At 34.8% G+C, this 144,179-nt stretch overlaps 2 protein-coding genes across 8 annotated transcripts; both read left to right on the top strand.

The window, feature by feature from the left end:
- Positions 1-80,087: 80,087 nt before the first annotated feature.
- On the top strand, positions 80,088-138,447 carry LOC149529883 (IAP-like protein 1). Of its 7 annotated transcripts, none has more exons than XR_016358947.1 (9): positions 80,088-80,328; positions 91,076-91,325; positions 91,679-91,802; positions 108,548-108,894; positions 108,997-110,845; positions 121,971-122,212; positions 137,569-137,642; positions 137,819-137,866; positions 137,948-138,447. XR_016358947.1 is itself a non-coding variant. In XM_089810762.1 (8 exons), the coding sequence occupies exons 1-7, from the start codon at positions 80,261-80,263 to the stop codon at positions 137,638-137,640; spliced, it is 2,937 nt and encodes a 978-aa protein (XP_089666888.1). In that variant the 5' UTR covers positions 80,088-80,260; the 3' UTR covers positions 137,641-137,642; positions 137,819-137,933. The 7 variants fall into 7 exon arrangements, 4 of the variants coding, with proteins under 4 accessions (XP_089666888.1, XP_089666887.1, XP_089666886.1 ...); XR_016358946.1 differs by having other exon boundaries at positions 137,569-137,654; XM_089810762.1 differs by lacking the exon at positions 137,948-138,447 and having other exon boundaries at positions 108,997-110,830; positions 137,819-137,933.
- On the top strand, positions 118,614-120,128 carry LOC149529884 (uncharacterized). Its single transcript, XM_089810763.1, has 2 exons — positions 118,614-119,286; positions 119,420-120,128. Exons 1-2 carry the CDS (start codon positions 118,618-118,620, stop codon positions 119,798-119,800), a joined length of 1,050 nt encoding a protein of 349 aa, XP_089666889.1. The 5' UTR covers positions 118,614-118,617; the 3' UTR covers positions 119,801-120,128.
- Positions 138,448-144,179: the final 5,732 nt, after the last annotated feature.

The raw sequence follows: 144,179 nt of genomic DNA, 5'->3' as shown, positions 1-144,179 counted from the left end.
AAATTTCTAGCATGGGAACCAAACTAGAATGATGAAAAAGAAAACCAAGTACCTACCTGGTTTGAATGCAAAAAAATTCCTCCAAAAATTAAACATCTCCAAACCCTTGTTAAAATTGGTAAATCTCTTGGTAACTTATTAGGAATTGATTCAAATTAGAATCAAGCAAGCAACATCAAATTTTTAATAGAAACAAGGTCAATTCAAAGAAAAATAAAGACAAAAAAGTTAATTACAAATAGATCCATATATTAGTTAGATTTTTAAAAGTACAACGGAGAAATTAAAAGAATTGTTGAACCTAATTTGAACATAGACCATAATATATCTAACATAAAAGAAGCACTAAGTAGTATAAGAAGTAAGAAAATGAAGGAAAGTATAAAGGATTCAAAACATCAGAAGGACAAAAAAGCAGAGGACAGTAAGAGTAAAAGAAAACAGGATGGGAATATACTAGAAAGGATGGCCAATGGTGAGAATAGTCAATCAATAGAGAAAGCATCAGAAGGACAAAGTGTTACAAGCTAGGGTTGTCATTGCACCAAAAGATCAACTTGTTAATGCTCGACACAACCACTAGACTTATAGAACACATGAGGTGGTTAAATCATGTCACAAATCCTGAAGGGGCTAATAGATAGTCTAACAATTCTCCCCTCAATGTTACCCAAGGATATTCGAACCTGTGACCAAGCTCTGATACCACTTGTTACAAGCTAGAGTTGTCATTACACCAAAAGATTGACCTATTAATGCTCGATACAACCACTAGACTTATAGAACACATGAGGTGGTTAAACCATGTCACAAATATTGAAGGGGAAGGCTAGCGATTAGTCCAACAAAGTATACCACAAAGAGAATAGGGAAGTACAAAGGGAATAAAAAAAAGAATAGAAGATCTCCATAAGATTCATCAAAATGTTGTTGCATTTAAAGGATGTAAGGTGTGCCAAAAAGAGAATAGAATCCTAGAGGAAACACAAAGTAGTATAGAGGAATTAAATAGGATGACTCATGATATCCTTCTTTTACAAATTGATATTGATGATCAAATCATGTTAGGAGTACAATTCCACCTTGAACATGAGCACAGAGCATAACAAATTAAGGAAAAAGGTAAAAAGAATGAGACTAGAAATTCAAAATTAAAGGGGAGGATCTCTAGGGGAAATATCAGTAAAGAAGCAATAATAGAAATTAAACCAAAAGAAATCTAGAACGAGGAAGCAAGCAAAGAAGAGAACCCAAGTGAAGCAGAAGAAACTGTAGTCAACCAAGGAACCAATCAAGTCCAAACTATTGATAGTGTTGGATACAACTGTTCAATTGTGTGTTTTCTTTGATGTTATACAAATATCATATCAATTATCAGACAAAGTCTACCAAGCTTAGATGGTCAGCAAAGTGAATTACAGAGTCTACCAAGCGTTTCTAGAGGTTACACTGTGAAGTCAGTTTCTACCGAGCTCACTCAGGCGCTGAAGGATTTTATGGTAGAAGATAGTTTCTACCAAGCTTACAAGGTCAATGAAGTTAGTTCTTACCGATTTCACTCAATCTCCAAAGTTTTTTTTTGCAGAGTTTGCAATGTTTACCAAGTTTCACTTGGTTAACACTGGAAATCATTTTTGGAGCAGTGTTTACCAAGCTAGGTTGGCCAATGAAGGATTTCATTATTTTGGGAAATAAAGTTTAATTGTTTCATGTAATGTTTCTCGCTGATTGATGTATGGTTTATTGGTAAATGTAACTTGTGAATGAGTTGACTTGACAATCTGTAATGTATAAATAAAAGGTCAAGTTGTGATTTCAAATGTATGGATGAATGAATGAGCGAGTATGCAAGTGAGTTAATTGTTTGAAGAGGAAGGTGTGAGAAAATTTTGAAGAAGGATTAGATATCCTTGAGGAGTAGCAAAGTTGTATTCGATTAGAGAGGATCTAGTGAAGCAGAGTAGAAATCTATATCACCAAAGTTTAGTTGCATATCATTTAGGTCACTTATTATTACTTTCTCACCATTGTAGCAGTAATTCATAAATCTCTTAACAGAGTTGGTCTAACAGCCATTTTGCAAATCCTCTAACAAGGTGGACAGTTCTACTGAATTGTTCTAAAGTCCTCTAGCAAGGCCACTCTTAGCAGGGTGATTAAATCCTCTAACCAGGTCACATGTAATAGTGTGTTTTGTAACCTTTAACAAGGTTTGCTCCTAACAGGGCTCACTTCAGAAGAGTAAAAATTGGTACCTAGTTACTTCGTGGTTTTTCCCATATTGGGTTTCCACGTTCAATCCAGTGTCTCTTGTGTTGATGTTATTTTATTTTGCATGCATGTTAATAATTATGAATGCTTAAATATTAGTAACAAGTTAATCTACCGAGTTACAATATTTTTTTGTTTGGCTACCTAGTGTGATAGCAGTAACTAGTTATTTAAGACATCTAAGGGATCTATGGATTTGTTTTTGTGGTAACTGATTCACCCCCCCCCCTAGTTACTCCATCAATAATTCCAACAATTGGCATCAAATTTTTGGAGATTTCAAGGATCTAAGCTAAAGATCAGGATGTCTTACAAGAGGGAAATTCCAAGGCTTAATAGGGATAACTTATCAGCATAGCAAGGTCTCATGAGACTCCATCTAGCTTCCATTGGAGACACAGGATTGAAATATTTGGATGAAGCATATGCAACTCCTTTTGGAACATTATCTAAAAATGGCATTGCTAAGAAGAAGACTCATAACACCATGATGATAGACATTGCATCTACCCTAAGCTATGAAGATTTTGATGATGTCAAGGAATGCAAAACTGCCTTTGAAATGTGGAACAAACTAAAAGATATCTATGGAGGAGATGATAATATGAGAAGAGCCAAAGTAGAAATTTTAAGAGGACAATTTGATTAGATGAGGATGAGAGAAGATGAAAATATTGCAAAATATGTTGAAAGAGTCAAAGCAAGTGTTAGTGCAATCAAAGCTTCTGGAGGAGATATCAAGGAGGAAACGATTATAAGTAAATTTCTTAGAACATTACTCCCTATTTATGCAATTATAGTTTTTGCAATTCAAGAAAGAAGATGTGAAGCAAATAATAAGATAAATTTAGAGGCCATAGTTGGAATATTGACTGCATTTGAGCTAGATAACTATGATAATTATGTTCCAAGTACCAAGAACATTGAATCAGCATTTGAAGCCAAGCTTTCACTTAAGGAAAAAGGCAAGAAGATAAAGGATTCTCAGTCAGAAAGTGAAGAAGGATCAGAATAGAGTTCTGACAATGATCTTGAGGTGGTTGAAGCTCTATTAGCTAAGAAATATTCTAGAGGTAGAGGAAAATACAAAGGTAAGGTTCCTCTAATATGTTTTTCATGTGAGAAAATTGGACATATTCCTACTAGGTGCCCAAATAAGAAGAACGAGGATGAGAAGAAAAGTCACAAGTGCAGTGGCAAGAAAGACTTCAAATCATTCAAGGACAAAGGTAAGAAAACATGTTTCATGGCTAAGGATTCTAATGATTCTGATGAAGAAGAAGATGAAATTATTTACATTGCTATGAAAGATGAATCTGATAATGATGAAGAAATGGCACTTATCTCTCATGTGAGAAAAAATGATATATGGATTATAGATAGTGGTTGTTCTCATCATATTAATAGTGATAAAACAAATTTTGAACATTTTGAAGACTATGATGGTGGTAGTGTGAGGTTTGGTAATAATGAACCTTATTGCATAAAAGGAAGAGGGAGAATCTCACTAACCAAAGAGCTTGTATGTGATAATGCATATTGGGTAGAAGGACTAACACACAATTTGTTGAGTGTGGCACAACTACTTAATAATGGATTCAAAGTGGAATTCATGCATGGAAAAGCAAGACTATTGGATGACAAAGGAAAGTTGATTGGATTAGGCACATAGAAAAAAGGTAACTTGTTCTATCTTGAACTTGGTGAATGTTCATGCTTTATTGCTCAAGTTGAAGAAAGTTGGTTATGGCATAGAAGGTTGTGTCATGTGAACTTTGATAACCTTTTGAAAATAAGAAAATTCAAAAAAGTAAGAGGCATTCCTAATATAAAGAAATCTGAGGTTGGTCTATGCAAGAATTGTCAAATTGGTAAGATGGGAAAGACTAGCTTCAAAAGTAAGAACTATCAGTCTAAAGAAGTTTTAAAAATAGTGCATACTAACTTGTGTGGACCTATTGGAATTGAAAGCTATACTGGTGAAAAGTTCTTCAGTCTTTTTGTTAATGATTACTAAAGAATGATGATTGTCATGTACCTGAGAGAGAAATCGTAACCATTTGAGAAGTTCAAATGGTATTTGGCTAGAGCAGAGAAGGAAATAGGGAAAAGACTAAAATGCTTGAGGTCAAATAGAGGTGGTGAATTCATTTCACATCAGTTCAATAACTTTTGCATTGAAAGAGGGATCAAAAGACAGGTATCAGCCCCTAGAACTCCTGAGCAAAATGGAATAGTTGAAAGGAGGAACAAATCTATCATGGACTATGCAAGAACCTTAATGATTAAAAAGAGCATTGCTATCAAATACTGGAAGGAAGCTATTAGCACTATAATTCATACCTTGAACCAAGTACAGTTGAAGAAGGACTCATTCAAAACCCCCTGTGAGTTATGGTATGGCTATAAACTCAATGTAAGCTATCTAAAAGTATTTGGAAGCAAATGTTACATTTTGAAAAAATCTAGAAAAGATAAATTTGATGAGAAGGGTGATGAAGGAATATTTTGGGATATTCTTGCAAGAGTAAAGCATATAGATGTTTGAATTTTTCTACTCATAAAGTCATAGAAAGTGCACATGTGAAAGTTTATGAGTTTGCAAAAATAACTGAAGAAGAAAGCAAAAGGGAACCAGAAGACTACAGGAGATTTGTTTTCATTGAACCTGATACAATGCCAAACACACCTATCAATGAGGAATCTTCTACTCTCGAGTCTTTAGTAACTGAGTTGCAAGAAGTTCAAACTGAGTTGAAGGAACCTGAGTCACATTCTGATGCTACCGAGCCAATGCCTACCGAGTTTGAAGAACCCAAGCAGTAGACAGAACAACCAAAACCTAAAGTTGAAATGTAAGAGGATGAGAATGAAAATCATTCAAAAGAAAAGGAACTTGTATTAGCCAAGTATGTCAAGAGACATCATGCACTAGATCAAATCATTGGAGACAAATCTAAAGGTACTATGACAAGAAGTTGAAAAGCACTTGTTTACTTGCTGATTTTGAACCTAGAAGTGTCAAAGATGCATTAGAAAATGAAATTTGGAATGAGGCTATGAATGAAGAAATAGATTGGATAGAGAAAAACAAAACATGGACTCTTGTACCCAGGCCTAAAGATAAAAATGTGATTGGAACTAAGTGGGTATTCAGAAATAAGTTGAATGAAGATGGTAAGGTGTCAAGAACAAAAGCTAGATTGGTATGCAAAGGATACTCTCAAGAAGAAGGAATAGACTATGGAGAGACTTTTTCTCCTATTGCAAGACTAGAAGGTGTCAGGACCCTACTTGCATATGCTGCATACAAAGGATTTAAAGTTTATCAAATGGATGTTAAGTCAGCATTTCTCAATGGTATACTAAATGAAGAAGTCTATATTGAGTAGCCTAATGGTTTTGTTGATCTAGACAAGAAGGACATGGTCTGCAAATTACACAAAGCATTGTATGGGCTGAAACAAGCCCCTAGAGCATGGTATGAAAGATTACATAACTATCTTATTCAGATTAGTTTTCAAAAAATTAATAATAATAGTAGCTTGTATATCAAGGAAGGACCAAATAATAAGATTTTTTTGGCAAAAATATTTGTGGATGATACTTTTTTCACAGGGAATGATGATCTTTGCAAAGAATTTTTAGAGCAAATGAATAAGGAATTGAGATGTCAATGTTTGGTGAGATAAAATTCTTTGTTGATCTTCAAATTTAGCAGAGTAAAAATGGCATCTATATCACTCAATCTAAATATATCAAGGAGATACTGAAAAAATTTGGTATGGAAGATTGTAAACTAATTGGGACTCCTATGTGTACTAGATTGAAATTTACCAAGGATGATGAATCAAAGGAGGTAGATCAGACATTGTATAGATCTATGATTGGAAAGTTGCAGTATGTAGTGCATACAAGGCCAAATATTGCCCTTGTTGTTGGTATTGTAGTAAGATTTTTAGCAAAACCAAGAGAAAATTACATGATGGCAATCAAAAGGATCATGAGATATTTGAAAGGCACTGAAGATTATGGATTATGGTACAAATTTGGAGGTAATTTGGATTTGGAAGTGTTTACTAATGCAGATTGGGCAGGAAACATTGATGACAAAAAGAGTAGAAGTGGAGGAGCTTTCTTTCTTGGAAAGAGGTTGGTTTCTTGGACGAGTAAAAAGAAAAATTGTACATCTCAATCCATAGCAGAAGCAGAGTATGTTGTTGTAGCAGTAAACTATTCTAATATTGTTTGATTCAAACAATTATTGGAAGGCATGAAAGAGGAAATCAAAGAACCTGTTGTTATGTTTTCTAACAATATAAGTGCAATTAACATATCCAAAAATCCAGTGATGCATTCAAAAACCAAGCACATTGCAATAAAATATCACTTTGTCAAAGAATTGGTGCAAGATAAGGAGATTAGATTGGAATATGTCCATACAAAAGAAAAAATTGTTGACATATTCACCAAGCCTTTACCTAAGGATGCATTTTTGTATCTAAGAGGTAAGTTAGGGGTCATTCCCCTATCTGAAGCTCACTAAAATGAAGTTTTAGTGATGCATCAACAGGTATCAAGTTGAAGATCTCTTAGTTGATGTAGAATGGTTATGAAAATATTGCATATGAATCAGTACATAAGGCACATTACTATTCATTTGGTTTGTGTTGTCTTTGGCATGTGTTGTCAAAGAGGGAGAGTATATTGTCATATCTTTCTGAAATTTAAATTTTTTTGTAAAGAAGTTTGATGTTTGTAAAGAAGCTATGTAATTCCTTCATAGAGGGAGATTATTGTATTTGAGGAGTTTGTGGAATGAAATGTAAGAGGGAGAAACACTCTATTAGAAAAAGACTTGTTTTCAAATTTCATTCTACTATGACATGTTGTGTTGTCATCAATGCCAAAGAGGGAGATTGTTGGATACAATTGTTCAATTGTGTGTTGTCTTTGATGTTACACAAATGTCATATCAGTTATCAAATAGAGTCTACTGAGCTCAGATGGTTAGCAAAGTGAATTACAGAGTCTACCAAGCATTTCTGGAGGTTACACTGTGAAGTCAGTTTCTACAAAGCTCACTCGAGTGCTAAAGGATTTTATGGTAGAAGACAGTTTCTACCGAGCTCACAAGGTTAGCAAAGGAAAGTTAGTTCTTACCCAGTTCACTCAGTCTCCAAAGTTTTTTTTTTTGCAGAGTTCATAATGTTTACCAAGCTTCACTTGGTTAACACTGGAAATCATTTTTGGAGCAGTGTTTACCAAGTTGGGTCGGCCAATGAAGGATTTCATTATTTTCGGAAATAAAGTTTAATTGTTTCATGTAATGTTTGTAGCTGACTAATGTATGGTTTATTGGCAAATGTAACTTGTAACTGAGCCGACTTGACAATCTATAATGTATAAATAAAAGGTCAAGTTGTGATTTCAAATGTATGGATGAATGAATGAGTAGGTATGCAAGTGAGTTAATTGTGTGAAGAGGAAGGTGTGAGCGAATTTTGAAGAAGGATTAGATATCCTTGAGGAGCAACAAAGTTGTATTCGATCAGAGAGGATCTAGTGAAGCAAAGTAGAGATCTGTATCAGCAAAGTTCAGTTGCATATCATTCCGGTCACTTATTGTTACTTTCTCACCATTATAGCAGTAATTCCTAAATCTCTTAATAGAGTTGGTCTAACAGCCATTTTGTAAATCCTCTAACAAGGTGGACAGTTCTACTAAATTGTTCTAAAGTCCTCTAGCAAGGCCACTCCTAGTAGGGTGATTAAATCCTCTAACTAGGTCACACCTAACAGTGTGTTTTGTAACCTTTAACAGGGTTGGATCCTAATAGGGCTCACTTCAGAAGAGTGAAAATTAGTAGCTAGTTACTTGGTGGTTTTTCTCATATTGAGTTTCCACATTAAATCTGGTGTCTCTTGTGTTCATGTTATTTTATTTTTCATGCATGTTAATAATTGTGAATGCTTAAAGATCAGTAACAAGTTAATTTACCGAGTTATAGCATTTTTCTATGTGGCTACCAAGTGACAGCAGTAACTAGTTATTTAAGACATCTGAGAGATCTATGGATTTGCTTTTGTGGTAACTGATTCACTCCCCCCCCCCTCTCAATTACTCCATCTATAATTCCAATAGATAGAATACTACAACAGTAACTAGAGCTAAAGATTTCAATGAACACATAGAGATAACAAAGAATCAGAAAGGTGGATGTACAATTCCATTAATAATTTAGCTCAACGGAGTAATACAACAATTTGGAAAAAAGAAAATAAGAAGAGCTATAGATTTTGGTAGACACCATTGGATGGGAATGATATCTTTGAAGGTGAAATCAGTAAAGATCAAAATAGAACAAACGGATATTTAATCCCCTTAGAAGTAGCATCACTCATAGAATATCAAGAACAAGAGAATAAATCGACATATGAGGAGGAAAGCACAGTAGTAGAGCATATTGGGAATAGCCAGAATTAGGAAGAATTAGGGATATTAGATGACATATATGAATCAAAAGGAATAGAAAGGGGAAATGAAGTAGAGAACCAATGTAAAAATGAAGAGGATAATGTATTAGAAGAATAGATAATTAAAGATTTCATAGAGGAGAGTGAAGATAAGGAAGATGAAATAATTTCAAATAATAACTAGTGCTTAATGGATAACCTGAGAATATCTATAAACTAGAAAGGCTTCAAAACCTTGAAATATGGTAAACAAAAAATGAAAAGCGAAAGGAAATCTCTAAAGGAACTAAGAGAAGTAAATGGTCAAGCAAAGGAGTAGAAAAATATATTTGAAGTCTTAAAGGCAGGGAAGGGGAAGAGCCTTTCTAGTGACCAATGAGGATCACAACATGGAATGCTAGGGCCTTGAATGCACCTAGCAAGAAACAGTTGTTAAAATTCAACCTTAGCTTATTTGAATCAGATATAATATTAATACAAGAAACTAAATTAAATGAAGAAGAAGGAGATATATTAGGGAAGAGATTGGGCAAATGGAAAACAAAAATAAGAGAATCAAATGGAGTGTTATGACGATTGAGAATTATCTGGAATATGTGGATAGTAGACATCAAAAATATAGAATCCAAAAACAATTGGATGGAAAGTAGAGTAACCAGCTACAGACACAACCTTCAGTTAGTGGTTATTAATGTATATGGACCTGCACAAACAATAGATAAAAAGAAATTGTGGGATGAAATCAATATATTCTTGACACAAATCCCCAATGAAAAAATTATCATTAGAGGAGATTTTAATGTCATTTTAGATAGCAATGAGAAATTTAGAGGAACCCAAATGATCACTAAAGCAACTATTGATTTCAGAAAATGGGTTGGGGATAAGATATTAGAGATTCCAACTAGCAATGGAATATATTCTTGGAACAATAGAAGGAAAGACTTTAATTATATAGTGGAGAAACTGGACAATTTTTCTTTAAAGGAGGTCTAACTAAGCTAGGGATGGCAGTTACAACAAATATCCAGTCTATAGAAGGTTTGGATCACTTTCTAGTAAGAATAGATTTTATAGAACCTAAATATCTAAACAGGAATCCTTTTAAATGTGAAAAAAATATGGTTTCTAGACAAAAAATTTATGAATAATATCAAAAAATGGTGGCAAGAAGGTAATTTACAAGATAAAAAATGTATTGCTTTGTCTCAAAACTAAAAATGATTAAAGTTTTTGTTTTTTAAATGGAACAAAACGCATTTTAATAACATCTTCAAAGAAAAATTGGATACTGAAGAAGAACTTAAAAAACTAAATGAAGAAGTTATTAAAAATAGAATGGATAATGAAAATTTTAACAAAGAAAAATAACTTCTAGTCAAACAAGAAGAGATACTAACAAAAGAAGAGATATTTTGGTAGCAGAAGTCAAGGGAAAAATGGCTTGCAAAAGGAGATAGAAATACCAAAATTTTCCACAATAGTACCTTACATAACAAAATAATCAACATAATAACTAAAATAAAAAATAATGTTGCAAATATGGAAGACAACCCATCCAAAATTGTGGAAATGTTTATAACTTATTCTAAAAACTTACTCAACAATTTCAATTTTTCTATTCGAACTACTTAGGAAAAACTACTAAAGGTTATCTCTAAAGTGATAATAGAAGCCAGCAATATAGCTCTTAACAAACCATTCACCAAAGAGGAAATTAAGTCACATCCCTATTTAATCTTAACCTAGACAAATCTCTAAGGTCATATGGGTTTCAGGCTTTCTTCTTTCAAAAATATTGGGATACCCTAGGAGAAGAACTATGGAGGGCAATTGAGGCCTCTAGAAATGGACGATCATTACTAACTAAAAATAATCATACCTTTCTTGCTTTGATTCAAAAAAAAATAGTAGCTAATTTTCCATGTGACTTTAGACCTATAGCACTACGCAACACTATATATAAAATCTATTCAAAAACATTAGTGAATCGCACTAAAACTATTCTTCCAAGAATTATCTCAGAAGAATAAATTGGTTTTGTGTCAGGAAGATCTATCATCGATGGCATATCAATAATACAGGAAACTATCAATTCAATAGTCATTAATAAGGAAGCACGCATGTGTATGAAACTAGATATCCAGTAAGCATATGATGTAGTGGACTGGAGATTCCTTTGTAAATCACTAGAAGCATTTTGTTTTTCTCGTCAATGGTGTTGGTGTTTTGAAATGTCACAGCTTCAAATTACCACAATGAGAACAAGATACATCTAAGGGTAGCTACTTACCATTTTCAACATACCCTTTCAGATACTGGGCCAACTATAAGGCTAGACCCTTCTTCTACTTTAGGCTCTGCAAAACCTAGGCAAGTGGACCTCAGATTCACTTATATGGTACCAGTGCTAAAATATACACTTGAATCTAACAAAGCAAATAAAACCCTTAATCTTCTAAGACTTATGCAAAGATCCAAGACATGAAATACTTAATAACATGACCTAAGAAATTGGTAAGCTAAGTGATGGCATCCTTTTAACTCTTAAATAGAAAGGGAAATAGATTATTATAATTGTTGATTTCAGCAAATCCCCGAATATGCGGCAATAAGAGCAAGTTTATCCTATAGCTGATCAGTGCCTTATCTATTAGGCAATTCCACAAATCACACATACATCTATGATACCAGTGATATATTCCATACATCAAGATATCAAATCTACCTTATCACTTTGTGAATCAGACATTAGTGTTCATAAAGACCCCATTCTCATGAAGTATCCTTCTTGAATAACCAACAACCCTATCAAATACATCAAGCATTTACTTGGCCCTTTGTTCCAACAACAAATATATCAGACATACAACCTTAAGGGGATGCAAATGGGTATAAGTTATTTGTCCCTATACCTCAAAACATTGCAAATTATAGAGATAGGAGATGAGAATCAAAACTAAGAGAATTCTTGCTCATTTGTATTTATTTCTTTGAAACTATATATTCAAAATGCATGCAAACAACTCATGAAACCACTAAATAGATCAGAACTATCTATATTATCTTAACTACTATTGTTCATACAAGAGCAATATGTTGAAGAATGGTATCACAGTAATGGAAACATATCAAGAATTTGAACCCTTGGTCTCACAAATCTGAGAAAACTCAAGATTAGAACCCTTACAATGAATTAGAAAGAGAAAGATATAGGAGAAGAATGAAATCTTAGATCTAATCTGGAAGTAACATGTATCCACTTAAATCTTCATTTCTTGTTATAAAGCATCTCTCATCTTTCTACCCCTAAATTTGATATGATTTTCATCATTATTTTGTAATAAACTTGGAAATATCTCTTATGAATGATGAAAACTCTTGTGTTGCCAAAATATCTAAAATGTTGCTAATACCTTGATTCAATTGACTTGGGAGTAATAAAATTTGCCCTTAACTGCATTCACACTGCCTTTTATGTTTATTCAATTCACCATTTATCTAGAAATCAAATCTAAACTGCCCCAACTGAATGAAACTAAAAATGGACACCTAAGACAAATCCTCACATAACTTGAACCAATGGCTTTCTATGAAAAAATAAACTCCAAAAATAGAAAGTTTGTTCTCTCTCAATTTTGGTGATATATAATAGTGCTATACTCGCTTACCAAAAATGCTCAGAATCCCATTTTGAAAATCCAGCTCCTATCATGGTTTTGAAACTGCATTTCATTTCTCAAAAATTTAAAATATCCTAAAGTTAAAACTTTAGCTTATATCATTTTTATTTTAAAAAACCTTGCATGTGACTTTCTAGAAAATAATAAAATATTAAATTTTTGCATTTTTTGGAAATTTTCACCATTTTCCCTCCAGATCAAACCTGTTTGACTTTTTATGACATGTGTCACATTTTGATTGGTCTGTGTTCTGCAGAGTCATCTGACACCTGCCACCCAGGTGCCATGTATCATTGTCTCATTGGTCTTTTGTTCTGCCACATGGTAGCCATGTCATTGAGCACTATGTCGCTATCCTAGTCAACATGTTTCCACATCATCATGACATAGCGACATTGTGACACATTTCACTTTTTGCTACATCAACATCTACTTGGCAGTGCCACATCACTGCCTTGTCACTATGCCATGCCATCGATTGCTATGTCACATAACGCCTCAGTATAGTGCCACATCATCATGATATAGTGACTCACAACATGTGGCACTTCCTACCACATTAGCACCTCAGGAAGTGTGTCAGCTCTGGGTCGCCCTACCATGTGTCGATATCTAATTGGTCCATCTAGTGCCATGTGTCACATTTTAGTTGTTCAGATCTCCAAATTGTCACTAATGTCACTATCCATATCAGTCATCCACATCATCAAGCGTATTGTTCAAAATTTAACTCTTCACATCCGCAAGGCCCATGCACATGGTTGTCTTTCCTTTGAAAAGGCTTGTGTCTTAAAGACACTTAACATTGAAGTGTTTGGGTATAAAAAGGCAATGATATAATGTTTTCCTCGTCAATGTGGGACAATAAAGAGGGCTTATGCACAGTTTTAAAATTTGATGATGCCTCTGATATTTTAAAAAAAGAACATCTTTTGGCTATGGGTCCTCTCTTAGGAATTGTCAGAATAGTCCATACCCAACTAGCAAGTCTTTCGATAAGACTTTTGCAGTTTATGTAGGTAAAAAGAGGTGCAAAACTGTTTCCTAGTAATTAGCGATGGTTTAAGTTTCATTCCCACATGATCTACCATTCTTATCACATCTTCCATGTATTCTTTACTAGCAAACAAACTTGATAGGTAAAGGCATCAGCGATGGAGGTGTTGACATTACAATCAAGTTTGTTTATTAGTGACACATACACTTATTCATATGACTAGTAGCTACTGAGCTTATAGTACAATTGACAATGTTAATCAAGTAATTCAAGATCTACCAAGTTCTATAGTTGCTACCGAGTTTCAGGAATAGTATTCAGTTTGCACAAAGTCATTTCTACCAAGTCAGTGATTATTAATGTAAACTGAGCTTCATAGTGTTTACTGAGTTTCTCAATGCAAACTGAGTTCTCTAGTGCTTACTAAGTTCATAGCTTCAACAATGTGAATCTAGTGTTGACCAAGTCATATAGTGTCAACCAAGTGATTTAGTTTATACTGAGCTCGGAGTGATAGTGTTCACCAAGCTATGCAATGTCAACCAAGTGATTTAGTTTATATGTTGAGTTTCATAGTATTTACCAAGTCACCAATGTAGATTGAGTTCAAACTACTTGGAAGTGATTAGTATGAACTGAACTTCTATGTCTACCAAGTGCATGACGATGTCGAATGATGACAATAGTTGTCAAGCATCAAAACCTCACCAAGTTTGTCTTCAAAACCCATGTGCCTACAGTTGGGCCAACTTTGTGTATTTTGGTGAAACTTGTATTGAAGCCGACTTTAATGAATTGTAATTTGGATTGGTATATATGTAATGTATTGTATCACATCAAAATATATAACAAGCATAGTAAGATGATTCTTGAGCAAAAATGCAAAGTAAAAAGGCTACAAGAAATATAAGGAGCAGCAAAGATTTATCTATTACAACAAGGTGATCATTACACTCAAAGGAATCTCATTCAGCAAATCAAGTTGCAAATTAGAGATTAACCACTAGTTCATCCTAATAGGTAGAACAGTTAAATCCTTTCACAAGGTAGACTTGATAGTCTTTTGTAAATCTCTTTACTCAGTGCATACTTCATTGTATGTTTGTAAATCCTTTTGCAAGTTTGACCTAGCAATCCTTATTGCTCCTAACAAGGCAGATCATTAGAAGTGATCATTGTAAGCCTTAACAGGCTAACTTTATGATGTAGTATTAAAGCTTGTGGGTATCATCCCCATTCTAGTTTTACTTTCTATTTGGAAGGTTTCTAGATTACCATATTGTGTGTCAAAGTGTTATGAATGTTTTTTTCATGCATGCAATTAGATCATAATACAAATGAAGGATTAATTGGTGAACTAAGATTAAGTTTTATTGGTTACTGATTCACCTGTCCCCTCTTAGTAACTTAGCCTATCTCATATTTCAAACAATTGGTATCCGAGCTTTGTGGTTCTCAATGAAAAAGTTTAACAGCTTGAGCAAAGATCAAAGGCTATGGAGGTAATCAAACTTGATAAGGCCATTGACAATGAAAAGCTAGATTTGGAATTGGCTATTGGGAAACTTAAGAAAGCAAAGGAGCTACTCTCTCAATCCTTGAAAAGAAGAAAAGATCTTGTAGTACAGATGAATGGAAAACTCTACATTGAAGAAAGAATTGAAGATGTCTATTCAGAAAGTAATTCAGATGAAGCTAATGAAGCAATTAGAGAACTATTAGAAAAGAATGGTACACTTCAAGAAGAAGTAAGAAAGCTGAAAAAAGAACAATAAATTTAGTCAGTGAGATTATGTGAATCGTAGAAGAGAAAAACAAGCTAAAAGAAGAGTTAGAAGGAAAGAATAATTAAATTCAACATCTATCCCTTCAAAAGGTTGACTTCATTGATCAACTTACTAATGCAAATGAAGAAATTGTGAATCTAAGATCAAAGAATAAAAGATTGTAGAATGATCTAAACAATGAAAGGCAAACCAACGAGAGGTGATGAAATCTCAAGCAGACATGAATCAATTGAATGAGCAAAGTCAATTTAGACATAAAGGCAAAGCAAGAATTGGATATACAGAATAAGGTGAATCATCTAAGCAAGGAGCTCAAGAGAATCAAAGACCTACTTGTAATCACTATGGTAAGTTAGGTCATACATCAAACAAATGTTGGAGCAATGTTAAAGCTAAATTAAATGGAAAATACTACAATTAAAATATGCATGGTCATAGAGCTAATGAATGCAAAGAAAAACCTAAATTTGAGGGAAAATGTCACAAATGCAAGAAGCATGGGCATAAATCATCTAAATGCAAAACTAAGATATTAAATCTAGTAGAACATATTGTAAAAGCTATCCTTGGTTGGGACTACAACACATGGTGCAGATGTCACTACTGTGGAGAATTTGGACACATTGGAATAAAGTGTGTAAAACATCACATGAGGACAAGAGACACCACTAGAAGATGTTTTATTTGTACAAAACTTAATCATATTGCCAAGAATTCTATGAACACTGGAAGAATTGAAGATGAAAAGAAGGCCAAGGTTGACAATATCAGAAAGTAGATGAGACAACAGTGGATTCCAAAATCTTCTAAGAATGCAAGTTTGAGCAATGAAGCAAATGTCACTCAAGAATTGGGTGGCTCAAGCATTTCTACTTGATCTTCCACAAGGACAACAAGAACTAATATTTTGAAGCACACATCCTACATCAATTCCAGTTAGCTAGAAGGAAAGATCCATATCAGCATTCAAGATGTAAGGGGATTACCAAGTATCTAAAGAAATTACGGACCTTATCAAGCTAGGTCGGGTTGCAAAACTATGTCGAGCAAGGTCGGGAGTAACTAAGTTGTTGTGTGGAAAATGAGTCATGAATGTTCCTACTAAGCAATTATTTCAAACCAAGTGGAAGACAATCTACCATCGACCAAGAAAATGTAGTAGGCATTTATGGCGATTGGAAGGCAAAGTTTGATAAAAAGGGCGAAATCAAATTCATTTTTCACCATGAATTTTCAAGCGCTATTTGCAAAGAATGATTTCTATGCATCCAAATGATTTGTGTGAATTATTGTTGAAATTTTCCAAACACTATCAAGCGATGGCATCCTCCAACAATAAGACAAAGAAAGGATCTGAGATGTTAGTTCAAGGAGTTGAATGGAAAGCACCAGATTTCAAGTTGAGTCTGCCAATTGCAGAAACTCTTGATCCTACCAGAGCTCATTCATAGATTCCATCTAAAGTATATTGGTTAATGATAATTGTTTGCATTTTTATGTTCTATTCAAGACATAGGAACCCTAGAAATGGATGAAACCTTGGAAAATTTGTGTGTGAATGGTGTGTTGGAACCCGAGCATCAACACCTAGAAACTAAGGGTTTAACCCACATTCCACACATGCCCCAAGAATTTCAAATAAAATGGATAATGTTTATCCTTAGCCATGTGCACAATGGGTAGATATGGTTAGAGCAACCTATCTTGATAATGAAGAAAATGATTCATCAGATCACAGGACTTCCAATGTTGGTCAAGGCAAAAACCACCAAAACCCTTAGTCGGGTGGAACTAGAGAAGAAAACCCTTGCCAAATGGGATGGAAGGGGTATGAAGATCAGTTGTGTTACTTACATAGAGCTAAAATTTAGAATTCATATAATTGCACACAAGATATATAGCTCTAGATGACTCAATAGTGTATCATGTGAAGTAGTGGGTCTCGCTTTCAAAGTGGTCAAGAACATGTCCTTTGACCTTGTCGAGTTGATGTTGAACCAATTCAACAAAAACATGAAAAGCATAACAACTTCAAAGAATAACCCTTGTAAGTTCAGTTCACTTTTAACCTGTTTATTTTTCTTTATATAAAAAATTTTCCCCTCAAAAGGTACAATTGTATGGAGAAAAGATGTGCCTGTTCTTTATCAAATCAATAAGAATATAGTAGAAATGGGTGAGAATTATGTCAGTATCATGGACAACTATTTTGATGCATTCAAGGATAAGATGAATAATAGATTTAGAATACCAAAGAAACTTGTAGAAGACTACAAGGATGATGTTTTTTTATGATAGATTGTAACAAAGTGTAAATACAAGCAGTCAAACTGAGAACTGTATGGGTCAAGCCTTTAGATTATGAAGTTAATATTGATGACACCAGGGATATTATTGAGGTATTGTTAAATGAACCTATGGATCCAAAGGCTACATATTTTGGTACATATGATGAAGCTAAAGTAAGAATTGAACTAGAGATAGAACTTCCTCAGGCTGTCAACAAAGGAAAGAAAAGTATAGCTAAATTGAGACAAACTAGCTCTACTCTCCTATTCACAGAAGATAAAGGAGATGATATAGAAGAAGATGATGTAGAAGACGAGGTAGATGAGGAAAAATCTGAAGAAGAAGAATAAGAGCTAGTCAAGAAGAAAGGTAAGGTTATTATAACCAAACATGTCAAGTAATCTATTACAGTGTTTACAAGAAGAGCATCTAGAAAGAAACTAAAATTGGGTGATGAAGTAGGAGATGTGATTTTCAAATGGCCTCCACCCACATTTCAAGAGAAATGGAAAGAAATTGATTCTAGAGTTGACATGGAAAATTTTAAATCATTGAGGTATAAGACCAAAATTGTAGAGGAAAGGAAGCAAGTTGAAGACTTAATGATGTCTAAGATAGGAAAATGAAAATATTCTCCTGATCAACTTGCACAACAAATTCCCAATGAATTGATGGAGAAAATCAAGCCAAGATGGGAACATGCCAAGAAAATTGCCATGGACATATATGAGTAGACTCTAAGGCAACTCATGTTGAGTCTAAGTGACAAAGAAGTGAAAGAGTCCATCAAGCAGAATGAAGAGAAACTTACTTTGAAATTGAACACTTTTCTACTATTGATCAATGACATTGAACATGTGGTAAGGAATACCACTAATACATGGAAGAATATTTACAATCTTCATAAGCAGATTGATTTTGTTGTTCATGTCAATGATAAGGATGATGATGGTGAAGATGACAAGGAAGAAAAAGATAATGATGATGAAGAAGAAACAAATGATGAGAATAAAGATGATGACAAACAAGAATAGGAAGCCACTAAGGTGAATCTCCCTGAGATTCAAAGCATTGAGGAAACTAACCCTGAAAAGATTATAGCAGTGGTTATAGCCTCACTTCCTCATTCTCCAAGCAAAGCTTTAAGTCCATAAAGCTTAAAGAAAGCTACTATCGAGTTGGTTGTGTCAAATGCTACAAATCAAAGCACTCAACCAATCTTTGCACCTATTCAACTCAGTAATTCATTGACCAAAGTGGCCATCACTTCATCTATCAAAAAGTTAGTGCTTCCTCCTTCATCAATTTTGGCTACTCTACAACAAGGTATTTCTTCAATAAGTGCAATATCTACTTTTATTTCCAGTCCTTCCACTTCCACTATTATTACTATTCTGAGCCTGCAAATAATAAGTATGATATTTCTTCATACTACAAAAGTGCAATATCTACTTTTATTGACAGTCGAGAGCAAGCCTTGAACGAGTACAAAAGTTTCTAGCAAAGGCAAAGATAAAGAAGAGGATATTGATCTTGATGAAGATATGGTTATTCCAAATTGGGATATCTCTACTCCAAATCCTAATCAAATACATCTAGTAGGTGAGCTTTTGCAGAAGAAAGCTAAGTAACAAAGGCTTAGAGAAGAAAGGAGCAGAGAACATCAAGTGCTTGAAGATGCAAAGAACATTCTTGTAGAGGCAATCAGCACTGAGGTTGACACTTCTCAACCTATTTTGGCTTAATTAGCAGAAGTGGTCCAGAAATTCAATAAAGATTTGAATGGACAAGAGAAATTATTGCAAAGAGCAGAGAAGAAATTTGAACATAAAGTATTGGAGCTAGTTGCACATAAGATTGGCATATACCAAGTAGATTTGTATACTATTCTTAACTCATTAGAAACCTCTACCAATAATGTCACTTCTCTATTTTGTAAACTATGTGATACATCTATCTTCACATAGGAAATAAAAGATAAACTCTCCAAGATAGAGAAAGATATAAAGGGAAGTGCACAGTAGCTATCACTTGATCCAAGCTACAATTCTGCTCATTACACGAAGATCAGATTTCTGATCAATATGCAAGCAAAATTGCTAAGGGAAGAAGCCAAGATAAGGGCTACACTTGTAGAAATAGAAGGCATGATTCTTCCAAACATGGATGTGTTGCAAAAACATATTGTACATGCTAAAACTCTCATCCATGATAACAACTTCGTTGTACTTGATCGCATGATGAAATTATTAGCAAAAGTTCAAATTACATTACATGCAAGCAAGGTGTTGCAAGAAAATTGGGACAAGACATTGTCACTGATTCTAAAGGTACAATCTGACTTCTTGTCACATTTTGGCATTATAATGTAGCATACACCTTTGGCATTTATGTCAAAGAGGGAGAGAAGATGTAATATAAGATATGATATAAAACAGGAGAATAAGTAAAGATGCAATAAAAGAAGTAAGATGAGAAGATGTATACAATATGTAAATTATATTGAATATATATGTATGGGGGAGCATAATAATATTATACATATACATGTACAAATATTTAGATAAACATCTCTTACAAAAGCTGACGCAAGGAGGGTAAAGAATTAACTAGGGCCAGAGACACAGCCAGCAATCCAAACTGACCTTGTAGAGTTAACACAATGGAAGCAAACACACAAAGAGAACAACACCACAGAGAGAGAGAGAGAGAGAGAGAGAGAGAGAGAGAGAGAGAGAGAGAGAGAGAGAGAGAGAGAGAGAGAGAGAGAGAGAGAGAACAACACTTTATTTGATTCTACCAAATATCAGCATACATGCCTAGCTATAAGACCTTTTGGGTTATGGCTAGATACAAAATGCATTCCAGATCCAAGATCCAACTTCAAATTTGCACTTCTAGACACATATGCAACCAACTTTTTAAACCTCTAGTTCACTCTACTAAGATCTTCTAGATCTACCCCTAACTCTAAGCCTAAACACCCTATTTATACTTGCCAAAATGGCTTACAGAACATTCTAGAACATTACAAAATAGAAAGGCCAACCCAAAAATGGTCTGGACACATCCCAAGAAAAGATCTTATCATAAATGTCATTATCAAAATAAATCCTGCAAATTGACTCACACCAAAAACACAAAACATGTCCAAAACACTGATACTTGGCATCAACAAGAATACTTGGCACATGAAAGTTCATTCAACACACACTGGATAACTTGGCACATGCAGGATAGCTCAACAACAACTGGTAGAATGAACACAAATGAACAAGATAACACGTCAGTCCAGGATGCTTCTGCATCAAAAAACTAGGGTAGAAAGAAATGATTCTCTTGAATCATTGAGATGTCACAACCTGAGTTGAATCCAACTCAGATTGAGAAATCGATGTAGCATCTTCAACTGATCTATTTTTTGACTTCACCAAATATTCATAGTAGTATTTTCCTCTTGTGCTTTTACCAAATATCTGATCCAATATCTGTTCAACCTCTTTAATCTACTTCTTAGGATAATCATCAGGTACAACAACTTCATCACCTGACTCATGGTACTTATATAGATCAACAACATTGAATATAGGAGATATATCCATGTCATTAGGTAACTCAACTTCATAAGCATTTCCACTATCAAACTTCTTCAAGATCTTACAAGGTCCAAACTTCTTCATCTTCAGCTTACTATATGTTCTAACCAGAAATCTTCCTTTCTTCAAATGAACCATCACCTCATCACCAACTTCAAAAACATGATGTCTTCTAGACTTATCAACATTCTTCTTGTACTTCTGATTACTTTGTTCCAACTTCAACTTCACTTCCTTATGTAAAGACTCCATAAATTAGCAAATTCCTCTCTTGCAGCACTTCTCTTCTCTTCACCAGCAACATCCCTTAAATCTGATACTCCTCTAGGCTTCATTCCAGTAACAATCTCAAAAGGTGCCTTCCTTGTACTCCTATTCACAAAATTATTATATGCAAACTCAGCTTTTGCCAATACCATCTCCCAATTATATGTTTCATCTCCAACTAAACATCTCATCAAATTGCCCAAGCTTCTGCTCACAACCTTTATCTACCCATCAGTCTGTGGATGGAAAGTAGAACTAAATTTCAACTTAGTACCCATCTTCTTCCACAAAGTCTTCCAAAAATAACCAACAAACTTACTGTCTCTGTGAGAAATAATGCTTCTTGGTAATTTGTGCAAACTAACAATCTCTTTGAAGAAAAGCTTAGCAACATGCTCAACATCTGATGTCTTCTTACATGGTATAAAATGAGTCATTTTAGAAAATCTATCCACAACAACAAATATAGAATCATACCCCTTTGTTGTCTTAGGCAATCCAAGAACAAAATCCATACTGATGTCACTCCAAGGTTTTTCAGGAATAAAAATAGGTGTATACAATCCAGTATTCTGACTTACTCCTTTTTCAACTTGAAAAACTCCACAACTCTTCACAAACTTTTGAACATCCTTATACATTTGTGGCCAATAATACTTCACCTTTAGCAAACTCAATATCTTATCAATTCCAAAATGCCTAGCCAATCCACCACTATGTTTTTCCTTGATCAAATTCAACCTCATAGAGCTTCTAGGGATACACAATTGAATACCTTTGAATAAAATACCTTCTTAAATGAAATATTCATCATACTTACTAATGTGATCTATCAGATTTGGTGCTCTCCACTCTCTCCATGACTTAGAAAAATCAGGATCAGTATCTTACAACTCTTTCATTTCATCAAAACCAAGAACTTCAACCTTCATCTCAATCAACAAAGAATGTATTATACTCAATGCATCAACAACTCTAGTAACTCCACTCTTATGCTTAATCACAAATGTAAAACTCTGCAAATACTCAACCCACTTCATATGTCTCTGATTCAATTTATGTTGATTTCCCAAGTATTGTAAAGCTTTATGATCAGTATACAACACAAACTCCTTAGGAATCAAATAATGTCTCCACTTCTTCAATGCTTGAACAATAGCATTAAACTCTTGATCATACATAGAATACTTCATTTTAGCATCATTCAAATTCTCACTAAAGAAAGCAATGGGTTTACTTTCTTGACTTAATACAGCTCCTATTGCACTACCACTTGCATTACATTCAACTTGAAATACCTTATTGAAATCAGGCAAAGCCAATACAAGTAACTCAACAACCTTTTGTTTCAATGTCTCAAAACTCTTATCAACTCCATGTGTCCACTTGAATTCCTTTTTATCTCCTCTCATTGTCTCAGTCATAGCATTACAAACAACACTAAAATTCTTTACAAACTTTCTATAGAAACTAGCCAAACCATGAAATGATCTTACCTCACCCACATTCTCAGGTGTAGGCCATTCCAAAATTGCTTTAACCTTCTCAAGATCCATTCTCAAACTATCAGTTGAAACCACAAATCCCAAATACACAATCTCCTCTTACATAAAAGAACACCTTTTCAAATTAATCATCAACTTTTCCTCAATCAATCTCTGCAATACTTGTCTAACATGCTCAAGATTTTCTTCCTTAGTCTTTCTGAATATCAGAATATCATCAAAATAAACAATCACAAACTTACCCAAAAATCTTTTCAAAACTTCATTCATCAAACTCATGAAAGTACTAGGTGCATTAGTCAAACCAAAAGGCATAACCAACCATTCATAAAAACCATCTTTTGTCTTGAAAGTAGTCTTCCATTCAAGTACTAGGTGCATTAGTCAAACCAAAAGGCATAACCAACCATTCATAAAAACCATCTTTTTTCTTGAAAGGAATCTTCCATTCATCACCTTCTCTAATTCTAATCTAATGATAGTCACTCTTCGAATCAATCTTGGTAAAATACTTTGCTCCACTTAAAAAATCCACTATGCCATCCATCCTCAGCATAGGAAACCTATATTTCATTGTGATTTTGTTAATAGTTTTGGAATCAGTACACATCCTCCATTCTCCATTCTTTTAGGTGCTAATACAATAGGTATAGCACATGGACTCAAACTTTCTTTGATTAATCCCTTCTGTAGCAATTCGTGCACTTGCCTATTAAGTTTTTCATTCTTTGTAGGTGTCAATCTATATGGTGCTTTGTTTAGCAAACTAGCTCCAAGAATTAGATCCATTCAATGACTTATACTTCTTACTAGAGGTAAACCATCACAAATATCCTTAGCTACAATCTCTTTATACTCATTCAACAACTCTGCAATTTCTTCTGGTACTCAGCTACCACTATCTGTTGTTACTCGATCATTACCAGCTTTTGTTGCTCAATCATTACTACCCAAACTCGGTCCTCTAGAAATTATGGCAAAAGAAACTTTATTCTTCTTCACTTCTTTTTCAAATTGTTTCCCATTAACCATGAAAATTTTTATTGTAGTATAATTAACCTGATCTAGATTTTCAATCAAAGGCAACAATATTTACTTCTTCCTATTCACCCAAAGAGTATATTGATTCAATCTTCCATCATGTACAACATATCTATCATATTGCTAAGGTCTACCCAACAAAATATGATAAAAATCCATAGGCATAATATCACACAACACTTCATTAAAGTAATGTCCAATCTTGAACTTCACAACACATTGCTCACTTACCAATATCTTATGCTCATCTTTGATCCATGAAAATTGATAGGGTTTAGGATGCTTCAACCTTTGCAACTGTAACTTTGTAACCAGCTCTTCTGATGCCAAATTTTTAGAACTTCCACTATCAATGATCACCTTGCAACATTTTCCAACCATCTTACATCTAGTCTTGAAAAGACTTCTTCTAAGGACGGGTTCCTCATCACTTCCCTTCTTACATAAGGTTCTTCTCGCCTTCAAATTTTCTCCAACCTTAGGTCCACTTGGTGAACTCTCAATGTCTCCTTGAATCACAACATTTCTATTACCTTCCCACTTTTAGAGGATCTACATTCAAAGAATTTATGCCCTTCTTTACCACATCTGAAATAATTACCACAAAATCCACCTCTAGGATAAGAATTACCTCTTCCTCGGTAAGAACCAGTACCTCCTTGGTATGAACTACCACCTTTCCACTCAGTCTTGTCTTTGTCATCATTCTTCCATTCAAATTTGCCTTTATCCTACACAAAACTATCAGATCTACCACCTTCACCACAAGATCTACCTCTACTTCTCTGAAATCGACCACCTCTACCTCTTTGTCTTTGTTCATGCTTCTTTGTCAAGATCTCCTTAGCTTTCAAGGCATATTGATATGCTTATTCCACACTTTCCAATTTCACAAAACTTATCTCATCTTGAATTCCAAATCTCAATCCACTTAGATATCTTGCAATTTTCTCAACATCATCATCCACATGTCTAGATCTAATGTCCAATCTATAGAATTCTTCAGTATACTCTTTCATAGTCATGTCTTTTTGTCTCAAATTTTGGATCTTTCTTAGTAAGCTAACTTAATAATCAGCAAGAAGGAATTTGTTCTTTACCTTGTTCACCATCTTCAACACGTCTTGATCTTGTCCTTTCCTCTCCTTTGTCTAGCAGTGTGCAAATGGTCCCACCACGGTGAAGCATGACCTTTCAGCCTAGTAACTACAATTTTCACCTTCCTATTATCAGGAGTGCTTTCATACTCAAATAACTTCTACATATCAGAGATCCAATCCAACATAGCATTAGTGTCCAACTTTCCATCATAAGGAACAACTTCTACAACATGCTTTGAATGTTCCCTAGATAATACTCTCAACAATCTTTCCTCTTGATCTTCTTCCAGTTTGGTGCTATTGCTTCATCATCATTCACATCCTCAAGATGCACTCCTCTCCTCTAGGTTGTCTTCACAACATCTAATTTGGCTGTAATTTGTCTCAATGTATCCAATATGGCATCATCGACATTTCCTCTACCATGAACCATCTTTAAAAATTCGGTTCCTGCAAGATCATAACCCTCTGCAAGTTATAGCTCAAATTCATAGATCTACAACCCTACAACTAAATTCTAATTAGGGTTCTACATGATCCAATCTCCACAAGGATGAACCTCAAGCTTTGATACCACTTGACGCAAGGAGGGAGAAGAATTAACTAGGGCCAAGGGCACACCCAACAATCCAAACAAACCTTGCAGAGTTAACACAATGAAAGCAAACATACAAAGAGAACATCACCATAGAGAGAGAGAGAGAGAGAGAGAGAGAGAGAGAGAGAGAGAGAGAGAGAGAGAGAGAGAGAGAGAGAGCAACACTTTATTTGATTCTACCAAATATTAGCATGCATGCCTAGCTGTAAGGCCTTTTGAGTTATGACCAGATACAAAATACATTACAGATCCAAGATCCAACTTCAAATTTGCACTTCTAGACACATATGCAACAAACTTTCTAAACCTCTATTTCTCTCTATTAAACTCTCCCAGATCTGCCCCTAACTCTAAGCCTAAATACCATATTTATACTTTCCAAAATGGCTTACAGAATATTCTAGAACATTAAAAAATAGAAACACTGACAAAATAATGGTCTAGACACATCCCAAGACAAGATCTTATCATAAATATTGTGATCAAAATAAATCTTAGAAGTTGGCTAGCACAAAAAATGCAAAAAACACATCCAAAATGTTGACATTCGGCACATGAAGGTTCACTCAACACACATTGGATAACTCGACACATGAAGGATAGCTTGACAACAACTAGCAGAATGAACACAAATGAGTAGGATAACATGTCAACCCAGGATGCTCCTGCATCAAAAGCAATTTTGAAAAATTTCAAAAACAAAGTATATCATCGAGTTGAAGACACATGATGGAGACTAAAGATTGTTTTGAACTTTTTGAGAATTCAGTTTTGATTGATAAGTGTGTTTGCCACTAGTGCCAAAGGGGGATATTGTTGATATTACAGTCAAGTTTGTTTATTAATGACACACACACTTATTCATATGACTAGTAGCTATCAAGCTTATAGTAAAATTAATAGCGTTAATCATGTAATTCAGGCTCTATCATGTTCTATAGTTGCTACCGAGTTTCAAGAACTATATTCAGTTTGCACCGAGCAGTTTCTACCAAGTCAATGATTATTAGTGTAAACCAAGCTCCATAGTGTTTACCAAGTTTCTTAGTGCAAACCAAGTTCTCCAGTGCTTACCAAGTTCATAGCTTTAGCAATGTGAATCTAGTGTTGACCAATCCATACAGTGTCAACCAAATGATTCAGTTTAGACCAAGCTCACAATGATAGTGTTGACTAAGCTATGCAATGTCAACCAAGTGATTCAATTTATATGTTGAGTTTCATAGTGTTCACCAAATCACCAATGTAAACCAAGTTTAGACTACTTGGAAGTTATTAGTATGAACTGAGCTTCTACGTCTACCAAGTGGATGATGATGTTGAAAAATAACAATGTTTTTCGAGTGTCAGAACCTCACTGAGTTTGTCTTGAAAACCTGAGTACCTACAGTTGAGCTGACTTTGTGTATTTTGGTGAAACTTGTATTGTAGCCGACTTTGATGAATTGTAATTTGGATTGGTATATATGTAATGTATTGTATCACATAAAAATATATAACAAGCATGGTAAGAAGATTCTTGAGCAAAAGTGTGAAGTAAGAAGGCTACAAGCAGTATAAGGAGCAACAAACATTTATCTATCATAGTAAGGTGATCATTACACTCAAAGGAATCTCATTTAGCAAATCAAGTTGCGAATCAGAGATCAACTACTGGTTCATCCTAATAGGTGGATCAATTAAATCCTTTCACAAGGTAGACTTAACAGTCTTTTGTAAATCTCTTTACCAAGTCCATACTTCATTGTATGTTTGTAAATCCTTTTGCAAGGTGGACCTAGTAGTTCTTATTGCTCCTGATAGGGTAGATTATTAGAAGTGATATTGTAAGCCTTAATAGGAAAACTTTATGTTGAAGTATCAAAGCTTGTGGGTATCATCTCCACCCTAATTTTACTTTCTATTTGGAAGGTTTCTGGGTTACCATATTGTGTGTCAAAGTGTTATGAATGTTTTAATGTTTTAATTTTTCATGCATGCAATTAGATCATAATACAAATGAAGGATTAATTGGTGAACTAAGATTAAGTTTTATTTGTTACTAACTCACCCCTCCCCACTCAGTAACTTAGCCTATCTCATATTTCCAACAGGAAGATATATTTTAAAGATCTGCCATGGGCTTCAAATACCCATCCAAAGTGGGCCCTACTCCAAACACTACTACCACTCCTCACCTTTTGACAACTTGTTGGAATGCAGATATCAAGTTGTAGCTAACTGAATACCATCATTGCAAATTAGAAAAGGCTCTAAGATGTCTTTATGCAATTGGGAGTCTCATGCTATTTGATTGCAACCTTGGTGTGTTGGGTGAGGAATTCCCCTACTTGATATGCATATTTACATGAGGATTTAAAACATTGCAACTCCTCTTCCATACCATATTCCTCCTAAACTCATACAATAAATAGAACATAGAATGCAGGGTGTTGGAATACAAACACCACTGAGAGGGGGGATGAATCAATGGTTTAAAATACTTTTAAAAACTTGAAACAATTACAAGTTATAAAAATTTAACACATGAGCAAGATAGTTAATGAATAACAAAGTGACACAATATTTTAATGTGGAAAACCTCTTAGGGTAAAAAGAAACTTTGGATCTGAAACTTTATTGGCCTCTTGGGAAAATCTTTTAGAGCTACAACTCTGGGAAGCACCAACACCTTGTTTTAGAAACACCAATCCCTTACACCCGGAGCACCAACTTCAAAAATGAAAAAGTGAGATATAAAATTAGAGGATCATCTCTATTACAACACAAATCATGAATCACTAGTTTCAACTTCTTGTTGAAAACACAATGCCAGATATACTTCTATTCTCCTCAAAACATTCAATATCCAAATATGTTTTCTTTTTTCATTAAAAGATATGATCAAATATTGATATTATTGAATGAAGAGTAATATATAACCCTTCTTCTACCTTTGATAAACTTCTACAATGAAAATCAAATCACAAATATGAAATAAGAAACATAAAGCATTACCCTCTTCGTTGTTGTTAAAAATCTATTTACAAACTGTTCAATCTACAAGGAATTCCACAACAATTCTGCAACTTTTATCAAAACCACTTATTGGATGTTTTAGAGGAATTTATCCTCTACTTATAAACCAATATAGTTGAAATTTTGGAGGTAGTTACATACCCAAAACTTCCATTAGACCAAAACCGCTCAAAACTGGTAAAACTATCATAACAATTTGGTAACTATTTTTGATAAATAGACTTTTTCTCTTTCCATACATGTGTTATGCAAAAACTAACAAAGACCCATTTTAGCTAACTTCGAGATCTTTCCAAAAATGTATGATTGTTGGGGTCTATCTAATAAAAAAGCTTGTTGACTTTCTAATAGACCAAAACTTCTTTTTGTCTGTTTTCAAAACCAATGTGAACATTAAGTGTTAAATGTATAACACATAAGGATTTGTCTTGAATATGTTTTGAAAAATATTGAAGGACATCAAATAAGAACATTACATTATGTTAGCCATACCATATGCTCATTATTGACATCAATGACAATAATCAAAGACCAAATACCAAGGATTCAACACAGGGTAGACATTAAAATCTACATGGGAAGATTAGAGAATGGATGTGTATAAAATCATTAAGCATAGTATTACCCTTCAACTGCCAACTCCTCCTTTTAAAATTGACTCCCTTGGCCTAGAGGCTCATGATATTGGATTGCAGATGTTTTTTCTTTATCTTTTGCAACATGTTGACTGGTGCCCTTGGTGGATTAAATGCAGGCTACTATTGAAACAATCATAGTTGTTGCCATGTGATGGAGATATGAAGTTGTGAGTATTACTTTGTCACTATATTTTTTGAAGAACTTTACCAAGTCTTTCCTCCAATTCCTTTATGTGAACTTTGAACTCTAATCTTTCTTTAAGCACTTATTTACTTTCAACTATGAATGTTTCCCTTCTTTATATGCATGCTCCTCACTAAGATCATTTTTTGTTTTGTTTGTGAAGACAATGCCTCATGCACTTCTCAGTCATTTAACTAGACCATCAACATCTAGCACATCTTGATATGAGAAAATAATAACACTTCACTCTCTATTTCAACTTCAATGTTATAATTTGGATAATTCAATTCCCATGACACTTTATCAATTTGATGCAATTAGTCGGGCCCCAAAGTGGTAGCTAAAAAAAAAATTGTTTTCAAACAACTGAACTATCAAATTGATCCATTGATCATCTGATATTGCTCAAAATCAAAATCCATTAAACTGCCAATTAAGACTCATTTTATCATTTTTTGCAAATTGTAACTTTTGTGCCAAGAGGTCCTTTGGATGGCCTTAAAAACTGACCAAAACACTCGACCGGGCTCTGAAATTAGACATACTGATTCTTTGTTCCATATTCTATTACCTTGCCAAATCTTGTCTCATGATAAATTCGCAGTCAAAAGATATTGACTATCAAAGTTGCCTTCTCATAACTACCTGCAAGCAAACATGTCAAAAAACAATAAATCACGTTCAGTTTTGGCTTTGAAAACAAGGCAAACTGACACTTGGGGGCACAAAAAATAGGGCATTGGTTCACTATCAGAGGAGAATATGAATCTGTGATTAGGGTTCATGAAAAATAATTGGACACATTTGGCAAGTGGTCAAAGTGGGCTACTCAGATTTGCAGGACTGGAAACACTGGTAGAAAAGTGATTTTTGCAAATGGAAGAGACCTAGGAAAGTGTGCAGACAAATTTGTAAAGACTTGCAAACTGGCACACTTAAAGTATTTTTAGAGGAGAACACAACACTAAAAACCATTTGATCTCACCTATCATAGACTCAAAGTTATAACATCCCGAACAAGGGTACTAACCAATCTACACTTTATGACACTAGTAAAAAGTTATAAATTGCATAAGGAATCGCGTTCGAAAACTGATCAAATGGATTCGTCAGAAGCTCAAATCAAAAACATAATAATTTATTGAACTCTAGAATGTAATGAAAAAGGAATTACCTCATTTTGGTCAAGTGGTTCAAAGTTATAACTGGTCAAATAGGGCCTCCTAGAATTCTGAACAATCTACATTAGCATGACAACAATAAATGATCGACTTTGAGGGATTCAAACTCCAGTCAAAACATGTCAAAATGACTTGAAATCTAAAATATAGGTTCTCTAATATGGATATTAAACACTCCCAAAGTGGTGAATCATGAAATATTATTGGGCATAAGATATTCAAATGCAAGCAAGGCTTCCTGACGATGTTTAACACAGGAAAAAATGCAAGTTTGGACATTGCTCAAAACGAAACTTCACAGAATGACTCGGAATGGAAAATCTTCATGGGATGAGTAGATATGTTGAATACAAGGTGTTAGAAACATTAAACACATCTTAGTCCTCAAAACGATAGTCAAGTACACATGCATTAAAAAGATCTTATAGGGCTTGATTTTTAGAATGGTACTCAAAATCAGGGCTTCAATTTTGAGTCCCAACAAATGGATAAATGTAATTTTCAATTTCATATCAACACCCAATATCTCTCTTTAATAAATGGAACCCCTGGTGAATACTTCAATATCTCAAAAGAGATCTGGCAAGGTGATCCAATTTTGCCATTTCTTTTTATAATTATGGCTAAAGCATTTGGGAGATCAATAAAAAAGGCTTAAGAAGAAGGTAAAATTAGAGAAATTACAATGACAGATAACATCCCAAATATATTTCATCAGCAATTTTCAGATGACACCATCCTCCCTAGTGTCATCTCTAAGGAAGAAACACAATCTTTCAAACAAGTTATACTAGAATACATTGCAGCCTTGGGTCAAAAAATTAATGCGAAGAAATCAAAAATCTTCTTCTTGAACACACCAAGAGAAATGGAAGAGTATATTTGCAATCAAATGGGTTATAAGAAAGGTACTTCCCCCTGCAAATACCTTTGGATACACTTAGAAAAATGTGTAAGAAGCATAAAGGATGGAATAATATCTTAGATAGAATAGATAAACAGACAGAGACATAGAAAGGAAAATGGCTAACTAAAGCGAGTAGAGCTACTAAAATTAAATCAGTTCTATCAGCCATTCCTACTTATCAATTGTCTTGTCTTCCCTTACCTAAGAAGGTAGATAAAAAATTGGAAGCTAAACTCAAAAAAAATTTCCGGAGTGGAACAGAAGAGAAAAAGAAACTAGATTAATAAAGTGGGATAAGATTTGTCATATGAAAGACCAAGGGGAATTAGGAATTAAGAACCTTAGTTGGAAAAATGGGCATTGGGAGTAAAACTAGTATGGAGAATGTATCAAGAAAAGGAAAACAAATGGACTAAAATTTTGCATAACAAATACTTAAATCTGAATGATCTAACATCTTTATTTAGAATCAGAGACCCAACAATTGGTTCAAAAACTTGGAATTTCATGGTAAGATGTCAATCATTGATTAGTAAATTTGTCACTTGGGATATTGGAAGAGGAGATGACACTCTTTTCTAAAAAGATTCCTAGGATGGTCAACCACCTCTGACTAACACCAATATTAATGATGAGGTAAAAAATGTGCTTATCAATCTACAGGGAACAAAGGTTTCAAACTTCAAATATCTAAAAAAGGTCAATGGGGTTGACACTTGGACCTAGAAAACCATGGAGAATGTAGATATCTCCCTTATAGAGAAAAAAAATGTGGAAAACATTCTCAAAGACCGACAAGTGAATCATAAAAATAGGGAAGATAAACTTATATGGGGAGCTTCAAAAGATGGATTATACAAAATTAAGTTAGGATACAATCTAATTATAAATTCATAGATATGGGAAAACATCTATTTACCTTTGAAGTTGTGTTGGGATGCAACATGTCTACCTAAGGCAAGCATCTTTCTATGGGTTGTGATGCAAAAAAGAATCCTAATAGCAGATAGATTTACAAAAATTGGATTTGAAGGATTGTCTAGATGGTGTCTCTGTAAAGAAAATTCTAAGACATTTGAACATCTCCTTTTTAATTTCTCATTCGCTCAAGAATGTTGGCAGTGGCTTCGACATAAAATTTTGTGGTCTTCCCCTCTCCTTGAGAATTTATTTGGTCACCTGTTAGGGTGGCCTACTAAGAGCAATACTTGTGTATATGATAAGATTTGGAATATATCCCCTACAATACTAATGTGGGAATTTTGGAAAGAAAGAAATAGGTGTATCTTTAGTAATACAAAACTCAGGTTGCAACCCCTTTTAAATAAGATTGAAGTAAGTATTACTGAAGTTATGAATAGCCATCTAAGGAAATCAATTAAAATTGAAGGGACATTCTCCCACTGGGATGGGAAAATGAAAAAGAACTGGGCTCATCTTATCAACCCCCCATTAATATATGAGAAAAAAGATCAAATAGCTAGGAAAAATTGTAAATGGGAAGCTTCGCTAATAGGATAGATGAAACTAAATTTCAACAGAACATTTAGAGGTAATCCTAGAAAAGTGGGAATATGATGCATTGTAAGATCAGAAATAGGAGAGTGGATTATCAAAAGATCCAAACCTCTGAGGATTGCCTCTAATAATATGGCAAAATTAGAAGCTCTTCGGTAAGGATTACAATTAAGTATAGAGAAAAAGATAACAAAACTAATTATAGAAGGAGATTCTCAAATGATCATTAATGTTATTAGAAAATGTCAAAATTTGAATTGGTTGATGAATTCTAAACTCAAAGATGTTCTTAGGTTAATTGACCTATTTGAAGAAGTCATACTTCAACATATATATCATAAAGGCAATACAGAGGCAAATAAGTTAGCAAATAGAGGAGTTGAAGGTGAGGATTTTATCCTCTGATCTTCATGATTAGTTTCTAGTTTAATCAAGTGACATTATCCCTTATATCTTATCAATTGAATCTCTTTCTCATAATGTAATTATCATTAGCGTTCTTTATTTATAATAGTATTATCATTTCTAGGTAATTCCTAACTTCAAAGTACTTTAACTTTTAATAACATGTGATGTGGTAATTATGAGTAGTTAAGCTTGCATATCACCAGGTCGTGATCTCATGGGAAATGTGTTTTAGCCCTTTCCTTTTATTGCATTTCTAAACTTTCTATAGACCTGGTGTTTATTTAAAAGGGCCTCTTCAACTCTGTAGATTGTAGCATCTTGTCTTGTCTTTTCCCCTCTTCAAGTTTAGATGGAGTCAACCATTTCACTATTTCATTCACTAGAGATCATAACCATGGCATTTAGGGGGTCAGTGGAGTCTGAAAGCTAGAATAGGATCCTTAACCCTCTTGATGATTTGTTGAGGTTTGCAATTAGCTGGGTCATAGGTGAGAAGGCTTTTGACTATGATTGCACTTGGCACACGAATAACTTTGTAATTGGTACCATTATAGGTTGTCTAGCTAGGGCAAACATAGGTAGTGGAGAGATCATCTAGCTCTGTAATGATGTTTTTGACCCGACTTGGTTAGTTGGCCTGGAGGAAGCAGTGCTCAGTATCGACTAGAAATTCAAAATCCTGCTTCCTAAAGTCTATATGGCTCATCCTCCGAGTAGCCTCAAGCTTTCCATTATGGCTAGGAGACCTTCTCTATATATTTGGGATAGCATCCAATTTTTCTCTGCTTGGCCAAAAATGGAGGCTAGCATTCAATTCTTGCTTTGCTGGAGGGAAATTGTAGAACACCAAAGTAACAAGTGGTTAACCCATTTTCTCTAGGTGTTTGAGACCTACATTGAGCCTGGAGTATCTTTTGATGATCTTGACAATCTGGAATTTATATTCCCTAATATGATAAAATCCAACAAAGAGAAATTGGCATATGTGTTTCCTCCAGGGTCTAAGGCAGATGATATGGAAAAAGTTGTAGACATCATCATGGTTTGCTAGAAGAAAGAGGAGGAGGCATAGTATTTCTAGAGATTCCCTAGTTTTGGACTTCATCTAACTGATTTATTACAACTTTAGGGTTTTAACTATATACTGTAATGTTGTTTTTTTGCCTCTTCTGGGCATCTCGTTGTATCTTCCTCTTTATTTTTTTATATATATAGTGGTCGTCTTCCCTATCATACAGATAATTATGTACTAAAATTATCTACAATATAAACAACTAGTGCTTTTATTTTTGTTCGTCTCTCTTCCCCATTGGTTTTTAATTTTTGTAGAACAATGTGCTCTAGAAATTTTATTTTTTAGTTCAATTTATAGTAACTACAAACTTCATTAATGGTATGGATTTTTTGGATATGAACCTCATGGGAGGTGCCTTTACTTGGTCAAATAAATGCATTGGTCAGGAATGTATTTAGGTCAGATTGGACAGAGCTCTTATCGCTCCCGACTAGCTACAGTCTTCCTCTTGCAAATTAGCTCTTTTGCCCAAAGTGGGTTCTAACCACTCCCCTATTTCCCTTTCAGTTGTTCCTTTAAGCCCTAAAAGGCCTCCCCCTTTTTATTTTGAAAAAATGTGGGCCTCCCACCCTGATCTGTTAGACAAGATTAAGCTCTGGTGGAGTATTGATGTGAAAGGCACAGCTATGTACAGGGTAGCCAGAAAACTAAGCAACGTTAAAAGGATGGTTAAAGCTTGGAACAAGTTTGATTTTGGCCACATATTTTTTGAGAAGGAAGTCCTATCTGACAATCTTTCTTCTATCCAAGCCTCAATTCAGGAGGATGGGTATGACGAGTTAAATAGGGAGGCTGAGCTATCTATCCTTTTAGATTTACACAATCTTATCAGTAAAGAGGAGAAGTTCTAGAGACAAAGATCAAGGGTTAATTGGCTCAAAGAGGGAGACTAGAATATGAAGTTTTTTCATCTTACTACTCTAAAACATTGTGCTAATAATAGAATCACAGACTTAAAGAAAGGTCAAGGAACACTGACCAAGGATGAGGAAATCTCAACTAAGGTTATTTCTTTCTTCTCCTCCTTGTTGTCTTGGGATCCTATGCTATCCAAAGTGGATCAGGATGACATTGTTTCCTGCATCCCTCAGATCATCCTTCCTCACCATAATAAATTGCTTCGAGCCATTCTCTCTGATTCAAAAGTTGAAGAAGCTCTCTTCTCTCTGTCGGCAGATAAATCTCCTAGCCCTGATGGTTTCCCTTCTTTCTTTTTCCAATTCTTTTGGCCTATTTTGATGAAGGATGTGGTGAAGGTTGTTTAGGAATTCTTTGGGGCTAGAAGCATTCTCAAGGAGATTAACTCTACTTTTTTAGTTCTCATTCCTAAAGTTCCTGGAGCCAATTCCTTGGACAAGTTTAGGCCAATTAGTCTTTGCAATTCTTTTTACAAGATCATTTTGAAGGTTCTTACTTCTAGGTTTCTCAAACTCCTCCCTTTGATTATTTCTCAACAGCAAACTAGTTTTGTCCCGAACAGACAAATATTAGACTCCATAATGATGGTGCATGAAGTGATTCAATCTATGGAAGCTGGAAAAAGGGAAGGGATGTTACTTAAACTAGACCTCTCAAAAGCCTATGACAGGGTTGACTGGTCTTTCCTAGATATGGTGCTTAAGGCTTTTGGGTTTGATGACAAAACTTGTAAGCTAATCTCTCAGCTGGTTACTAATTCCTCACTTGCTATCTTAGTCAATGGATCCCCCTCCAATTTTTTCAAACCTTCTCACGGTCTTCGTCAGGGGGATCCTCTCTCACCTATTCTATTCATAATCTTGGTGGAATGCATAGGCAGACTTATAGAGAAGAATAAGAAAGAAGGGAGAATCAAAGGTTTTAAACCTTCTTCTAAAAGTGCCCCTTTTACGCATCAGCAATTTTTTTATGATACTATAATGGGAGGGGAGGCTTCTATTAAGGAGGCAAAGGAAATGAAGGACATCTTGGATATCTACTCCAGAGGGTCAGGATAGTCCATCAACTAGGAAAATAGTTATGTTTTCTTTATCAACACTCCTAAGGACGGACAGAAGAAAATCTCTAGAATTCTGGGATGTAGTTTGGGGAAGCTTCCCTCTACCTATCTTGGGCTTCCTTTGGGCACAAATCCTCCTAATTCTTTCTAGAATAGCATTATGGATAGATTCAGTAAGAACCTGGTTGGTTGGAAAGGGGCCTTTCTTAGCCAAGCTAGAAAATGCCAACTGGTTAAATCCACCCTTCAGAACTTGCTTGTTTATGCTTTGAGACTTTTTGTGATCCCTGGGAAATTTGATGAGAGGATGGAAAAAATTCAGAGAGACCTCTTATGGATGGGGGCTAAAAAGAATAAAAGGTATCGTCTCGTTGCTTGGGAAAAAGTTTGCCTCCCCAAGAAATATGGAGGTCTAGGCATCAGGAAGCTTACTCACCTCAACAAGGCTCTTTTGGCTAAGCAAATATGGCGTATCTTCAGTAGGATAGGGGAATGGAGAGACATTATGGAAAACAAGTATATAAAGAGGCCCTCTAAACAGTTTACCCTCCTTAGCGAAGATATCCCAAGAGGTTCTGTTGTTTGGAATGGTTTTTTTAAAACCAGGGACCTGGCAAATTCTAGAGTCTCTTGGAAATTGGGAAATGGGGAGGATATCTAGTTCTGGTCCGATAGCTGCTTATTCAAGCCCTTCTTATGAACAACCCCAGCTATGAGGTCTGGGTGAATGACTACATCAACCGTTTTGGGAAAAAATTTAGTAACTATAGGAATGACCACGAATGGATAGACCTATCTGTCATCTCTGAAGATCTTAATCCTATCATGACAATGCTAAACTCTATGGCCCTAAATAACAATAGGGATGAATTGGTCTGAGGAGATAATGCCAATGGGCTATATACTGCTGCCTCTAGGTATTCGTCCCTTTGGAGATTAAATGAGATTCCTCCTTGGTCGAGGGCTTGGCTTCCTGGCCTCATTCCAAAAATTAATATGTTCTATTGGCTGGCTCTTCAGGACAAAATTCTCACCTAGGATAACCTCATTAAAAGAGGTCATATTATGCCTAGCAGATGTGTGTTATGTAAAGATCATACGGAGACTGGCAATCATTTGTTCATTCATTGCTCTTTCTCTAGGGAGGTTTGGGTTTTCCTAACCCAGGACTTGGGCTTTAGCTGGTGCATGCCTTTTAACCTTCTAGATTTCTTCTATCAATGGAAATGCATGTTCAATAAGTCTGATTTGCAGGAATTAAGTTCTTGGATCCTGCCTCATTTCTGTTGGAGCATCTGGAAGGAGAGAAATAACAGAATCTTCAGAGAAAAAGAGGAGTCGACTATAGCGATAGGAAAGAAAATATTTGCAAACATTAAGGAAAACTATTCAGTAAGAAAAGGGAGAGATATAGAATTAGGTGGCAGAAAAAAAGGAGAAGGCAAAAGACAGAAAGATGAAAAGACAAGAAGCCAAATGGCTTCTCCCTCAAAAGGATGGCATAAAGCGAACTTCGACAGAGCGTCCAAGGGAAATCTTGGCTCCTCAGGAAGTGGAGGCATAATAAGGAATGAAAATGGCGATGGTATTGCAGCTTTTTCCCTACCGCTAGGATTTCAAACCAACCACTTTGCAGAAGCAAATGTTGTGTGTAATGTTATCAAAATGGCATTTGAAATTGGAGTTACTAACCTTTGGCTTGAAGGGGATTCAAACAACACTATAAATTGTATTAATGACAACTCTCAACCATCATGGTCGATTGCAAATCTTATTGATGAGACTCGTGAGACTTTTGCCAAATTCAATAGAGTCCACGTCACTCATATATTTTGGGAAGCTAACCCAGTTGTTGATAGGTTTGCTAATATAGGGGTCAACGCAAATCAAATTATGACATGGCATCCCAAAAATATTTTGCTGGCAGATGTCAAAAGCATGATTGAACTAGACAAGATCCAAGGAAGTATGGAGAAGATCAATGTGCAATTATGAGTATGAATGGATCAAGGGGAAAGGGTACTTCCCAAAAAGGTAGCATAGGAAATTGTAATTGTTGTAATTTATTACAGACTTTTCGACACACTTTCTGGGTCATTTTTTGCATTTGCAAATAGGGCAATAGAAAGGTTATTTCTTTCTATATTCTGCTCAAACAAAGAGGTTCCTATCAGTCACAGTGCGAGGTGCATACGAGAATTGAGGGTGCGCAGAGTGTAGATATGGTAGGCGAAAGGTGCAAAAAAGAGCTGGTTGGTGAAATAGAGAAATGGAGGAGTAGGGAAAAAGGTTGGGAGCAGTTGGATCAGGGCGAGATTACCAGATACATTGCGAAAGTGCATGGTTGTTATCAAGAGGTGACCAAAAGTATGGTTGGTTCATGGAAGGACGACAGAGTTAAGGTGAATGAGGTTTCTTTCATGATCACTAAGGAGGTGATATCGACCATTTCTAAAATCTCAATTAAAGGTTTTAAGTTTTTTAGGGACTAGAAGCTCTCGTCTAACGCTATGCAAGATTTTGTGAAGGATAAGGAGGAACTAAAAGCCCTAAAGAAGATTGAAACGTACTATGTTCCTGATACCATGAAGAAACTGTGGAGGTATGTTCTGAGAGCTGTAATCAAGTACATTACTCTGGACCCTAGGTTTGATTGGGCTCGTACCCACCACTTTGTTCTTTTGAATCATTTTCGGCACAGCTGTAAAATTTATTTTCCTTTTTACTTGTTAACTTCCATGACCAAGGCGATGGTTAGCTTCAAAAAGAAGCCCACTAATAACCCCGCTCTGCATGAGGGGCTCTTGCTGCTCATTTATGAGCACTTTAAGACTCTGACTATAAGCAATGCCCCCCCTCAGATTGAGAATGTGACCTCTAGAAGCTCCAGCTTCTCTTCAAACTCAGATGATATTTAGAGCTTTAGCTTTGAGGATGGCAGGATTTCTTCCGCTGATAAAATTGTCACCCTTCAGGTCAAGAATTCGCCTTCTTCCATTACCCCAAGTAGCAAAAGCCCTAGGGCTCATGGGTAGAAGCAACCTGTGAAGGATGTGAAGGTTGATAGTAATGATGAGGAGGATGTGGAGATGAAAGAGGAGGAAAAGGAGATGTAGGAGCAAAATAAGGAAGACCGGGAAGGGAAGAAACGCAAGAGGGAGGGTCTGGAGGATGAGAGATTACAGCAAGAACGGGATATGTCTTCGCTGCCTCTTTCTTTTATCCATACTCAAGCCCAACCTGAGGAGCAAAACATGGATTCTAAGACTAAGGGTGGGGAGGTGCAAGTTAAAGACAGGAGGAAAGCTTGGAAAAACTTTAATGTAAGGACCTCAAAAATGGGCATTTTTAGAGAGGCCATGAACCCGCAGGTCCTTGTGGAAAACCAAGAAGAGGCATGGCTTGAAGAACTTATAGACCCAGTGATTATGGCTATTTCAAATAATGCAAGGGAATCTAGTTTGAACCTCTTGAACAATGCCCACAACAGTATGATTGATAACTTTAGATCAATCAAGTGGCTTTTCCATGAGCTAGAGGAGGTCAAAGAGCAGGTGGGTCATATGGAGGATAATAGGAATGGAGCGGATTCTGATAATAGAGACAGTAACGATGAGAGGCTCAGTATGGTGGAGAGAAGGATTAACAACGTTGAAATCTACAATCATAATCTCTCGAACCAGATGATTTCGCTACTAAGATCCATTAACAACAACATTATTTCTTTAACTGGCTGGATCAAAGACAGAGTTATGAAGGAAGAAGAGGAATGAAAAGATAGGTAAAAAGCCAGACTAGTGGTCGACACTGCAAAGGACAACATCAATAATGATTAGGACCAAGAGGATCAAAGGGTGCACCAGCAAGAGGCTGAGGAGAACTAGATGGCCTATGAGGCTACTCAGGCCATGCAAGACCTAAAGAGAAAGAATGAGGACTAATCCACTGCATGTTCTTTTGTCTCAATCTATTTTTTGGCTTTTTGTCAGGGCTTTTGCCTTTGTCGTTTCTAAGTAGTTTTTGTTCGTGGTCTTTTCTTTGATCTTTGTTTTTAGGCTAGGCCTTGGGCCTTTTATCAGCCTTTGAACTTGAACTCTTTTGGCTGGGCTTTTCACGCTTATTATCAACCTTGTTATTGTTTTAACTCTTGGGTTTCAGGGTCCCTACAAAACCTATTTATCTAATCAAAAACTACAAATCTAAAAGGATTTCATCTTTAAAAAAGTATCTAACACTAGTAGAATTATGATAATCATAGCTTTAAAATTTTCAGGTTTGGTAGGCATTTCGGTATGGATTCTCGCTCTATCTTTCGCTTCCTCTATTTTAGTTCAAGTCTTTTTTTAATGTTCTCTCCTTTTCCTCTAAGGTTTATTTAATTATGATCTTAAGGTATGGTAGGTTCCATTCACATTTAGCTTTTTGCTTCTATTTTTTTGCTTTCATTTATATGTTTTCCCATTTAGAGGGGTGGTAGCTCTAACATGTTCATCAATGGGGGCTATGTATTCTAAGCTAGGTTCAACTGTTGTTCTTTGTTTTTTCTTCTTTTGTTTTTTTGTCCTTATTTTGGAGTGTCATGAGTTTGTATGTTAGAATTTGTAGGTGAGTAGATTTATTTTAAAGTAAATTATCAAGTTGCATTTAGATTTTATGGATAGCCAATATCTAGACCAATTTAATTTAGTCTGAGCAGTATATGTAGTGCCTGCCCCTGGTTCGCATTTTGTTATCATTGCTAAACTCTTTTAGGGTTAGTTTTATGTTGATGGTTAGCGGTATTGTTTTGAGACTTTCAGATATTATGCTATGGATTCAATTGATATGTGATGAGATTACTTGGTACTTTACATTTCATGTATGCATGATAATTATTACAGTGTTTGCAATTATTGATGATGATTAGTTAGATGATTTATTATCATATGTGTTTTCTTATGGATACTTACCCCATACTTGCATGTGTATGGTGTGCATGTTTGTTCTTTTGTATGGTGTTTCTGATGTGGTTAAGGAAGGGAGTCGTAGTCACCTGCTAGTCGGGATCTACACGATGTACCACTTCCTGCCATTGCCTGTTTAGTTTAGTATATATTGTGCTTGTACATGCATGGTTTTTATGCAGGTTGCAGGTACCAGGTATCAACTTCCCTGAATTGCTAGGATGAGCGTACCCTATCACATTATCTCAATGATAAGAGAGGGGAGATAAATTCTCAAGTCCAAATCCCAACCCTTTAAGCCATTTGTCCTAATTGGAAATTAGGACAAGTATTTGAGTTGAGTACCCTCTGAATACGTTGGATAACGTAATTCGTGATATAAACCCTTGGTTTGATTATGTATGTATTTTGGCTATGATGGATTTTCATATTTTACTTTGAGAGTCTTTGATGTATTTTCTATTAATTAAGCCTAATTAAAAGATTTAATTAATGGTTTAATTTAATGAAAAATTAATATGGTATTTTAATATTTATTTTATTTAATTAATTAGAAAATTAAATAAATAAAATAATTAAATTGGAAAATAAAAGTTAAAAGTTTAAATTTGGAATGTGACAATATTTATTTTAATAACAATATATTTGGAGTTCATTTTTAAATAAATGACTAAATAATATTATTATTAAAGCTAATAAATATTTAGCAATTAAGTTTTGAAAATGAAATTTAAAAGTGGAAAATATATTAAAATTATTAAAAGATTAAAGCTTGCATGATGTGTGCACATGATTAAAATATAAATATATTAAGATAAGAATAAGTGGAATTATTAAAGTTAGTGCATAAGATTTAATAATTAATTAATTAAATTGGAAAGAGTAAAGTAAATATTAAATAAATTATTGTGCATTATTTTAATGTTTGCTCACATAGGAGTTTGCAAATTCTCGGGAGTTGTCATGTAGACAACACAAGAGTTTGCACTCTAAGAATGCATAAGTTGTCTACACTTAGGAGTTAGTATTTTATTTGAGCACATGGTGTCTACAACCTTAAGACTCATCTAGAAGGTTGGAGTAAACTCATGCTTAGTTGTAATGCTTATCTTCTAGTTGTTTCTAGAGACATTCTAGATGCATCTTAGAGGCCTTTAAATAGAGGCTCTCCTAGTGTGTTTGGACAAGCTAAAAATGGAAGCTTCAAAGCTTACATGCATTTGAGAAGCTCATATGCTTCTCCATGCTCATATATTTATCCATGTTCATATATTTCTACATGCTCATATACTTCTACATGCTTCTATGCTTCTTCTAGCACTTCTAGTCACTTGGAAGATTTGGTTGGCTTGGGTCTTGGAGGAATTGCAAATGATGGAGAAGGGATTTTCTATGGACTTTTGAGGCATGGAAAATTAGTATCAGTGTCCAGGTGCACTTGTGATATTCGCATATTCCCTTTGCACTCTTTCTGTTCCTGTCTTCTTCGTGACTATTATATGTGTCTGAATATTCTCTGTGATTGAATCTGCGATTTGAAATTGGAATCTAGATATGTATCTATTTGGTTGCAAAGAAAACAATAGAAAACCTTAGTTCCAAATGAGAAAGAATTAGATCTAAATCGGGTTTGGGTTCGAATTAGAATCAAATTGATAAATAGATTTGAAAAGGGTTTCTAAATCTATAGTCAAACCTATTAGAGAAATTAATGGATAAAATTAAAGAACAATTACCATCCTTAATTCTTCGAAATGAAAAGCCTTCTGGTGTAAAAGTAAATATATGTTCTCTTTGAAAATACTAATTTGCATAAATGTATATATATACATATATATGTGAATGTTTATAATTTTGCATGCTATTTTCCTATCGTCGTTAGACTTCCTGTCGCCATGCAGATCTGGATTTTGCATGCTATTTTCCTGTTGTCGCTAGACTTCTTGTCGCGATGCAATTCTAGATTTATAGTTCTGTATGCTATTTCTGTCGCTGCTAGTCTTCCTATCGCGATTCTGGATTTATAATTTTGTATGCTATTTTCCTGTCGCTACTAGTCTTCCTGTCGCGATTCTAGATTTATAATTTTGTATGCTATTTTCCTGTCGCTGCTAGTCTTCCTGTCGCGATTCTGGATTTATAATTTTGTATGCTATTTTCCTGTCGCCACTAGAGTTCCTGTAGCGATGCAATTCTGGATTTATAATTCTGTATGCTATCCTCTTGTCGCTGCTAGACTTCTTGTCGTGATGCGATTCTGGATTTATAGTTTTGTATGCTATTTTCCTGTTACTGCTAGTCTTCCTGTCGCGATTCTGGATTTATAATTCTGTATGCTATTTTCCTGTCGCTGCTAGTCTTCCTATTGTGATTCTGGATTTATAATTTTGTATGCTATTTTCCTGTCGCTACTAGTCTTTTTGTCGGGATTCTGGATTTATAGTTATGTATGCTATCCTCCTGTCGTGATGCGATTCTGGATTTATAGTTCTATATGCTATCCTCCTGTCACCGCTAGACTTCCTGTCGCGATGCAATTCTAGATTTATAGTTCTGTATGCTATCCTCCTGTCGCCGCTAGACTTCTTGTCGCATAAGCTTTATGTTTAGCCACTGCAGCAGGTTTGAATAGAATCTTATTACTATGCATTAGTTTTATATGATTTATTAACTAATCCAATTTAATTTAATTTAATTAAGATTAGTTAATAGTAGAAGAAGTGTAATTAATTATTAGGCAATTAAATTTCAAATAAGTGATATAGTTAGAATTTTATTAGAATGAGTTAAATATTTAAGTCATCAATTATTTTTGGGGCTTTTGAAATTATAAATCAAAGTTTTGAATTATGCAATCATTGTTTTGAAAATATTGGGTTCATTAGAATTGCTATTTGATTATTGGAATTGAGAGGGGTCTTTTTCAAACACCGTTTATACAAACAAAATATTATTAGAACCATTAAAAAATTGAGTCTAATGGTTGACTTTTAATATTAATTATTTAATGTATATTAAATATTATTTAATATATATTAAATAATTAAGAGACGGTAATATATATTATGTAAAGATGTTCAATGATGATTATTTAAATTTAGAGAATGTAATGATATGGGATCTAAGATCTAATTGACAAGGAGTCATTGTTGCATTACAACAACATTGCTACGATTTGAATACGTTATGTATTATTAAATAAATTATTGATATACCTTAATGGTGTTAAGAGTTAGTTAAATATTAACTAAGGAAGTTTATGGAAGGTTCTCTAGATCAATTAATAATAGTTTTGATAAGTTTATTATTTATTAATGTTTGTTGGGTCTAACAAACTATTAATAAATAATAATATAAATGGTTTAAATAGTTACCAAATAATTCGATTAGAGTTAATCTAGTAGAAATTATTTAATGGTTGAAGTTTTGTAAAAGATATTAATTTTTGGATTTGGAGTATAGTTGAGTTTTAATGGATATTCATTGAATTGATATTATAACTATGATATTAATAGTTAAGTTGTGGGATAGAGTCTTATTTGAAATGATTATCGATAATACGAATTTGTTAAGGGAATATTAGTATTCATTCAAGAAAGACGAATGTGATCATTATAGTTTTATTAATAAGATTTCCAATATAGCTTGTTATTAAATATTAACAAGTTATTATTATTGAACTATGAATATGAATATTTGTGTATCGAATTATGGTTGACCTTTAACTTACACATTATGGCTAGTTATTCATTGGGTCATTGATATGGTTATGTAATTATTAATTAAATTAATTAATTAGAGTTAATTATATTTAATTAATAATTAAGTTATGTATAGAGTTTTTAATTAATATATCGACTCTTCTAGTAAGTTGTAAAGTATTTACATTGAAGTTGACAAGTCGTAGCCTCATAATGACCTTAGATATTTTTAATGGTGAAGACTTAGTAATATCTAGTTGAGAACTATTAGAATGTTAAAAGGGTCATGGATTGTGTACCCATGTTAATTAATTGATTTAATTGATCATTTTAATAAGTTATAATCTTCTTATTCGAAGAATGATAATTGGTTTTCTTATAATATAACGAATAATGATCCTTGATTTATGTTAAAAGTTGAAGTAACATTAAGAAGAGCTATTTGATTAGAATATGGATCATAGTTAAATAAAGAGAACAAGTTAATTAAAGATCAATGATGATCAGTTTAATGAGTAAAGTATTTACCCTTAAGCTATTCTTAGAATATTGTTTTAAAATAATGGAAGAACAATGCTATCAGGGAAGCAAACAGGTTGACTTGTAAGTCAAATGATAAATCCTACACATTTGAAGTATACTTGAAATGGAAACTGAAACCCCTACACTTGATGCAACTATGTAATCTAGCAAAACCAAAACATGTGTTTGCATTGTGTATTCTCTATGCTTCTTGTTTTGGGTTTTTGGGTTGACTAGTGTTGACCAGTCTTAGGTTGTTACCAGAGGCTCAGGGGTTATGATATGTGTTGGCATGTTGATCTTATTTGGTCTCGATCTTTATAAGCCCAACCATGGTAATGTGATCGTTTGCTCTATGAAATGTTTGTATTTACTGATTGTTATAGTTGAGATTCTTATGTATCTGAGACACATGAGCTAATCATTTTTGAGTCATCGATCAGTTATCCTTGGTTTATTTTCTAGTCACCATGATGGGACTAAAATGTTGATTTATCTCTTGATGATATCATGTTGTGACATGTTTGACTCAACCATTTTGGAGTTTTCGATCAGTATGATTTTGAGGTATTCTTGGTTGCTTGTTGAGAACCAATGGATATTGTGATTTATTTTGAGATATATTTTGGTTATTGAGAACCAATGGATACTTATGATTATCAATGATGCCTTCAGTTGCCAATAAAGAACTGTTGTGGTCATGATTTTTTATGGATGCTTTTCAGATGCTCATGGAGATTTGATGATTCTTATCATGTAGATTTGATGATTCTTTTTGTGGATATTTGATGCTTTTATCATGGATATTTGATGATTCTTTTTATAGATTATCTTTTGGATTTTCTTTACAGTCGCTTGTACAGGACTGTGGTGATTTATGATTCCATGAGCTTAGGGTAGGTTATCTACTTGTAGTGTCGGGAAGTGGCTTGCAATGGGGGCCGGGGCCCTAAGTGGTTGCCAGGGTAACTCATTGTAAGTTTGGTTAATAAGTGATAAAATTTACACACTAAATGGGGATTAAATGAACCTAAAAAGATAATTGTTTTGCTTCTCACCCATGCCTTGAGTGCTTGTACAGACTAAGATGGGAGTAGAGAGAATGCATGGTTGCGACCTTGCATTTCGTAGTATGCCTCGTTAGTATGAGAGGATACTAGTGGCCGCATGAGATCAATATGGACCCGTGGAGTTTAGCTAACTGCCAGGGTAACTTGTACGTGATAAATGCGATGACACTTTCCCGCTTACAGAGTAGGTTCCTACATGTCTTTGTGTGCCTTTGGGAATTAGATGTCAGTTTTTGTGTTTGGAACCTTTGAGTTAGTATACTTTTAGGATTCCTGGACTTATAGAGATTTATGCTATGTGTTTTGCATAGCCTGTTTGAGACTTGAGATTATCTCCTCAGCACGATGGGAGTGGACCACCTAGGTACCACGCGGTCAGGTGGTAGTGTTTTTCCACTCTTATCATTTGAGATTCATTGAGACATCATGGCTGATGCGTCCTTCATGATGGTGGTTATGTATCCTTTCATTGATGATTAGCATATGTTAGATGATGTTATCTTATGCTTACATTTCCATGTTAGATTACTTTCTGCATATGAAATAGTATATGTTAGGAGTGATATTCCTACTATGTTAATACCGATGATCTCTTCGGTGATTTTGAATGTTACGCACGGAGGGATGGCTAGGGCCCACGATGGTCTAATGATGCTATTAACAGTTGGGAGGAACCGTGCACTTAGTTATTTATGTTTGTGATGTATGGTTATCTTTTATGATGAATGTTTATATCTTTATGATGATGATGTAACATGTATGATATGTGGTTTCATTTACTTTAATTGCATCATGGATTAATATTAGATGATGATGTACTTTATTTATATGGATGTTTATTCTTTTAAGCCTTTCATACCTTGTAACATGTACAGTGGATGATTGAGCTAAACTAAAATGTAATTACTAAAAGGACACTTGTATATTGTTTAGGAACATTGGATGTATCATTGCTAAGGATGTGATGTTAGATGATTAGTTAATTTAGATGTAATTCAATGTTGAGGGATCTTTAAAGTATGTAACTTGTTATGTATGTTATGTTTACTTTTATTCGAATTGTTTCTATTACTTTCGTTACTATGTAAATGTTATGAATGGTTTATCTTTCATGTTTTAAAAAAAAAAAATGTTTGGCAAACTTAGTGAAATTTTAGATTAATTCTTTGGATCCCTTGGCGGGGCATTACAGTATACAATTTAAATCAAACAAATTCAAGAATAAGACCAAACACACTTGTCCATAAGGCATTTCTTAAGAAAAATGCACTCAATACTAATATAAATTATACATTAAACTTTAAATAGAATTGATTTCAATTAATATCCAAAGTTATTTTAGCTTTTAAAATTTGTCTCTATATTTTTAGGACTTAGCAAGAATTGAGTATTTCAGTTATCTCTCTAATTTATATATATACGATGTCCTCTAGTTAACTTTAATAACTACTAAAATATTACTAGCCTTGAAGTAGTATAGTGTATAAATTATTATATAAAAAAATACTAACTCTCAAAACAAGTATGTAGTGGTTGTGATTGCAAAACTTATGTATTATGTCCCTGATCAGAATGCCTAGATTTCCTAAAAGAAGAGTAAAGGAATCGATCTTCGATATAAGATCCTATAAACATTAAGGATGAATGGTTCCCTAGAAACAAATATATCGAGTTCTAAAGTATAAAAATAGTTAAAGCAATTAAAAGCAATGTAATATATTAAAGAACTGGGGTATGCTCCTTTTATATTTGTAATTTGTATAGGACAATAGTCCCAAGCTAGACTGTAGGTTTTCTTCTTCGTTCTTTCCTACTAGTGTCTGTTTGAACAGAGGTACTCAACTATGGAATTTCTCTAATTCATTAATATAATCCAAAGGCTTTAGTCATTTACCAATAAAAATAATAATAATAATAAAATATCAAATTAGATTATATATTAATTAAATTACCAATATTAATAATATTAATATTAATTATAATATATATTAAAAAAACTCTAATTATAAATTTTATTTAATAAAATCATTAATATGAAAAACTAATTGTAATTATTTATAAAGCCCAAAGGCCTGCTGCGATAAGTAGCCTCGGTTGCTAACGGCAGTTTTGGCTACCTTTGTAGCCAAGCTACTATTCGCAACTCGAGGACGAGGAAGTGATGACCTAATCCCCATTTAATATTATGTTTATTTATTTTATATATTTTATTATATATAAAACATAACCCCCCCTTTTTAAATCGCCAAATCCTTTTTTTTTGGTATTTCAAAATGTTGTTTTAATATATAAAATTCTCATAGTAAATTTATTTACTATGGTATATATATATATATATCTGATAGGAAAAATACAAACAACTAATCAAATTTTCTATATCAAATTTTAATCTCTTTTCCAAACCCTACACGAACTGTAATCAATTAAATTATGAATCTCTTAAAATTTACCAAACAAGGGTTCCAATCTTCAATTTAGAAACAAGGGTTTCAACCCAATTAAATTCTAAATATAGATCCACAAACACAGAGAATACAAAGATTTTAAAAGAAGAATTACTGCGCAAAATTTCAACAAGATCCTACCTCGATTTGATGCTAATGATCGAATGCATAGAGCTCACAAGAAAATTATCTTTCTTTTGAAACCCTCTTCTCGGAAATTGGCTCCTCCAAACCTATATGTGGAGAAATGAGTTATAATTTCTTAATAAAGAGTTTTCTCCTTTTAGGGTTTTGGTTTTGCAATTACATGAAACTTTTTTCTTTAGTATTTTACTTTAATTTCATGTGCAACCTTTTAGATTTTAAGTAAAATAAACTTTATTAAATTAATTATTTCTCTCTTTTATTAAATCACAAGATGTTTTTAATAAAATATTTATTAATTTATCTAATAATAATATTTATGGCATTATAAAAATGAAACTCCTAAATAAATTATTATTACATTAAATAAATATAATTATGCCAAAATTAGAACTTTAATTAAATCTTTTAAATTTAATTATTTTATTTAATTAATTTCTCAATTAATTGAATACAATTAAATATTGATTTTTTAAATAAAATTTCCATTAAATTAAATTTTTTATTTGATTTAATTATAACTAAACTCACAACAGACCCACAAAAATAAATACAAAAACCCATTATAAAGTACATAATACTAAATCTAACTCAAGGGTCAACATCACGAATTCACATCACTTGATGAATTTGGAAGGGTAAAACTCAGATACTTGTCCTAACTTCTAGGACAAATGGGCTTAAGGTTAGGATTTGGACTCAAGAATTATCTCCCCTCTTTTACCATTGAGATACTACGATAGGGCACACTCATCCTGGCAATTCAGGGAAGTCAATTCTTGGTACCTACAATGTGCATAAAATTTGAGCATATACATACACATATAATCTAAACTACACAAAGTAATAGCGAGAAGTGGTGCATCGTGTAGATCCCGACTAGCAACTGACTGTGACTCCCTCCCTCAACCACATTAGAAACATCAAACATAAAGTAAAGCATACAAGTACACCATACACATGCAAGTAAGGGATAATTAAATCATAGAACTACATATAAATCATTCATCTATCTATCATCATTAAATAACTAAAATCACTATATGAACACACATGCATCATTGAAAGAATAACCATGGACACATGAAATAACTGAGTATCAAGTAGCTCATCAAATATATCAATTGAATATGAAATAACATCTGAATCAAATCGAGTAACCAAGTACCACAATCATAAAACATAACCATAAAACTAGCCTAAAAGAATTTGACAATCCAACATGAAAAGAAAACTAGGGGTAAGCATTACAGTTCACTAATAGCATCATAGATATTTGTCTTCTTGTTTTGAAATTCAACTTGGTAGCCTAAACTAGTCAACTATGCCACACTCAAAAAGTTATATTTTAAACCATCAACCTGATATGCATTGTCACATCCGATCTTATCATTTAGTATAATTAATCCTCTACCTTTCACATAACATGGTGCATCATTTCCAAACTTAACACTACTCCATTATAATGTTCTATCTTTTTAAACTTACTTGTATCACTAGTCATATGATGTGAACAACCACCATAAATTATCCATATGTCATTATTGTTCACATGTGAAATCAGTGCAGTTTTCTCATCTTCATCTAATTCATCTTTCATTGCAATGTAAATAATTTCTTCGTCATTTTCATCAATATCGCTATCAGAACTATCTTGTTCAACAATGTAACATGATTTCTTACCTTTGTCTTTGTAGTGTTTGTTACCTTGGTTGTCTCTTCTTCCTCAATATTTATTGTCCTTCCATTATTCCTTCTTATCTCTGCCAAGACATCTAGCAACAACATGATTAATTTGTTGCATGTAAATAGATAAAAGGGAGTTTACATTTGTATTTTTCTTTTCCTCTTGGTATCCTTCTTTCTATAATGCCTCAAGCTCATCAAGATCACCACCTAATTCACTATCAATATCCACATGTCTTCTCTTCTTCTTTCTTTTAGATTTATCAAGGGTTAGTTGAGACTTGAAAGCACATTCAACTCTTGTAGGTGAATAATTATGAAAACTTGGCAACTCAAATGCAGTGAGTCTACCAATTAGACAATCCAGGGACAGATCATTACTAGATGCACGTCTCATTTCTTGAATTGCAGATACTCTAATTGCATAGATAGGAAGTAAAGTCCTCAATACCTTACTTATCACAATCTTATTAGATATGATGCCTCCAACTCCTTTAATATCATTTACAACTTCATTTTTTTGGCCACAATATTGTGTGCAATGCTTTCTCCTTCTTTCATTCTCATGTCATCAAACTTTCCTTTCAAGCTTTCAACTTTAGCTCTCAACACATTTTTGTCTCCTCCATAGATTTGTACCAACTTGTCCCACACTTTATTTGCAATAATGCAAATATTGTCTTCTTTTAGCTAGACTTGTTCAAATTAGGCAAAGAGAAGTCCAAATTGTTCAGGTTTGAGAAATTGACGCCTAATTCATTGTAGGAATCAGAGAGTCTGAGGTAGTTAAGAATCAAATCTATGCTTTGATCTTCCACAATATCTCTCCATCTGAGAAAAAATTCAATGCTTTCTTTCATCTTTGGCCATACTTTGTGGAAAAGGTTTAGGTCTCTAATGTGAAAAATAGGGCGTCTAGGTACAATATCATGGTTGAAACTACCATAAGGGTGGGACATATAATCTTCAGCATGAGGGATTTTTAAGTTCCTATCAATACTCATAACAGCTTGCTCCAAACCTTCTATCCATGTTGGGTCAAACAAGTTGTAGCAGAGTCAAATAACATCCCATTTGGGTATCTAGGCATTAGGCAAACATGAGATAAAGGTGACTATAATTGAGTTGTTAGTGTGTCAAGTAAAGTCATAGTTGAAAGACCTCTCCCCAAGAACCCTAATCATGGCTACCCTGGACATATCGTTGATAGGGTTAAGTAGCCTATTCCAACATTTAGGCTTAACATAACCCCTAAATACCATTGTTCAAACTTCAAAAGAGTGAAATAATATAATAACAGACTCTATCCTTAACTATTCTAAACCTTGTGACACCTATAACTACTAGAAAATGAAATGTCAATTGAGAGAAAGGTGTAACATGCTTGTCTTATAATATCACCCTGGAATCCTCTAGAAATTGCTGATATCATCAAGTGGAGAGCAGGATTACATCATATCTAGCATGTGTCTTTAAATCCCTGAGCTTTGTACGTGCAAAGGGTGAACTTTTAATGATAGCTTCATGTCAATTCTAAATCCTTTTAATAATAAAGTAACAATCATGTTACACTTACACTAAAAATATGGACTAAGTGTTAGAAGAGGCTACTTAATGTAACAATAATGACAAGGCATGCCTTGTCACATTTGAGGCAGATATAGGTGTAAAATGTGTAACATTTCGAAGGGAATACAATTAACAAGAAATAGGTAAGGAAACTAGTTAATTAAGAGAAATTATGAAAAGAGTACTAAGTGTTCTAAATTAATTTTAAGGATCAATAGGATAAAGTAAAACTATCAAAGGCTTCATGCAACTAGAGTAGAATCTATACCATTCACTCCATTATTGGCTAGTTGGTCGGCTTCTCAGCTCCCTCTCAATAAATATGTTGGAGTCTAATATGTTCAAATGAGTCTAATAAAGGCAAGACAGTTTCAAGTTTAGAATTGATATACCAATTTGGGATAGATCTCTTTCTTAAAGCATTGTTAACAATTTGTGAGTCCCCTTCGATTATGAACTTCCTTATATCACTTTCTAGACTAAGCTTCAACCCTTCTTTAAGAGCTTCTAGTTCTGCCACGTTATTAGAAAATTTACCAATAGGTTTTGATCTTTTTACTATCGAGCTACCATTATCTACATGTGAGATACATCTTATTCATGTTTTTCCCGAATTCCCTTTCCAAGCTCCATCGAAGTTGAGTTTTTTCCAACCCATTGGAGGTGGTTCCCACTTACAATTATAATGTATATACATAATTGTCAATCATAATTCCTAATTAATAATTTTTACTCTTATTATTATTTCTTTTTAACAAGATAAATGATAAATTAATATTAACATATTAATCTTACTATCAAATAAACTAAACATGAATACCTATCGACTACAGTCAACTATAGACTACCCAAACACAAAAGTAATTACTCCCTTCCACTCTGCATACATCTATTATATGCTCGTAATTATTGCAACATTAACATTGGATATTATATAAACATAAATCATAGTTTTAAACATATTAAGTCTAAGTATTATAGTTTTTCAATCTAAGCATTAGTCAATTCAAGAAATGACCACACCATGTTATTGATCATAACAATATGTGAAAACAAGTTTGTTACAAACACTCGATTATTATGGAATCACCACCAATCATTAGTTCAAGTCTTAGTAATACCATAAATAAATAAATTGATAGTTAAAGGACATTTTAATGTGTTATATTGATTTTAATATAATTAGGACAGTTCATACTAGTACATGTTGGATGACATGAGTAGGCAACGTAGGGTCTTGAGAACAATACAATTACCACTCCTAGAAAAATAAATGACTAAGATTTAATCTTCCAACTAATACCCAATTAGCTAAGAGGGTGTAATGCCAAGAGATTCTATTTGATGAAGAGTTTCAATTTCCACACACAAACCTTGCTCTTAGTGTATAAATATACATCAAACCTTACCCCAAAAGGCATGAAGGACTAGAAAATATAAAGAAATAAATAATGTGTCCTACATGAATCGAAGGATACATTCACCAATGTAGAAAGGAAGGAAGCATTAGAACATACACGGTCCTAATAATATAGTTGTTGTTCAATTAGGATGACTAGGATAAACGAATTCATGAAAGGACATTGATCTTGAAACAATGAAGACAATACAAATTATTTAACAACCTATGAAAGAGAAAATATAAACACATAAATATTATCATGAATAATAAAGTTAAGTTAGATTCATGGTGCTATCCAAGGAAAATTAATAATTAATACATAAATCATCTAGTCATGGAGTGTTGGAATTGCAATAGGAAAGGTAAACTTTTGAAGGGGGGTGAATAAGTAGTTTAAACTTTGACCCATAAAATATTCACCACACATCCATCTCATACATTCAATAAGTAAACTAAAATACCATGTAAAGCATGTACATCTAAATCATGTAAACAAGTAAGCATTCGCACATATATGACACTAGATATGATTACCCAGAAACCCTCCAATGAGAAGGTAAAACTAGGGTGGGGATGACACCCACAAATCTTTACTACTACAATAATAAAGTGTATCTAATGAAGGTTACAATGTTTGATCATGAGACATGATCTAACCTGTGAAAGGTCTATCATGTTAAAGGCTTACAAAGACTGTTAGGTCTTACCCTTTCAAAGGATTTCAAAACCCTATTAAAAGTGTGCCTTGTTAAAGGACTTCAACTGACAATTAAGTAAGCACCTTGCTAAAAGATTTCAATACAGCCCGTAGGACTACTGTGTTAAGAGATTTAACAAATTCACTTGTTAGAATGTCTCAACATTGATCCTACGGTTAGCACTTTGTTGCTTGATGATAGATCACCTCTAAATTGATGTATTCTTGATCCTTCTTGATCAGATGCCTCTCTATTATTTACTATTTCCTTCCTATGTTCTCCTTTAACTAATTCTGCATGTAATTTCAATTCATAACTCCTCAACCACCATGAACTTCTTGTTTGTGCATGCAAATTTCTCTCTTCACTCCTTCTACACACATAAGAAGTTTAGGGTTTGTCCTTAAGAAGATCTAGATGACTTAGGATTAGGTATGAATCAATGACTGTGATTCATCCATTTTGCCACTTAAACTTTCCCTTTACCTAATTGGATGCATGGAATTCATAGGGATTCCAACTTAAGATTCATCCTTATCACCAAGATATCGTAATTCAATCTGTAAGTCAGTTCAAAAATGATTTACATAGTAGTTTGTGCCAATACAAACAACTATAACAAAACTATGTTACTCAGCATCTAAATGACTCAACATGCATTGTTGACTTGGCTCCTGAATTACTCAACATATACTATCTGCTCAACACTTGAGTAACTCAGCACATGAGTGACTTGGCACTCATTATGGACTTGGCATGCTCTATCTTATACATGTGCTCAATATATACTACTTGTTTGGCATGAACTAAGTAAATGACTTAAGTGTATAGACACTCACTAGTCAAAATCAATCTGAGATCAACAATCTCCGCCTTTGACATGAGTGTCAAAAACACTTGGTCATGCATTAATACTATTGTTCTTATGAGCACGACATATCTCTTATTTGGCTTCTATACAAAATTTTGTAACAACTTATACCTCAAAATCTTATAACTCCCCCTAAGTTGTTAGATCAAGATCTGTACTCAAAATGTTACTCCTGCTGAGTAGATGTGCCTCAAGTGATACTCTTTTACTTACCTGTTGTTTGTGCTTTTTGTTCTTTGCTTGCTCCCCCATGCTCTTATTCTATCTTAGCTTAGCTCTCTTTCTCTCCCTTTGCTTAAGCTAACTTTCTCCCCCTTTTTGACATTGATGTCAATATGGCTATACGCTAATAGTGTATTCATCCAAGAAAGATTTATGGAGCTCAAGAATAATCTTAAGAGTAGCATCCTAATTGTCACAAGCTACCTCCAAAGATTTAATTTGGATGGCTAGCTCAGCAGCAAGGTGAACTAGGCCATCTAATGTAGAAAGATTGGGGTCTTTCTTCATAAGAGTTTTTGCATAGCCTAATTCCTTGTCCAAAATCTCCATGTGAAGAGTCAATGTAGTTTGGATGCTTATCAGTTTGGCCCTTATGTTGGCCTCATCTACAGATAATGTTGCTAACTGACTCTAAGTTTCCAGTAGAGTCCTAAAAAGCTTCTCACTTTGAGCTGGAGTAATAGGAAATTTTGCACGTAATGAATTTATTTGACTTTCCAAGCTTAGAATGTGACTCCTTGTCTCTTGTGTGAAGAGTGTAGGATTACACAGTTTGGTGTACAGAGAGAAAATGTTCTCAAGTACCTTCTTCACACTTTCTATCTTAGTTGCCAATGCAACTTGTGTAAGTGTTATATCACTGGAAATTTTCTCATTCACTTTACTTTAAAATTTCTTTTCAGACCATTCTAATGATTTTGCATTAGTATTAAGGTCTGGATCACTTACCTTTTCCACTATGTTTGTCAATTGTTCAATAAGTGGCTTTGTTTCATCTGGAGTATGTAGACTAAATGTACCCAAGAAGATGTCTTTAATATCAAGCAAAGCTTATTTCTGCCTATGCTCCCTTCTAAGCAGTTCTTGATGTTTCTATCTAGCCAGGGCTTCTTGAAGTATACCCATCTGCTTTATTGTCATCGTGTCATAATCATATTTTGGCAAAACGATTTCTTCATCTAGGCTTACATCTCCATATGTTATTACCTCTTATGCCTTTGATGAACTTGGACTTGGCACTGAGAATTGCAAAGGTTTTGCATCTGTGCTCAACCTCTAAAGAATGTGACTGGAAGGAGTGCCAGATTTTGGTAAAGTTACCAGTGCTTGAATTTTTGCTAGCTCCTTTGGCTTTGATGTCAACTTAGTTTCTTTAGGCTTGTCCTTTTCTGCCACATTACCTTGGATTGCACCTTGAACTTGAGCTGGAGGTGTAGACGAATCTATCTGACCTATTTGACTTTGTGTTTTAGTAGTGGCTTGAGTTTCCACTTTATTCTCTCCAATTACATCAACTTTTCTGGTGTGACTTCTGGTACTTTATCTAAAGGTTGTACACTAGTGACTTGAGGGGTGATGATAGGTGGTTCTTTTGTTTTCACCTCTTCCCTTGTAGTGTCAGTCATTGATTTCTGAATTTTATCTACACTCACCAATACAGGGTTGTCACACAATTTAGCCTGTAGTGTAGATTGATCAAGTATCTTTTTCAAGTCTTCCTTTGTTAGGGGATTAATGTTCTAAACAGTGAGATCAGAAACATCCTTTACTATGATAGTTTCAGTTTTCACACTTGTTATTTGTTAAGGGCTAACATTTGGTAATTGTGCATCTTGTACACTCTATTCTTCTTGCTACTCTTTCTCAACTATTGCCTGATCATCTACATTCATTTTAGTACCTCCCTCAACTGTGCCTTCATTATTGTCATCTTCTTCATCATCTTTGACCTCAATAGGCTCTTGTTCTCCTACTTTTATTGTAGCTAACCCATATGTGACTTTCCACATCTATGTAGTCTTCTTTACAACATCTTCTATGTTATTATGTAATATGTTGAAGGCTCTATATTTAGGAACAAATCTAACAACATATTTCTTTATGGCTTTAATAATTTATGCCTTGCTAAGTTTAGGCATAACTTGAGTGAGCACAATTTCTCTAATTTGCCTTTTAGTATCTAAAGAATAGTGTCATTTTTGCTCAACTCTTTCATATAGGCTTTTAGGTATGGAGTTTGCAATCTCTAGAGGAGCTTTCTTGAAAGTAGTCATCATGGCATATATTGCCTCCTCGACTTGATTCTTTTCAACTTTTCCAAGATTTTCAAAATCAATGTGAGAAAATCCTGATAAATCTGCATTATTTCTAACATTCTCAAATAGGTTGTCTAGATCTAAAGATGGATTATGACTCACCACTTAGAATTTCCCATTGTCATCAGATTTAGTTCTTTTCTCATCAGATTCAGCCTAAGCAATGTACTTTCACCTTGGTCTTTTCAGTGCTCCTCCTTCCTACTTTGTAGGTTTGGCTTTCTCTTTAGCTATTTGTGTAGTGACACGTGCATTAGCCCTTATGGTAGGTGTTGTAGGTTTGGGCTGGCTTAGTTTAGCAACCTTCTTGGGTCTTGTTGTTGTTTGTGCCTTAGCCTTTCTCTTCTTCTAATCAGTAGGAATAGGTGCTTCCTCGACTTCTTCTCCCTCGACAGCTTCTGTAGTTTTTGTTTCTTCCTCTTGTTGATCTTCACCCTTTCCTTGTGTCAATGCAAGTGGTGCTTGAATCTAATTGTCTTCTTCCTCTTCATCCTCTTCCTACTTGGCACCTTCACCAAATTTTGCTTTCAATTTCTTTACTAATTTCTCCTTCTTCTTGATGATAGAGGCAATCTTTAATTCCATAGTAATCTTGGATTTAGCCATCTCATAATTACCAAATGCTTTGGCATCTTTGTCTATTTCTTCTACAAGTAATTTTGTTATTGTTGTAGAGGCCTCATCTACATTAATTTCATAGCCTAATGGCCTCACCCATCTTACTCTTAGAGTTGTTGCTTGAACAAGTGTGTAATTAGCATCAATAAGGAAACAAACATCGTCATAATGTTTTTCCACTAATGATACTGGAATCCTCAATCTCTTCTTCATGGATTGCTTGGAAGTCTTCAAAGTAATTGGTCATTACTGACTCAAAGTTTTCACCTAATTGTTCAATTAACTCTCCTATTTGAACTACAATAGACCTATTTGTCTTCCATGCCACAGTGTCAAATGCATGAAATGTGTTTAGAACATAAAAGAAGATACATATCAAAATAGATCCAAATTTACACTAAGCACTTTTTATTTTCCTTATTACTCCTAGGTTTTCAATCAATTGTTGTAGCTGCAGCTTGGCAAGATTATATTTATGATCCTTCTTCACAATCTTGTAACCCACATCCACTACAATACAGGGTACACTGTTCAATCTGCTTGATTGGTAAAACTTATGTGCAATTACCCTTACTACAAAATCTATCAGAGGATCTGTTATGGTGTCTATGGTTATTCCCCTCTTATTCCACACAACCCCTATGTTCTTCTCAATAACTTCTTTAGACTCACTCCTCATAGTCTTTGGCCGATCTAGGGTTGGATACCTTGTTACCCTATAGATTATTCTCTTTGATATTTTGATTGGCTCATTATTTAACCACAGTGAATTATCATGAATCCTACTCAAGACAATCTTGATCCATTCAATTTTAAAAACATTAGGGAAATCTAGGGCACGATTTAACCCTTTATTTTCTACAATCTTAAATTCTTCCCTTAACACACCATTTTCACAACATTTTCCATATGCTTCTCTGATTTCCATGTCACCAATACTCCCAATTTTACAATTATAGATTTTTTGACATCCTGAATTGTTAAAACTTTTGGTGGTATCATGGATAATGTACTAGAGGGATCTTGTTTATATCCAATTTTTGGTATGGCTTTGAAAATAGATTGTTTTACTTCATTGCTAACCAACTGAACATTCAAAATCTCTTTTCCCTCTATGCCTTTTGCCTTTGAAGAACTAGATGCCATTTTACAAAATTAGGGTTTATGAAATTAGAAATAACATAGCTTGACACACGATAAATACCTTGCAAAATCTGATGAAATGATGTCAAATAGCTATTTAAATTTGCTTCAAATGAATTTCCAAATTACCTCTAGCTCTTCTTGCTCTCTCTCAATTTGGAATGTTATTAAATGAGTAGAAATTGATCAAATACCCCTTTGAAGTACTACAATTAATGTTGAGTGCTTACACAGTTGTAAGCTCAGCATCACCTAATTTCTAGCTCACTCGACATCCACTAGTATTTCCATTTTTTTGGTAACCACTATGAGCTCAACAACAACTAACCAGCTTGTTAGTTTGGCATCCTCTTAGCATTTCACTCAACAATCATTAGGAAACTTTTCATGCTCGATAGTAACATGAAAAACTTAAAGATTTTTCTTTGATTCCTAATAACACCTTGCATCTTTATTCATGCTTATGTAATCTTTTCATAACTAAATCCTTTTGAAAAATGATGTATGATAAAACTTTTGAATATTAGTCCCACATACCTATTGATTGCTTAGTTTGATGAGGTGTGATCACCTGACCCATTTGGTTAAGTGATCCCTTCTCCACTTGATGTGTTGCAATCCTCCTTTTTCTTCCATGTCTTATTCATTTCATTTCTAACATTTTAAATATCTTCCTTGTCTTTACCTTTATTGAACTCACGACTTGGTGCCTGTGACCTTGTTGGACAATATAGACTAATGTGACCAATCTTCAAATAGCTAAAACATGTGATTTGACTCAGCCACCTCTTGTAGTCACTTCTGAAGTGTGTTCTTAGACAATTCTCAGGAATATGTCCATATTCTTGACAATAATGACAACTATACATTGTATTATAATCCCAGTTGTAAGAGTTGTTATTGTTCTTTACCTTTGTTTGCCTATTTGATGACCACATGGGTTTGGATCTGCACTCATAAGCTCTATGTCCATACTTCTAATAGTTATAACAATATCCTTCAAATATTTGAGTGTGCATTATCTTAGTTTTGCATTCATGTGCTTGATGACCTTGTTTATTGAACTTATGACAGTGACCCATGCTCTTTTGCTTAACACTCTGATTTACAGTCTTGCTCCTACATATATTTGTAGTGTGTCCTTTTTTACCACAATTATGATAGGTAGGTTTGGAATTCTTACCTTTGTTACTCCTTTCTTCATCACTTTTGGATGACTCTCCTTCTTTAGTACTTGTGTATCCTAGTCCAGATGTATCATTGTTGGAACTAGGGGATCTCATTAATTGCTCAAAGTATTTGATGGCTTCACTTGGTTTATTGAAACTTTCAACAAATTCCTTTTCCCTTTTTAAGTCATTATTCAATGGCTCATTCTACAACTTCAATGTTGTTATCTCAATATCCTTGACATTTAATTCATAGTTGGCATTCATCATTTGACTCAAAGTATCCAATTGCATGTTAGCAATCCTAGTTAGCTCTAATGATTTCTCTTCCAGCCAGTTGGTCAAAACTCTTTTATCATCTTCAATCATGGCTTTGTCTTTCATAGCTTTCTTTTTCTGTTTAGTCACCTCACATAGTAGTATGGCTTGTGATTCTTGCTCTGACTTGAGATTTCTAATTTCTTCAGCTTTGGCTTTGTTCTTTTCCATTAGATTTGCAACTGTTGCGTCAAACTCATTGGAGTCTTTATTAGCAAATAGCTTAGTAGTGTCCATCTCTTTGTATTGTGTGTCATTCTCCTTAATAGCAATTTCCTTCCTTCTCTTCAAAGACTTCTTTAAGTATTCTCTTGCTTCATTTAGTTGGTGTAGAATGAGTTGTATTTCAATGCCCTGATTCTCAATAATCTTTCCCAACTTGTAGACTTCCACTCTAAGATCTTTCCTCAAAGATGCAAAGCTTCTCTTCCAGAGAACTTAGCTTTGATACTAATTGTTGGAATTACAATAGGAAAGGTAGACTTTGGGGGGGGGAGGGGGTGAATTGGTAATTTAAACTTTGACCCGTAAAACATTCACCACACATCCATCTCATACATTCAATAAGTAAATTGAAATACCATGTAAAACATGTACATCTAAATCATGCAAACAAGTAAGCATTCACACATATATGACTCCAGATATGATTACCTAGAAACCCTCCAATGAGAAGGTAAAACTGGGTTGGGGATGACACCCACAAATCTTTACTATTGCAGTAATAAAGTGTATCCAATGAAGGTTACAATGTTTGATTATGAGACATGATCTTCCCTATGAAAGGTCTTCCCTGTTAAAGGCTTACAAAGACTGTTAAGTCTTACCCTATTAAAAGATTTCAACACCTTGTTAAAAGTGTTCCTTATTAAAGGACTTCAACTCACCATTAAGTAAGCACCTTGTTAGAGGATTTGAATACAGCCTGTAAGGACTACTTTGTTATGAGATTTAACTAATTCACACATGTTAGAATGTCTCAGCATTGATCCTATAGTTAGCACTTTGTTGCTTGATGGCATATCACCTCTAAACTGATGTATTCTTGATCCTTCTTGACCAGATGTCTCTCTGCTATTTACTATTTCCTTCCTCTATTCTCCTATAACTGACTTTGTAATGTAATTTCAATTCATAACTCCTTAGCCACCATGAATGTCTTGTTTGTGCATGCAAACTTCTCTCTTTGCTCCTTCCACACACATAAGAAGTATATAGTATGTCCTCATTAAGAAGACCTAGGTGACTTAGGGTTAGGTATAAATCAATAGCTGTGATTCATCCATTTTTCTACCTAAACCTTCCCTTTTACCTGATTATATGCATGTAATTCATAGAGATTCCAACTTAAGATTCATCCTTATCACCAAAATATCGTAATTCAATTTGTAAGTCAACTCAAAAGTGGTTTATATAGTAGTTTGTGTTAGTACAAACAACTATGACAAAACTATGTTACTCGACATTTGAAGTCTCTAATGCTCGGCATGCATTGCTGACTCAACTCCTAAATCACTCGGCATAAACTGTCTACTCAACTCTTGAGTGACTCGGCACTCACTATGGACTTGGCATGCTCTATCTTATACATGTTGTGCTCGACATATACTTGTTCGACATGAACTAAGTAAATGACTTAAGTGTATAGACACTCACTAGTCAAAACAAATCTGAGATCAACAATTGGCACATATGGTGATTTGAAAGAGAGACCCATAACTTGTTCTACATATATAAAATAATCATACTCAGAATGTGTCTACATATATACATACATATAAACATGTACATATATGTATGTGTGTGTGTATATATATGTATGTATAATGTATATGTATATATGTATAACTACATAGATATATATGTATGTATTTATATATGTGTGTGTATATATATATATATATATATATATATATATATATATATATATATATATATATATATATATATATATATATATATATATATATATATATATATATATATATATATATATATATATATATATATATATGTATGTATGTATGTATGTATACATCCATATATATTTTTATATATGTGTGTATATATACATTGAGTTAAGTTAAGTCCAACCCATTGGAGGTGGTTCCCACTTACAATTATAATGTATATACATAATTGTTAATCATAATTCCTAATTAATAATTTTTTACTCTCATTATTATTGTTTTTTAATAAGATAAATAATAAATTAATATTAACAAATTAATCTTACTATCAAATAAACTAATCATGAATACCTATCGACTACAGTCGATTACAGACTACCAAAACACAAAAGTAATTACTCCCTTCTACTCTACATACATCCATTATACACTCGTAATTAATACAAGATTAACATTGGATATTATATAAACATAAATAATAATTTAACACATATTAGTTAAGAGGAAGGGTGTAATTCCAAGAGATTCTATTTGATGAAGAGTTGCAATTGCCACACACAAACCTTGCTCTTAGTGTATAAATATACATCAAACCTTACCCCAAAGGGCATGAAGGACTAGAAAATATGAAGAAATAAATAATGTGTCCTACATGAATTGAAGGATACATTCACCAATGCAGAAAAGAAGGAGACATCAAGACATACACAGTCCTAATAATATAGTTGTTGTTTAATTAGGATGATTAAAACAAATGAATTCATGAAAGGACATTGATCTTGAAACAACAAAGACAATACAAATTATTTAACAACCTCTGAAAGAGAAAATAGAAACACATAGATATTATCATGAATAATAAAGTTAAGTTAGATTCATGGTGTTATCCAAGGAAAATTAATAACCAATGCATAGATCATCAGGTCATGGACACGTATGGTGATTTGAAAGAGAGACCCATAACTTGTTCTACATATATAAACATAATCATACTCGGAACATGTTTACATATATACATACATGCAAACATGTACATATATGTATGTGTATATATATGTATATCTATATCTACATAGATATATATGTATATATCCATATATGTATGTATTTATATATGTGTATATGTATTTATATATGTGTATATATATATACATATGTGTTTGTGTGTGCGCATGTGTGCGCGCTATATATATATACATATATATATATATATATATACATATATATATATATATATGTATATATATATATATATATGTATATATATATACATATATATATATATATATGTATATATATATATATATATGTATATATATATATATATATACATATATATATATATATGTATATATATATATATATGTATATATATATATATGTATATATATATATATATATGTATATATATATATATATATGTATATATATATATATGTGTGTGTGTGTGTGTATATATATGTATATATATGTATATGTATACATATATGTATATATATGTATATATATGTATATGTATACATATATGTATATATATGTATATATATGTATATGTATACATATATGTATATATATGTATACATATACATATACATGTATGTATATATATATACATATACATCTATGTGTGTGTGTATATTTATACATGCATATGTATAAACATATATGTACACACACACATATGTACACATATACACATATATGCATATACGTATATACATATTTATACACACATATATCTATATACATATGTGTATATATATACACACACAAATGCATAAATGTTTGTAACAAACATATTTAAATATATTATATATGTAGACACACTTAAGATTACACAAACACATACATTTATATATATTATTGCACAGACAAAATGGTCTATGACAAATATATTTAAATAAATTATATATATAGACACATACTGAAAAATGTTTATAATAAATGTATTTATACATATACACAATTAAAGTGATCTCTCTCTCTCCCTCTCTCTCTCTCTCTCTCTCTCTCTCTCTCTCTATATATATATATATATATATATATATATATATATATATATATATATATATATATATATATATATATATATATATATATACCTAAGATAGGGTAGTAGTTAGCGATCCATAAGCCTTCGAGATATAGACACAGACCTTGTTGGTTAACAATTTGTCTTTCTTATCTTTTTGGTTTATACCTTGACTCTTGAACTGTCCAATGGCTTGTGGAGGACAAAGAAGTTAACAACAGAATGGGTTAGTGTGGTAATCTATCAAAGATCCCTTGAATTGAAAGGTACAACTCCCCTTTAAATGCAAGATTTACAATGAATTTTGTTTTTCAAGTTTTGGGGGTATGCTCTTAACCAGAGAGCAAAAGAGGTAAATACCAGGTTGGTCAACACTCTAAACAACCTAGGCAAGTGAAAACGGGGACTAACTCACAACATGCAATCTATTTTGACTTAATTCAAGAAATGAAAACATGCATTACCAAGTACGACAATAGGTGAAAAATAAAAGATGACAAAATGGGCAAATTTTCGGATTACAAAGTTAACTGATGTTTTGACAACACCCTGATTGTCTATCTCTCATCTACTCCATTGACCAATTTCCAGCCTCCTTATGCAATGGACTACACTACACACATAAACTACAATGCATAGTAGAAAGAACAAAGGGAAACTTATGCTAAAGAAAGTAAGTCATACAATCTATTGAATGAAGGAAATGAAACCTAGTTCATTAGCATTCATTCAATTCTCAACAAAAGCTAGTTCATTCCAAATACTACACTATCACTAAATGAACAACATAATTAAAATTGGACTCAAAGTCACACATAGTAGTCCTAGCTATAGGGGTTCACCCAAAAGCAATTTTGTTGATGTTATTAACTTCTCAAAAGTTGCATATATAGGCCTTCTCAAAATGGCTAGTTACATTAGATGATTGCATCACAAAGCATCTCTCTACGTAAGAAGCTAAAAATAGGTCAAGCCTAAATGATTTTCTATTATAGAGATTGACAAAATGCCATGAATGGCTACAAAAAAGAAAGAAGAGAGAGAATGACAGATGTTTAAAAGAGCATTAGAACATCATGCCTTTAGAAGTAACTACTTTGGCTTTGTTAGCTTTCATGGCATTAGTTACTTTGTCCAGTTCCTCAACATTTGGAATGATGATGTTGTCAGCTTGAATAATCCAGAAGGCATCCATCTCAATCAACTCATCAATTCTGGCGACCCTTGACTGGAACTTCTCTGATTCTTTCCTTATGATTGAGTATGTTGCTAAGAGTTCTTGAATCTTTGGCATTTGGAAGCTAAGTGGATCAATGACTTCATCAACAGATGCTAAGAACTTTGACTTCATCCTCTCAATATTCACAAGCTTACCATTAGCAAAAACAAAGGTCTTTGTATGCAGTATCTTCATGTATTGAAATAATTTCTCAATTACCTCCTGCACCAAGTCATGTACATCCTGGAGCTCATTTGTAGACCTCATAGAGCTCTCAATAATAAACTCCAAGGATTGTTTCTAGTGAAATAATGACTCCTTTCCCATCTTGATGATCCCATAGGTAATGGAAACATCATCATTCTTCATGTCAATAAATTCTTGCAATAGGGCCAATTGCTTTGTTAGCCTGTCTACTACCTTTTGTATGGTGGTATGATGATTGGAAGCTGCCTCCCTTGGCTTGTGAGCATCTAACACTAGACCTCCCAAATTTTCAATTAATGGGGGACCTCAAGCCTTTGTCTAGTCTACCCATGCTCAACTCACATTGCCTCTCTTGTTGTAGCTTTAGGAGTAGATTTTTGTTCTCCTCTACATTCAGGTCAAATTGGCATGAGAAGTGCTTTCGAGTGTAGACCTAATGTAATCCATCAATTCTTTGTTCAAGGCCTTTAGGACCTCCTTTTTCCCTCTAAGCTCTTCCACCTTATCTTTAATCTTCTCATTGGTGGATTTCCACATGTTCACCATGGAGTCATGAATAGGGATACCAAGATCCATCGTTCTAATCTAGAAGTCATCTTTGGAAAACTCATGGAATTTTCCTTCCTTTTGTGGCTCAATAATCTCTGCCAACATGTGGCCAGTAGTTGAATTAGTGGCCCATGCAACAATTGTTTTCTGCTTCTCAGTCTTCTTGGATGGCTAAGAAGAGGTATCTTGTGTGATCAAGTTCTTTGAAGGAGCCACTTCTTCATATCTCCTCTTCTTCCTATCAATGGTCTCTTTGAGCCATGACTCAGTAGAGAGCACATTGATAGTTGATTGCAAGGCAGTAGGATCAAATAACTTCCTTGGTATCAGGGAAGTTTGCTTGCTCTAGGAAGTAATAGGGAAGGCAGTGACCTTAGCCACTAAGAGGGCCAAGGCACCCCCTTGCTAAGATGTGTCTTGTTCTTGGCCATCCATGGGTTTGGTGTCACCATCCAAATTGATGATTTGGATAGGGGAGGTAGGCTTGGCCACTGATTTCTCTTGTTATTTCTCCTTATCCTTGTCTCCTTGCTTCTCCCCAACTTTCCCAATGTCTGGAAGAGAGCCACCTCTGCAGGTAGGAGTGATAGGCACATTCTTCTTTAGAGGTTGGTCTCCAACTTGACCAATGGACTATAATGGGTTTGTAGATGTTGAAGTAGTAGCAATGGTGGTGGCTGTTGCAGTTGATTGGGTAACTCCAGAAGATACTCCACCCATTGAACTAGTGCTCCCGATCCTTTTCTTCCTTGCTTGAATCCACTCTACCCACTTATCTATTCTTTTGATTATTCCATGCATGAGGACCTTCGTGGTCTCTATGACAAGACTTGCAGGTGGGGTAGTGATCTGATTGATGGATCTAGACTAATTGCAGTATTAAATGTTTAAATAAAATAAAATTAGCAGAAGTCTTAATACATTTATACATAAATCAAATTATGCATCAAAATTTAAGAATTTAAGGTGAAATTGTTGGAATATTCAAATATGGAAAGAGTACTTATGAGAGGGGGGGTGAATCATAAGTATCAAACTTTAGCCAATAAAATTTTAACTGAAAGTAAGTTGCATGCATGTAAATACATCAAATAAACATGTAACAAAACTCATGCATCAATAACTCATAACACCGAAATTTTGGTAACCCAGAAACCCTCCAAGAATAAGAAGGTAAAACTGGGGTGGGGATGATACCCACAAAAATTTACTGTAGCAATATTGTTCAACCACTTCTGATGGTTTGCCCTGTTAAAGGCCTGCCCTATTAAAGGCTTTACACTGTATTAATAGTGACCTGGTTAGAGGATTTACAAACACTTAACATGAAGTGTCACCCAGTTAAAGGATTTTAGTCACCTAATCATAAGGATCTTACAAAATAGTTGTAAGGCTAACCTATCACCATAGGATTTTCATTCTAATACAATTGCTAGAGAGTATTAGATACAATAAACCTGACAGATTACAATCCTTGATTGCTGAATGCAGGCTCCTTTTTCGCCTTCTCCTGATCTTGATCCTTTGTGATTTGATAACTCTTGCTTCTGAAAATAGATTTTCTTATGCACCCTTGTATATCCTTCCATATGTATGTTTACAATTAAATTTCATCTTCCTTATAAAGACTTCAAAGACTTAGGGTTTGATTTGGATCTACGATCCATATTGAATCTCAATTTCCCACTCAATACTTATCTTTTGCTGATTGGTTGCATGCCTTTAGCATTTTTCTTATTGGCTGCATGCAAATTACATAGGAAAAATAAAAGTTTCAATCTCATCATTAAATCCTTCGAGATTTACCTTCTTTCGGCTGCAAAAACTGTTTGCATCATAGTTTGTGCAATTTCAAACTTTTATGTTGATCTACTAAGTTACTCGGCTCCCGAAGTATTTCTGATACTTGACACTCGTTGTTTCTTGGATAGCTCGGCACCTGAACAAAACTGTATTACTCGGTACATGTTGTACTCGGCACTTGTTAACACTTGGCTCCTATTGTACTCGGCACTTGTTAACACTCGACACCTGTTGCACTCGACACTTGTTAACACTCGACACCTGTTGCATTCGGCACTTGTTATCACTCGACACCTATTGCACTCGGCACTTGTTATCACTCGACACTTTATCTTACTCGGCACTTACTTTTGATCTTGGTTAAGTGTATTGACACTCAGTTGTCAAATTTATTCTTTAAGCTAACAGAAATAAACAGAATTGAGAGAGAAGATAAAGAGTGCAAACAAGTTTGATTTCGGAGTTCACCACAAATGTGACGACGTCTCTGGGTCGGCTCCAATAGAGTACGACTGATCCAATTAATCTCCAAAAATCAATTACAATTATGCACCAAGACCATTTCTTCTAGCACTTCGACAACATAACAATTCTTTGAAGTACGAAAATGGCTCCAAAAATCTCCCTATTCCTTCAAAACTTCATCACCTAGACTTGAAAATTTCCCATAGACTTACAAGGTAATTCTCCAAGATTAATTCCCACAAGAATTCCTTCTCCAAAGTCTAATTGAATAATGCCCTTACCAAAGGACTACACCCCTTTTTATACATGATTTTATCCAAAAATGGCTTAAAACCATATAACCATCACCATAATTACATAGCCCAATTTGAAATAACAAAATAACCCCCTTAACTCCATCATAACAAATTTTATAACAAAATATCCCTTATATATTTGGAGTATTTGTTTCCACATATTACATTAAAGGCTTGTTTTTTTATAAAAATAAACCTTATTATAACAAACCACTCGGCTCAATATTCTTTTAACCATTCAACTCCCCATAGCAATCTTTCAACCGTTATCCTCTTACTAATTACCACATATACTTAACTCAAAATTTGTGTGGGTGACTTAATGAATGAGCGGATTCTAAGGGATATAGAAAATGTTTGTTGGTTTGGCGGATTATAAAGGATGTCGTTATTAAATTAAATGTTTCCCAAACTAATCTAAAGTTAGACACGTGGGTTGTTGGTGAGGTAATGGAAGGGTAATAAGGAGGTTTAACGTTCAAACCTCTTTAGCACAAGTCTTTTCTATTTCTTTTTCTTTTTTAAATGCCATCACATAAGCCATGTGGCACTTCTCAATTTGTTGATTACTCAACATGTGTCAGTATGTAATTGAATAAAAATGCTGACAGGTTTCTTAGTCATCTTGTTGACGTCATAACTATTACCTTTTGCCTCCAAAATTCAAATTGTCATAACTTCTTCATATGAGCTCTGTTTTTGACAAAACGAACACCGTTGGAAAGCTTTCATCAGGCTCTTCATTTTGAAATCCAGTGTTGACCACTTTCGAGATGGTCTAATTTCACCTCTTATCTAGCCCTCTGGTCTGCCTGTTGACTAAAACTTTGATCAAGCATAACTTCTCCATTCAAACTCCGTTTTTGTCCGTTCAAGTTGCGTTGGAATCAGGACATTGAGATCTTTCTCATGGTGCAAATTTTGGAGAGAAATGAGACACTTCAATTTTCACTGAAAATATCCACTGGATCAGGTAGACAAAATTGGGGTGTCTTTGATCTTCTCATAGGATGTGGGATGCGTGTAGGCTCCATCATTTGCAAGGTCAGAAACATCAACAAAATTGTTATATAACTTAACCTCATCAATTTTAGTTATGACAAAAAATTTCTCTCGGGTTCGGTATTCATTAAGAGACCCAAACCAGGAGTCCTTAATATCTAGTACATGCCTGTAGGCATATCCCAACTTCAAGTGATCCCTTAAAAAGTTGATTGGATCATATTAAGGCCTGGGTACCTCATAGTCCACCAATTTGATTTTGTTCTCGAAGCTCTTCACCAGATTCTAAGCATCAGATCTGGAAGCGCAAGAATAGGGTCCAACCATTACGAGGAAGGCAATCCCAACTATTTTCTTTACAATAGATCACAAGGTGTTCACTTCAAGAATTTGTTGACATAATTCGACTAGAACCACCTTGTCTTCTAGATACCTTGGAAGTCTCTTGGGAAAACCATTGTAAGCACCTATCCACGAGTAAGAGAAGCTTGGGAACTAGATGAATGAGCATACGAATTGGCTAAAAGCCAAGATTGCTTCTGGTGAGAATCTCCTTTCAGGGCATCCTTGCAGTTCCCGACATAGCCTCATTGTGAAGGCATCATTTACAACCACATACTCCTTGAAACTTCTTTGCAGCTGTAGATGTGGGTAGAACTCATATACCTTTGTGCGCTCGTCATAGTTTTGGATCCGAGGAAGGCTGGTTCACAAGTGGTGAGTAGCCAAGGCATAAATTAGATACGAGGACATGTAAAATTGTTTAAATCCTTTGCTCGAATTTATCCACGAGGAGAGCTCATCGTAGATAATCTGCATCCAATTAACCTGCATATCCTTAGCACATATAGCTCGCACTAGGAATAAATGGTGCTCGATGAACTCCAAGATCTCCTCTTTTCCTTTCAGTTTGAGCAGTAGAGTAAGAATAACCACTATCTCTCTTTTCAAATTTGTGCCAAACATGGTCTTGGGCATTTTGCTCTTCTTTGAGTGAGTAGTTTAGAACCATGTCTTCTAGTATAAGGGTCTTCTTCTCATTGAACATAGATATAGAAAAGAAAAATTCAATATCACAATATTCCTCTTTTATGGAATGTCGAACGTGGACTGCATCAATCCCTTGTTGATCGAGATGAGGATGGATTAATTAGGGAACTGAATTTGCCTTATTTCTGGGTCATATCTCTTGATACATTCCCTCACAAGCTCCAGTGCATGTACTGCCTTTGGAAAACCAACACCATCAACCAGACCACTCTCTTTATGATTTTGAGTAATCTAGTGAATTGGATGAGAATTGAGTCTCCCATGGAGATCACCTAAATTATAGAATTTGAATGACATATTTGTTAGCTCTTTCAATTCACTCTCCAGGTCTATTAATTTATCATAACTAGTAGTTCTGATTGCCATTCATTATGATTGCATAGGATACAATTCTCGATAAATAACCATTTTAATATACCTGAAGAAATCAATTGCAGGAAATTCTAATGAAATAAGTATAGGAATTAGAACGTTGGTGCTACATAAACGAAATTAAGTTTGACCAACGATTATAATGGTAGGATTTGCATTTAATTGAATGATCAATGGCTATTTAAACTTTTCGTTCATTTGCACATAATTTTTTTTAAATTTTTGAAAGCTCTATTACTTTTCTTAGAGTGAAGTGATAATACTAAAAGTCACTTAACAAACCAAGTCTTTAAGTTCCACAGGGGAGAGAGAGAAACTTAGCTTTTTCGCAAACCAACTTTCCTTCTATTCGGAATCGCAACACGGGGAGTGATCCTTTGTTAGCTCACATACTTCATTCTTTCACTTTCTGCCTTAAGCATTTAACACATCCTCTCCTTTTATATCAAGATCACATTCTCACCATAGACTTTTTTAAAAGTATCTTTTGAGCATCTCCAAAAAATATTCATAATTTAGGGTGGCTTGTCTTTTTATTTTCAAAGCTTTCGAAGAAGTGGCCTTTTTCATTACCTAGGGACATAAAACCCCTTTCTCAACACATTTCCCAGAACAAAGTAAAGCTAAAAACACTTTACCCTTTGACCTTAATCTGATGGCTTCAAAGCTAAATCTTGAGCACACCCCATTGCTTAAGAGCTACAAACAGTTCATTCAACATCGCGCTTTTACTGCTTGTATGTAAAGGCTTGGATTTCACATAAATCATTGTAGCTTCAAAAGCAAAACAAAACACCTTTGCTTCCATTAGTGCGCCGTGGAAAACTCATAGATATGCTCTTCTTTGTGAAAGTAGAATTTACCTTTGCAACCTAAATGGGCTTCTTCTTGACCTAGATACGCGACTTCGTGGGTCTTTCCATTATGACATAATCGTATACACAACTTCTAGATCACTGTCATGGCTTCATTCTTTAGATATACACTTGATTAAGTTCACCAATTAGGAAAACCAGTTCGATTGCTTGAAATCCATAGGAAAAAGGATGTTGAGGCAAGATAAAAGATGGTGAAACCTAGATAACTTATGTCTCATCGGGAAGATGCCAAACACATCCCAACCATGCCTAGATCACCTAGACCCCTCGCACATTGAAAAACTAGAAAACCTATATAGAATGATTAGGTATAGGTAATGCAAGGGAGACCTCGAAAATAAAGAAAGTGAGGAACTTGGGAAAGATGAGAACTAAGTAACCTGAAGGATACTTAGACATCACACTTGAACACAACTCACTTAAATGCCGATGACTTTAAGTTTTTCAAGGGTAGGACTAAAACTTGACAACAAACCTATAACTTTTATGGGAATCCACTACACATTTGGTATCTAGGCAACTTGGATAAATTCCACACCTTCCTTAATTGAGTCAAATAGTGATAAGTTTAGGTTTGAGTGTTAATAAATATGCATATAACTTGAATTTAACAAGATCAATAACTAATCCTATTAGGGAGCATCACAATCTAAATCCTGATTGAGAAGTATAGGATGAATTAAGTAAAGTCCCAATAGGGCACATGACACCTTTATTACCAATCCATCTTTCACAATTAGCCATTTCCCTAGCATGAGCATTCCAGGCCTTCTCAACCTTTCGACTACTTACCATCTGCCATTCCTGGTCAATTTACCCTTCATTATCTATATTTGACTTGGTAATAGGGTTTCTTTGCCACCAATTCTTCCAATTATTTTCCATAGTAGAGATGGCATTCCTAGATTTTCTTTCTGGCAAGACTTTATTCCCCCCCGAGCAATGGAAAGAGGATAATCTAGAATCAAAACCCTATTCACATTTGCATATCATTTTCCTTGATCGCAAAAGAAAGCCTTGGAACATTATTTTCCCTACTACCCAAGGCTTCTTTTTTCTTTTTGACAATTTCAAGAGAAGAGTTTTTTTTTCCTTGAATATTTAATATTTCATTTTTAAAGTTTAAAATTAACACCTTTTTAAATATTTATAGAATTTGTTGCTAAACATAATTTAAATTTAGTTTATTTATTTGACCAAACCAATTCATTTTTACCTCTATATTCCTCTCTCATTCCATCTTTGAATGTGCACCTTTATTCTCCTCTTCCACCCTCTATCTATAGACATGTCCCCCTCTCTACATGGGTGTGCACGTGTGTGTACTTCAACTATAATTAGTGGATGCATAGTACTTTTGTAGCTATCACTTTTCTATTCTTTCACAAACATGATTAATTAAATAGTCTACCAATTAACCTTGTTAGTTACGCCAATATATCAAAAAAATAGATCAATATTTCTCCTAATTAACTTTCAATATCTCATTGGAGTTGCACCCCGAGATACAATTGTGGGTTATAATAAGAATTATACTCGAAGCCTACATGAATCTTGAAATCTTTATTCATTTATCCCTTTTTAACTTATGAGATATCCCACCCATGTTATCATATCATGAAACCTAAGATTTATAGGCTTCATCCAACATCAATGTGTAAACAAATCCTAACGTTAATCTTACATATTTATTAGTTCCTGCCCATGGCAAAAATACTTATGCATTCATGTAAGTGCTAATATCACATTAACACTAAGCAATCAAATCAAACAATTTAAAAGATTATATGAAATCTCAAATGTTTATGTCTTTTTCTAATTTTTCATTATTTTATAAATAATATTTTTCATCCATTCTATTGGTTCATACTATTTTTGGTGGGGGAGAAAATTAATTTTATTCAACAAAAAATACAAATATTTTCTAACCATTAATGTATGCATTAATTACAACTTTATCTTTTCTACATTTATGACAAGTTGATAAGATTTCTTTTATTTTTTTGATCATTTTATCTTCCACCTCACACAATATGTCTAATCAATATTAATTCTCAATAGCAATATAATTTCAATATGTTATATCTTTGTATTTGAATTTCTATTTTTTTAAAAAAACTTTGATTTTTTAATAAAAGTAGTTAAATTATTACTATTAATTTACTTTTATAAAAATAAATTAAACAATATTATTTTCTAATTATATTTTATAATAGTGTTTGTAATATGTATAATTGATAAGTGTTACAATTTATAAATTATATCATTTATTATTAGTAATATTTTTTATTTAAACAATTTATCATTTAGTTTAAATATATTTAAAACTTAAATATATATTTTAATATTAAATTAATAATTAATTAAATTTTAAGAAAATAATCACAAAAAAATAATAATTCAATTCTAAAAGATATATAAATTATTAATAAGTTTTTATAAACTATGTATTAAAATTAAATAGTTATATTCTATTTCTTATTTATTATATCATATTTATTTATCAACATCAAATTTATATGTATTACATCTATTTATTATTTACAAATGTACATATTAAATTATATAGATATTATTTCATAATTAAAAATTACTTAATTTTATGAAAATTTTGGAAATACAAAACATTAAATAGTGAACCTTCTCTAATTGGGTAAAATTAAGCAATTAGTTTTACTTATAAAATATTTTTATATTTCAATACATTTCATTTCTCCTTATACAATTGTGAGTTTTAATATAAAAATTAAATTCTTAGTTTCATTAATTAAAATATAATATATTTTAATTTTTTATTACAACCATGATTTTATTTTGACTATTTGTTTTATTAAGAAAAATAATTATATTTAATTCTCTCTCTCACACACACAACTTATGTTGGTATCACTTTATCTTACTATTTTATCTCTCTTCATCTTCCTCCTCTATATTATCTATCATTTTTTCCTCTGCATATATGTTTATGTTGTTATTGTTCTATACTGCTATTTATCTCTATCTAATTATTAAAAATAGTGTGACTTCCATTTGATAATCAAATAATATATAGTTGGGGGAGTTTTTCCAATTACTTATAGTTCTCTAGTAGCATGCATAACATACTTAAAAATATAATGTGATACTCCAAATGCTTCATCACTTCTTCAAGTTTTATAATTCAAATATTGGTATGGATATCTTTCCTCATTGCACATATTTTAAGTTGTCAATGTAGAAGGTGCAAATTTGTCTAAAGCATATGTATTGATCGTAGTATGATATTAAGTACTTAGTGTCATATTGGGGACTTTGGCCTCTTATTTTTGGACTTAAATGCCCAAAGATATAATAATATAACACAAGAACTTAACAAAATATGAGCCATTATATTAGATCACAAGTGCATTTCTAAGATGAGAATTTAACAACAAAATATGAGCCATCCTATCAAATCGTAAAGACATTTCTAGGCAAAAATTAATGCATTCACAATGTTAATTTAGAATTATTTAACGTTTTTCTTACTCATCTACACCTCTACAACCTTATGCATTAGAAGGGACTATGACGCATTGATATGATATGATATGATAGATTTTAATGACGTCCACGAGACTAAAGTAGTCTATGGGACCCATGCAATCGCCCTCCCGAGTCAGGAGCCAAACTAGTCAGTTGCAAAGTTTTGGTTAACTTGTCTCTTCTTCTCTGAATTTTGATAATCAACTCCGCTATTCTCTTCACTTGATCTTCCTCAAATAAATAGTTGAAGTCCTTGTTCTGCAGAATTTTTGTATAATCAGATCTGATGTCGTTGTAAGCCAAGCATTCCATGACAAAGTGTTGCTTTGTCTCCACTGTTCTCATATTGCAGAATAAACATGTTCTGTCTGCCCACTCTTCCTTTGGAACTTGCCATCTACCAGTTTCACATCGCAGCTGATGTGAACTAGTTCTAATTTGTGCCATCAACATTTTTGCTTTCCAATTAATAGGTGCCCTTATATAGGTCTTTTCATCATGACTAGAAGTGGGATTTAATTCTTTAATGTAATAAGATTTTTTCCTCCCTATGTGTCTTGTCCACAGAATATTGCGAAATTTTTCATTGACAAACTTTTTTATTTCTTTAATGTTATCCGGGCAAGCTTGGATGTTGATATCCCATTTTTGCATCCATTTGTCATTTTGTTTCATCCATGTGCTTTTCCGCCTCACAAGTTTTTCTTCTATTACCAACTTGGGCCAACGATGTGTTTCTAGACCTTGGGTTTTCTTGAAATAGCTTAGCATTCGGATCAATGCGACGGCTTCTAATGGAAAGGAACCCACCTCCGCCAAAAGGATTTCATACGGAACTGTGGTCTTGACTTTAAGATTGCATGTGATAAAGTGTTTTTGAATTCTTTCTACTTGCCGCCATTTCTGTTTGGACATACTACCGCCCCACACTTCACATCCGTATAGAATAACCGGAGTGACCAGCAAACCAAACAGAGTTTTCATGGTCGTCCAATCCCATAATTCTGCGTTCCTGCACTTGTTTTGTAAAGAGTATAACGCCTTCCAGCCCCCTTGGATCCTTTTCGATCTACAAGTATCCCAGTTGAGTTTGTTATGAAAATCGATGCCCAAGTATTTGTACTCTTCCACAATCTCAAGGGGGCTATTTTCAAACAGAAACTTGTCTTGTATGCCCCTATTCTTCTTTAGTGAGAAGATCATAATTTTGGTTTTGCTAGTGTTAACTTGCATTCCTACATCATGGCAAAAAAATTCTAGTGCTTTCAAGTGCTCTTTCAAACCTTTAGCTGTTCTAGCAAGAATTATGAGACCATCTGCATATAAGAGCAATCTTATCACGAAGTGGGCCAGCTGCACCCCCTCACCATTGGTCTTGTTTATCCACTCTTCTAACTTGTCAATATAAAGCCCGAATAGTGTTGGAGAAAGCGGACACCATTGCTTAACCCCGATGTTGCTGTCAAAATCTTCTGATATCCCTTCTATCGTTCTGATTTTTGCTTTGACCTGCTCATATAATCTGTAAACCGCTGACCTAAGTTCTTTAGGGACATCCAGCTCTACCATTCTATCCCATAGTTTATTACGTGGCACTGTGTCGAAAGCTTTTTTAAAGTCCACGAAACAACAAAAAGCCTCGTTCCTCGGAGTGTCCCAAACTTTCTCAATCAAATGCCTGAGAGTGATACCGTGATCTATAGTAGAGTGTTTTGGTCTAAAGCCTGCTTGCCCCTTTGCACGTTTGCCTTCTGTTTCAGCCTAGTTGCTGATTTTTTATTCTACCAAACTACCAAATAACTTGCCAAATAGTGGATTGATCATGATGGTTCGGTAATTAGAAGGATTGTTTATATCTCCACTTTTGTGGAGTGGGATCACCACACTTGTAGTCCATTTTACAGGGAAACCCTCTCTATTGACACTGTTGAAAATCTTAGTGATGTGTGGTGTGAGGATTTCAGCACCCCATTTTAAGTATTCCGCTTGTAGCCCATCTATATCTTGCGCTTTACCAACAGCTAACCTCCTGATGCCTTGAATAATATCATTTTCACTGAATAACTCCCCTGTAGTCTCTGTTTCCATGGTACTATGCTCTCTTAGATCACATTCGTAGAGAGTCTTGGCATATTCCAGCCATTTGGTTCCTGTTATGTTATTCACTATCTGAGTTTTTCTCTGCTGAAGCTCTTTCCAAAATTTTCTAGGGTTGTTTTTACCAAGATTAATCAACTCTATTCTTCTCTTGTTCACATACTCTTCTTTCTTCTTTTTAATCAGTTGATTATACTCTTTTCTACTTTCTTTGTTCATGTTCTTTTTCCAATTCCTTTTTGCCATTTTGCACTCCTCATCAAACCAAGGATTGGCCGGAAAAGTGTTCTTGGCTTCTTTTGTGGCCCTAGATCTTTTACACTCCTCCAATGCTTTAATGATAGTAAGAACAAGATTATCCTTGTCCATGAAATGTTGTTTTTCAAACTCTAGATGGTTTTCCGGAACCCTAGACAGCAGCAAAAGAGAGTCTTGAAAAGTATCATGGTTTTCTTGTGTCATTAAAACTTTGCCAGTCGGAATCATCTTCCTCTTCTGTAAAAGTTTTGGAACAATATGTTGATCTTTAAAGTGAGTAGTCACCCTTATCAAGATGGGGTTATGATCAGATTTTAACTCCATGGGGCAATCTTCTATCTCAAAGTTAATTATCTTTGCGACATAGTCTTGCGAGCATATAACATAATCAACAACACTTTGTCCATTGTGTCTTTTGCATGTGATGCCTCCTGATTTAGGCCACTTTTCCATACCATTGCATATAACCATGTTGTATAGGCAGCATAAGCCTAGTAATTCAACACCAAAATGATTAATCTTTCCCATGCTATCCTGTGAAGATCTTTCCCATTTTTGTGTCCCTTCTTCTTCGAGCCAAACTGGATCTCTGCTTTCATTGTAACTCTCCTTAAGATTGAGAGTTTGGTTGTTTGCTGTTCTAGCATTGAAATCCCCTATTAACATTATTTCCCCTAAAGAGCTAAAGGCTGTTATGTCTTTTTTTAGCTCAACGAACGGATCTTCTCGATCCAATCTATGCTTTTTATATATTTTTGAGCCTTTTGGAGCGAAGTAACATATAACAACCCTTGTAGAAATCTGATTCTCTGTTATTTTTATCCAAATATACTGCTTGTTTACATCTTTTTTCTCTAAGTTTACAAATTTGCTCCAAGTTTCTTTATTAGAACGGTGATGCCTCCATGCCCCTTACCATTATCTATCTTTTCATTCCATAGTGATACCTTCTTATACCCTTCAAAATCTGGAACTCTACATCCATCATGTTCATGAGTCTCGGTAAACATAATGATGTCATTATTTTTAGCTATCGGGCCTAACCCAGGTCCTCTTCTCCAAGGATAACCTCTAATGTTCCAGCTAACTATAGTTAATTGAGTCTCTTGTTTTAAGACAATTTTATTCTCCTTTCTCGTTATCCCTTAAAATCATGAACACTGACTTTTATTTTCACGAGGGATCCCTTAAAATCATCACCATTTTGACCACTTGTCTATTTATAACGTAGTTCGCAACAAGCGCAAAACTTCCGTTTAGCGTAGGTGTCATGTTTTGCACTTAAAATGATATAAGCTGAATTTTTTTTTCATTGCTCTAGGTCATTTAAACAGGTCTGGAGTTCCGTTCTCAACTCGCGTTGCTTTCGCACTGATAACCCTGGAAAGAAGCATTCTGTTTGTCGAGGTCAGGGATCACCTGGATAAAGCGAATTGAAGGGGGAATGAAGTAGCAGCAGCAGCGAGAGCGACTGCGAAGTTGGAATGCGAAACAAAATGGATCGGGTTACAGTAGAAAAGTCGACTTCGAATCCAACGACCCCAGCAGCCAGGTATCCTCCCCGTGACACATTGCCTACTTTTTGTGCAAAGGTAGCAGCATTCATGTACAAATATTGTTCAGGGTTTATCTCTAGTTGCAATGGACAGAAGGGCAAATATTTGTATTCGGAAATTGTAGCGAGGGTGCATCAGGACCTTCCACTACGTCTGTACTGTAGTATCCCTTGCATATTGTTCATTTTTGTTGTTGTTTGGTGGAACACAGTAAGAAAATCCTTCTTGTTTGGGTGCACGAGAAATTGGAATTCTTAGTGTAAGACACGAAGGATTAAGCTTACATACAATGTTGACAGAGAGATTGTTGAATAACTTTTTCACACATACGGAATAATCTATACTTATTTCACCTAATCCCAATTCCAATCGTATTTTAATTTTGCTTCCCTAGTCGGTTGCCCTTGTTAGAATGGAAGTCCACGCAGAATCCGTGATGTAGTTTTACAGTGAGTATTGATAGATCTATCTTTTTACGAGTTCCCGTCTCTTTCTTCGGGGACTCCAACTATTATTCGGAATGAAATCGGCTTAAATTGGAGAGCGGGTTTAGGATTATAGTCAGACTCTCTCGGGTTAACTTTGGCCATGAGAGTGTGTGGTACTGGTGCAATTAGGGACATATATTCATTCTGCCTATCTGTATTAGGTCATAAAGGTTTTTGAAACCGGACTAGAAATACCCTTCGGGTTGATTCTTTCTTACAGGAAAAAGTTCGTGTCGGCACTTCATATAATTATTTCTGAACCAAACAAGAGAATGAGGTCAGTATTAAGTGGTTAAAAACTTTTCCGAACAGACGTAAGAAAAGTTAGTTATTCCAGCAAATTTTGTTGTTCGTTTCAGTCTTGTCAGTTTTAATTTCATCATTTTTCTTTTTGGTTTTTTGAATTGATTGTATATTACTATGAAGATGCAGGTTACAAGATATGTACAAGATCACTCTGATCAAACCTAGAACAAAGAGTTTCAGTTAAATCACTGTCAAAACCAAAAGTATTTCCGAAACAGTTAATAGAAAATGATTACATTGTTACATAAGACATGGTATCATAAAAGATCTTTAACTGATATCAAAACACAAAAAAAAAGCTTAATTGAAGTTAATAGATATTTGAGCTTTCACTGCTTCTGTCCCTTTCAAAGAAGCCAACGGGACGAACATATTCTCGTTATTTGATTTCACCACTTTCAGGTCAATACCTGGAACAGATTACTCATTTTTTCCCTTTTAAACCACGTCTTCTAACAGAATCTCATGAGTGCAGCTATGGTATCTATTCTGAAACTCCATATACTCTTCGACAATTTATTTTATTCTTTTGCATAAGGCCAGAATTTCCCAAATCTAATCTCCACTCTTTTCATGTTAGTTTGGTGTGTGCCAAGCAATTCTCTGTATTTTCGTGGAATTCTCTAAGGTAAGAGCAGCCTGCATAGCAATTGAAAACATGATGAATTCCTTGGAGGACTCAGTGAGCTGCCTACGCTTTTTCTGGAATACATCTTTTTCTCTCATTTTCCACAAGGACCACAAGATCTTAGTAGTAAAAATAAACCAAAAGAGATTGCAATTATCATTTAACCCTATTCACATCAAAAATACCTCATGCCAAGAAATGATACTAGATCTGTTCCAACTCCGACTGCTGTAAGATAAAGGATTACGGACTTCTCTTACAAAAATATAATCAAAGAAAAGATGCTCAGAAGTTTCTACACAATCACAAACAGAGAAATAAGTGTTACCAACTTTAATGTAGGACAAGTCAACAGCAAGCTATTTAGTATTTAAGTAACAAAACCCAGATAAAGCAAGAAAGTCAGCAACAAGCTATGTAAGTAGCAAAACCCACCTAAAGCAAGAAAGTCAACAACAAGCTATCTAAGTAAAAAAACCCACCTAAAGCAAGAAAGTCAACGACAAGCTATTAAGTAACAAAACCTGCCTAAAGCAAGACTTCTTAGCATCAACAATCGGAGACCAACATCTTTTGAGGACCTTAGATCAGTGAGATTGATTAAGTGAAATACTCCAGCTTTAGCAGCAATTAAAGGGATTGAAGAGATCCAAGCGAGGAGTTATTTGAGGAATATATTTTCTTTATGTCAATCTTCTGAATTGTAGTCTTATCCCTGAAAAGAAGGTTCTCATAAATCTCTGTATTGAAATTGAGTTGGAGAGGAAACTGAAAAATATGGCAAGCTTTCTGAACAGTGGCAAAACTTCCTTTTTGAGCTTCGGGAAATTCAAATTCAGAGCTTATGCTCTGCGAACTTTTTGAGCTATTTTTTAATAAAAATAGTTTTATGACTGAAATCACAAATCCCTTCATTAATCCAAGCCTTAGCAGAACAGCCTTGAAGGAGTGCTAAAAGCTTTATTCTTCCATTGTGGATTCCACGAAATGGATTTCAACTGCAGATTCTATGGGAACCATGAATTTTTTGGTTATCACCTTTAATACCTCTGACCAACCACCAAATGTATTGACAGGGACCTTATTAAAATAAACAATTTGGGGGTATAATGTCTTCCTCTGTTTAGCCTTCTTAGGAATAGCCAAGTGGACATTATTGCTGATCAAGACCTTCCAAGGGCCATTCCTATAAAAGTAACTGAGTAATAAGAATCTATTTAGCAGCAGGTGCAATTCTTTGACAATTCATGTCGTTGAGACCCAAGTCCCCTCTACTTTTCTCGAGACAACACCACTTTTAACAGACTGCAACCTTCTTGCTTGTGTTTTTCCCACTAGACGATAAAAATTCCCTGATGCTTTTATAAACATCTTTAAATAAGTAGCTGCTAAATAGCCATATGGAAGCATTGTAAATACTGTAAGAGTACATAAATTTTTGGGCAAACTTGTACCCTGCCTGCCAAAGACAAATACTGATTATTTTACTTTAAGATTTTCTTTTCAAATTTAACAACAATATTTTACATATTTTTGAGTGAGGGGCTGACAGAAAATGGGGATTCCCAGATGTCTAACCAGTTTGCTAGGGCCTCTACATTGGTAGCCAAACTTACCGAGCCAAGGATGAGGCTCATCTTTCTGGCTAAGAATTATAGAATTGCTCTCAGGCGCTTTTGCCTCAGATGCTTTGCAAAAAGTATTTAAATCATATATCAAGTTTTCATTATTATATTTTTGTTCCATCTCAATAAACAGTGCCATGTCATCTACAAATTGTATACTTAGAGGGTTATCCTTGCTAGGCGGAGAGACCTCTGATTGTTAGTTAAAGAGGCTCTCAATAGGCAATTTAAGTTATCAGAAACAATTAAAATCAATGTAGGAGCTCAGGGCCATCCTTGTTCAATTGATCTCTGAAGAGAGATGGGACCAGAAAGTGGGCCATTGATATCAATCTGGGTATTAGCATAATTGAGGAGGGTACTCACCACATTGCAATTTGTTTTGGAAAACCAAACGTGTCTAGCATCAGAAAGATAAAGGACCATTCAACTTTGTCAAAAGCATTTTCAAAGCCAATAGGAAAAATTCCCACATCTTGTCCAGAGTAGCTAGCTGATTTAATAGCTTCCCAGATAGTCATTAGTTTTTCAAGAATGTATCTGCCTTTAATAATGCCAGTTTGGGTGTAGTTAAGAAAGTTGGGCAAGATTCCTTTCGATCTACGAGCTAGCAATTTTGCCAAGATTTTCTAAGAGACCTTAAGTATTGTAATGGGTCACCAATTTTTAGTAAAAGCTCTATTTCCCCTGTTGATGTTTGATAGCTTCAGTCAGATAAACCTATATTTATAATTATATTTGAGATATAATTTATATATGTGTGTGTGTGTTCTTTATATTGAGATATAAGGTCATTGATATATGAGAGAAATTTCTTATTTTTATTAACTATTTGATAAATGAATAGACATGTCCCATGAAGGGACATGTCTATTAATGGCCTATTCTGTCTATATATAAATCTAAGAGGATGTTGCATTTGGAACACACATACGTAATAAGGCAGTGCTTAATACATTTACAGTAGATCCGAAAAACCAATATTGTATCAGAGCCAAACTGCGAATGTAAGAAAGCAACTTGTTTTGCATGTAATGTGTCATTGATGTCAAAATTAGTATGGTCTAGGCAGGCCCAGTACTATCCAGTAATATCTGTGATTTGTTTTGAAATCTGGAATCATCGTTTTTATGAGATATCAAAGGATTTTGTATTTGGTTGGACAAAAGTTATTTGGTTGAAGGAAAAATGTCACTGTCGCTGCTTGATACAATGAACAGTAATAAATCTCAACAGTTCTTAATGTTTATGAAAAAAAAACACTTTTATCGGGCTAGCAACTCAATACACAGGTCAATATTATATCCCTTTGTTATCCAACTAAGACAAACAAGTCTTAACAACTAAATAAGAAAAGACACACCATTTGGACTAATAGTGAAACAAGTATTATGATGCAAGGGGAGTTTTTTCAGAAGTATCGATTGATGAAGAAGCCATGACACAGATTGAACAGATCAAATAATATTGTTTGGAGATGTGGATAAACTGTCTGGAGTTACAGTTACAATACCTGATGGGAGTTGTAACCGAACCAGATTCCAGAGCTTTTGGTCAACTGTCGATGAATGCCCAAGTTAATAGTAAAGATTCAAATTGGAGAATGTGTAAACAAATAACCGATGAAAAGGAACACCATATAGATTCTGCAGGTTTATCAATTGCGAGGTGAACATAAGTTTGACACAACCACGAGCGAGGAAGTAAGAGAGAAGCAGCGAATAGTGTTTGACCAGGAGATCATGGATAAACTGATAAGAAGATGTCTTGCGGAAGCCTGAAGCATTAAGATCAGGCAGGGGTAACAAAGGCATTGATCCGCACACATAATTAAGGAATTGTGCCACGTTAAGAGTGAAGGATATCTGATGAGGCAGCAACATTGGAGAGCACGTATAGGTCCCTATTCATACCGTGGTGGTGAGTTATTAAGCACGGACCCCTGTTACCACAAGTGTATATAATGTAAGCTGTAAGGGTTCAAGCACCAACCAGCCCAAGTTACATGAATATTAGTTAGTCAAGTGATGTGGACCACTGCTAATGCATACACGTAGTGAAAATTCAGCACTCATAACGTGGAACAAAGAATGAAGGCATCAAGCAAGACATGGGCCCCATCATGGTAAAATGTGTAGGTATATTTTTTGTTATTAATATAAACTATTTATATTGAGATAGGAAATAGTTACTCATATATATATATATAGTGGAATAATTTTTTTATTATGATATACAATTATTTTTTATTACAATAGACTTGTAATAAAAGATTAAATAAATTTGACATAATGTTTGTCAACCATAAAGAGAGACTTATTATTAGAATATTAAAGGTATAGATGAAGTATAGTTATATTATGACTTTTATACATCACTAAGTATTTATATTATGGAATGAGTTAAAATACTAACATTCTCATTTGTATTTCAATACATATTTGCCTTGATCTTTCTCTCTCCGAGAATGTTATTGCAGGAAAAAGGGAGATTGATATCAGATTCAGAGGGAGTTTGATGCTCCATCAGAAGCATCATTGGATGAGGAGCTCAGAAGATTGATATTCAAAGGGAGTCTAGCGTTTCATTAGAGGCAACCTTGAAAGAGAGGGAGCAGAGAGAGGATGTGATTCAGTCAACCTTTAGCGATCTCAATCTTATTGATTCTAAGGGAGTAAACCATGTTGAGATAGATTCTCCAGTGATCAATAAATTGTAGCAGTCAAGAGGAGTGTGATTCATGAATATACCTTGTGGTTATGTGATTCTAATGGGCCTACCCCTTGTGTACGTAATGAGGAAGTGATGACTTGCAAATAATGTCACTTGTATTTGCAAAAGTTACTGTAAGGTGACGATCTTACAATAACTTGTATTATGAGATCAAACAAATGAGTATATGGTGAATGCCTTGTATCTCAACATTCTGGGAGGCCAATACTCTTTATATTAGAGGCACACAAATGAGTGTTTGTACAACCAAGATAAGGGCTTTGGTTAGTTCTAGTTCTTTCCTTGCTGGAGCTAGTACAATCTTTTGAGATCAAGATAAGTGCATCAATACACTTGGTGCTGTCCTCACATAGCTCATGCACTTGGTTGTCAAATATATCAAAATTTCTTTGACATATTGTGCAAGCATCAAATTCATTACAAAGAGCTCTATAGCTTATGGGTTCTAAAACCAAGTCGCAAAATGATTGTCAAAAATTGGTTGTCTCTCCTTAGCGGTTTCATCTCAAAATTTGACTTAAGAAGGTGAGGGCTAATGGGGTTGTTGATTGTTCAAGTTGGCCCCTAATCATGGGATTGGTGATGTTCCTCATTTCTTGGAGATATTGGCATGGCACAATTGTATGTTGAAATTTTTTTACTAGTGTAATATTCATCGAAGAGTGATTATTGGATGTTTTTGATGAATTTTTATAGGAGTTACTTTTGTGTTGTTTGGGGCACCTCTGTGTTTATATTAAGAAGCATTCAAAATATAATATCGGAGGCCCATGTGTGGTAGGTAAATCTCGAGTGAAAAATAATGGATTTTTTAGTACTTCTATTGGCTGAAGCTTCCTCATTGTTTGAACAAGTTTGTTGTTGTATGAAAAGATTGATCTGTTAATGCCCGATTCAAAGGCGAGAAATAAATGGATGCACAAGAGAGGATTAGTGAATCAATGTACTTGGTGCTGTCCTCGCATAGCTGATGCACTTGGTTGTCAAATATATCAAAATTTCTTTGACATATTGTGCAAGCGTCAAATTCATTACAAAGAACTCTATAGCTAATGGGGCTAAAGCCAAGTCGCAAAATGATTTAAAAAATTGGTTGTTCTCTCCTTAGCGATTTTATCTCAAAATTTGACATAAGAAGGTAAGGGCTAATGGTTTGTTGATTGTTTAAGTTGGCCCCTAATTATGGGATTGATGATGTTCCTCATTTCTTGGAGAAATTGGCGTGGCACAATTGTATGTTGGAATTTTTGACTATTGTGGTATTCATCGAAGAGTGATTCTTGGATTTTTTAATGACTTTTTATAGGAATTACTTTTGTGTTGTTTGGGGCACCTCTGTGTTTGTATTAGGAAGCATTCAAAATATAATATGGGAGGTCCATGTGTGGTAGGTAAATTTTGGGTGAAAAATAATGGATTTTTTAGTACTTCTATTGGCTGAAGCTTCCTCATTGTTTGAACACGTTTGTTGTTGTATTTAAATATCTACTTGTTAATGCGTGATACAAAGGCTATAAATAAATGGACCTACAAGAGAGGATTAGTGAATCAATGCACTTGGTTGTCAAATATATCGAATTTTTTTTGACATATTGTGCAAGCATCAAATTCATTACAAAGAGCTCTATAGCTTATGGGGTCTAAAGCCAAGTCACAGAATGATTGTCAAAAATTGGTTGTTCTCTCCTCGGCGATTTCATTTCAAAATTTGACATAAGAAGGTAAGGGCTATTGGGGTTGTTGATTGTTTAATATGGCCTTTAATCATGGGATCGATGGTGTTCCTCATTTCTTGGAGATATTGGCATGGCACAACTATATGTTGGAATTTTTGACTGTTGTGATATACATCGAAGAGTGTTGGATGTTTTTGATGACTTTTTATAGGAATTGCTTTTGTGTTGTTTGGGGCACCTCTGTGTTTGTATTAGGAAGCATTCAAAAAATAATTTGGGAGGTCCATGTGTGGCAGGTAAATTTCGGGTGAAAAATAATGGAGTTTTAGTACTTCTATTGGCTGAAGCTTCCTCATTATTTGAACACATTTGTTGTTATATTTAAAGATCGACCTATTATTGCCCTATGCAAATGCTGTACAAAGACTGTACAATGGAAACATTTGGTAATAGCAGGTAGGATTCGTAGTTGCAGACACCTTTGTGGACTCTTGATAAGCTCTTAGAATCCGTGTGGATGGATTGTATGTTGGGTTTGTTGATGACTGTTCATTGTCACAATTGTGGTTTTTTTGTGGTTTACGGTCTCTCAAAGATTCCAGTTTTGAGAATCTGCAGAAAGGGGATCTATGCAGAGGAAGTTGTCAAAATTCTCTGTAAGTATTTGTAGTTCCAAAGTAGTTTGCTTTAAAGCACAGAGTGAGAAAGGGACAAAAGGTTCCATAGCATTTTCTGTATACATTGTTGTCCACTAGGCAAACAGTTGACCACATGTATTTCATCCTCAGACAGAAACAAATAGAAGCGGTTAGTCACATATAGACCATCTTCTTCAGCTGTGCATATAAATTCATGGTATGAAAGCCTTCCATACAAATAATACATTTACATTTCAGGCATGTAGTAGTTTTCAATTATCTATATTGATGGACTGACTGTGTTAGAAGAAGCATCATCCTTTGCTCAAAATGAATTAGAGAAGGATACCGAATTTGTTGGATGCATTTGACATGCTCATTCACAATGTTATATAATTTTGCAGATTTCTAGTGAAAGAAAGCTTAACCAACAGAATGAACAACATTGTGTCCCTTGTCAAATTCTGGTTGGCTACGAAGTACAGTTGCATCTTGAGAAAGATAGGTTCAGGAGTCTAAACAAGTAGCATATGCCTCTAAGATTTGGGTCATACAAAGACAAACTCATTGAATAAGTAGGTGAAACAGTATTTGTACTCAACTTGCCACGTTATCTTGGGTTGCATCCAGTGTTAAATGTAGAATTGTTGTGCCCATACTTCTCACTTATCTTGGGCACATCATTGGGGAAATTGGTTCACCAGGATTTGTTTTCAACAGAAGTAGCCACACCTGGTCTGAAAGCTTGAAGCAAGGTGGTAGTCCAGGGCAGAAGTTTGAGAATTTTCCAGAAATCATGTTTTTTTGGCTTTTTTTTATATCTTTCACAATGAAGTTTGCATAGGAGTTGGCTGGATGACCCTAAAGAATGATAGACGTGCCTTTGGGGTCATCATTTCTTATTTATAACCTATGTTTTTCAACAGATTAAGTTTCAAAGTTTTAAGCATGGTCAAGAAGCTATAACCCTGACAAGTTTGACCAGCAAAATAACCCCTCACTACCTTAGATGGATGACTCCTTAGTTCTCAAAGAGAGCCCTTCATTTATTGTTATTTAGGTTTTATATCTTATAATTATATCTATAAAATCAGTGAATATGCAAAGTTCAAGGCGCACATCTCTTCCATAGAGATAGCCTTTTTCTATGCTCTTTCTTAAGCTGTCAAATTCAATTGTATAGCAATTTCGGTTCCATTCAATTTTGTCTTGGTGTCATTCAACTTTTGTTCTATAATACTTGAAGTTCTGTAGTTAGCATATTGTCCATTGAATGACAACCTTTAATTCAGATTCCATAAACAATGTTGAAACTTGAAAGGTGATTGGTTATACTGTGCTTGAGCATCAAGTTCCAAGGGGAGAAGAAGGTTGTTGCAACTATTTGGTGTCTTGCAAACTTGCTGATTATGTAATGGGGGCAAATTTGGTAGAGGTACCTGGTGGCCGTCTACCAACTGGATCCCTGCACCATTGCTTTTTTTTGTTTGGATAATGACAAGATTACATGTAAAGTTCCCTTTTGGTAGTCATCAATTGTAATCAAGTGCAATTGATGTCATGAATGTTCTGTTGTTACTGGAACTGTAAAACCATAGGTGAAAGACGTGCAGAAAACCTGGCGAGTTTTTCAGCTGGGCAGGTTTTTGTGCCAAGTACTTGCAGAAAAAACTTGCTGAGTTTTTGGCAAAAGCTCAACAATTTCATGGCAAAAAATCTGTGATCTTGTTTTGAAATGTTTCCCGCAGCTCTTCTGTCGTTGAGTTTTTTTCACATCCAACACCTGCTTTCTCAAACCCCGGTTAGTGGGATCTCATCATAGAAGAAATTTGATTACATTAAGGGAGTCTGCGAATAGAGATCAAATTTGTTAACTTAAAGAACTAATTTTATCACTATCAGAATATTATTGATTAATGATGAAACATCATACTAAAGTATCCAATATTTTCAGAACTTCTCCCAAAGTTTTAACTAGAATAGGGAAGAGGAAGATGTAAATGTTGTAATGTGCAATTTATGAATTATGTTTGTAGTTGTCAGCTAAGTATTATATTAGGATTGTACACAAGGATGCGATTTTGTAATCAATTTGCATTCAAATAAATCAAATTTAATAGAAACTGCTTTTCTACTCATTTATGGACTCATTGGACACATCTTGTCGCTGAACAATGCAAAATATAATATGTTTTTCTAATGAAATTTAAGCAATTTTTTCAAATTGCAGAGTTTTTACTGAATTTTTGGCCAGTTACATTTTTTGGGCTTGCAGAGTCCATATTTTTCAACTCTTTGTAAAATAATTTGGGAAAATATGCTATTTAGTGGATTTTAGCTCTTATAAATTACTGAATTGAAGTCATTAGTTTGAGAGCAGACTTAGTGTGCTTTAACAGCATGAACATGCAAGTACTCTTGAATTTGAACAAATGTTTTTCAATTTTTAAATTTTTTTATTAATGGGATACATGCTAATGGTTCTTGGAATCAGTATTGTCTGCTCTGCCCGCATTTTTTGTCATCATCTTTTGTGCTGTTTGCTGCTGATGTATTTCATATCTGAGCATATTCACTGACCATTTGACTGTACATTAATCCCTGCTCATGTAGTGGTCTAATTTGCTTTTGTATATTACAACTTTTCAGTTCTGCAGGAGCCTCATCACCTGCTTTACCAGTGACATTTGGTGGCGTGGAGTGCTCTGGTGTGGGTCAGGGTGCAAAGGGAGGCAATTTATCAGGAGCTGGATCTCGACTACCTTGGACTTCTTTAAGCATGGGTGGAGGAGGTTCATCAACGGCATTATCAGAACCTTCATGTAGACCTTGGGAGCGAGCAGATTTGTTGAAAAGGCTTGCTACCTACAAACCTGCAAATTGGTCTGGAAAGCCCAAGGTTTGTTGTGTCAAACTGATGTCTGGCCATTTGAATGATGATTTATCATAAACATGGACTAATAACCTGGAGTCTGTTTAACCACTTTTATCTTTGTACTTACCATTTGTATCTTGGATTAGTTTCTGAACTCTATGCCCACTGCTTCAATTCTTGTGTTTAAGCTCTTTTCCCGTACAGATTAAAAATTCAAAACAATGATTTAAGAACTGATTCTTATCAGTCAAGATTGAACTATTATTTATCCTAATATTGGGGACATAAGTTTTCTAAATGGAAAATTTAAGCTAAATGTCAGATGTTGTGAAGCTGATATTTCTGTTTACATGGACTGCCTCTGCTTGAGTTTGCAGGTTGCCAGCTCGCTGGCATGTGCAAGGAAGGGTTGGGTCAATGTGGATGTTGATACAATTGCATGTGAAGCATGTGGTGTGCATCTCAATTTTCCTATGTCCTCATTCTGGACAGATGATGAAGGTATATAATTTTATGGTTATCTGTTATACTTTTTTATTTTTTTCTTTAGTAATTGACATTTATATTATCTCATGGGAAGAGGCCCTACAAATATAATGAAGAGACGGATCCAAGATGGGTGCACGTGGTTAGCCTAACATTTGCATTGAAAAAGTTACTAGTCATTGTAAGCAGGTTGGCCATCGGCATTGGAATCTCAATATATATCTAAGGCTTAGTAGAAAGGATATTATAGCTGCAGTTAATCATAGATTAATAAAAAATGATCTTTCCCCAATTGATGTTCTGGGTGTCCTGGGGACTTGGAAGGAATGTTTCCTCTAGTCCCTCCTTTTTTGGAAATTTTGAGATGTCCCCTAGACACCCTGTGAAAAGAGACTTGGAGCGGACATCCGCTCTCCATCCCTCTTATTTTGGTAGGTTTAAAAAAGAAGAAGGAACATCTCAGTTGTTTTTGCTCTTTGTTGGAACATTCTTATGTCTTCTTGTTGTCCTCTGAATTTACTGACATTCTCTGGCTGTCCCAGAGACTTCAAAGTGTCTTCCACATCAAATGTATATAAATTTAAAACATTCCAGAACAACTAAAGCTTGAAAGGGGGCCCCTCCAAGCTCGTAAACTCAATATGACTTTTCAAACTCACCCCATTGCTGTTTTACATTCACCAAAAGAGAAGAGGGAAAGGGAGGATAAAAAGTGGAAGAGGAAAACAGAAAGAGGTGCAGTTTTGAGATATCAATCTGACAATGACTCTAATTCCTGGGTTTATAGCTCAGTGTACCTATGATCTCTATTCATGATGCAACATTTCTTTTGTGGCATCTCTCAATGAATTATGTTTATGTTTATAGGTCTGTAAAATAGATTAATATATTGTGGAATTACTAATTTGTAATTACTTTTTGGGAAAAATAGTTTCTTATGGTTTGTTAATATTATTTTTATGTGTTTTTATCTATTTGTATGATCTAGAAATTCAAATATCAATGTTAAATTTTATTTTAATAGCCTACCATTTGTCTGCCTTAAATCCCTTCCATTCTCAAAATATGATTTTTTACATCCCTGAAATCAGCTTTCCTTTTCCCACAATATATAGAAACACTCCCTTATATTAGGAATATGTCTCAGCAGATGCTAGGTCATATTACCTCATAGCAGGGTAGATGCATTACTATATCTTCTGTTGTAGCTTAGGACAGTACCAACCTAAAATTCTCATTCTTGCAGGTCATATGTGTCCATTGTCATTGTCTTAAAGCTTCAGAGTAAAAATATATAAGAATGTGATGTCGACGATCCTTTGATCTTCTGCTATCTCATGGCAATGATTGATTTCGAGAAAGCTTTCCCAATCTTCTTTCGAAGTGTCCTTTTGTCAATGTATGATTAGAATGAAATGCAATCCAAATTAGAAGTCTTAGATTGTTTTTGGAACCAATATGTTCATTTTGGTTTGTTCTAGCATGTTAAGGATTATATGAAAGAAGTATTATAAGAATGCAGGAGTGGAAGAAATCAACCATAATTTGTTTTTCTAAGAAAATACATTTTGGGGATATTGGACTTGTTGCAGACAAATTCAGCCAAGTATAAGATATTTTTGGACTTTTATAGGACTAGATATGGTCTTAATTTTCAGTATTTTACTAGTGGAGTTATTATTTTTGGGTTAATAACTAGATGCAATATTAACATAATTCATGACCAATGGCTGTAACAGGTATGGTGATAATGGTTTTCTAAGATAGAGTAGAATGTGTCATACTTGGGCATTACCAGAGCAGAAATAGATTTTGTTTGTTTGATCTCACTGGGCTGATATCATCTTTCCACTGTGCAGTCAAAGGATGGTACAAAAATGGCCTTTTTGTTAATGATTGGCTCAAAGTTTTGCTTATCGAGTTGGAATTGGTAAACTAGGTTGCCTTGTTTAATTCCAAAAAACTAGTTGAAGCTGTTGACTAATCCAACAACTTTATTGCTGCCTATCATGTATTTTTCATGTGCTTAAATATTTCATAGAGAATTCTGAGGCTCGTGCATTTGATCACATTCATAATTTGACAGCCTTGTAATTCACCTTTAATGAGTCGTGGGTTCAAAGCTTAACCTTAAATTGTTTTAGTAGCGATTTCAATTTTTAGACTATATCATGTTTAATTAAAATGTTAGAGAGGAGTTTAAAAGCTTATTTGGGAATCTTCTTGTTGAAATCCAAACAACTAATTGAAGTTGTGAGCTTGATCCAGTCCAACAACTCGAATTGCTGATCTTTCTTTTGGGCCATATTATAATGGTTATTCCAATAAATTTGAGGTTATCTGTACCCTCATTTTGACCATAGTTTGGAGGTGTTTCTTGTTGCTTGCCTTTATAGGGGTACTAAATGAAGGAATTGCATAAAGGAAGGTGGAAGACATAGCAATGAAAGAGAAACAACCTAAAGAAGTCAAGATCAAAGGAAGACAACACTTCAAGATAATGCACCTCAAAGCTGGGACAAAGGGAAGAAAATTTAAGGATCAAGTTGAAGGATTCCGGATAAAAAGGACTTCGTGAACAAGTGCAAAGATTTGCAAAGATTCAATTTGTAAAATAAAAGCTATGTGAGACATCATTTTATACTTGCGATGATATGCTTCGAGTTTTCTCTATACTATACTTGTGATAAGGAATTGTGATGTTTGCTTGCTTTAGGTTGGTCCTCTCTCATTGCTTTTATTTTTGTGCCTTGGAGTTGTGAAGATGTTATCGTCTTCTTTTATTGGTTCGTTTTGGGAAAAGGCTCAATGTTCTTATGTTCGTCTCTGTCCAACTTAGAGACATTGTTTGATTCTCTCGACGTATTCAAGCTATTTAAATGAGATTGGCTTTTCTTCATATATATTATTTTTTGTTATGTATAACTTCTTTATCACAAAGATTAGATGACCTGGCATTGTTTCTTGCCGACAGTTCAAGGAAGCACATTATTGGTATGTCATTGAAGAGTCTTTATGTTCAATGTCGTTGGTGCTTGTAACTGCTATCCCCTGGTATTTTGCAAAAGCCTCTTCAATGACAACATTATCTCTTTGCTTAATGCAATGGAAAATAAAAAGACCCACTCTTGGCATATATATTTCTCTTCATGTAGTAGGATTTGACTATCATGAACGTCTACAGAGATCGTTTTAATAAACCATATGATGGGATTGTTACAAGATTCAAGAAGAGTTGGCAGATTAACGGATTTTCGGATGATTCATTGATAAACAGAGGAACACATGTGTTCCTTATAAAGAATTACAAGGACGTTGTTTCTAAAAGAAACAACGTACACTGAAGACGGAATTAGAAACAAAACTAGAGACAGGATAGGAAACATTCCTATCTGGACTGAAGACAAAAGAGACAGGATAGGAAACATTCCTATCTAGACTGAAAGACGGACTACAGACAAGTAGTTGACTATTATAGAAAGTATAAGATATTATCTTAATAGGGATTAGCGTGTGTTGAGAGAATCGTGTATGAAGACTTTCTTGTGTTATCTATGATTTGTCCTGTCTGAAGTATAAGTGTATAGCTTCAGTATTGTGTGTAACAACTTTTTTGAAGATTCTTCTCATACTTGACTGTATTTGATCAATATACATGTTTGAAAGTCATTCTCAGTATGACAAGTTTTAGTGAAATATTTGTAGTTTTTTTTAATTATGAGTTTGCATGGTTGTATTGATCTATCTAAGAATAAGGTGAATAAGGCTTATTGATTGGTTGCTAAGAGTTTATATTTCTTGAGAGCATATTTCTAGAAAGCATATCACAACAAAATATAACATAGTTCTTTTTTAATCAAAATTTTCCAAAAACCCTGTTATGTTCTATCCAAACCAATAGTTCTTTTTTAACCAAAATTTTCCAAAAACCCTGTTATGTTCTATCCAAACCAATATATAGTCTTATCAAATTTGACCATAACTAGGAGGCTCAAACCAACCTCCTGGTAAAGTTTAAAAATAGTTTTTGAAATGAAAAATAAAATTGGACATATGTCACTAGTCTTTGCAAAATCAAAAGAAATCTAAATAACTGCTAAGTAGGGGGAACCAATCCTCATTCAACTTTTTGCCCATGTTATGGTGTGGCGCCACAGTGTGATCTTCTAGTCCTTGTATGCATTGACAAACTCCTAGATAGTCGGGACGTTAGGGTTCTTCGTGTGTAGGATGCACATTTTCCAAGCCTCCTTATCTCTCTTCAGTTTCACAACCCTGTTTGCATGCTTTGCCAATCGGTCCACGCAAAGGTACATCATGTATTCTGTTTTGAGGGGATGGGTCTTTTTCAGTTTTCACCGATCCTATTGTATTCCTAAATGCTCTCATGACTGCTTCCATGTTGTCTTCCACCTTGTCATCGTGCCATACATAGGTGGCATTAATGCACCCCACATTATTGGCTAGGAAGACTTAATTCCTGCAATTCTTTTTCCATTTTCTCAGATTAAACCACGACTGCTCTTAATGTAGAATTCTTGCAATCTATGTTTTTCTTCAAAGCAAAAAGAATACATTCATCTATCAGTGGTAGGGGGCTTTCTATTAAGAAATTGGGGACTCCATTCCTTGCCACCTCACGAATTTGCAAAGAAACTGCTATCCATTTAGAATCATCAGTTTCCCACTCTTGTGCCTACTTCTGAATCTTACCTATTAGTGCTTAAATGTCACTATACACCACCCTAGAATCGTGGATAAACATACTGCCTTCTTTGAGTATCCTGTCAACCCATTCATTAAAAGCTTCTACCAGAGCTTTCCCTCTTTGGATTTGACTTAACTTCTTTCTTGTGGGAGAGGTTGGGTTGAGAGTTTGTGGGGGCCTGAGCGATTGGTTGAGGCCCTAGATTGTTGAAGGCGTCAATATATTCTGCATGGCTTTGATAATCTGCTTCAATTCTTTCTTGTCTCTGTTATCTATCCAAGACCGAGTCAACATGCGTTTTGCTGACACATCAAAATGGTGATTGTAGCTCTACCTTTAGTTTCTATGTATGTAGCTCATACATATTGATAATCGTCACTGAGTATGTCTGACATAAGTTGTGGCTCGTCCTTCATCCTGTATGTAGCTTTGCCTTTAGCTTCTCGTAGTACTACTCATTCAAGTCAGTGTCATCCAATGTGAAACCAAATTCACCCACCTCCTCCATAGCTTGGTTCTCCAAATCATTAATATCATCCTCATCAAAAACTCCGCTTCAAGTCCGCCTCAAATCCACCTGAAATTGGTAGAAATCAGTTTGAAAGCTATTGTAATACAAGCAAAGTTCGCAGACCCGGACTCGGCCCTAACTCAACAAGGGTAAGTCGACTCGTGAATTGGCTCGGATTTGGCCGTGACCTAGTAGTGTCTCAATAAAGTGACAAAACCCTTGAAATCTTTATGAAGATCTACCCTTGCCTTCACCCTTTTGCGATCATATTTTGAAATTGATATGTTGACCCGGCTCGCTGACCTGAACCCGACAAATTGACCCAAACCTGACAAGCTAGCCTGACTTGTTGACCCGAACTTGGTAGGGTTGACTCGACTCGTCGAATTGGGATACTTGCCTGACTCTCAAAGAGTTTGGTTTCTATGAATACAAGTGTTTGGAAGACTATTTTGCACCTCTTAGGAAAATACAAGTACAAGAAATGAGAAATAAACGTAATTTGGGCCATTTTTGCCTTTAAGTGCTTTTATAAAACTACGACCTAGTTTTTAACAAAAAACTCGGCCAATTTTTGCAACTCAGAGTACTTTGCTAGAAGTACATCTATGGTTTTACCAATCACATGGGAAGCTGCAATTTTGATTAGAAAGGCAGCAACATCATCTCCATGACATCGATTTGTATAATAATCAACTTTCAATATAAATATTTACTTTTATTATGTGTTGTTGAGCAATATCAAGAGAAAGTAATTGCTATCGATATGGAGCATTAACGGTGGCAATTGATGCAAATGCATCAATGAATAAAAGTTACACCAGAATCTATGATGATAAAGAGAGATTGTGAGAAGAAGACATCAAATATTATTATTAGGGGACTACAAGCAAATATCATCAACGTCCCAGAGAGCATCATGAGTTTGTTATTGTCGATAATACTAGGGTCATCTTCATATAAGAAAATAACAATCACTATATTGGAAGACAATGGAGATGTCAATATCATTGACATTTTAAAGTAATATTTATGGTTTGCTAAGCATTGATAATTAGAAAAGACAAATCATAAATCAATATTATGGCTGAATTGTTAAGGGCAAATGATAATCAAGTGTTGGCAATCTAGTTTTATTTAAGGGCAATTACCCATTACATATGATGGTACAATTGATATCCAAAGAGGTCAATGTAGAGGTTATGCAGTTTAATCAACAATAAATATTTCTTAAATCAAGGAAGGAGATAGTCCTTCAAACTCAACTGATGTCGATCGTTGGTTTTTGAAGTATAAGAGTGAAGTTCACATTCACTCAACGTGATTACTGGATCATAGATTATAAAAGATATATATGATTACCGATTAGATGGAAGGTATCAATCTCTATTATGTAATTTGTATTGTAAGGAAGATATCAGAGAGGAAATAAAAATTATATATGTTGAGACTCAAAAGGGAGAATAGGGGAGGAAAAAAAAGAAGAATTAAATCTGAATTGTCTTTAAAGTTAATAACATTAGAGCTAGTGGATACAAATTTTAGTCAGCAACAACAAAGCCCTTAAACATATACCAGCATCAAGTATGACACAATATTTCTGAATTCTAAATAATAAGCAACTACCATAAATAAGTAATATAAACATAAGAAATAAACAATATCTTAGAGATAGTATTAAAGAAAGCATACTTAGTCATAATACTATTTAGTGCTAGAGAGGAGGAATGCTTTCCAAGGAGGGGCTTGTCTAAAGCAAAGCAATGGCTAACAGTCCCAAGATGGGTAGGGATCAACAACCTTGACCCCCTTTAGGTGTAGTCCCAAGATAGACTAAGGGCTTGGATCTTTAAACTTTGAGGGAGCCCATTGTAGTTGGACTCTAGGCACCTTGGATAACACTTAATCCTTCCTTTGTCAAATTGAAGTGGTAATAAGGTTAGTATGGATGTTACATATATATGTGTGTGTGTGTGTGTGTGTGTGTGTGCGTGTGTATGTGTGTGTATATAGATATGTATATGTATGTATGTATGTTTATATATGACTTATTCTAATGAGGCAAATGAATAATTCTCTTGACTTTGAATGTCTTAGATGTATATCTTTATCCATGGACCCTAGGGCATAAGTAGTACATTTGGGATAATCTGGTAATAGCTAAGTCTAAACATATTAGGGGACATTACAAATTGCAATGAATTTCATTTGAATCATGAACCTAGACACATATGATATGGCATATGACTTAATAATATAATATTGAAATTGTTAACTTTAAATATTTATCTTTGGCATTTGGCATTGATCAACGATGAAGTATCATACTATCAAATGGTTTAGTCTTACGATTCTGCATATTTCTTTAAATTATATATATACCTAATCCACTTACACAAATCCAATTTTTTTCTCCCATACCAATGCCCCGGGATCTCATACATGTGCCCTTGCTTGTGTTTGTACCAAAAACTTAGATTTTTGAGTGTCAATTTTTTGATTATAATGATATTCGTTTGAATCGATAACCTAGATATATACGATAAGGTATATGACTTCAAATTTTGAACTATCTATTGGCATCTAATATTTATCTTTGGCATTTGGCATTGATCAAAGATGAAATATCATGCAATTAAATAATTGAGTTTTACAATTTTGCTTATTTCCTTATACACGTACACACCGAACCCACGTACCCAGACAACAACTTGTTTTTTGCTTGTATCCATGTATTGAGTTCTCTTAACCATACATGTACCTTCAATTTAGCTTAAATTTTATATTCTTTGATGAAAAGGATGAGACTAACTTGAAGACAAGGATGCCATTTTCATAGAATCTTTTTCCGTTTTTTGCTAGGGAAGACTTTTTGAGTGGGGCATGTTGGTTCCCAAAATCACAGATTGGAATCCTATGAGCCTTGCCAACTCAATGCTGGGATTCCAACGGGTTGAAGGCCAACTTGACAGGACTGATCAATCTGATCCAAGTCCTCTGCACTTCTGGCTCTGCAGGGCCAAGGCGGGTATGCCAAATCTTGAACCAATCTCTTGAGTTCAATGGTTCTTAGAGTTCGATGGTTCTTAAAGCAGATGATCTGATCACAAGTGCAACAAAAGAAAATCTTCTAAATGGCAAGGAATTAAAAAGTCTTTTCAATCACACCATTTAATTGTGTGAGAAATATTGGTATTATATTGACTTCAAAATTTCTTCAATCACTTCAAGATATAAATGCTTCAGGTATAATGTCTTTTAAACCTCAATATTCTGAAATTAAAATGATGATGAATGTAATTATTCTGAAAGTACAGAATTTTAAGATGACTGCTTATAAGTTACAATGAGTTAATCTGTAAAAGGAAATACAAAAATACATTGACAACCTAAAGCCTAAAAACAGACAATTATATCCAGATGACGATTAAGACCAGTGCTCTAATTCCTTGGGCAAAAGAATAAATCACAATGCAGGCTCTTAAAATATAACTTATAGGACAATATTTATTTAAATATTGTCAATTATCCAAATATCAGAAAACAAACAATCACATAATATGCAATCCAGAATTGATTTGAGAGGATTTTAACTCCCGAGAGAAGACCAATAAAAACAAGGTTAAGACAACATACAATTGTTCCACAATAGCCCTGCTGTTCAAATTATGAATGCTGGAGGATTCTAAATTTCTCATATCTTCAAGAGATAATCTGCCGCTTTCCTGGGCAACTACAAAGATTTGTCCTTATTTGTGGTTTTGATTCTCTGCTCTTTAGGGAATAAAATTACAGAGCCTTATTTTTGTCACACGGATTTTATTATCCAATTCAGAAATGGCAGTCGCCAGAGTATTTATGCTTTCACATTTCCAGAATTGCTATTTCTCGAGAATTCAAAAAGTTCTAAAACCACTGTATATTGAATGTGTCTTCATTTTGCTTTTCCATCCTATATTTATACATGGATGAAAGGATGAGTAAACTGCCCATGAATCGACACACCCTTTCATAAAAGCAACAAATCGGCTTTACAAGTTAAATTATGCATCTGGACAACAATTAATAATTAATTTGTTGTATTCGATAACTTATTGTTTGTTATTGAAACTGGCAACGGTGGATTCTGGCATAAGAGCAGAATAAAAATAAAATAGAATGGTGCAAACTTGTCATTTCTGATTGTATAAGTATTCTGAATGGCGTCCAATATTTATCACAATGTTTCCTTTTTGGTTGCTGTTCATGATAAAATTGAATGCAATGCTATGCAGCTTCCATTCAGGGGAATGCTTCTGTGCTTCTCAAATTCTGCCCAGACACGATTGTGATCTCCAATTGCCTTCGCCAGAGTATTTATGCTTTCACATTTCCAGAATTGCTATTTCTCGAGAGTTCAAAAAGTTCTAAAACCACTGTATATTGAACGTGTCTTCATTTTGCTTTTCCATCCTATATTTATACATGGATGAAAGGATGAGTAAACTGCCCATGAATCGACACACCCTTTCATAAAAGCATCAAATCGGCTTTACAAGTTAAATTATGCATCTGGACAACAATTAATAATTAATTTTTTGTATTCGATAACTTATTGTTTGTTATTGAAACTGGCAACGGTGGACTCTGGCGTAAGAGCAGAATAAAAATAAAATAGAATGGTGCAAACTTGTCATTTCTGATTGTATAAGTATTCTGAATGGTGTCCAATATTTATCACAATGTTTCCTTTTTGGTTGCTGTTCATGATAAAATTGAATGCAATGCTATGCAGCTTCCATTGAGGGGAATGCTTCTGTGCTTCTCAAATTCTTCCCAGACACAATCGTGATCTCCAATTTTGGCAGGGGCCACCAGTACACTTCAACCAGGATCTCAATAAGAATATTGGAAAACATTTTAGTGAACCGCATATGTGAACAGTACTCAGATTGTCTGAACGAATTATGCTGAGTGTTGTTCTTTCAGCCATGATCGAAGCCTTAACATATTCAGGAGATACGATGGAGATTCCAACATTCAAACGCTCGACTCCATCATTCTTTTGCGTGTGTCCCTGCAACAAAATCAAAGAAAATATTAGATATTTATAACTGCATAGAACTTAAATCAATGGTTGATAACCAATGACTCAAAACTCCCTTTGGCTTCTCCTGGGTGAAAATCCAACTCTCATGAACTTTTTGATAGCTTGCTTTCATCATTGGATATCTGAGAAAATAGCCTCAATACTGCATTCGTTTGGAACTGGGTGCTAAATATCTTCATTTCTGTAGATGCAAGGATTATCTTGTTTTTGGCAGTATCGCAATTTATTGGTGATTGATTAATTCTAAGAATCACCAGAATTCATGTTCTTTATATTATCGGGCGATTGATTTCTATGCTGCGGGTGAGGAAAACAATTGAATGCCAAAGACATGATCTTACAAAAATCTTCAGGGGATCATAATATAATGACACTCCAGATTATTACATCATCATCATTGCAAGCCCAATAATATCTTGCAACGTCTTCTTTCACAGAGTTATTGCTCATGTTACATATCCTCCAGTAGTGGTTTACAGTTTTAACATTTTGTCAGTGATTCCAGGTTTGCTTCTTTCAGATGACGATGGCATAGCACTCACAGGTTCTCCAGATACAGTTTGACTAAAATCATCTACAGATTTTATCCGCTCAATGAGAATCAAAGGAAAATTGCGAATTTGCTATTTCTGAACTTCTTTTGTAGCAATACTGATCCAAAAGTGAAACACAATTGAAGGCGCAATATCTTGCAACGTCTTCTTTCACATAGTTATTGCTCATGTTACATATCCTCCAGTAGTGGTTTACGGTTTTAACATTTTGTCAGTGATTCCAGGTTTGCTTCTTTCAGATGGCGATGACTTAGCACTCACAGGTTCTCCATATACAGTATGACTAACTACAGATTTTATCCGCTCAATGAGAATCAAAGGAAAATTGTGAATTTGCTATTTCTAAACTTTTGTAGCAATACTGATCCAAAAGTGAAACACAATTGAAGGTGCTAATCTTCCAGGCAGAGTAGGAATGAAAAAATTCAAATATCCTTCATGTCAGGTCTGATTTTAGATAATTAGTCTTCAATCTGGTATATCCTTATCTTTAAATATGCATACTTATAAAGCAAAGTATCCCAGCAGAGTCATCTGCGTCTTCACTGCTTTATTGGGAAGTTCTCGCTGATTACCCTTTATCTGGTCTTACACTTTGAGGCTGTATTTTCTCTATCCATTTCTTGTGTAGATTTTGATCCATCATTATTTCCCCTGAATGCTGACATGAAAAGATAAAGATCATAAATTGAAACTCTTCAAACTAATAATGCAAAATGAATACAATAGAAAGCTTTTTATCCTGAAACCAAAATTTTATTACGAAGTAATTGGAAAATATTTGCTTGTTATTAACAGATCGAGAGGTCTATATATACAAAAGAATAAAGCAATGTTTCCTCAGGAAACAATTGTAAAGAATATAAATATTCTATTCTAGCGAAAAGAAAGCTGATGAAAGCTATAACAGATAACAACATCTAACTAAATATTAGAAACATTTTACTATTTTCAAAAGATTACAATAGAAAACCATTAGATACTAAACAGAGATAATAGAAACTATCTATTATTGTAATACCTTCCTTTAATGGTTAATCTATTCAGAGTACAAAGCTGTTAGAAAATGTAAAAGACAGATTTTGTTTGCTCAAAGTGCTCTGCGTTGTTTGTTGTGGGCTGCCAACCAGATTGCTTAGATAGGGTAGCTAATTGCTTCCGACATTCAACCTTCATCTACCCAAACTTGTGGCAATAGATGCATTGAATGTTTTTCTTCCAAGAGCCTTATGATGAATCTGGAGTAGAAGATGTCGCTGAGAAGACTGCTGATGGTACTTTGGATAATGCTCCAAAACTTTGTAGATGAGCATAATGCTCCAAAACAAACCACAAAAAACCTTGATTTTTAGGAGAAAATTGAAAAAACCAAACACGATTTTTTGGGTGAAAAATTAATCATAATGCAACATGATTTTTGAGGTTAAAAATCAAATTAAAGCTAACATGATTTTTGAGGTGAAAAATCAATCAAAACCCAACATGATTTTTGAAGTGAAAAAACAATCAAAACCTGACATGATTTTCGAGGTGAAAAATCAATCAAACCTAACAATAGAAAGCTTTGTTTTTTAGGAAAAATGCTAAAACCCAACAAATAATTTTTGAGGAAAAAATTACAAACCTACAAAGTAATTCCACACAACTTCGTGAATACAAAATCATAAATTTTTAAAGGAAAACTTATAGAAACGCATAAGAACATTTTTTAGGGGAAAAATATGAAAACTAATCAGAATTTTTTTTTTCAGGAAAAATATTTTTAAAATCCACTAGAATTTTAAGAGAGGCAAAATACGAGACTTTGCATGGTAAAGCAACACATGTAAACAACATGCAAGTACATGCAACTCTCAAAATGTAGAGACCCATAAAACTTGAAGGATGACTTAGAAGAGAGCTCGAAAAACCTAGAAAGAATATGTTGTCGGTTTTTGGATCTACTGGCTCAAAAATCGAGGCACGCAGAAAAATTTAACCATAACTTAATTGAGCTCTCAAAACACTAACAAGAATCTAAATCAGGGAATGTTTTCAAACCAGAAAATTAGGGTTTTGAACAAAAACGGCCTGACTGCAAAAAAAAACCACAAAAAATAGCAAAAATGTGCAGAAAAACAGACGAATCTGGATAGAAATGGGCTGTAGAACTGAACTAGAAGTCAGCAGATTTAGATCTCTCAAAACGGAAACCCTAGTCAGATTATAGAGAGAGTTGGAAGCAAATATGCATGTAGATAATTGACAGATAATTTCAACCAATAAATTATAATTATTCTTGAAAAAATTTAGATTATTGGCTCTAATACCACATTGCAAACTAATTGGAAAATATTTGCTTGTTATTAACAGAGACTGAGTGGTCTACATATACAAAAGAATAAATTGATATTTCCTTAGGAAACGATCCTAAAGAATAGAAATATTCTACTCTAGATAAAGGAACGTTGAAGAAAGCAAATAGATAACTACAACTAATTAAATATTAGAAATATTCTAATATTTATAGAAGATTACCATAGATAACCATTAGATACTAAACAGAGATAATAAAAACTATTTATTATTGTAATAAATTTAGGGATTTAATAGTGTTATGTATCTTAATTGGTCATATGCTATGGGTAATTTTTTCATAAATATACTAATGATCAAATTTATAAGAAAATAACACTAATAGCAAATACTTCGCGAATTACAGAATCATAAATTTTTAAGGGAAAATTTATGGAAACCCATAAGAATTTTATTTTGTAGGGAAAAAAATATGAAAACCCATCAAAATATTTTTTATAGGGAAAAATTTATTAAAACCCACCAGAATTTTTAAGGGAGGCAAAACACTAGACTTTGCATGGTAAAGCAACACATGCAAACAACATGCAAGTACATGCAACCCTCAAAAAATAGAGACCTTATGACCCATAAGAGAGCTCAAAAAAGCTAGAAAGAATATGTTGTCGGTTTTTGGATTGGTTGGCTTGAAAATTGAGGCACAAAAATTGAGGCACCTAGATAAATCTGACAACCACCCAATTGAGCTCTTAAAAAACCAACAAGAATGTGTAATCAAATTTTTTTTCCAAACCTAAAAATTAGGGTTTTGAACAAAAACGACCTTGCTGCAAAAGAACACAAAAAATGGCAGAAATGTGTAGAAAAAACAGATGAATCTGGACAGAAATGGGTTGCAGAACCGAACCAGAAGTCGACAGATTTAGATCTCACAGAATGAAAACCCTAGTCAGATTATAGAGAGAGTTGGAAGCAAATATGTATGTAAATAATTTTAAAAATAATTGGCAGATAATTTCAATCAAGAAATTATAATTATTTTCGAAAAAATTTGGAGTATTGGCTCTAATACTATATTACGAAGTAATTGGAAAATATTTGCTTGTTATTAGCAGAGACCAAGAGGTCTATATAAACAAAAGAATAAAGCGATGTTTCCTTAGCTAAAAGAAAGTTGAAGAAAGCGTATAGATAACGACAACTAACTAAATATTAGAAACATTCTTATATTTATAGAAGATTACCATAGATAACCATTAGATAGTAAACAAAGATAATAGAAACTATGTATTATTATAATAAATTTAAGGATTTAGCAGTGTTATGTATCTTAATTGGTCATATGCAATGGGTATGAAATATTTAAATATACTAATGATCAAATTTATAAGAAAATAACACTAATAGCAAATATTAATAGGTGAAAGAAATGCATTCAAACAGAGGCTTTGATTTGCCAAAATCAGGTCTCCATCAGGGCCTATGGGAGATTTCAAGGTGTCCCCAAGACAGCTAGAGGATTTTTGGGAGTCCCTAGGATGTCTTGCCATTAGTCAAGTCCTAGAGGTGATGTTGGTTCGGCAAGGGAATTTACCCTTGGCACCCCCTATCCTAGAGAGGTCCTTACCTTTGAAACAAGTGGGGTTTTTTGGGGGTGGGGGATAATGTATCCATATAGTACACTGTTTTGCATCCATTATCGACGAATTTTTTCTGTTGTTTTTTTCTCTTCTAGAATGGTATTCTGAATTTTTAGGTGATCTTGGTAGATCGAGTCCTTGAGTACTCAAGCTTGTTCCTTGAGTACTCAAGCTTGTATGATCACTTGCAAAACCAATAGATTATTCTACAAGAGGAAAAATGAAGCATAAATTTGCCAATACTGGATGCAAAATGTAGATCAAATGAATATGCCCCTCTGCATGAGCCAAAAAGTTCACATGACCTTGCTTATGTAGGGAAGCTTGAGAGCAAGTATAAACTAGGATGATGACAAGTGTCCTAATCCCATGTTAGGTGACATTTAGGGGATTAATTCACATATGTTCAAGAAACTTCTATAATGATTTCTAAGTCTTTAAGTAAATTTACCATGTGAACTTGTCTGAAAAACCTAGCTAGGAACTAGATATATAATGTGCCTTGTTCACATACATGGTGGAAACTGCATGGAAAGAAGTTGTTTACACTAGCAATTTATATCTGTACATTATATGAGTTTTTTGCCAGAAGACGTGGGTTTGATCATAATTATATGAGTTATAAACAATATTATCTGGTGGGATTTCTATAATTATGAACTTATTGCTTAGGGAGTGCATTTTTTCCGTACAAAAACTCTTTTCCAGCTCATGCAAACTATAGAGATTACTTTTATGTGTGCTGTTGTGTATTGATACAAGCTTTGTAGTACATACTAAATATGGCAGAAAAAGCTGCAAAACTGCAATCGTTTTTGATGTTATTTCAATAGAGTATGTTGTTTCTAGTGTTCCACTTGTATCCAGAATCTCTATCCTGTCAATTTAATTTTAACATAAATTTTTTACTATGCTGCCTATAACTTAACAAGCATGAAAAATATTTTTTTAAGTTTGTTTGAATTTGGTTTTGAAACAAGAATCAGAGATATTTTAGCTTTCTTATTTTAGTAAAATTTTAAAAGCAGTATTCCATGGGGATGCAGCCCAGGGTCCAGGTAAAGTCCCCAGCACCTTGGACGTTTCAGGGACTTGGGGGCTTGGTGAGTACACCCTCCTTTTTCATGACTGGACAACCTGCTCTATTTGCTTCATAAAAATGAAAAAAGCAACTGTTTGGGGAAGAAAATTGTAAAAACCCATAAAAAGCTTGTAAGGGAGAGGATATTTGGTGTAAATGCAGCACAAATTTGAAAAACTACCTTTAGCAAGAAGAATCAGAGATATGTGGCTCTTATCGTTTTAATAAAATTTGAAAAACTGTATTCAATGGGAATGCAGCCCAGGGTCCAGGCAAAGTACTCAGAATATTGGACAGGGAGTTGGGGACTTGGTGGGTACACCCTCCTTTTTCAGAACTGGACAACCTGCTCTATGTGTTTCATAAGAATAAAAAGAGCAACTTATAAAGAAGAAAATGGTAAAAACGTATACAAGTCTAAAAGGGAGAGGATTTTCTGTGTAAATGCAGCACAATTTTCTTATTTAAAAAAAAATTCAACTACCTTTAGTTTGTTTATGTTATGTTAATTGCCATCTCCCATAGTGCTCCAAATTCTTGAAATAAATTTCTACCCCCTAAATGTTGCCTGCGATTCCTGCAACTCCCTGCTTAGAAGCTAGGAGAAACTCTGGTTAATTGAGTTTTTGGTTCAGTGGATATGTTTGATTTAAGCATTGGCATTGAGAATGCATTTCATGTGTGTTATGGAATGTTTATAGTCAGCGACTCAAAATTTAGCGTGTATAAAATGAAGAGGCTTTGATGTACACTGTTCTTTTATCCCAATATTTCTAATTGGTATATCTCTAAATAATGACAATCTACACCTTTTATAAGATATGTTTGTTGCATATAGATTTTGCTGACCCATTTTGATATTTTTCTTGTTTTTGCATGAAGCTCAAAGTACTAGTGAAGCTTTTGCAGAGCAACTACAGTGTGGCCATAGAGGTACATGTCCATGGAAAGAAAATAGTTGTTCGGAAAGCCTGGCACAGTTCCCTCCTACCCCTCCATCTGCATTAATTGGAGGTTACAATGATCGGTGTGACGCACTTCTTCAATTTTCATCCCTTCCAGTGGTGTCTGGTTCTACTATCGATTGGATGAAGAATTGCAGGGGTCCACAAATAGACCGTCTTCTTACCAATCATCAACGAGCTACAATCAGTGAGTTCAGTGGTAGAGCTGATAATATGCCTGGAGCTGAATTATCTAGGGAAGAGGTTGCAAGCATTTATTATCAGGCATGTTCTTTTTTATTGTATTTCAAATTCACTGATTCTGCTTCATTTGTGGTTTGAAGGGAGTTTTATTTTCTATCACCTAAACATGTGATCCATCATCAGGCACAGAGGCTGATAAGTTTGTGTGGCTGGGAACCCCGCTTGGTTCCAAATGTCGTAGATTTTGAAGAGCATTCTGCTCAGTCAGCAGGAAATGCAATTTCTTGTGGTCCTGGTCAAGATCAGTTTCATCCAGCATGTGATGTGGGCCCTAGTATGCTAAAGTATTCACGAGCAGCACAACTAGAAAAGAAAGACATTTCAAAGAAAAAAATTCCTATTTCTGAGTCTAGATGTGGTCCTGCATCAGCAGTATTAGATTGCAGCCTTTGTGGAGCCACTGTTAGGATGTGCAGTTTTGTTACAGTTTCTCGTCCATATCGTTTTCTCTCTAGTTTGAATGACCTTCCAGAGACTGGTAAAAAGTTTGTGTTTACACGTGGAATAAGTGCAGCAAGTGGAATTGATGGATTATGTGCTGTTGACACAATGGAAAGAGAAAATTTTGAAGGCCGTGATGAGGCAGAAGAAGCTGCGACTACAGAGGAGGGAAAGTCCCACTCTAATTTGGGCATGGATTTGAATTTGACAATAGCTGGAGGACCTCCTCCCACAGACTTTGACCCTTCTACAATGGCTCTGCCTCAGGAAGATCTTATGCATGACAGGGATCCAATGCTACGGCAGCCTGCTGGCAGTGAAGTTGGTGATCATGCTGCATCTTATGAGTCATGGGGTCCTCGGACCCGTAAACGTAGTATGGAGGAAGGTGGAAGTACAGTAGACAGGCCTATGGGTAGGCTTCACCATGCTGATAGTGCAGAAGGCACTGTAGTAGACCGTGATGCTGATGAAGTGAATGATGGAAGTCAATATTCTCATGGACCATCTAAGCGCACACGGACAACAGAGAGCATGGCTGCAGATCGAGTATCACATTTCAAAGATGTTTCTTACCCAGGTCCCAGCCATTCGGCAGCATTTGAGAGAGACATTGAAGTTGATGGCTTGAACCATTCAAAAAGACATATCATGGAAGCATCCTGGCAGGAGGGAAACCAGCAAAGATATGGCAGCCAGTCTCGAAAAGATTCAGCTCGTGAGTCCTCTGTAATTGCAATGGACACATGCTACAATAATTTTCAGGAGAATTCTATGGAAAGTGTTGAAAATTTTCCGGCAGATGATGATGATGTCCATGGACCACCACCTAGCATCGATAAGAATGCTGATTTAAATGAGATTTCAGAATTGAATTTCAGCATACAAGCACAACAGAGCACTTGCCTACAGCCAGATGCTGGACGAGTTGAAGGAGAAACAGGCTTGAGCACTAGTGATGAAGGAGATGGAACATTAAATGGTGAAAATGCTACTTTTGAACCCCAAGGTGGGTTCAGCCTGGGGATAAGCGGAGGAAGTGTTGGCATGGGTGCCAGTCATGAAGCTGAAATTCATGGGGCGGATGTGTCTGTCCATCGAACTGAGAGCATTGTAGGTGAAGCTGAACAAGTGGCAGAAGTAACAGAAAATCAGGGGCAAACAGGTGAATTTGTTCCCGATCGTGGATTAATGGGTGAGTTTGTGCCAGAAGAAGCAGAAAGGGATGATATTCACGGTGATAGTCATGATATGATGATGTCTCATTCAGTGGGTAGGGCTTATACTGGGTCGAAAATCGGGGAATCAAATGAAGGAGAATCTCTAGAAAGTGGCCAGAAAAGCAGTCATACAGTAGGCCATGAAGAGCAAGACCAACCAATACTTACAAACAATGCTTTAATATTAACTTTTGAACATGAGGGTTCTAAAGAAGAGGTGACAAATGCTGGGAAGGGCTCTTCTGCTGTGAATAATGTTATTCCAGGATCTTCTTGTGACAATATCAACAAAACAGGTCATAGATCTATAGGTGCTAAGAAACATATTTTTAAGACAAGTATAATAGTTAGGTATGCTCTTTTGATTTCTAATGTTAGATCCTGCCATATTGAATCTTGCCCTTCACTGCGTGTTCTGGATTATTGTTTCCATATATCAATAGTAGTCAGTCGGACAGCCGTTGACCCTTCATTAAATGTGTTCCTCCCTGCTGTCAAGGAGATAATTAACTGGATTTATCTCCTCTCATGAAGATAGTAATATATATTGAAAAGTAGCAATACTTGTAAAATTAATATATTTGTTATGCAAATAAATATAAGTTAATATAATTATATAAATTATTAATATTACAATTTAATATTTATCAACAAAGATTAATATTTGCCAATCAAAGATTAATATTTGCCAATATATATATCTTTTTGTAACTATTTAATAAAGATGGCAGGGTTTTTGGACACCTCACCACCCTTATGCATGGCAAAGGCCTGTTTATTAGTTAAAAATAATTCGTCATCCAATCAGTCCTGTACAGAATTTCATCAAACTTTGATGTATGGTCTAGTATCCTGGCTATGATGAAGTTTTTCCCTATTTAAGGAAGCCAATTTTCTTGACTCTGCAAAATAGTCTCGGCCCTCATCCTCTCAGCTTGGTAGCTGATTTCCCTTAAGGCTTTTTCCTATCGTAAGTACCCGTTTTACTTGGATTCTTTTCTGTAGTTGGACATGGATACCTCTATTAGAATGAGGTCAGGTTTTCGGGTAATGTCGTTTTGGGGAGAGATTAGTGACCTAAGAATTAGGAAAATGGTCAAAACCAAGTATGGACTGATCCATAGGGCCATTAGAATCATAGTGGGTGAAGATTAGCTGATGGATAAACATAAGCACAATTCTGACATTGTTGCAATGTTCATTGCCACTGTGCTGCATATTGACAGGGACAAACATGCCTTGAGAGACTTTTGCAGAGCAGTATTTAAGGGTCCTGTTATTAGGTAGCCAAATGAGGTTTTAGAGAACATAGATGTAAACCTTTGCATCCCAAAAAGGAGCGAGTATGGGTTCCATGACAGGACAGTTCGAGTTCGCCCAATTTTAAAAATAAAAAACCATCGCAAGTTTGCAGAACGATGAGAAGAAATCACAAGAAACTGGATGTTCCTGCTGGCGGCCTCAAATACCAGAATTTGTGTGGATTGCAGAGGAGTGGGGTGGTATCTGGAGAAGGAAAGTCTTAACTAGTCAGGCTGCCATGGTTTTTTGATAATCTAGAAGTTTTGAATGTTCTTTTACTTCAGGTTTTTGAACTTATCTCGCTCCGACTATGTGGCTGTCTTCTTTTCCCAAATCGTCTGCTAGGTTTTGGGTTTTCTTTTTGGCTTTAACCTATATATGCATATGTCTGTCTTTCTCAGCTTAGGCTGTATGGCTTCCTCTCTGTTTCTCCCAGGCTTAGTAGCCTCCTTTTGATTTAGCTCTATGTCTTCTAAATGTCAATTCTGGCTGGACATATTTCAGGAATGTAATTATGAGTAATCTTAAGACAAAATCAAAGCCCTACTTTATTCTCTAACTGGAGTTTCAATGGAATAACAGATTTTAGTGACTTGTAATGATCAATGTTTTAATCATAGTAAAATTCGCCTTGATGTTGCTAATTTCATATCCTGAAGATAAGTAGTTTATAACAGGTTTAACTAAAGGTGCAAGAATGTTCACTGAGTGATGAGTTTATATCTATTTTCATAATCGAGCTAAATCTCATATATATAAGCTAAATCTCAGATATATAAATACTCAGTTTGATTTTTTCGTTTTAGCTTAAAATTTCCCATTCTCTCAGTTATGCAGATATCGACATTGTCATAAAGGATTGTTTCTCCACTTAATTCATTTCAAATTACTGATAAAATGAACACCTATAATAAAACCCTTGGAATAAGCAGTCATGAACCAGAATGGTAAAGTAAGCCAAAAGGAAGCTATAATAGTTTTAAGAAAATAATAAGAGGCCATAATGGCATATGAATTTAACCAAAACATTTAAGATTTATGGAAAACTTATTATCACAATGGATAGTAATTTAGATAAAATCCAGTTGAAATGGGACTATAGATAAACCGTAAAGGGTAGTGTCAACAATTCAGAAATGACATATAATATGGAACAAGACTGATCACAAATGAAGACTCTCGGATATTCTGGTAAACTGTAACAATCTTTAGGTTTTTTGAGTTGACCTACGGACTGTTAGATCCCGTCTTAGCCTTCATTTTAAGGCTCCCATCCTAGCTAGGCCTGATCTTATTTTTAGCCCTTTATTAGCTTCTCTTAAAACTTGTGGTCATCTAATGCATGAATTAAGGTCATTTTATCTTTTTCATCTTAAGCTAAATTAGTAAATCTGCACGAGGCATAGTTAATCTCTCAAGTCCTGTCTTTTAATAAATGGGAGTAACAGCATAAAAATTAATTAAATCTGATCAGATAACTTGATAAAATTTAAGAAAACTGCACGTTCCAGAGAGGAGATTATTTTGTAATTGCTTTATTAACTAATTTTACTTGTGAGATGGATTATGTTTTTAAGATGCAGAGAAGTCCGAAGGTTTCAAGGATGGTCCATCATCCTGATTTCCAACAAAAATGAAAGGGTTCTCTTGAAATGTATGAGAAGGAACGTCTTACCAAGCTCCTAAATTGATGTATAAAACCAATTCACTTCCACGATGCCTATTTGCAGTGGGTGGAACAATGATTTTCACCTCAGACTTCTCCTAGAGAAGAATACTTTTCCCCCATGCCTACTTGCAAAGGGTGGTCCACCATACCTACTTGTAGAGGGTGGAATGAGGGCTTTCACCTCATGCTTCTCCCAGAGAAGAATGCATTTCCATCATGCCTACTCACAAAGGGTGGTCCACCATACATACTCGCAACAGCTGTGCACACATATGCATCTTTTCTACTGATTTGCATCACATTGTTAATGCAAACCTCCTCAATAGCATCTTTAAGGACCTGCAGTTGAAATTTTACATCCTTGTAGTAACCTAAATAAAATTACCTTGAAGTAAGAGTCATCTACGCTTAATTTTGTAGCCCTTGGTGGCACATATGAAGAACTTACTGTTGGAGCCATAGACATGGTCTCTTTAAAAAAAGGAGAATGAGCAATGTTGAATAGAGTGCTACGGGTAAAGATGAATTTGTCAATGGTATCAATTCCCACATCTTTGGCATGTAGATTGAAAATTGCTGTCACTAATTTTGAGTTGGAGTTGGAGTTGAAGGTGTTCTTATGACGTTTATATTTCCCTTACGTATGTTGAACTTGATGCAAAATAAGGAACTTGTTTCCAAGTAGCTGTTGTCTGAGAAGGTGCTTGTCTGGAGATAGCAGTAGGAGTGGAAATGTCACCAGACGCCACTATACATTTTCATTAGCTTTGCCCTTTATTAGAAAGAGTGACTAGTACGTACCCATCCCATTTACTAGTGATTGACATTCAATTTGGCTTAATGTGATCTAGTGTCACTAAATGTGATTGCTTGGCATCGACATGATAAAGATATTTGAGTCAAACTATTGTGTGGCCCAGAAAGGGATTCAATGGCTTTATCTCTAGGATAAAATTGAGAGATCTTTGGTATGTAGTTCTAAAATTTAACTTGGCAGCCACATAATGTATGCTGTTTCACAGCCATGTCATTGGTATGCCTCTCTGTGGCTGTCTTTGCACAGGGCAAAGACTTGTCATTCTTTTTAACACAAGTTATACGAGAGGTTCTGATATAAATATTACAATACGTAGGTTTTCCTAAATTGAAAAATGATTGAACATGACATTTCGGCTATAACTTTCTATATACATGAAATATATTTTTGAAGGTGATGGAGCCTAAATTTTTTGGCGAATTTGGGCCTCCATTTAAGCACCTTATCTGACCTTTTTATCCACAGATAACATTATATTTACATGTTTCAATGATTTCCCTATGATAGGTGTACAGTGACCCGCAGATGCAAACCAATTTATGGAAGAATGTACAGATCTGATAAGCAAAACATGAACAGCAAGTATGGGACGTTTTCATCAGGACTGGTAGTATGTGAAGCGGATGGATACCGATAAGAATGTTCAAGCTTTCACACAGATATCTAATAGATAACTGAGAATGGAGAAGCCCGTGAAGAATGAACGGTATTCTCATTATTCGAGTCACCTCTGCACACATAATTCTTGATGTCTGAAGAAAAATATATTAGAAGAGAGCAATTAATGATATTAAAATAAGAAAGTTTAATATCTAGAAAGCATAGATTCAAGATGTCAAGCAGGCAAGAAATCATCAAAGAGTATTCTGCTTGCAAATACGAAGATAGAAGTTTAGGGCAGAGTGATCTTCTGATTCCATTAACAAATCTCAGCAACAAGACTTTAGTGTTTCAAAGATGGTCCAGTCACTGTTCCAAACATGTAAAACTGGGAAGTTTGATGATAGCAACAAAAGAAAAGACAAGACATGGAGGATTGAAGTCATCAATTGCAAATGGTGCTTGTTGTGTCTATCTTCATATCTTTCTGGACAATGCAAGACGTATCTTTGAAGATGCCTTTTGATGGTCCTGATCTATATTTGGGAAAATATGACTACAGTCTAGGTCATTACAGATTAATATTGCCATCAAAACACCTATTTGCTGGCAGAGTTTTAATGTTCCAGAGTATGTTCACTGCATATGTGCAATCTATTGTGATAGTTGGTTTGAAGGCAGGTAACAATTGAGTGGTACAAAATTATCTCACAGGAAACTGCAGATATAAACATCCAGATGCCTCAAAGCTTTGTAGATCACTATAACAATAAGTGTATGATAGGAGACCATTAACCAGCAAAGGTCCATAACATATGGGGGATGATGGCACAAGATATATGTTTTAGCAATCACTTTTGAAGCATCGATTACAAATTGTATCAAAGGAAGATGTTAGAATGAATATACAATATTGAAGACCTGACATAGAACATATATTGCATGCTGTAAATGGACACTGTTAATACTAGAACGCCATTACCATGTTATTGTGGAGACAATATACAAATACACCGTGACGTCCATTACAAGTTGTGACAGTTAAGATGGTAAATCACAATTACATGGCAACAATCATACCATGCAATGTATCAGAGATGTGGCTAAAAGATGGGCCTCCGTGAAAGACACTTTCACAATGATACAACATCCGTATATGCGGGACAAAGAAGTTTATAAAATAAAAAAAGGGCGCCTTCAAAGTTATCAAATGGAGTATGTGTCGATAGCAATAAAAGCCTGAATGCAAAGCATCGACGGTGGAATACTCAGCCAGTAATAAAGAATATGTTGAGAAAAAAACATTAAGACTGAGCACCGACGACATGGTATGCAACCTAATTCCAGATAGAAACATGAGTCTCAGTTACTGAAAGTACAATTTTCCAGAAGATTTCATTGTCTCTCATCCATGTCAATGAAAGTTCAGTGCCTGAACGATGAACCAAAACAACACTTGATGCCTTAAATAATTGATATTGATGAGGCCCGATGATTATATTAAAGTGCTTATAATAACAACATATTAAAAAAAAGGATTTGTTATCAGGAGTCATTTGTTTTATTTTAAAAAAGGGTATGAATTATTGAAGAGATGTGATTTTTTAAAGTTTGAAAAGTCACGTCTTCCATATTATTTAGATATATAAGGGAGATATAGAACCAAGCAAAAGGACATGGGAAGACAGATTCAGACATTCACATTTATGCTCTGATACCGATTCGTGGCCCTGTCCCCTGGCTTCCGCATCCGATACGGACGGATGTGGGAAGCCTCCGAATGCTTGCGGGTGGCTTTCGGGCAGCATCCGCAGGGAATCCGGGAGCATCCAGACGCATCCGCGGGAGTTAGGCGGAAAACTAATAAAATAAAGTATATTTTAACTTAAAACTATGAAACAACATGTGACTAAAAGCATTTTTTAAAGCATTTTTTCACAATAAAACCCTAAAACGACCCTAGAAGACAACATAGAAGCATTCACAAGAGTCATTTTAGAGTTTTGTTTGCACCTACAGCCACTCTTTCATTGTGAAGCTAAGTTCAGCATTTTCGAAGAGGATCGATCGAAGAGGGAGAGATAGCTTTCTCAAAGAAGTTTAAACCATTCAATGTAAGTGATCAATCCTTTTCTTGAGTATTTAGATGAATTTTTTTGAGTTTTTGATGATTTTTTTAAGTTCTTGAAGATTTTTTTAAAGTTTTTTTTCAAATTTTTTTTTTTGAAAGATATGTAGAAGCAACTTTGGGTATCTATTTTAGTAGTTTTTCTCACTTCTTTCCACTTGTATGCATGATCATTGATGTTCATCGTTGTTAGGAACTAATTAAAATTTATTTATTTTCTTATAAAATAGGTTGCAAAAAACTAGGCAAGAATGGATACCGGTGGTAGTGCTAGTCAAAGTTCAGTGGGGGGCCAAGGAGGGGAAGGGACTGATAATTTCAAAATTGATGTAGGTTCTCCTTTGTGGAGACATACAACACGGATATCACAGGTTTCAGGAGGTGGCTCATACTATTGGAAGTGCAATTATTGTCAACGTAACAAAGGAAAACCTTTCAATAGCTCATATTCTCGAGTGAAGCTTCATTTTATGGGCCCTGCTGGCAAAGGATTTGGAATGTGCAAAGGCAAAAATGATACTGGGATGACTAGCGCGGAAATACTTTCATTTGTAAGAGAACAAGAAGCTGTTGATGCATTGATCAATAGATCAAAAAAAAGCTACTATCAAGGTCCTTCCTCAAAGAGCAAGCCAAAGACACCCACTGGACCAATGGCATCCTCCCAACACCCATTCTTGCAGGTACCTCTGCCAAAAGAGGATGAGGAAGAAGTGGAAATTTCAACCCGTAAAAGAGGCCCATTGGACACCGCATTTAAAATGGGGGCAAGAGATCGCGCTGATGAAGCTATTGCACGTTGCCTTTATGCGAATGGGCTTTCTTTCAACTTGGTGAGATCACCATATTGGAAGGAAATGGTGGCAGCAATCAAAGAATCACCAGCTGACTACACAAGCCCGGGCTATGAAAAGGTGCGTACAACTTTATTGCAACAAGAGAGGGCACATATAGAGAGAGACCTTCAACCAATCAAAAAATCTTGGAAAACTTTGGGTCTAACTATTGTGTCAGATGGTTGGAAGGATACAAGAAACCGACCATTGATTAATGTGATTGCAATTTCCCCCAAAGGGGCAATGTTTTTGAAGGCCATTGATTGTGAAGGGCAAGTGAAGTATTCGGAATTCATTTCTAGAATTCTCATTGAGGCCATTGAGATGGTGGGTAGTGAGAATGTGGTACAGGTGGTCACTGACAATGCCAAAAATTGAAGGGGTGCGGGTGCTTTAGTTGAGAGTCGGTATGACCATATTTTTTGGACTCCATGCACTGTTCACTCCCTTAACTTGATCATGCAGAGGATTGGCACTGAAGATTGGGTGAAGAAAATATATGAAGAGGGGGAGGACATACAGATGTTTGTGACCAACCACCACATGTCACAATCCATTTTTAGAACATACTCCAAATTGGAGTTGCTGAAGGTAAATTAATTTTTTTAAATTACTAAGTTTCATGGTTTTGTAATTTAGTTAAAAATTAAAATTTTTAATTATATTGTCAATTGACATATTGTTAACTTGCTTAGGTTGCTGAGACCCATTTTGCATCTCATACAATCGTTATGAGACGACTCCTCAAGGTAAAAGATGCATTAAGTCAAATGGTCATCGGTCATCAATGGGGTGTATGGAAGATCTCAAATTCAGAAAGAGCACAAAGGATGAGGAATTTGATCTTGAATGAGAGTTGGTGGGCTCGTGTGGCATATGTATTGGATTTCACCGAGCCCATCATGACTATGCTCCGTTTCGCTGATACAGATACACCTTGCTTAGGGGATGTGTATGATGGCATGGACACCATGGTTGAGAAGGTAAAACATTCTATACAAGCACATGAGAGTGACCCCACACAATGTGAAGCCTTATGCAAACAAGTGCAAGCAATTATCAACCATCGCTGGAATAAGATGACTACCCCATTGCACCTCCTTGCATATGCCTTATCTCCTAGGTACTATAGTGAGGAGATAGCTGGTATGCCAGGTAGAGTTGCACCATTTGCGGATGAGGAGGTTGTTGAGGGGTGCCACGAAGCCCTTTCAAGTCTCTTCCCATTGGAAGAAATGCATGAAAAAGTGAGGGAAGAATTTGGGTTGTTTGCTTCGGGGTTAAAGCATTCTCCATTTGCACTAAAGGACCAAAATAGAATGGGAGCTATCACATGGTGGTACATGTATGGTCAACCTTTCAAGCATCTTCAACCTCTTGCAATCAAAGTCCTATCACAAGTAAGTTTTTTATTTTGTTTTGTAAATTTGTTTTAAAATTTTATGTTTACACTTGCATTGTAGAATTTAGTGTTTCACACATTCTATAAAATTAATTTGCTTTTCATTTGTATGTTTTGTGACAACTATATAGGTTGCTAGTTCTTCTGCTGCTGAAAGGAATTGGAGTACATACTCCTTTATCCATTCGGTGAAGCGCAACCGGTTAGGCTCCAAGAAAGCTGAGGACTTGGTCTTTGTCCACACCAACTTGCGTCTTTTGTCACGTAAGAATGATCATTACAAGGAAGGGGCAACAAAGCTTTGGGATGTAGCCCCTGAGTGTGCAGATTTGGATGCAACACTTCATGATCTTGTTACAGTTGGAGACGGTGATGATGTTAGTGTGGCACGTGGTGCATCTAGCATAAGTGGAACCATGCTTGGTTCAAATGATCTTTCAGCAGTTGGAGATGACAATGAGAATGTGGATTTTCTTGCAAATCCCTATGATTCAGAGCCAGACTCTGATTGATTGAATCTTGAGACTTAATCATTTACCATGTTTTTAAATTTTATTTTGTTGGAATCTTGAACATGACCTATTTGAACTTATTGTTTAAGAGTCAAGACTAAACGCTAATGTTGGACAAGCACATATTGATATTGATATATGAATATCATACGAATTTTGAAATATCTTGAATTTTGTTTAAGGGTTCAATTAACTGTTAAGTATCATAGATTCCTAGTCATATTATGCTTTATCAAATGATTTGTTTTTGTATATTTCTTACATTTCGTTGCATATGTTAATATTATAATATTATATATATATATATATACGTTTCCTCCCGCATCCGCATTCCAAAAAAAAAAAAATTCCCGCATCCCGTATCCACTTCTGGAATCCGCTTCGGAATCTGCATCCGAATCGGTAACTTAGCATTTATGCTCTTTGAAGAAGTATTTTATATTTATTTATTGTATAAAGGAATAAGGGGCTCATTATGACTTTGTAATATTAATTCTATTATTTTATTTTAATAATAAAATAAAATGTTCTTTGTTTATTATTAAAGGCATGGAGATTTAAATTGCAGGAGAATCGTCTTTTGTAATTATTTTCGGAATTCTGTATACAATTTAAATGTCAGATAAGTGGACATGGTGATCTAGCATTTAAATTCGATCATCATAGATAGTGTGAAATATTTAATTGTTTCTGCATCTGTGTCTAGTTTGTCTCCTTACGAGAAGAGTTAAAGTTCAATCTGCACTAATTTAAGATTGCGTATATATTTGATATATCGCTTTTTGATTATTAAATTGTTGGCTGTTATTAAGTGTGTAAAATATTATAAAGTTGTACATGAAAATTCACTGAAGTTGACTCTATTCCCCGGATGAGCAGAGGCACTAGTCTTTTATTGTTGAAGTCAGAAAATCTATATATTCCTTCTACAAGCATCAAATCCATTATTTACAAATATTATACAAAACATCCAACCATTATTCAGTTATCATTTTAATTGAGTTCGAGGATCTTGCGAGCCGAAGAACTCTAGAAATTTACATTTGCTATAGAAAAGCCTTGAACCAGACAGTCAGCGTTTGAGGTGAAGGTCTACCCGCCTAGGTGTAGTAGAGCCTGAGGTGCAGGAGAATCGAGAAGTATTCCCGTTCGTTGGCTAGAACTGATTGAGAAGTCCTATAGGAGAAGTGGCAGGCTCTTGGATTTCCAGTCTGCGGTTTTGGGAACCAACGAAAGGTCTGATGTATTCTCCTTAATTTGTTGTATTGTACTTGTAAATAATTCAGTGACACAATCGATTAGTTAGACACCAATCTAAGGCAATCACATCAACCTTTTTAAGTTATGAGTTGGCTTTAGTTTTATAATATAAATAATGCAAATCTGTTGTGAGCCTCATGTGTTATCTAATACCTTTGTTGGATTTGAATAGTACGCTTCTGCTACTGAAAGTTATAATATTATAAACTAAATAGTATGTATTGGTGTGATTATTTGGGTCTGAAGGAATATTATATTAGTAATCAAGATTTGGACAACGCTCTAAATGAATACCCAGTGACAACAAATTGAGATCCACTTTTGCTGAAGGTTGTTTTTTTCAATCTAGATCAGGTCTGTGTCTCTGGAATGCTTGTGTGTGGTTGACTCTAGGAAATTCTGTTGCGAACGAAGGCTTCCCTTGATCCTAAATGTTTGAAAAAAGGGTAACTGCCTATTCTTTTACTCTAGAGTCCGTGATTTGTGATAATTGCACCATTCATTGTCGGTATCTGCACGATTTTAGAAAGCACCGAAGCTTGAACATAATCCAAAAACTATAAAACAAGATAAAATTTTAAATAATAACTTTTCTTTTGTCATCGAAATCAATGAGCATAATTCGTGCTATGTTTGACATTTTCATGTTTCGGAGAAACCTAGTAGGTGTTGGAATGATTGATGTAGTTGGTTATAGCAGGTCCATGCGTTGGACATCTAAGTGTGTAAATTCCTTTCATTCTTTACTCAGACATTCTCTATTAGACATGTTCAATGCCCATCATCTCCGTGGTCTTAGGTTTCATGAATGCCATTCTATATGCTTTTCAGTACTTTTTAACATTATGTTCTACTTTTTTGTTTCTAAGTGCTGGGAATTTGATTAGGGGCATGGTTTTATGCATCACAGAGAAGCAGCTAAACAGGGGCATAATTTGTAAACATGAAGCTGGAGAGTTTGATCCCATTCAACAACATCACCATTTTTGTCCATGGGTGAATGGTAATGTTGCAGCAGCTGGTTGTAGTAGTGGTGGTGCCATGGCTCTCTGTGGATGGCAGCTTACTATAGATGCTTTGGATGCATATCATACACAAGGTCATATCCCAGCAGCAACCATGGAATCCGAGTCTGCAGCATCTTTATACAAGGTATAATTATTTTTGTGACTCAGTCTTTTGGTGACAGTTTGAAAAATCCTTTGTTGCATTAGATATATTACAAATTGCAGTGGATACTTTTTTTGGTTCCATGACTTCCATAACCTACATGCAAATTTCTAAGTTGAACTGAGGTTCTGAAGCTGTTGAATTTAGGATCTATTCAATAGTGTTGATTGATAAAATATTGAAATGAAGTTTTCTTGTTATAATGATAAATGTTCATTTTAAGGCATATGGCTGATTGATGACCCAAAGAATAATGCGACAACTATTAGTATTAGAAGGAAAACATTTTCAATCTCGCTCAGATTTACAGCCTACTTCAGTGTCTCAGCACCAGGGGTTTACACTCATCGATCGAGATGCAAGGAGGTTCAGCATAGTATATAGGATGTTTGAGTGCCACACTGTTTTAGGCCATGACCTACACTTAGGGTAGCAGTGCTGGTAAGTAGTCCAATTAGCAAAATTAGATGTTCGTGCAAAAGAATAAACCCAAGTGGTACTATTCATCCATAGGAGGTAAAGAAAGTGAACTCTCTTAAGGGGCTTCATATGGAGGGCCGATGCAGGACCATCCAGGCTTGCCATCCATCCTCCTTCCAAATATTGGGGTGTTCTGATTTTCATGTATGTAAGTTTTATTCTTGTTTGCTTACACCTTGGGCCTGGTGGGACAACATGAAGCCAAGTTGAATTAATATTGTTTTCCCATTCATCACTCATCTTTCAGAAAAGGCAGATAAGGCGTTACAATCTCTTGATAGTGCTTCAGCCCTGCTGGGACCCAACAACCTTAATATTTCCTGGGTGTTGGCATGAAAAGAGGTACTATTTATAATTTCTGGGAACTGCATCTGCTGGTATCCACATCTCTGAGCATTAGGTGAAGACAAATTCAAAGATGGGCATTTTCGTCAGGTTGTTGCTGGGGCCCACAATTGTTGATGTGATCATTTAAGTCAACACTAGGCTCTTGTTTAGGCATGCATGACAGTTATACACATCCCGGCTATAAGATGGGACTCACTACTGATACTCTGGTGGCAGTTACAGTATGCTGGATGGTTACCAATCTTTAATTCAATTGCGTTTCTATGCCGGATGCAGGGTTCTTTTTCTTGCTAAAGGCATTTTATTGCTGCTGACTCCTGGTGGCACCTTCATTCATGGGTGTTTATTTTGACAAAAGATATCATTACAAACCTAGTTTTTAGATCGGCCAATATTTTTTATGTTGGCATCTATTTTATTATCTTCCTACTGACCAAGAGTCACCATTTTCTGCTGGGTGCTACTTTCTGATCATGGTTTTACTTTTCTGGTTACGGCATTAACTGATGGGGTCTTAAGTTCGCACTCACTCATGGATAGGTTGGCAACAGAATGTTGGGTGGGTATTTTATATAAAAACAAGCATTTGTTAGTGATATTGGAAAGGAAAGAGAGTACAGAGAGGACTTACTGAATATCTTCATCCTTAGCTAAGAACAAGTGATTTAAAACAGGGATTAGAGAGTGCAGAGAAGATTGAAATAGAAGCATACATAGGTATGTGAAATATTCACATTCAAAACAAAACGAAGGAGATGATTCATCAGACTTCATCACAATTATTTAAAGCCACCAAATTTAAGTTAGACTATTTAGGGCTTGGAGTTACGTATTTTGGATTGTTTACCTATAGATCAGGTGCCATGCAAGAAACAGTAACTTTTTGAAGTTTTAAGATATAAATTGTAAGCTGAAGTGATAGTCATATGTATCAGATTTATTATTAGTGATAGTGTTCTTTTGTAATAAACTTTGCATGTCATGCAAGTAGTTGTAGCTAGATTAGAAGTGTAATTAGTTCATTTCATTTATTTTCATGCTTTTGAAAATAGCATAAATAAGTTCTTTCTTGAACTTAGTTGAAAATCTCTCTTTTTTTTCTGTGTTGAAAATGCGTTTTGATTCTCAGTCTTTTAACATAGACAAACTTAAAAGGATACAAAATTTTATTTATTTAGTATATGTTGTGAATCATTCTAAAAAATATAGGAAACGTAAAATAATAAATAAGCTAGTGCATAATCCCCGTTCTTTTCCCCGCAGTGCCTGCATTTTGAACGGGGATAGAACAATGTAATTTTAAAAAAATTAATGAAGTATTGGCAAAAGCCTTTGACCAATATAAGAAAAAAGCAAGTACATACAACTATATTACCTAGTTGTAGGTTATTTTGTCAATTTATAGTATGCTTTCCTTTAATCTGAGAGTTGTTTTAGTACACATGTTATTCTATTTTGTGTTGGACAAAAAGTTGCAAATTGAAATGTAACAAATTTTGGTGACTTAATTGGGGACAGACATAGGACAACCATCTTATGCATCCAAACATTTAATGAGGCACAAAGGTTCTAGTGACCAAAAATATTTTTCAGCTTTAGAAGATCTACTACAAATTATGGCTGATTGGGACGTTTATTGCATCCACAACGATGGAAACTTCCATTATTGCCATGGGGAAATCAGATCGGTCTGTTGGCACTCATAAGAGTCAATAATTCTTTTGTGGATCAATAAAGGAATTTCCATAACTCTAGTATGATGGCATACACCATTGCGATGAGCATATTTCTGCCTTCACTGCATGTGGAATTATTAGCCGATAGGCTATTATTCTTGAGACTTCCGCTGGACTAAGTGATGTCTCATATTGACAAAATTTCGAGGGTGCCGGAAAAGTTTGCAGGTGAAAAAGGAAAGATTGAATGTTTGGCGGACACAGATGTATGCATAGAATAACTGCTTCATCCCCACCTTCGGCGTCATTTTCTGGAGGATGAGAAAGTTGCAGAATTTTTCCCAAATTAAAGTGTTGTGCATCTGGGTTTCACTGTTTGTAATCTTCTAATAGTTTTAGTGCAAACAGTGGGTTTAATTTTGGGTGAAACATATATTTGAAGAGCAGATTACCAATTTGTCCCATTACAGTAATTTTTTTTGAGTAGGAGGGGAAACATAGATATTTGGTTGAGTCTGATAAAGCCATGAATTTGCATATAGGATTGAAAAATAGATATGATGTTCTTTTCCGGAAGCAAAATTGAACTAGGGCCTTATGATCTTCATGTGTCGGACCACATTGCGAAAGGATAAAAAATTTATGAGGTCAGAGTTTAGCACAGAAATTACGACAGCCTGTCTGTTGGTAAAACGATGGCAGCAATGTCACAATGCCATTAAAACATTCGACCAAGCATAAATATAGCAGACAAGAGGAATGCAGGGAATGCAGCCACCATTTATCTTACCAGTCTCATTAGTCAAAACTCGGATTGATCCAAGATGAGAGAGAGACCAAATTCTAACCATATGCAACACAGCTCAGATATAGATTTTGTATTTACTATTTAAGCTACATTCTAGAACCATTCTGTGAATGCAATTAATCATTCGAAGGAGCAAGTTAATTAGAGCATTTTATCTCTCCAAAATGTATTAAAAGAATTTAGGACAGTCTCCAATCTTACTTTTTTTTGAAAAAATCTTGTAGTAAAGCAGCAGAAGTCTCCATACTCGACCAAAATATTGATATAATCTTTGAATGTAAAAGAGTCTGTTTCATATATTTATTTCTTTTAATTTATAAAAGATAACAAATATTTACCATCCATCTATTTTTTTAAATGGATGATGTGAAATAGAATCACATTTTATCATGGAATGTGTTATTTATGAAGATTGCTAAACAAATTATTTGAAGAGATGAAAATCTTGAAAATTCTTATATTCTTTTTTGACTCTTTGATTATGTTTTGGGCAACTTTTGAAAAATGATTGCATTTTAATATAATTTGAAAAGTTAAAATTCACTCCACGAGTCTTATGGCAAAGCAACCAAGTAAAATTAAATCATAAAGGGGAGCTTCCTCTGAAAAAAAGTCTAGTGTCTCTTCGGAGTGACTTAAGTTTTAGTTAACTGGATAGATGCTTTCTGCCATAGGTAATATTTTGTGCTAAAATTCCTTCAATCCATCTTGGATCACTCTTCACCAATCAAATAGTGGGCTGGGTAACAAAGCATAAAAATTCACCACTTTACATCACTTTCAACTTTGTCTATTTAGAAATAAATAGAGAATGAATTTGGCAATTTGTTTTGTGTTCTTCAAGGAGTGGTGCCCTTGGAAGTTCTACATCTAGCATTTTTAATTCTACGTGTAAATGTCAACAGAAATATACATAGAGGTGGCTATATAATGGAAAGCAAGAATATGAATTGTCGATTTAACTAGCTTGAATTATTTGGGCAATATCGGGAAGGTGGATAACACCCAAAGAAAAATGGGAATCTTATCTTGATCTTATAAACATTATTAAACATCTTCAATCCTTATAACTTTCACAAGTAGAATGTGGAGACATCAACGAGTACAATACTGTTAAATGAAAATAATTGACAGAGTGAAGATAAAGTGAAGATGAATGTGCAAAAGTGTCTAGAAGGGGAATATAGCTTGTTTGAAGAGGGCTTGATTTAACTAATGTTATGTTCTAATTAATGTCATGTCAAAGGAACTTGTAGAATGTGTATACATCAAAAGGCACAACAATTTCAAGTGGAAATAACTCTGAGAGAGAGAGAGAGAGTACCAAGTGAAGTGTGTGTAAAAGTATCTATAAAAGCGAAATATAGACTGTTTATATATAGATTGGGTGTTTGACAAAAAATGCAATTCTAAATTTTGAATAGATCAATTTCTTAGAATAGCTCTCTTAGATCCAAGTAATGTATTTTTCCAAAGCTCTATTGAAGGAGGACAAGAAGGGGAAGGGGAAGAAGGAGAGGATGGGGTAAAGAGGAGGAGGAGGAGAAGGAAAAGACATATAAGAACGACAAGGAGGAGGGGGAGGATAGGAAGTTGGTAATAAGGGGAAATAAGGAGAAGAGTAAAATGAGGAGAAGGAGAAGAAGTGAAGACAAGAGGATAAGATCGAGAAGAAAATCAGTAGAAGAAGGGGAAGAAGAAGAAGGAAAAGTAGGAGAAGAAGAAAAAGAACGAGAAGAAGTTAGAGAAGAATCCATAGAACAATAAGGAGCACGAAAGAGGAGGTGAAGCAACAATCAACTAGTGTTTTCATTCGCATCTCCTCCATGTACTTATTGATATATGCATTTTACACCTGGTTCTTGCTTGTTTTATTGTTTCTATATGGATCAATAGAATGCCAATTATAAATCTTTCTATCGGTGTAATCATTGCACCTACTTCTGGTGCAAATGCTAGTAATATAGAACATGAAGATTGTGTGGTTTGCTTGTTTTTGGAAGCTTTTGCATGGGGCAACAACTAATTGGTTACACCATCTCGTTGTTAGTTCTATGTTTAGTTGGGAGTGATAGAAAGTTCTTGTAAGCTCTAAAATAGTTGATGATAGTCATCTTTTTGGTTTGCACAACTCTTAAATGTCAAGAAATGTGATAGTGAACCTATGATTCGAGTGTCTTGTTGCGAAGATTGATGCTACTCTCAATCCTTTTCTTGAGATTCTTCTAATTTGTTTCCCCATTGTTATATTATTCAAAATTACTTTATTTCTTAAGATAGACAATGGTACAAAATTGAAGGATTGTCAAGAATGTGCCAGAGTTGGCGTATCATATGATTACTTCAAGAAGGATATAAAAAGATTCAAGTAGATCAGTGGGTCTTCAATGGAGTACATGGTGTATCAATCTTCAGTAGTATGTATTAGGATTAGAGAGACAAAAATAAAAGTTACATGCAAATATAACCAATATCAAAAAGGAATCAAGCACACATAAGAGAACAAATGACACAGATTTAATGTGGTTCACCCAATCCCTAAGCTACGTCCACCAAACAACAAGTCCAATATTATTGTCCATTGAATTCAACTTGATTACAATCTACAATCCCTTGCAATTCAATACCGCTGCAAGAAGCAACTAAATCATCATGCATCATAAAATGCCTAACATTAAGACATTTTATCAAAACTTATGCCGCTTACAAAATTAGGGCTAGAATATGTCATCCAATAGAAAAATAACTCTCGACGCCCTTTACAATAGTCCAATAGAAAAACAATCCCAGGACCTCGCCTTGGGTGCTCCTGTACCTCGCAAGGGGTGTTGCCCCTTGACCCCTATCATGGGGGGGGGGGGGGGGGGGGGGGGGTTGCTGCCCCCAAACCCTTGCAGGAAAACTTGGGGGAAATTGCACCGAACAAAATGGGGGAAAAAAGTAATTGTTGACACAAAAGTTTTCACCCTTGCTTGAGGTATGACCCTCAAGCGACCGTGTGTAACATGGAAACAATCTCCAAGCTGTGGGACTTGAATTGTGAGATTGAGTCTTCGGAGAAGGCCGACTTCCTGACAATCAGGATGCACCTAACTATTGCTTGAGAGGAAAAGGGAGAAGGAGTTTAGGAAAGTAAATTGCTGAAAGGAAAAGGGGGGTGATGCACCTAATTGAAACGGTTACAGCTTTGCCCACAACTGCACAAAACATCAATGCAACACTCCAATACATAGATCTTGACTCTAATCCACCTTCAAAAAATTCACATGTAGGTTTGGAACTGGTCAAATGCTGAAAGGAAAGACATCTTCACATTACAACAATCATCAACAGTGTGAACACAATATACAACCTATAGAAGCTAGAAAGAAACATTCAAAGCAAGGCAAGATACATGCATACAATAATGAATGACAAAAAGAGGTAAGGAGTTATTTCGTTAATGGGAGGCAAAAGTTGCAGAGCATAATGCTGCTGCAAAGTACAGACAGAGAAGAACCCTCAAAACATATTTACAACTGCCTTTTATAGAGTTAAGGCATAACTCTGATGTTTACATTGAGTTCAAACCCTAACCAGGTGGAGTGAGATTGTAGAGGAGAGCAATAACTAAAAAACAGAAGGGAAATCTGATCAGATGCACACCCCCATGCAGAAAATCAGATCTTGCATGCAAATTTTGGACTTGAAGAGATGAAAACGACGACCATAATTGCTTTGGATGGCTAGATAGATAACCATGTCGATAAAAGGATGAAAACTGCATTTACTAGGCATGGAGAAGACCAAAAGGTGGTTGCAGGTGATCAAAAGGACCTGTTCACCATCAAAGAGCTGCTTGGTTCCGTTTTCACAACCATGTCAGGTCAGCCATGTCATCAAGTCAACCAAATTCAAACATTTGACCTGCCACGTGGCCCTATATCCTTTAAACATTTAAACTTTCTATTTGTTATGTTGACCTTTGCTTGCTCCTGTAGATGGCTTCACAACTCATTTTCCTTGTTAATTGTTTGGCCATGCAAAACAGTGACGTCTTCATTTCATGTCTTATCGGTGCTTTGCAACTCTTTATCACTTTAGCTTACTAACCGTTGCATCCTTGCGAGCATCATCAAACTGACTACTTCGACTGTCGCAACGGTTAGGACCTAACAATCCTTCTGCCTACAACATTGCAATGCCTTTGTCATTAACTGTGTTGCCTCCTCGCAACTGCTAGGTGCAAAGCCTACTTAACTGCGCAAAACTACGATCAATGCTCTGGATGACCGCTATCATTGTTTCGTAGCTTCACAACCATTTATCTTGACTACAGATGAAACCATGCGAAGTCATGCCTAGCCCTTCACTGTCTTGATCACCTTTTCGCACGTTCGCAACTTAATTTTTACTTCAATTTGAGCCCTTGCGAAGATGCGATGGTCACTTCCTTTAATTTTCAGATGCTCCTCGCAGTTTTGCAACTTAAAATCTCCATTCAAAGTCTAACCGTGCGATGCTGCCCATGAGCCCTTTGTTGCCTTGCAACTCTGATCTCAGTTCAATCTTAACCTTATGTGAAGATGCAACCACCTTGACTTAACTGCTACTGCTACCTTTTCACAACTTCGCGACTTGAACTTTAGGGTTTATTTGGTTGTAAGCGATGTTGCGATAATGCTGACCCTAGCTGCCAATGTTAACCTTCGCACCGTCACAACCCATTTCCTCATTGACCATGTTGACCTGCAAGGCTGCGAAGACCCTCCTCAATTGTCGATCGCCACTTCGCAATTGCAAATTGCTTCCTTTTGCTATCCGCTGCGATCGGAGGATAACCACCTGATTGCCTTCATCACAGCTTCATAACTTAAAGCATCAAAGATGTTCGATGGAGTGATATTGATTTAAGATCAACTACATTTATTGACAAGACACTCCTTTGAAATTGATCATTAACTAGCCTCTTAACCTTGTGAAGATGCGATGAAGGATCTCTTATGAATCGGGCCCACCAAGACACGTGCCCAATGCCCGAAACTACTCATCGCTATAGCAATAGCGATAAGCCTTGGCATTGACCACTGCTATACCCATTTTTTGCCTTCTGCGCGTAGTGATAACCAAGATCGCTATAGCCTATAGCGATGGGATAACCTTATCGCTCATTGCTATAACCATATTCTTGTTTTCCCGTATAGCGATAACAAACAAGCACCATAGCTATAGTGATAGAGCAAGTGCATGCAGTTTTGACTTGTGAACTGTCGAATGAACAATAACCAAGTCATCCGATATGACTCTTCTGATGCACAAAACTGCACTGTTTAGTTTTGTGCACCCGCTTTATCCGGAAACTGCACAACTGATTTGTGGCCAAAAAATGCAGAAATTGCACCATTGAATGCGAAAAAACCACATAACTTATCCCATGGAAGATGTCTCTGATCGGTTATCTGCGATGGAATAAATGGTGACAAAAATGTCAATAGTAACATGAGTCTGATTAGGCTCCACATAACAACAGTATGAATCGTCTTTGGCATCATCTTTAATGGATCCTATGAATGACAATAAAGAAGCTAATGTTGAATATGCTATTGTTGTCAATGAATTTATTCTACAAAAATGTCTCCAGAGAAAATAAAAATGATTTATTGATGATGAATTCTGCCCAAAACTACTTTGTTTTGAGACATACGGGGGAAGAAATTATCATAGTCAAGACAAAGATATTTAAAAGTCAAAAGCCCTCAAATTATTTTGCGGAGTGACTTCTGCAGTAGAATGTGTGGAGAATCACAAGTACGGAAGAGTGAAATGTAGAGAATGAAGAATATATTGAGGAAGAAGAAGAAGATGGATGATTGACAAAGTTCGTTGACACTGGTGGATATTTTTCAACATGTTCATTTTAAATTCTGATCTAGTGTTTAAAGATTTAGATCTGATGGCCTTTCAAATTCTGAATCCCAGGCATAGTCAAATAAAGGCTCATTTGATGAAATATCAAGAAGTGTTTCTACCACTTGGTGCACAATTGATATGAATTATGGATCGAATAAGTCAAGTGTTGAGTGAGATTTTCTTTAAATAACTTCTGCCTTTCTTGCAGGATACTATTTAAATCGAGTTTAGGGTGGATCTAGAGTGAAGATATAGGTCAAGAGGATAAAATCTGATGTATGGTAGTTTCTGTTCCTGCAATAATATACCAATAGGATCTTGCTAGATGCCTTTGGAAGGAGACATTATTTTCTGTTTTTAGAGGTTTCCTCTTATGTAAGGTGGTCATTTGGAGCCAATGGATATCAATCAGTTTGTGCTGAATTTGTTATTGTGTGGTCATTCCTACCCACTCAAAGCTTGGGTTTTTAAGAAATTTTGTGGATACTTTTAGGCTATATGCAATCATGATGAATTTCTCAACATAAAACATTGCTACTTTTTCCAATATGTAAATGGTCATGTAACCCACTTTGTTTTCCTTGGTTGCTACTTGTTAAAAAATGCTTTGTCTTCTATATTGTTGTGTTGTATTTTCCAATTAATGATGTATTCAAAATGTAGTATTGTGTTTCTATTTACATAATGTAAAATTAATGTTAGGTGATTTGTGAATTTTCCTCTTTAGATAGAAGTCTGAATCCACTTCCCAACTAATAAGTCACTAGTCTACTTGTCAAAATAGAGATTCTGTATTCTCCTACATTGCAAGTAGGTGCTGTCATTACTAGAGAGTTGTACCCAATCCAAAAATCGATAATTGTGCTACATTATACTTGTTTGCCATCAAAGTTATCAATTATCTGTGTATCAAGTCAAAGTCACCAATATTTGTTTCAATCAAGTTGCAGGTTGTCATGTTATGGTCAGTATTTTTACCAATGAATTCTGGTAGATTGATTGTGGTTATAATATTCTACTTTAAAAATGAAGCTCCTTACTATGGTTGTTGAGAGTGTTTAGTATATTGTCATTGATGTCAAAGGTTGATGATTCAAGATCGTATAAATATTAGAATATTAAATTGAGGTGCTTAATGTGCTTCAGCTGTTTGAAAAGCTTTGGCTGCTTGTCAGCTATTTGTTTGTGCGCTTACTGGTCTGCTCATCAGCTGCTTGTCGACCTGTCAATGCAATATTCCATGTCAGATTAGTGTGCCATGTCATCTTTGAATATTCAAGATGCTTGATTATATAAGTTCCTTTATTTATGTTCTACGTTTGTAGTTAGCTTCAGAAATTAAAGGCTGGAGGTTTTATTTGAAAGGAGATTTTATTATATTCCTAAGTTTGATTTGTAAAATCAGCACTGGAAATCTTTAAAGCCAGGCACACACCTAGAAATATTCTTTAGATGTTTGGTGGTAATAAATTTGTATTGGAGTAGAATGATATTATTTAGTGGAGCAGTTACGAGTCACATGGTTATGTTGTCATGGGACCTGTGCTAAATAAAGCAGAAGGATGGTCTAGACACTGTCAGTAATTTTATTGGCAAATTTTTTGGTGTGACTTGTCAATAGTGATTTGGTTTTTGTAACGTCTCTGCAGTTATCGTGTTAAGCATTATGGGGTATATTGATTTGGAGCTGAGCTTTTATTTATGGAGGCATCTTTGGAGGGGAGTCATCTTTTTCAATTTAAAAGAATCAATGCATGGTTAATGGTATGCAGTGTTAGTCACCACTGCTGGAATAGGGCAGTAGTAATGAGTCTTCCTTGACTGGGCTAGATATATTTATTTTTGGGAAAAACTTGGGTATATTTTTTGGGGTGTAGGATACCTGGCTATTGTTTCAAGTGGGTACTCCTCTCTTATTATGTTTTTAATATTTATGCTTTAAAAAGTTTAAAGTTCTGAAGTACTGATTCATGGCCGGATTGGCCTGCCTCTTCTTGGTGGCATTGCTCCATTGAGGTGTGAAATGGGTAGATGACAGGTTCCAAAAGCCTATAGCTAGATTTGATTCTCTCCTTCCTGGGGGGGTTTCTTGTGTGGGTTCCATAGGCTACTCTAGTCTTGTGGATGTTATTAAAATCTTTCATTCATTCATTAAAGGAGATTTGCCTGAGGTAGACAATTGGCAATGTGTGTGTGTGTGGTTTAGACGATGGAATGGATTTGCCTTGTCCATGTACGTTTCTTTTTGTTACTACAATTGCGCAAAACTATATGATTAGCTTACTGTGGATGATCTTGGTAGATTCTTTATCATATCAAAATGGATGAAGGTTAGGAGGGCAATTCAGGATGGAAACTGTAGTGGAATGGGTTGTTCTAGGAATGGGATTTGATGTCTGCAAGGATATTGAAAACCCAATTGCAGAAGAGGTGTATGAGCTGATTTTGTTACAGGCATACTAGTTTTAACAAGGATGAGCTGGGACTTGAGGCACTCTCCGGATAGGGGACTTTGAAGCTCTTTATTCGAGGGTTGGAAGCCTTAGTGAATCATGCTTTGGTGATGGTGGACGACAAGGAGAATGTCCATCCCTTTCCTCATTGTTTTAGTCATTCTTTGTTGGGAAGAACGAGTAAAGGGTATAAAACATGACCTATTGTGAATCATGTTTAGATCCCTTTGCTTATTGTTATATGTTATTATTTATAATTACCCTTTTCATCAATTATACTTCTAACTTTATACTAATATGATTTATTTGAATATTTGTGAACTATCAATTGACATTTAATATTTACGTTGACCAATGATGAAGTATCATACTATCAAATGACCTAATTCTGTATATTTCTGGTATTTCTTTGTGTGTGTGTATATTTAAAAAACATGCATACATATATAAAACACACCCAAATGCATCCAAACACACACACCCCATGCTCGAAAACATAAATCACACATCCATTGTCATGTCCCCTCTCTAGTCTAACTAGTAGAGTCATGAGAGTTGGCCTATTATTGGAGTCTCGTAGGCTAGGAGTTGTGGATAAAAGCTGATATTGGATACTCAGTGACTAGAGTTGGTTCTACAGTCAGTTTGAGAGCCAATCAAGACACTTCCTTAATCTTAGGGATTTTCCTAAAATTTAGGAGGTTGTGATAGTGATCAAATTTGAGGCTCCTCAGGACCAGTATATGGTTTTAGTTTTAGGGTGACAAGGTATATTCCCTAGTTTCTAGGAGCATCCCTAGTTTTTAGGGATGGAACTGCTAGTTGGCCCACATTGCCCGACATTAGTCACAGGTAGGTGATAGGACCCGTTCACTGATTATTTGGTTGGTTTGGCTTTCTAGTTGAATAAAAGGTTTGCGTTTAAATAAAGCTATTTATATAGCTAATTGGAGTAATAAGGGAATTTTGGCTTCATTTGGTTAGGCAGGCCTATGCATTATAGCTCGTTGGAAAGGTCTTGATATTATTTCAACTTATTTTCATCATCTGGAGACCTTTGGACACCTAGAGTTATGTTATTTGAGGAAAGGGGTGTTTTTCCTAAACATAAAGGCCTTTTAATTGAGAAGATGCCATTTTATAATAATGGGAAAGGGATATTCTCCATTTAGGGTTCGATTGACTTTGAGAGGGAGATAAAAGGAGATGTTGGCTCATTCTTTCATTATCTTTTACATTTTCATTTTTGGTATTTGCAATTTTGCTATGAGGAGCGATTCTAGAGCGCTGGGACGCAAACCCTAATAGATGGTTTCAACAACATTCTACAGTATTGTTTCAGCAGTTCACAAAGATTGTTAAGTTCAGCGTTTGGGGGTGCTTGTGCATTGCACGTTGAGGATCTTGTTTGGCACGTTGGGATCTTCTTGCTGCGTTGGCGTGACTATAGCAGCTGTAAGGCTGCCTTTCAGCTGGCACATGATTTGTTGGTTGGATTACGTCAGTCATCTCTTCCCTTTTGGTGCGTGGCTGGTCTATTCTTGTAGCTGGCGTCTTCATTACTTGTTTGTAAACACCTTTTCTGGCATACTGATTACATATCTTGCCTGGTATGATTTGTAGCTATTTTGGTTGTTTGAATATTATATTATTTGCTGCTGTTGTTAATTATTGTTTTACTTATATCTGGAAAATGCAAAAATGAAGAAACAATCTTTCTGCAACTTCTGTCTAATTCTCTAAGACCACAAGGAAAGCACATGAAAATCTATTATTTTAATTAAAATTTACAGAAGTTCAGTGAAAGGATCCTTTTGGGATCTTTCATCCATGCACCCGATTCTCGTATCTTTAGCTAAAATGTACTTTTGCAAATTCCAAGCTTGCACATCCCCAGCAATGATTGCATAAATGATGATAAGAGATCCCTGTCCACATGGATTCTCGAAAACAAACCCTTGTCCTATTCTTACTACTAGAAGAGCTGCTATAGCCTCTGCCACATTGTCTGTCACATCCCCTATTGAACATAAGCATGTAGTCACAGCCTACAGGATTTGTTTTCAATCCAAAAACATAAAATACTGTCTTGTGTTGAAGGAGTGTCTGAGACCTTTTATCATAGGCAAACTCGAAAAAATAGTCATTCAAATATTATTTGATATGATCATATGGACTGCCCCAGAAAATATTATAAAATATATAAATGAGCAATTTCATGTTGTCCATGTGTAGGTTAGTTCCTATTTACAGATAGCTTTCCTTTCTAAGTTGAACAACAATTCTATCATTTGTTATATTTTGTGTTGCAGTGAAAGATGTGAAATACAATTGTTGTAACACATATCTGCATGAGGAGCCGTTAATTTTAAAACCAGATAAATTGAAGTGACAAGAGATTGTGTGAGTTAGAGTTTATAGTCATACAAATGTTGAAGACTCTTGTAATCAGAATTGTTACAGTGAGAAGGGAAGGATCTAACCACACGGGTAAACAATTTGGCTGCAGAGAAGTTGGAAGCTTAGAGCCGAGTTTTAATGATCAAATTGGTAGTCATACTATGGCTCAACATTTTTCTCAAAGTTTTGTAAGTTTAAAATAGAGTAACATGTATAACGCTTATGCACACAAATAAATATGAATTTTGAATTTCCCTATGCCAGTGGTTTAAGTCCAAAAAAATGGTCATGCCTTGACCATTCTATTCAAGTTTTGATGATCAAATTGGAAGAGTGTAATCCTACTATTCAAAATTTCGGATGGAAGTTTTGTAAGTTTTTTAGAGTAACACCTATAACAGCTGTGCACAAAAAAAAAGAATTGTAGATTTCCCTATGCCTAGGTTTTAAGCCTGAAGAAAATTATCATGGCTTTATCCTTCTGTTCAAGATAGGTCACACAACTGGTAAAATAAGGCCTGACATTGAATATGGGTGTCTTAGAATTGTTTATTAGGCTTGATAAAATCAGTTCTTATTTGAAATGATCGTTGCACTTTCTATCTAAATTTTTAATAATCACATGATTTATTTGGTAGTTTGTTAGTATTAAATATGTTATAGTAAATGTCACATATTAATGTTACTTCCATGACAACAGAAGGTTTTAAAAATAAATGCACCCTTCACTATTAGCTGTCAGCTATGGATACTCTTGTCAATGTGGAGAAAATGGCTTTTGCCTGGAAAAAATTACTGAATGAAACTCTGAATTGATCTCTTTATATATGGTGTATTAACCTCCATACATATCTAGTGCACAGAAAAGGAAAATCCATGTTACTGTTCTGCTTATGGAGTATCTTCATGTTTCTTTTGGCATTTCAAATGACAGACCTTTTTTGATGGGAGACTGAACAAGGTTACCAGAAAGTACTGGCATCAGCAATTTGTTTGTGGTTTTACTTGAGATTTTTATGGATGGGGTGAAGTTGTAGGTTTAGCAAAATAATCTGGAGTTGCAGATTTGAACTTTCCGAATTTGGAATATCTCTAGTAACATGGCCCTTTGGCTTTCTATTTTGTTAGTTGTAATTGGAATATTGCTTTAGGAACATAGCTTGTTCCATATCAGTTCCCTTGTAATTTTCTCAATGTAATATTTTTACTAAGGGATTGTGATGAATTATGATCTAGAGAGGTGAGTCTTTTGTAGTTGCTAATTCATAGTGTGGTTCTCTGCAGGATGACCAAATGACTCCAGTACACAAACTGTTGGGTAGACACTCCATGACTAAAAACTGTGGTCACAGTTGAAGGTTTTCCATGATGTGTGTTTTGGTTTTTTGATTTTTATTTATAAATTATTTTATTAGAACTCTGACAAATTTATCTCTTACAATTCCAACTGGTAAGTTACTTTTAGTGTTTATGTTAAATTTATCTGATTGGTTGAGTTACTGAAATTCTTAACAATCCTTTGCATTCATGGCAGCACAAGCACAATTTGTGCTCGCTTCTTGCTACCTGCATTGTGCCCAAAGTATGTAATTAAGTGCTCTACAATTTCTTAATGCCAAATTTTGAAGGAAAGATAACATTTGTGCTGATGGATGTTTCGCAGTGTGTGCAAGTTTTTTAAAAGATTGTTATTACAAAGTTGGAATCACTGTCTTTTTTATGGAGTGCATATTCTTAGAGTGCTGAGTGTCACGTGGTTAGCATTTATATTGGGCAGGGATCTCTTAGGGGTCACTATAAACTTGGAATCCTGCAAGTTTTGTTCTGGCTGCCCTAGAAGATTCCATTGCTGACGGATTTTCTTTGCAATCTCTTTGTTGCTAGTGTGCAAGTGAATTGCTAGCATATAAGTACTCTGTATTGAAGTCTTTATGTAACAATTAAAGATGACATATGGGGCTTGAACTTAGTGAAAATGATTAATAATTTCTTGATTCTGTTATGGTAGGTGGGCTCTATTGGAGCTGCCTGACATTTTGTAGGTAGGGAGGGGGTTATAATTTATTTCATTTCAGATGAATTTGAAATTCATCTGATTTTTTGTTAAACTGGTACATGCTTTTAACATAATTTGTATAGGTTGTCCTATTATTTTCCATGGCATATAGGCTTTAGCAAATGACACTCTCTATGGAAAGAAAATTTATACAATGACATGCAACTTCAGCGAGCATTTATTGGCAATGACAAGCATGGTGTTGGACCAGGCACAGTATTCTGCCAACAATTGGGATAGCCAGTGCTTGAAGACTGAAAATCAATCTAGCGTTTTTCACAATGTTCACAGCATTTCAGGAATGAGGATGCTAGAGCATGTTTCAGGACAACGGTCTAGTGGCCATTTTTTGAGGACTGATAAGTGAGCAATGTAGCGGCAATAAAAAAACAGAACTTTTTTCTTCCTGGATTTCATTGCCCAAACTGAATAAACATAACATAAAAAAAAGAGATGGTATGGAATTGAGCTTCACCTGAGCTATGGATATAAACAAACTCTTTTTATTTGGGCCAAATTGTATGTCAAGCTTTGATTCTCAAGCCAATTTCACCTCCCTTTGTGCCCTGTGAAACATCAGAATCAACATACCAACGTGTTGATTCTTTGGAGTCAACCATTCTTGGTGTCTCAAGACACCATGGACTCAGGTATTGCCGCCGCACCCATAAAGGCAAGCTTGTTCCTCTTGATTGGATGGACAAAGTTCTAGCCAGATCAATTTCCTCTTTGTAGTAGTAGAGGATTTGAGAACATGTGAGCGTAGGTGAAGAGTAACTCATCTCAGCTTTGGGATTTGCTTCTCATGTCATTTCCACCATTTAGTCGAAGATTTTTGTGGATGACTGACCCGTTCTACCTTGAGGGCCAAATATAGGTTCTTGAAAATTGACAAATTGGATCCTTTGCCTTGGAAGTCTAGTTTCATCCTTAATACTACATCCAAGGATTTTCATAAACCTTTAATTTACATAATTATCATTAGGAGCTTTGCCTTGCCTAGATGCAGAGCACTTGCAAGTAAGCCAATGTAGCAGTAGTAGGAGTGGTTTTCATTGAGTTCCGATTTGTCATCATGATAGGCTTTTCATGCTCGTTTTAGAAATTGTAATCAAGTTCTTGCTTGCTTTCTTCTTTTAATTAATAGAGTTTGTATAATTTCCTTGGTTCCCTCCATTATAAGAGATATAATATACCAAATATAATATATCTATACACGTGTATACAATTAAAAAAAAGCAACATTATAGAAATTTAAAATAAGATAATCAAATTAAGTCAAAATATACTAAATAAAAATCTTATTAGATTGGGGACTACTATGTCATTATGTACACTTTGTTTCCGTGGTTTTCCATCATTTAGTTTTCATCGAGTCTTAAAAGATATGAGGGATTATTTTATGTTTTTCTGAAAGAGTGGGATATAACGCGATTGATATTTATTGGTTGGTCAAGGAAAAAAATGCATGCTTCTAGAATTGCCGATTGGTCTTGACACCTAATCTATATTTTTATAATGCTTATCAAACATTGTTCATGTATGCAATATGACTCTAACAAACTAAGATTTAAGTTGAATATATTGCAATTTACACAACACTAGATTACTTATTCTGTATGTTTACCTTCAAAAGGTTAAATTGGTTTCTAACATTATTTACATTTGGACAAGTAATCAACAAATCAAGTATGGATCAAGATGACAACAATAATATTAACCCGTGGTCAAGGTCAAATGGTAAAGGTTTATTAATGTCGATAGGCATTCTCCAATGGCAGAACGGGGGGAGTGGGATGGTGTGAGCGTGTTAGTGTTAACTTTTATTCATCTAAGTTAAATTTGACAACTATGTATATGTCAAAAGTTTAAATCTTATTATAAATAGAATATACTTTTTAAAATATTTTAATAAATGTCACATAAATTATTTGTTTAAATTATGATATTTGAAGATATAAATCATCATTTTTTAGAAATTAAAATAAGAAGTTTAAATTAGTAAAAAATTAAATAAATTGAGATAAAAGAAATAAAATAATTTTAGATGTAATAAATTAAATTATAATTATTTTGTAGTGGATATCTATGGGCATTTTGTTTGGATAGATTTATTTAGGATATCTATAATAGTAGTAATTCAAGTTTTGTTCATGTCTTCTATCAATATGTATTCATTTGATTATCGCATGAGTTAGGTAAATTTATGTATGAAAGGTGTTGTAAAAGTGGCGTCCATTTTGTTTCTTTCCATTTCTTTAAAACGAAGAGTGTGTGCCAATGATAGACAAATAAGGAGTTTCTCACATCAATTAGGCTGGCAAAGATAGACAAGTGTTGCATGAGATCAAATGATATCTTCATGTTTTACATATTTTAAATTGCCATTGTATATTTTCCCCTTCAACACAAATTGCTTTCATGTGAACTTTTTTTTTCATATATACGAGTACTTTTATGTGTGCACAAGCCCTTACCCAATGTGTACTCTCCTAATAATGAGAAAAGTAATCCGCATGAGCTTCTTAGAGAAATTAAATTGTAAACATGACAATCAATGCTTGTTGGCCTATATGTTCTAAAGATTACTTCGCTAAATAAAGATTACGTCACTAAAAAATGTGACAAATTTGCATGAAAGATTTTTTTGGGTCATTATATTTTGGAAAAACTTTTGAGGGTGAAGGGTATGCAAAACAATTACTTGCAACAACAAATGCAGATTGAAAAGAATGAGAGTACGCTTGTTTGAATTAATTTTGCCCGTGACTTATGTTTATCCTCTTTTTTACACTTATCTTTGCAATAGTGGTTAATGGATTGCATGCTTTTGGATTAAGTATTGCTCAAAATAGGGAAATACTACACAATTTTTTAAATATTTGGTCGATGTGAGTTTGGAAAATCTTCGGAAGGGTGAAGGGCATGTAACATGGATCCTTACAACAAGAAGTGTTTTGAAAAGAATGACAATACATTCCTTTGGCTTCCTTTGGTTTATGGTGATATTTATTTCTTCATCTTCCTTTTCAGACATTTCTTTCCTACTTGTTTTTGCTTAAAAAAAATACTTTTATGATGTCAAAGTTCGAACTTAGAAAGGAAAACGATCTTTTGTCTATAATTCAAAACTAAGAGCAAACTAGAAAATCAACAATAGCAATTGTTGCATATCTTGTAATAATGCAATTGACCTTCAATGTACAGAACGGCTATAAATATTCTCTCTTTCTTTCTTGGCATTATTTAATCCTCTTGAAGCTAGAAAAAATACAAATGCCTAGTGAAATAAATATGAAATGTTTCAATGTGTTTATGGCTGCAAAAGGGATAGGCGTACGAATTCATGTAGGTCCAACATTCTTGCGTCAATTTTTTTAAAACAAATTCCAAAGTGGATTTTAAAAAGTAAAGAATATTTATTTGTTTTTGGGTTGCCTAGGCGTCTTGAGATGGTTGAGAAATGTCCCTTACACCCTTGGGGTTGGCAATTATTTAATTTTTTTAATGGCTTTCCTTTTTGGATGATAGGTGGGGGACCATTCATAACTCTTATATAGATTGGGGATAGTCACGAGACATCCCTTGCCTTTGAGTTTTGAAAATGCTTATGAGGAGGTGATTGAGGGTTTTTTTAGAAGGGAATTTATGGCCATATGTATTATACATTTGTGATTCAAGTTTTAATTTGTTTCAAAAAGTTTTGTAACATTATACTCAAGCACGATCCTTTGAAGGTGTGGAAGAATCTTGATTTTTAGAATTAGTTACATTGAGTGTTGCAAGTGTATTAACAAGGGATAGTGAAATCTATTGGTGTGAATGTTATAAAACAAATTATATTTGTAGTAGCAAGGGATAGTGAAATCTATTGGCATGAATGCAATAAAACACATTATATTATTGTAGGAAATGTTTTGTTATTGAACATGTGACTTAAGATTGTCGTAGCTCTTGCCACGAGAAATGTGTTGTAACAGAATGTAAAAATAATCACAATGAGCATCATATCATTGGTGATTAGCAAATTTAGAGGATGAGTTATCATTATGACAACTGACTCTTAATAGGTTGGCCACTCTTTAAGTGTTTTTATTGATAAATTTAAATGTGCATACATTGGTGTTGGTGTGGATCCTATAAAACACACTTCGAAGGAAGCTTCAACAAAACACACAACTATATTTTCTTTTCCTTTGGGGCTAATGGTTGGTAGCCCTCCCCCTTGTCTTGTTTTGAGTCTTTATAGGATGCTATAAATGGAAAATTTCTCAAAGAAGGGAGCTCTTTCAAAACATTTCAATGCCTCTTACAAAGGGTATTTAGAATGCTGGGAAGGGAGTATGGTTAGTGTACTTGACCATGATTGTTTGCTCTGTTGATTGTTTGTTAAAATTGTTGTTGGTTTATGCTGGCCTAGTTGTTGCTCTATAATAGCCTATCTTTTCTCTTATTTCTTTGTTGTCTTCTTCCTTTAGGTTGGATATCCTATGTTATAAATTTTTTAAGGCCTCAAAATATGTTTTGTCGATGTAAAAAAAGCAAAAACTATTGTTAAAGTGTGTTCAACTGCTTTAACATAATCAGTGGATGATAGTATATCAATAAAGACATACACCAAGGTTCAAACCCCTAAAGCATATTCAAGCTAGGTTTAACCTCTCAATGACCAACTAATCACAAGCGAATTGAAGTTTAGATTTATGCTTGCACAAATCATTGTAACAATACACTAGTTTGTAACGCTACATTATGATTAAGGGCTTCTTTATTGCCAAGTTTGAAGATGCAGTGGATAGATCATTTTGTGCGAGCATTTTTTTCACATGGGAGAATCCCTTTCCATTGTCGATCAACTCTGACACCTTGATTCTAACCTTTCTTCTAAATCTTTCTGTAAGATGCCAATCTGGGTAAAGATTCATAGACCTCTCACTTCATACAGGGGAGGACTCCTAGAGGAAGTGGGTGAGGTACTTGGAGATATGTCGATGGTGGATTCAAAATCTTCTAATATTCTTCACTCCACCTATGCTCATCTTTTGGTAGATGTTAATGCTTCTAAGGGGTTGCTAGTAGAGATTAAACCTATGATTTGTAAGGGTTTTTTGGATCCAACCCTTGAACTATGAAGGGATTCCCTTAAGATGTAGATGGTGATTCAAGACCAATTGTGTGGCACCTAAATGTGATCAAGAGAGTGATTTTAAAGAAGCTATATTCATGGTGGAAATGTGCCTCTTCTCAACATTACAATTTTTAAGAACTCTTCCCAAGTGGTTGAGCAAGATATTCCTATCAATGATTTAAGAATCTGATATGGATTTTGCTAGTTTTGATCCAATGGATCCCACGATGGATTCTAATTCCCCCCCAAGGCTATATTTGAGGGTGTTGCCCCTTCTGTTGGCACAACTAGTGTTCTTAATAAGGTTCCCTCTGGGTGCGCTGGAGTTTTTGTTGAGGTTTTGACTGATTTTGTTGGAAATTTTCTTGGTGCACCTATGTTGGTGTGTATTAGGGTCCATGTTGGTGAGTTTGTTGCTGCTGTCCCGACGTGTTGGTGTTTTTGGTGTTGTGTCTAGCCATGGTTTTGCTGGTGCTAAGTGATGTACCAGTCTCTCCATAGGGGTTGGGATCCTTGTGATGCATTTACTGGCTTGGAAATATTTGGTTGCTAAGGTGGAAGAAGGCTAGATTTAGTTGAAGATAAACACTTCTAAGAGCTTTTTGCCTTCTTTCAAGAAGACCCTTTGATCTCATAAGAAGGGAGCCAAAGGGAAATCTTAATGCATCCCTCCGATGTTGTGTTTGTTCCAAGGTTGAGGGAGCTTATTAT

The sequence above is a fragment of the Cupressus sempervirens genome, chromosome 11 (assembly GCF_028749045.1).
Source record: "Cupressus sempervirens isolate cs-2001-9-10 chromosome 11, ASM2874904v1, whole genome shotgun sequence".
Classification (NCBI taxonomy): domain Eukaryota; kingdom Viridiplantae; phylum Streptophyta; class Pinopsida; order Cupressales; family Cupressaceae; genus Cupressus; species Cupressus sempervirens.
The sequence above is the reverse complement of the archived record's forward strand: the minus strand, read 5'-3'. Positions and strand labels throughout refer to the sequence as shown.

Excerpts from the sequence above, each read along its gene's own strand:
- LOC149529883 (XM_089810760.1), top strand. The coding sequence starts at position 80,261 with ATGCGAAACAAAATGGATCGGGTTACAGTAGAAAAGTCGACTTCGAAT. Across the intron at positions 91,803-108,547 it reads ATTCTGGACAGATGATGAAG|CTCAAAGTACTAGTGAAGCT; the intron begins GTATATAATTTT and ends TTTTGCATGAAG. Across the intron at positions 122,213-137,568 it reads CTGCAGCATCTTTATACAAG|GATGACCAAATGACTCCAGT; the intron begins GTATAATTATTT and ends GGTTCTCTGCAG.
- LOC149529884 (XM_089810763.1), top strand. The coding sequence starts at position 118,618 with ATGAGACGACTCCTCAAGGTAAAAGATGCATTAAGTCAAATGGTCATC. Across the intron at positions 119,287-119,419 it reads CAATCAAAGTCCTATCACAA|GTTGCTAGTTCTTCTGCTGC; the intron begins GTAAGTTTTTTA and ends ACAACTATATAG.